This window comes from Ambystoma mexicanum, chromosome 5q (assembly GCF_040938575.1).
Source record: "Ambystoma mexicanum isolate Mex_15411 chromosome 5q, UKY_AmexF1_1, whole genome shotgun sequence".
NCBI lineage: Eukaryota > Metazoa > Chordata > Amphibia > Caudata > Ambystomatidae > Ambystoma > Ambystoma mexicanum.
The window spans coordinates 142242156-142386334 of NC_090933.1; positions in this window are offsets into that span (position 1 = coordinate 142242156).

The window sequence follows — 144179 nt, forward strand, 5'->3', positions numbered from 1 at the left end:
AGGTGAGCGAGATCCAAGAGCACCGAAACCGATTCTGGTATGAAAAACTAAAAGAACGTAACAGGCACACGGTCCCACTTATCCAGCGAGAAAGGGATACCAGCAATGTTATGCAAGGCTGGAATAGTCACCAAAAGATTGTAAAATCAAGAGAATGTAACGGGCATACAGCCACACTTATCCCGAGAGAATCGGATACAAACAATGTTATGCAAGGCTTGAAGAGCGGCCAAAGTCTGTAAAGTCAAAAGCATATAACGGCCACATGGCCCCACCATCCTAGAGAGAAAGGAATACAAGCACAGTGACGGAGACCTGGAATAGCCAACAAAAGTATGAAAAGTTAAGAGAACGGGACGGGCACACAGTCCCACTATATGAGAGTGGGAAAGATATTGGGCCTCACTACGAGGTAGGAGGTAGCCATGGTGCTATTAGCACCATGGCTACCCCCTTACTGCATTCCGGTTCCAGGTTCCCAAAATTGGGACTTATCGGGTCATTCCAACCTTGGAGGACCCGGTAAATCCCCATTCCGGGAACCATTCCCCATTCCCATTCGAGCCACCATAGGGCTCAATGGGAATGGGGATGGAGCTAATAACGGTACCGCAATTTGCGGTATCTTTATTAGCTCTGAAGTCCCTTGATGGGTCCCTTCCATAAGGGACCCGCTAAGGGACCTCGGAATAGGGTGGTAAGGGATTACCGGCACCAGTGTCCTTACCGGTGCCGGTAATCCCTTACCACCTAACTTGTAATGAGGCCCATAGACTCTGCATATCAAAGCTGAAATAACCACTAAGTATCAAGGAAGCACAAAGATAGGTCCTATGTTGAAACAGAGTGAAGTGAAGTCGAATACTCTGTAAACACGGAGAGAAACCTGTATGAAATCACAGGAAAATATAAAGATACATTTGGTCACAAGAAATAAGACATCTTCCACAGAGTGACTGGACTTTGGGAAGTATCAACGCGACAAACGTGGCAAATAAAAAAGTATATTTTTCATGTCATCCAGGAGGGATTTTTACATTGAAAAAAGAAACTGTTTCCTTATCAGAGACGGAACCCCATATCGATGAGAATTGTTACTTTCCAGAAGGATGTGAGGTGATTTAGTTAGATATAACTGTAAATATAGAATGTGGGATCGTATATAAACTGTACGCTAGTGACCACTCTCAAGTTTTCAAAAAAAAATTAATAAAAAAGAGAGAAAGATTCCACTCCCACAGAAATTCCCAGAAAGTTCTGTAAATGGTGAATCTCCAACAGAAAAAGGGAGGGTTTTCATACCTGGTTATAGCCGGTCAAGTGGCACAGCGAGTAGAGCACTCGCTTTGACATCTGTGCAGAACTTGCTAACGCAGGTTCAAATCCCAGCAGGGCCAAACTCAGCCTTTCATCCTCTGAGGTCAATAAATGAGCACCACACACCGTGGGTAGTAATAAGCAGCCCTCAGATACCTGAGGGTTCATAGCGCGATATAAATGCTAAATTATTATTATTATACCCTGCGCTCAAACCCTAATGACATAAAGAGTCCAATAATGGTCTTATAGCGCCTGAAAGATAACTCCAAAAAGCCTTAAGGCTGCACACAAATAAAATGGACAAAAGCAGTCAGAACTATTGCAAGAGTGTGCTCAAACGAAACTAGATGAAGGACTGATATCAATCATAACACAATATTCGCAAGATTCTTCTACCTTGTATCGTATGATATCCAAACATTGGCATATCCTAAGACTTGACAAGGATCTGTTACCCTATTTGTCTGAAAAACCCAAGTTTACTTATACGAGAGCAGATCTATTAAACAAAAACTGAGTCCATCTTTTCTGAATCTCAAGGAAGACAAAGAGGCTAATTGTCTCAACAAGAGCATTGGGTTCTTCAAATGTGGAAATTGTAACCACTATCAATTTGCTCATAACAATTGTACATTTTTCACAGACACAAACAGGGTTACTGTTAAGATCAGAGATTTTATAAATTGTAAAACATGCTATGTAGTTTATGCTATTATTTGTGTCTGTGTAAAGCTTTATATAGGGAGCACCATTAGACAGTTGTGAAAAAGAATAAGAGAGCATTTGGCCAGTTTAAGGTGTGTGGAACCGAAATCAACATTGGCCATTCACTGGCAAGAACAACATCAGATGAGCAATAAAGATGACATTAGATTCATAGGCTTAATGAAAGCTAAGAAGGGTAAACAAGGTGGTAACCTTAAACTTACTTTGAGATATATGGAATGCAAACTTATATGTTTTTTGAGAAGTACTCAGGTAGGTCTCAATTGTGATCATGAGATGCATGTTTTTCTGTAAAAACTCGTAAGGTAATGTTTATGAAACAGGTGGGTCAATCACTTTAACGCTAAAGCCGATGTTTTATCTAAATTAGCACAATTAGAAGAAGAGATGTGAAGCCATCCCGTCTTTATCCAGAACCATTAGAAGTATGATAATTAAAACATAGGAGAAGAATAGTTAAATACTTGCATCATAAATACCATTTACATGGATTTATACCAATTAGAATTGACTTCTGCAGCTTATCTGCATCACAAGGAATGAGACAATAACATCATATTCCCAGGATGGGCATTATATTAAACTCCATTATCACAAGTAGGTGTTTAATGTGTTAGGGAAAATAACAAGCTTTTTTGAATAGTGCATTTTCACCTATTGGGTATAATGTCTTGTTATAATGGATGATAAACATATAACTGTTTACATTGGTCATCGCGCATATTTGCGTGTGATGTCTTTGCGTAAATCATATGAGGACAATTAAGGTTGCAACGAGATTATAATTGGTGAAGGCAAAAGTATCTTGTGGATGCCCTGTGCCTCTTCAGCATCCTCATAAAGAGAGGGCAATATATTCATTAAAAATAGTTCATTGTTAAATCAGATACCTCTCACGGTAATAGCCACATACGAATAACGGTACAAACAATGAGTTTGTTCATAGGATTCGTTTTATAATTGATGAAGACAAAAGTATCTGGTGGATGCACTGCGCCTCTTCAGCATCCTCATAAGGTGAGGGCAATATATTCACTAAAAATAGTTTGTTAAATCAGATACCTCTTTCGGTAAAAGCCACATATGAATAACGTTACAAACAAGGAGTTTGTTTATATCTGATGTCATGCGTATTTACGCGTGACGTCATCACATAAGGGATTCATTTTCCCGCTGCCTCTCCGTGGGAGGCAGTCTGCTAAACGGAGACGCGGATTACACGGGATTGATCCTATTAACACTAACGACCGAACGAGGTAAGGAACATCAAGAAAAGCCATTGGTAATGGGGCATCACAGTAGGAACCCACCATTTGGCAGATAGATTTACTGTGGCGATATGAGTAAATGGTAACTGAGATACTACAATGGCAATTGGGCTCTATTATATGAAGAGGGTGGTTGCAATAGAGACATTAATTTGTTGTTTCAGAATTTTTGGTGAACATGAATACATATATTTTTAGCAATATGGATTATGGTATAAAGGTATACAACAGAGCGAACACTTTTTTATTATACTATTTTATGTATAGGTGTTAGAAGCTATTGGGAGCAGTAAACTCTGGTTTGAGGTTATTTGAAGGCACAATTCAATTGGATTCTGAGAAGTCTGTTACATTTCAGGATTGTCTTTTGACATCTACAATATGCTGGTAGGTTATAGTTTTGAGCACTTTAACATACTATATTAGCTATTTAAGAAGCCTGTGAATTGATTTTAGGGTTTCTCTCACAGATGATTAAATTGAAAGTCTGAAGACCAAGTCGATACACAAGATTTATGTGATAATGATCAACTTTCCTCTTTTCCACAACGGCGAACATAATGAAATGAAACAAATTGCTGATGAGCTTAAATACTGAATTATTTGCATTTATAGACATGAAATTAGGAGAAGCATAGCACAGAGAATGTATAATAGCGATCTGAACAGAAAGTAATTACGCCATCTGGTATTTGATGGAATGGCTCCACATTTTGCTGTAATAAAGGGTGAATGACACAATCTTCCATAGTAAAATTCTAATCCCCAATTAGAGACGTTAGTCCTTGATAAACAATAATAGAGATGGATAAAACCCACATGGGCTATCTTTACCAATTGACATTTTCTTATTTTCCACTTTTTTCCACCACTCCAAACCCACCTGTTCATCTTGACCCGATGTTGTGACACAATATGTTGTGATCTTCATTTTTATTTGTATTTATTTTTTGATAAATCGATTTCTGTTGATATGCATATATTATACACTGGTCACTTTTTCTTTAATTTGTACATGACCAAATGTAATTTTTGTGTTTCTTTGTGTATATTGTACACTTATATGCATGGCCAAACACATAATACAGCCTTGAAGACGACCAGTGGTCGAAACACGCGTCGGCTGTCCACAATATAAGAAAATTAAAAAGTCTCTGTGATATTGGAACCTTTTTGGAGTTATCTTTCAGGTGCTATATCGCCATTATTTGGACTTTATATCTCATTAGGGTTTGAGTGCGGGGTATGAAAACCCTCCTTTTTTCTGTTGGAGATTTAGTTAGATATGTTTGCAGAATAGGGAGCCCTCTTGAAGTGAATGCGTATTAAGGGCAATGTACCATTATGATGCCAAGTCAGCTAAGATTACCCTTCAACATATAACCTATAGTTAAGTTGAAACCTTGCATCCAAAGCAAATGCAAAAATTCTGTGGCTAATAACCTTTGGGCCGTAGGATGGATGTGAGGAATTCGACCATCCGCATGGTGAATGCTGGCTCGGATGGGCTTTTTTGAAAGTTTAAATGAAATTGAATGATGGCAGATCAACCTCCGGAAAATGTGTGCGGCTTTTCCAATGCTCACCACATGACATGCATGTAGACCCCTGTACTTGGGGTGGACACAGTTTACAGTCGCAGGCCCCTGGTCATATTTAGTTGGAAAATGCAGCCACGAGTAAATCAAGGCATCTCAGAAGGGAAACCTGAAGGTGTCTCACCCACTAGTCCCCGGGGATCTGTCACCCAGGTGGCCAGGACATAGTCATCACTATTGGATCCAGTTCCTGGGGTGGACCAGTGCAGGAGGATCTCCTGGATGAGGGGTCTTCAGGTAGTGGAAGTAGGACCCTTGAGGGTGAGACGCAGTGTCCCCTTCCTTATAACACATTTTTCCCATCCTGCTTGTGGGATGTTTTTACCCATGCATCCGAGCCCTACCTCAAAAACTGTGCAGTACTGGCATTGAAAACATCATGATGGCCAGAGCTTCCCAGAAAATGCCCAGGGAAAGGCATGAAGAATAGGCTGCCACCCATTTTTGCCGATGTTATGGGTACAGAAGGGCACTGTCTAAAACCACCATTGGACTACCCACACAGTAGCCTGAAACCATTGGGAATGGCAATGCTGATTGCCAAAAGCAACCTAGAATTGTGGGGAATTCATTTTCTTAAATCCCAAAAATGGGTGCATTACCAGTACTCACCACTATCAGAAAGCCGGCGTTTTAAAACAACACCAGACTTTTTTGTGTAAAACTAAATAAATGAACCCAAAGCAGGCCAAAGAAAGACTTACTGAGGGGTGGATACAATGTAAAGTTATATTCTGAAGTGACTTGAAGGTTTATAACAAGACTGGCTGAGCTGTGGATTTCAGCAGTTTAAGTAAATTTGGACTGAAAGACACTAAAAATCTAAATGTTTAAAAGAAATGAGTGACCTACTTTTGAGTGTCACATAGGTTTCAATTGTTTAAATGTCATAGTTTTAAACTTAGAATCAGCATTCTAGCTGCATATGTAAAAATGGTTAGTTTTATTTGAATGCAGAAAACTGGGTAACTAAAAGTGACATTAGCTGGGGCCTGGCTTAAGGAACTGAATTCTGCCCACCAGCTGCCCCCGACAGAAGTTGAGACTTGACAACAGCTGTGTTCCCAGGCCTAGCTGCCTTTAGCTGTTCCCACCAAAAGTGATATGACACTTCTCTGATTGAATTACCTGGGCTCTGCAGGAAATTGAACAAAGCCCTGTCCTGACTCAGGCAAATGTTTTATTGGTGGGAGTCGTAAATGTGGCTTCCTCCTGGAAGGAAAGGGGAGGAGCACTGCCTGTGAGAGCAAGCTGGCTTGGCAGAACTGGAAAAAACAGAAATTGAACCTTGTGCTGGGGGGAAACCACACCCCTTTGGGGCCAGAACATAACTCTAAAAAGATGGATCATTCATAGAGCGGACTTGTGAAAATTTTATAAATGATACCATAATTCTTGTGATATTTCTGCCCACATTTTAAGAGGTTTTTAGAACCGGTGGTATGATCTGGGGGCAAGCTAGCAGTTAAGAGGGTATTACTTAAAATGTATGCATGTTAAAAATCTGACACTTCATCAATTAATGTCCATACTCCTTGCGCACATGTGTGTAAATTTGGGTTAATGTCCGATATTGCAAAACCAGTTAAAAAGTGCAAATGTTGCCATTTCTCAATGCAAGCTCTCAGGAAGAGCAGATTTGGACAGGCTATACCTCCTGTGATATGTGATGGGTGCATGCAATTTTAAACAAATGTGTACCTGTGCAAATATGTCTTTTGGGTCAAAATATAGATTGTGTGTAATTTGACAGGGGTGGGTTCTCTGTATCATAAACAGACATCATCATGATGACACTTCATTTCATTCCCCCAATCAAGGGGAAGAGGATGAAGTGGCCAATGACAAGTGGAGAGGGGTAGGGTCTAGAAAGCTAGCCTCTCCACCCACTTTCAAAACACATAAAAGCAGACAGTCAGGACAGATAGGGACATTCAATTCCATTTGCTGCAACGCGCTCTGCCGGGCCACACATCATCCAGAAGATACTAGATTCCACACTTAGACTTTAAAACTCCAAAGAACTTGATTCAGAACTCAAAGCAAGGGCCTAAACCCACAAACTGAGAACTCTTCTCAGTGGGCCTCAGCATCCAGCAAACCTAACAGCGATAGCAGCATCCAGGAGCCGTGCAGATCAGCGCTGGGTCCAGAGAAAGCTGTGCAGAAAGTTCCAGAAGCAGTGCTCTACCCAGAGAAAGCAGAGCAGTATCCAGAACCAGAGGCAGAGCAGAGCTGACCCAGACCGCTGTTCGCAGAACCAGAGAGCTGACCCAGACCGCTGTGCGTAGAAACCGTCCATGGCGAGTGAAGAAAACCTGTTGACCAGATCCGTGGCGAGGCCCATTTTATTTCAAAAATATATTGTGAGTACCTAGCAGAACTGTGCAGAACCAATCTCTTAGTTAAAATAATATAATTCAATCTATTTTAATCTAACCAGAACTGTCTCCTAACTGTCACCTGTCATTTGCAAAGCTGTCACCTGTCATTTCTAGTTGCTAGCTGTAACTTGTCACTTTGAACTTTTAAAATTTCAAATCTGAAAAACGACCTTTACCATATCGCTCATATCTCCGTGACCGTTTGTCTTAGAGACTTGCAGTAACTTTCCTCTGAAAGTTGGGAATCTTGGCTTTTCAACGAACCTAGAACCGTATTCCTATTCCCTATACTTTGCCGCAATCGCGAATTTTACCGCGATTTGCAAATTTCTCCACGTGTGAAAACAGCAGCTTCCTTGCTTTCATTTGCCAAAAATTCGTTTAACCTGCCAATCATTCCTAGAACATTGCTAAAGTAAGCCTGAACTTATTTAAACCAACTAATCCTCAACCTGAACCTCCAGAGGGAATTAAAATCATTTTAGCACATTTTCCAATATATTGCTTTCACATTTTAAAGCATTTTGAGCCTGTGTAAAACTCATATCTATTCTCCTCTAAGCTTGCTGGGAAACTGGAACTCAGTATTACATTGTGATTGTATACCTGAACCGTGTGCTCTTCCTTCCATCTCCTTACATTGTATAGGGGCCGGTGAATTGACACAAAGGGAAAGTGATTACCTTGTCTTTTGTGAAACCATATCAGTTTATTTTCTATACTGCATTTCATTCATTCAACCTTGCATTTCCTTGAACCCTATAAAGCATTCTCTACCACATTATTCTTCTGTCCCTATTTACCAGTGTGCTACCTTATCCATTTCATGTCAACTCCTTAGTGATTATAAAGAAGTGTGCTAGTGCCAGATTCTCCGTTGTTAATCTGTATCATATCAGATTAAGTGTGATATTCAATTATTAATTTATTATAAAGTGTGATATATATATATATATATATTGTTTAAATTCTCAAATAAACCTTTTAACTTGCAAAACAGAACTACTTCTTGGCTCAGTGGGGTCAGGGGGATTCCAAGAGAAGGGTGTTATATAGGGGTAGTCATCCAGAACGCATGAACTGGACATAAAGATATATCAATAAGGGTTTCCATTCAGTATCCCAGACTAGGCATTGACTTAGCTGTAGTGTTGAATTGAATCCTCTTACACTACCAGGTAGGATACCTAGGAACTCAACGCCCCCGCTTCCCCGACATGAACCCTTTCTCACAGACAGTGTGAACTACAATGGACTAACACCAGAGCCGTATACCTCACATGTCCCACTACAATGGTCAGGCAGTTCAGGCAATTACTAATCATTGCACAAACCTGACTTCTATCACACTTCCTGACAGGGATAAAAGGCAGAGCACAAAAGCACACTCTGAGCGAGGCAAAACACATGAGGAAACAGCAGTTCTAAGATGGCAGTGTAATACAAGGAGAAAGACAGCGGGACCAGAGAGGGTTGCAAGTAGGGAGATGCCCTTGACCTTTAAAGACTGTTACTTTCATGAGTGTTGAAAAGTAACAGACCTAGGACCAGGAACTAAGACTGAACAAACCCACACAGTTTTTCGGAGGTACCCGGGGTGCTCCTGCATCGATAACCAAGGCAGGGAGGAGTGATTGCTACCGTGGTACTGTCCTTAGCCCCTACAACAAAGCAGCATCAGTAAAGACAGCACAGCCACTGAGTTGGAGAGACTGATACAAAACCAGCTTGTGTTGTGATCCTAGGTTGCAAGCAGCAACATTGTATAAAGAGAACAGTGTGTGAGAGATTTGTAACAAGTGAGGCAAATAATTGGAAACCAATGGAGTTGTTGAACTTTATAATTGACCTTTGGGAGGCCAAGAAGAGATACTGTAGACAGAGTGGTCTGGTGCCACATGGATGCTCATTCAAAAGTCTCTGTTAGGTATCCAACTGATGCTGAGTGTGAGAAAAAGGAATATTGAGATTGAAGTGGTCATGCAACAGGTCAAGTTAAACCCTGTGCACATTTTAAAGTCTTTAATAGTTTTATGTCCATCACCACAGGTCTGAGCCCTGCTGAGGGAGAGTAATTGAGTGAAAGAAAGGCATCTGAGCCCGGTTGAGGGGGATCAGGGTCAAACCGTGAGTCACCCAAGAAAGAATTCTCTGAACATTGTTTTAAAGGGGATCTGAGCCCGGAAGAGGGGGATCCAATGTTGAACTTTTGTATTGAAAGGGATCTGAGCCCAGCTGAGGGGATCCAGGAAAAACACCTGAATTGAATACTGGTAAAAGGAAAACAAATGTCTGTGTGTCGTTTTGTATACCAGGCCCTCTGAGTCAAGAGACTTGCAAGAAGTAAAGAGGCTTGGACACAGAAGGTCCTGAACTGTGAAAATGGAACTGCATCGTTGTGCCACAGTAGCCAGAGTGTATGCTTTGCTTGAGTGTTCTGCTTTTCCCCATGCTAAACATGTGGGGAATAGAAGCCAACAGCCCGAGAATCCTGACATATCATTTTGTGAACACTTCTTTCTTTTTCATGAACATCACCCCACATTATTTGTAAATTGGTGGTAAGGATTGGCAAAGGTTTTATTTAGTATAGGCCCTTTTATTTTGACAAGTCTTCACTTTGACTGCATTATTATTATTTGATGGTGGTAGCTTGCTGCCATCTGTAGATTTAGGTTTAGATAGGAGTTTATCACACCTTTGCACATTTTCAATAAACTCTCTTGAACTGTGGTCACTTGTGTCTGTCTTACTGTTGATACAATGCCTTCCTTGCACTTGGCCAGCCTAATTAACTAACAAAGGCTCCATGGACCTGCCCTTTTCTTTTGTGAGCTGCTGCTGGCAGCCTCGCATATTGATCAGAATTAATTCAAACAAGCCCACAAGGAGCCTGTTCACAGGACTAACTCAAGAGACAGGAAATCCCAACACTTTTGATATGCATCTGTGTCAACCTGAAGCCAGCTCCCACCTCTTAGTATCAAGAGCAGTGAACTGTCATGTCTGGGATAAGCTGTTAGTCATCTGTGCAGGGGGACCCCAGTCAGAAGGTATGAGTATGTGGTTTGGCACCGACCGAAAGTCTGGTCTCGCCGCAGCTTCAAGGGAGACCTGCCGCTTTAATCAGGAGCCACAGAGAGCTCAATAAACGAGAGTGACCCTTTGATCCACAACAGACAGGAAGATGGGGTGGGATTTAGCATAACATGTTTTCACTCCTTTTCCTTTTTTGTTGCAAAGCACTGTGGTTATGACCTTATGCATACAGGAGATTGTTGGTGGAGACCCAAGATTGGTTCATTAAGGTAAGCTTAGCCTGCACCAATCACTGTGGTCTATTTGGTTTTAAAAGAGGGTCGATACACTCTTTTGGCAGAACATCCAAAGACTTTGCAAGAAGTAACAAGAAGAACTCAGCATTGGACCCTGGCTGAAGGAACAGTCTGCCTTACAGCTTCTTCGAGTGAAGGAAGGCCAGGATTTCCCAATAGAGAAGCAAGATACCTCCCCTAAACATCTCTCAGTAAACAGAGGAAGATACTGAATCCAGAGGACCGTGTAGCAGCTCCAGAACCAGTACTCAGCCAGCGCACAGCGTGCCCTGCTAAGCTCTGCAAGCAAGCTTCCTATGTGGGAAGTACCAGAGAATCTCTGAACCAACCCATGGACAAGGCCGTTGCCTGGAACACTTTCCTCAGCTTTGGGCCGTCCACCTTAAAGGACTACACAAGTCCAGTGAGGAAGTTAAAAGAAGTGCATCGACAAGCTTCTTCCGACACCTGTCTTAAAGGACATTTTCGAGCCAGTCGAGCCCTTTCAGCTGCAACTGATTGCACTGCTAACTGTTGTCATGCCACAGTTGCAAACATCTTCCGAGATGCCTCGACCAGTGCTTCAGACCCACCAACCAGCACTGAGACAATGATTCCTGAGCCCAAGCCGCCATGTAGACCCGCCTGTAGCTGTCCGTCCAGCCTCACTCATCGAACTGCCTGCCGCCTGATACCGCAGCGCTCTCCCATCTTGTCCTCTGTTGCAGGAGCTACAATTCATCCTTAAACTTACTCGACCCTATCAAGCACCAAGAACTTCTACAAGCACAAGGTACATTGTGGCTCTGTCCCCCTGGTCCTTCGCCAAAGGCCCCTAGTGATATTTCATGACCCATTGTTCCCTTTGTGTTGAAACCAAATATGCTTGAGCTATTGTGAATAATTATTTTACCAACTACCCTCCTCTCAGTATCCAGAGTGCATCCCTTTTCCTTCCTGAAACTGTACTCTGCATTCCTTTACAGGGTGGGCTGTATTTTGCAGTGTGCTAGAACTGTCTAATGTGATAATAATAAAGTAGATATTTGTATACAACTTTCACTGGATAGTCCCTTTTATCATTTGGTAATAATTGCATTTGTGCTTTGTTTCAACTAACCAACGATCCACAACCTTGCGGAGATAAGCCTGCTGTTCCGCCCACGTTACCAAAATTGGACTAAGAGGTTTTATAATTTGCTTGTGTTTCCAATATGTTTGGATACCTTCTGGTGTACTAGTGGTGTGGGACTGAATGATGGTTTAGAAACCAATATTCATTTCTGCACCACTGGTGCCGGGAAGATGGTTTGTCACAATGGACCAGGAACACATTTTACAAACCAGCTCTCAGGCCCATGACACTTAGAACTATAAACTTCACGCAAATTCGTGCTATGGTTCTCAAGCCATAAAGGGGCATAAAGGATGTGTTTTTTTTTACTTTTGCATGAATTTCGCCATAGGAAAAATTTCACATTTTTGCTCAGGCGTACCACCCAAACCGTTGGACAGATGTGCGCCAAATAAGAAACAAGTCGGGAACAAAAGCTTGAAGGAAATCTCCCATGATGCGTTGCTGCTTCCAAGCTTTTGAATTTCTGAAATTTGCCATTATCCGATTTGAGAATCAAGTTCTGGAGGTGTTTTTTTAAACTGCCCTAAAATAATATAAGGAGTGTAATGAGGGCAGTTTTGAGGCAAGGGGGCATGTGGGCAGGGTAAGAATGGATGATTTGTGAAAGTTTGAGGTTGGGGTGGTGGACTTTTATTGTTTTTCAAGCCTTGCTCCGAGTTTTAGAATTGGCAAAACAGCACAAAAATGTGTAAATACTTCAAAACCATAACATTTTGAGATGTGTCAATCACTGTGCTAGGGTAAGAGGAGTAGGAGGTAATCTTTGTTTTAATATATACAAATATTACAGGGATTGCTTCCTAAATTTACCTTAAAATGTGTAGGAGGGCGGTATTAGTGGGCTACTAATGTTTGGTGGTGTTAAATTTGCTTACATTTATATTTAAACTTTTAACAAAAATTGTGCAACATAAGGATGAGGGAAGCAATGTCTGTTTACTATATAGTGCAAATCTCGATTCACTCCTGATGTCAGCAAAGAAGATATCTACACCTCCCTCTTCTTTGTCACAGTATTTAATAAGTAATCCTACCTCACCCCCTCCATCCCTCTTCCTCGTCCCAGTACTGAATAGTAATTTTACCTATATACCCCTTCATCCTTCTTCCTCATCCCAGCATTCAATATTAATCTTACCTTTAAACACATATCCCGCTGCCTCATCAAACCAAACAATACTAATCTTACCTTTGCCCCACCTCATTCTTCCTCAGTGCAGACCCCCACCAACCCCACGTCAGCCTCTGTCACAGTACACCACTACAACTGACTAATTCTGCCTTGTCACAGTACCCCACTGCCACCAACTCACTCGTCCTTGTCACAGTCCCCCACGACCACCATCTCACTCTCCTTTGTCACAGTCCCCAATTACCAGTACATCACTCTTACTCAACACTTTACACCACTACCACCAATCCACTCTTTCTCATCACAGTACTCCACTACCAAATGGCACTCTTCTTCATCACAGTACCCTGCTACCACTACCACACTCTTCCTCTTAACAATCCCTAACTACCACCACATCATTCCTCCTCATCACAGTACCCCACTACCAGCAACTCACTTTCCCTCATCACAGTCCCCCACTATCACATCACTCTCTCTTGTCAAAATGCCTTACTATGACCACCTGACTATTCCTCGTCATAGCCCACCACTACCACCACCTCACTCTCCCTCATCACAATCCCCCAGAACTACCAACTCATTCTCCCTTGTCACAGTACCCCACTACTACCAACTCACTCTTCCTCGTCACATTATCCCACTACCATCAAATCACTCTTCCTCATCACAGTTCCCACTACCACCATCTGAGTCTTTCTTGTTACAGTCCCCCACTACCACAGTGTCACTCTTTCTCGTCACAGGATCCCACTACCAACTCACTCTTCCTTGTCACAGTCCTCCATTACCACTCTCACACTCTTCCTCGTTGCAATTCCTCACTACCACCACGCCCAGTAGACAGATGTGTTTAACCTTCAAGAGCTGCCAGCACAGAGGTTGTAATTTCTACACCTAGCATGAGCCATCCATACATGCTGCATATATCCTACAGATGTTAATGGCAGAGGGCTCAGGGACTCGTTATGAGCATGGTGGTGCAATAAAAATGTTATGTAATGGAATGACCACCACATATACCGTACTGCCATACTGCGAGTAAAGTGGCAAAAATACTTCCAGTACCTGACTTGTAATTGTAATTATTTATAATGCTCTTAATACCCAGAGGTTTCTAAGCGTGGACACGGGGAATCAAACCTGTGTTGCTCCGCGTCATCTTGCTTCCAAGGTGAGCACGTTTCCCCTGAGCTATCCCCCCAAGCCGACAGAGAGTTTATCCTCCTCTTAGCCTCCAAAACATGCAAGGTTTATCACTGGTAGAATTACCACTGGCAGTCACTCCCCCTAATCCCAACGGAGTTTTAGGATCGGGGGAAAAACAGCTTGGAATCTGGAACATTCCCCTCCAGTTCTGAGGCAGTAATCTAGCAATTATGGTAAACTAAACAGTCATGGTGGCCTTTTCCAAGGAAATGCGGCCATATTTGTAAGGAGGACCTCTGTGCGGATTGGCACGCATGATATAGTGCAGCCACCCACACTAAACAAGTTGCAATAAGGCACACCACACAAACGCCCTCATAAGAGGGCAATTTCCCGAACGCCATCCCTGCAAAGCTCGCGCTGGATTGCTCTCATCTTTGATCCCGTCTCTGCGGTCGCCCTATAACCATATCTCAGCCTGCTCTGCTTGGCCGCTGCCGGCGGCAATCACTCATTTTCAGTGGGCAAGGGGGAGCAATTGCTAGGCATCAAATCATCATCAAGTAAACCAGCCCTGACACTAGTTAAAAAGAGAGATGGATGGTCAGTTGGCTTCTGCTGAGAATATTCTCTTAAGTATCTTGTCAAGGTCCCTTGATACCAGACCAGGGCCTTTTTATGGGATCTGCGCAGTCACCCATATTTCTTGTGGGTCATCGTTTCATGGCAGGTCTCCCCACGCTGGGGGCACGGGGGGTGAGGCGTGGGCTCCCTCCTCGTCTAGCGATCAGGAGGCGCAGGGAAACACTGCTGCAATGTGATATCTCGGTTTTGTTCCATAAAACTGATTTCTATTACCAACAACGAGGGGTCACTTTATAGCAGAGCTACGAGCGCAGAAACGCATTAGATTTTATTTCCGGCGCTGTAATCGGGATGGATGCCTCGGTAAAGTCGGCGGTACACTAGTTTACGGTGCCTCCTTGCTTATATCTACAGCACCCCAGTGCCTTCTTTTGACGTGCAGGCTGGTAGAATATTTGCCTCATGACGGGGGTGTGTGCGCGGCATCGAGTGCTCACAGAAAGTTCACGTCAGCACCCGCCCTGGGAGCGTGGCGTGCTACTGGTAATAATGATACGGGCTCTTTAAAGTCGCTGCTTCATACAGGGCTGGCTTTTAGAAATATTTCACACATTCATGAACATACAAAAAATAATGAAACGTCAAACGCCTCGGTCTGTGCGGCTCGTGTGTTGTTTATGATAGGCCCGCAGAGTCTCCAGGCAGCTGCTCTTATAAAATTAGAAATTATAATAAGTTAGTTGGCCTAAAAAGAACATCTCTGCTTTGCCGCGCCTCTTGCCCAGTCAGCACCTGGAAACATTACATTTGAATAGGCTTCCCTTGCTGCAATTAACTTGAAAGCATGCTTAGCATCGATGCTGTTGTATTATTGCAGTTAAAACCTAGATTGCCTTCATTGCTGAAAGGCTTGCTAACACCGGACTGGCAAATCTGTAGGTAGCGCACCAGCATTTGCAAAATTACGAAATGGCGTCTGTTTTCCTGCAAACGGGCACTTTTGCAAAATGGCGTCAGCAGGCCATTACTTTATAAAAGAGAGTTGGGTTGTGTGCAAACCTAGCAGCGTATGTGTTTGTGTTCTTTGACCTTTGGTCATGATGTGCGTTGGTATGGTTAATGGATATGCATCTATGGATTGATTAAGGTTTTATGAGATATTACAGAAAATATTCACTAGTGCAATTGCAATTTTGCAAGGTGTTAGCACTCGGACAAAGGCTTCTCTAAGGGAAAACCCTATTCTTTCAAAGCATTTTTGCACCAGGGTAACGTTTGCCCAGCTGCTAGTATGGAAGGTTATTAACATTAAGGCAAACTTTGGTCTGGACCAAAAATGCATTGAAAACACTTTTTTGTTCGGACTAGGCCAATTTGTGCCCTAGTGCTAATAATCTGCAAAATTATGCTTGCCCCAGGGCAAACTGTCTGTAATCTGCTCCATGGTTGTGTCTCATTGAGCATCTAATGCCTCTTGTTCACTGGTTCGAGAGTGGGAATGGCTGCTAACAATGGCGTGTAATTTAAATGGCACTTGTATAGAGATATTGCATCCATTTGGGTAGCTTCTAAATCCTACCCATCCCCTACAGGCATGGTGGTCCTTAAGCAGTGCTAACAGGGGTGGATCATGGAATTACGACATCGATAGTTTAGCGTATGGCAGGAATTGGCATTCAAGAGGTGCCAGCTCTCTTGCCAGCACGCAGAGCTGGTCTTAGACCAGATTGCACCCCAGGCGGGAAGCATCCTTGACACCCACTCACTCCAAAAATGGCAATAACAAAAATTGCATATTACAAATGTTGTAAATAGGGCACCATTTAGAACATAACTTGGCAATTTTAGGGCAGGTACTGGTTCCTGCGGTGGTCCCCTGACAGCAAGGTCTTGGGTACCCACTCAGACTTCCCATGCCTCGGGCCGGCTCTCAGTGTTGGCTGAGAGCAAACAGTTTAATTTTCACCTCTGCCAGGGCAGGTGAAGCCTGCACTTCACAGGTTCGAACCTGGTGGTAATTCCAACTCAGCCCATAATCATTCTGAGTTAGATACATTTGAATGTCAATAAACTGGGTAATAACAACACGTTATAATAACACTTAGAGGCAGGAAGAATATGGCATGAAGCACTATACAAGAGGACACATTATTATTAATTTCAAAAGAAAACACCAAAAAAAGGGCCAGGTCAAAATTTAAGTACATATTTAATTTACCGTGAAGAATCACAGGATTCTCTCACTTCTCCGCAAGGGGAACCTTTCCATGTGAGGATAGGGAGATTTACATGCTACGCAACACACTCCCTAGGGGTAGAGGCAAGCGGGACTTCACCTGGAGAGACTCCCTCTTTCAGGACAAGGACTTCCATTCCAGTGAACTCCCTAAACCCAAGATCATCATACCCTCTTTTTCAAGATCGTGTGAAGGAAGACATGAAGAACACACCCAAGTTTGATATCGTCTACCAAGAACTGTTTTAAGATCTACAAGAGAAACTGGGACAAAGAGAATAATTCTATCCATAATGAGTGAATAAGTGAAAGAGAAAAGGTACTTATGCAAATGATTAGGAAAGAAGCAAGAGCAAGACATACAATTGAGAAGTGGGAACCTGTCAGTGAGAGAGGAGGGCCACAAAGTAAAAATGGTCTGGTGCTGCCCAGCTGATGAGGTTCTGGATGCATAGCGTTCATCACAATCACGGGAACCCGGACAGAAAACCAAAGTGCCAATTTGTGGAAGGGAAGCCAAAGTGGGAACCAAGTGTGCAGAGAAACCGAGAGAACCAAAGCGCAGCTCTGGTATCAGAGAGAGAACGAGAATGCTAAAGGAGGGCATACCGAAAGACGCTCTGGTCCCGAGAGAGGGTGGTGGCATGACCGCAGAAAAGACGATGATGGACCCTTTGTTCTATGAACTGTGTTTAGGCAACAGAGGCGAAGCAGACCAAGAACGAAGTGAAGGAGGGTATCAGCAGAGCAGCAAGCTGGTTGTTTACAGGCAAAAGAGGTTATCCCGACAGGTGGAAAAAGAATCCCCAGTCCTCACAAGATGCTGGTGACATTACACTGACAAACCAGAGGTGAGGGGGAGACCGGGAGACCCAGGAGGTGAACAAGGAAGAATAAAAAGTATTACTCGGACACGTATACTCATCTCAGTACACCTGCAGCTTTAAAGATACTGAGGGAAAATAATAAGCATTACTGAAACACTTATACCCATTCTAGTACACAAGAATATTTAAAGATACCGAGTGAGAATAATAAAGGTTACTGGAACACGCCTACTTGGCCCAGTCAGCTAAAAGTTGCAAAACTACCAGGAAGAAGAGACAATCATTATTGAAACCTTCCTGTTCCTCACATTCAAGACAACATAGGGGGAAGTATTGAGGAAACATGATGTGTGTTACTGGAACATTCCAACTCATCCCAGTATACGAGAAGTATTAAAAGGAAATGATAACAAGCATTGAAACTTTTCATTTACAGTTCATATTATTGTAAGAGGATTCAATTCAACACTACAGCTAAGTCAATGCCTAGTCTGGGATACTGAATGGAAACCCTTATTGATATATCTTTATGTCCAGTTCATGCGTTCTGGATGACTACCCCTATATAACACCCCTCTCTTGGAATCCCCCTGACCCCACTGAGCCAAGAAGTAGTTCTGTTTTGCAAGTTAAAAGGTTTATTTGATAATTTAAACAATAGATATATATATGTCACACCTTATAATAAATTAATAATTGAATATCACACTTAATCTGATATGATAAAGATTAACAACGGAGAATCTGGCACTAACACGCTTCTCTATAATCAATAAGGAGTTGACATGAAATGGATAAGGTAGCACAGTGGTAAATAGGTACAGAAGTATCATGTGGTAGAGAATGCTTTATAGAGTTCAAATGGATGCAAGGTTGAATGAATGAAATGCAGTATAGAAATACTCAATATGATTTCAACAAAACAATGTAATCACTTTTCTCTGGCAATCCCCTCCCCCCCTTGATGCAAGGCAAGGAAATGGAAGGAAAACACACAGTTCTCAGAAATGCAATCAAATGTGATTCAGTTCACCCCAGCAAGCTTAAAGAAAACAGATAGGAGTTTTGAAAACACAAGCCCAAATTGCTTTGATATGTGCTGGCAATGAATTAAAAAAATATGCTAAAATGCTTTTAATTCCCTTTCAGAGGTTCAGGGTGAATGGTATCTAGTTAATATTAGCTCAGGCTCACTCTTGCAATGATTCAGGGATAGTTTTTATGAGGCAGACGATTTTCTGGCAAATGGAAGGCAAGCAGCAGCAATTTTTACACGTGAAGAAATTTGCAAATCGCGGCAAAATTCGCGCGTGCGTTTTCCGCGATTGCGGTAAAACTATAAGAGGTAGAAATGTGGTTCTTGGTGCGATTCAAAGCTAAGATTCTAAGCTTTCAAATGAAAGTTACTGCAAGTCTCTAGCACAAACGGTTGCGGAGATATGAGTGATTAAATAACGGTCGTTTTTCAGATTTGAAATTTTAAAGTTCAAAAAGACACGTGCAGCTTGCAACTAGAAAATGACAAGTGACAGCTTTGCAAATGGCAGGTGACAGTTAGGAGACAGTTCTACTTAGATTAAAATAGGATTGAATTATATTATTTTAACTAAGAGATTGATTCTGCACAGTTTTGCTATGTACTCACACTATATTCTTGAGTGAAATGGGCCTCATCACGGATCTGGTCAGGGTTTTAGACTCGCCTCTGGTCTCTGCACTTCACAGTGATCTGGGTCAGCTCTCTCTGGTTCTGCTAACAGGTCAGCTCTACCCTGCTTCTGGTCTGGCCTGATGGATTTGAAGTCTCTATGTTGCTCTCTGAAGGTTGATGAATTTGAAGTCTGGATCTCTGGATGTTGTATGGTCCGGCAGAGCGCGTTGCAGCAAATGGAATTGAAGCTCTCTACCTAAGTTTCAGTGGTCCATTTATATGTTCTGCAAGTGGGTGTGTGTGTTTGGTCATAACTAAACTCGCCCCTCTCACTTGTCATTGGTCAAATTTCCATTCCCCACTTGATTGGGGAATGAACTGTGAGTCAGAGGGATGTCATTTTATGGCTTGCAGATAGGACACTCCTCTGTCAGATTGCACACATTCTATATTTGATAATAAAAGACATATTTCACAGTTACACAGTTGCTTGAAATTACATATACATGGTGTGGCTGAATTTAGCCATGTCTCTGTCCAAATCTGCTGTTTCTAAGAGCTTGCATTCAGAAATGGCACATAATTGACTTTTTAACTGATTTTTCAATTTCTGACATTGACCCAACTTTACATACATGTGCGCAGGGAGTATGGACATTAACTGATGAAGTTTCAGATTTTTAACATGCATACATTTAGAGTAATATACACTTTTCCGCTAACACCCCCCTGAACATGCCACCGGTTCTAAAAACCTCTTAAACTGTCGGCAGAATAATCACAAGAATTATGGTATCATTTATAACATTTTCACATGTCCGCTCTATGAATGATCCATCTTTTTAAAGTTATGTTCTGGCTCCAAAGGGGTGTGGTTTCCTCTCAGCACAAGGTAGAAATACTGGTTTATCCAGTTCTGCCAAGCCAGCTTGCTCTCACAGGCAGTGCCCCTCCCAGCTTCTGCCACGAGGAAGCTACATTTTACGACTGCTGTAATACACTAGGAAGTTCCCCCCATGCAGGTAAAAATCCTGTCTGGTGTTGTATTGTCCTCACTGTCACTGTCAAAAACAGTCCTTGGGGATTGGTCCTAACAGTTCATTTCTAAGATCAATAGAGAAATGTCGGTCATCAACCGCCATTCCAATAATGGTGCCTGCGGCTAGAGTAATACTCTTTAAGTCGCTGTTATCCACCTCTATTAGAATGGTGTCATGTTCTATGTTGACTAAGGGAGTTGGGTTTACCCCCAACCCTTGCTGTTGGAAAGAAGCATTTAGATGTATGTAAGCATCAGGGTTTTTCAACTCTTGTCCCCTTTTAACTTTCACTTCCAGGGAGAATTGTCGGGTCCTTTCTGGGATGGTGACTTCCTCTTTAACCTGAATTTCAACTGCATAAGGTAGCAATTGAGCTGACCTAAATGCTTTTTCTGGATCATCAAAGCCCATGGGATTATCCGCTAATCGGGACCAAGCTTTGAAGTTTATTAGGTCCAAACTAATGGCAAAGCGATTGAGAATGTCACTGCCTAAGTAAAAGGCGGCAGTGACGTCTCGCACGACCCAACAATTATGGACTATGCTCTTGTTGCCAATGGAGATTTTGAGCATACACCTGCTTGGCAGGAGATGTTTTGAATTGGGTGCTTCCAGGTCCATTTCCCATTTGTCTATCAGTTTGAAGGTGGGAATGGCTGGATCTTTTGGAAGTTGGCGAAACATGGCTTCGCTGATGAAGCTCTTACCGTTGTTCACACACACTCGAGCGAGAACAGAGTCCTTCCCATCATTTAACTGAACAGGGATGAACAACTGCTCTCCAATTTGCTGAATATCAGCCAGGCTTTGAGCTGATTTCACATCTTTCTGGACTGTAGGAGTGGGAGTTTCTGATTGTGGATTAGTAAAGAATTTCAGGGTGTTTCCTTCCAGCGTGGAGTACCACTTTAAACTGGAAGGAAGGTTGATTTTCAGAAACAGAGAGGACCCCCCATCACCAGTCTGTTGTCCTACTGCTATTACTGTCACGTCTGGAATTTGGTTGTTCTGGAAGTGAAATTCTACTTGGTCAGATTTTTGTTCAACCATGTGGCAGGTGCCGTTTAAACTAACATGGTTAACACTCTGTTTTAATTTTATTGGTCGGCTAGTCTGGGTCCAGAGGACCTGGTTTACGCAATCTATTAGGGGTGACAACCTTCTCAGGAGGTCATTCCCTAGTAAACAAGGGGTGCCCTCTGGGGTCACTACTATGACCGGGTGTTTCAACTTATGTCGCCCAATTTTAATGTCCAAGTCTGCAGTCCCCTCAACGGGGATTTCCTTCCCGTCAAAGTTCTGTAGTTGTCCCGGAAGAGAGGTGAGAGGAATTTGGTAATTCTCTCCCCTTCCTGCATTCAGTTCGTCAAAGGCCCTTCTGGACAGAAGGGTAGCTTGAGATCCAGTGTCCACCAGTGCCGAGATTGTACCCTGCCCCTGTACTTGTACCGGGGCATAATATCTTCCCTCCTTCTCCTCAAGGGGGCACAGATAGTGTACATTTTTGGACAACTGGTGGGCTAATTTTCTGGTTTTGGACATCGCTAGCGAAGAGATTTGGGCAGAATCTTGTGGAGAGCCTTGGGAATCTGAAAGAAAAATTTGGCAACTGGAGATCAGAGCCATTGTGGGTTCCCCTGGCTCCGGTTCTGGGCCGCCCCCCCCTTTTTGGAGGCAGTCCCCAGTATGGGTTTGAACCCGGGGATTTTCTTGCTGTTGGTTCTGGGATGAGATGGTGGGCGGCGGTAGCTCAGTCTCCACATCTCCCCAGTCTGGATTTGCATTCCTAGGGACCCATTTTTCTTTGGGAGGAGTTCCCCCCTCTCTGAAGGAGAAGATCCTTTTCCCAGGATCCTCTGAGGATCCCTCTCCCTCAAATTGGAAGATCTGTACCTCCTCCTCAAACTGAGTCTGTTTGGGTCTTTTGTTTCTCCTACCCCCCCTCTGCTCCTTAGGAGGCAGACTTTCAGGGGCAAGAGATTTTGTTTCCGGTTCCTGGGTTTCCAGGGGCTGTTTACAAGTGAGGAAGGAAGCTTCCTCCAAGGCTTTACACCCCCCTTCCCTTTGTGCCTCCTCCCTGGGAACCGGTGTGTTATCGGGGTGCTGCCCCCGTCATTGTTCTGGAGCACCAGGTCCAGAGTTGGGCACGTTCTGCGCCGGCATGCCGATCTGAGGGTTCTGCTGAGCCCTCAGTATGTGACCCATATCCCGCGCCATGTTTTGAACCTGGCGCTCTAACTGGGAAACCCGCTCAGGCTGATACGGGACCCTGTTTTCTCCCCTGGGCTGATCCCGGGAAGGGTAGCTGTCCCTTCTTTGGTAGTACCCCTGGTTGGGAAGATTTGGGTACCCCTCCACCCTTGGCCTCCCCTCTCCCGGATTCAGTGGTCTGGGCTCAGGGAATTGGGGAAAGAAGGATGGATGGTTTTGGGGCTGAAAGTCGGGTGGATATCTGGGGAAAAAGTTCTGCCCAGGGTTTGGTAAATTTCTGCCCTCCTGTGGGAAGTTTGGAGGGAAGTTCCCTGGGTTAGGTGCTTGGCTGGATCCCCCCCCTTGGGCTGGAGGAGTCCACACATAACCCAGGATGGGTCGATTTCCCTTGTAACGGGGACTTACATAATCAGGAGAGCGAGGGACCCCATTTGTGGGGCTGCCTCCTTGGCTCCCTGTCTGTGACTGGCCCGAAGACCTTCTGGGCCTAGCATTATTAGGTGCAGGTAGGTTTTTAGGCCCCCCCATCTCCAAATCCAAAACGGGGGTGACCTTTACCTCTGCCACCTTGGCAGCAGCAGGGGTGCTGTTGGCTTTGGGGTTTTTCTGGGCATTACTTTTGCTATCTACCGGTTTCTGCACCTCATAGATCCGGGTAGCCTGTTCAATGACCCAGTCTAAGGATCTTTTCTCGTGAAAATCCCTCACGAGCTGGGTCATGATGTATTTGGGCAAGGCATGAAAAAATGTATTAACGAATTCTCGACTGTCTGTGCGCACCCTTCTGGTGGTCTGCGCAAAAGCACGCTTTAACTCCTGCACAAATTCTTGTGGGGCCTGATCCTCCCCACATTGCAAATTGTAGGCTGCCTTGCGAGCCTCTTGAGGATTTCTGTGAACAGAAAAATGTTTCAAGATGGCCGCCTTTTAGGTGGACCATCTTAAATGATTTTGGTCCTCCAGCCCTGCAAAGAAACTGGAGTATTCCGGGGAGAAGGTCCACTTTACATACTGAATACAGCTTTGGCTGTCCTTCAAATGGAAAGTCTCCATCATTTGTTCAAACAACTCTAAGTGCTCCCAAACAGAATACTTAGCGTTCTTATGGTAAGGCGTGATGACGCTCCTGATCGCCTTAATCTGCTTTAAGGGGTCCTTTAGCAAGGCCCTTTTTGCCTTATTGGCCTTTTTGGTTCGGGTAACCCTTGTCCATTCGTCCTCTGACTCAGAGGCACTGCTCCCAGAGGTTCCCGTCTGTTCTTCCAGGTTTTCCCGGATTCTGCGAGCCTGGGAATGGCTGGCAGAATGTGGGGACCTGGTCTCCTGTGTCCTGCGCAGTTCAGAGGAGTCTTCAGATTCCTCCTTGCTGCCAGGATTTGATGGGTACCCCCTCCACTGACCTAACTGGGCAGAGGTTTTCAGGATGCCCTTAATGGGCCTACTCTCCTGGGGTTCCCCATTGAACTGTACTGTACTTGGGTGCCCATACCCGGATGCCCACCCCTCCATTCCTGAGTGGTACTGGCCTATGAGCCCCATACTCTTAGCTGGATAGTAATCTGCCATCCCTGTGGCCCTGTGCTCATGTGCGCCAGGGGACATGGGGGTGGTAGAGTCCAGGGACTGGGGGAGATGAAGGCCCCTGGTGTTAGGGCTCCTGCGGTTATGGTCAGGAATCTCTCTTTCCCAGCGGACCTCATCTCTATCCGCCCCTGCTCCCTGTTGCAATGCAAGAGCCTGCATTTGTGCTTTCAGTTCCTCTGTTAAGGCCTTACTCGACTCTATCAGTTTCTCCTGCATCGCTACCTGTTGTCGGAGCCTATCATTGTGTTGACAGAGGGCCTCATTTTCCCTCTGTGCTTCCTGGTTGGTCCTGGAGAACTGGGCCAGTCTTTGCTGCAGGAGGTTTACCTCCTGAGCTGTGTCCCTATTGGCCTGCTCCTTTCTTGCTAGAGCATCCTCCACCCTCCTGGTGTGCTCTAACAAGTTCTGGTTTTCTTTTTGGAGGTCACCCAGCCCCTGGAGGGCCAGGTGATTTTCTTCCATTTTCCTTTTTAAATGGCAGACTTCCTGGCCTATGGCGTCTCTTTCCTGACTAAGAGCCTGCATTTGTACCGCCAGGTCGTCCTTCTGCCTTTGGAAGGCACCAGCTTTCTGGCGCTCCTGGTCAAACTCTGTCTGGGTATCCAGGTCTTTCAAAATCAGTTTATTGCTCTCTGCCTTCTCTCTATCTAGGTGGCTTTGCAGGGTGACTACCTGCTCAGCACATGCCCTATTGAAGTCTAGCTGTTGCTCCAGCTTTTTCTGGCTTTGCAGTAGGGAATCCAAACCTTCTTGGTGTTCCTTCTGCAAGGCCAGAAATCTGGTATCCTGTTCTGACTTTTCCTTTTGCAGCACATCCATATCCTCCTTCATTTTAGTGATGTACAGTCTGCTGTCATTTTCTGACTCCTGGCTCCTCTGCAGCCTCTGCTCAGAAGAGACCAGGTCAGATTGGACCTTCTCTAACACCATCTGTTGCCTATTTGCCAGATTTTGGCTTTCAGCACATCTATCCTGCATGTCTCCCATATATAGGTACAGGTATGCTGCTATCCTGGCAATCTTATTGTGTTCCTCTTTGGCTTTAGGAGCCATATATAGTTCACTCAGGGCCGCATGTAATGGACCCTGATCTCTCTATAAGTCTGACCCTGTTTCAGTGACCTGTCGCGTGATGGCCTGCAACCAGGCATCCTGGCCCTGCTCAGCCCATTCACCTCTCACAAATAGTTTATGTAAGAAGTGCTCTCTGGCTATTTTCATATCTACCAAGGTCGTCATTCTAGAGATTGGTCTCTGTCCTGACTTACAGAAGTTAGCATTTTATTTTTGCAGAACAGAACTTTTCTTGGAGTGTCCCTTTTGAGGAATGCTTCACAGCGTAAGGCAGCGTGGTGATCCGACTGGATGTATGTATCCCGTCAGTTAGCACACTGTATTAAGCTGCACAAGTGGTATTCTAACCCAAACGTCCGGCCCGAGCCCCCAATTTGTAAGAGGATTCAATTCAACACTACAGCTAAGTCAATGCCTAGTCTGGGATACTGAATGGAAACCCTTATTGATATATCTTTATGTCCAGTTCATGCGTTCTGGATGACTACCCCTATATAACACCCCTCTCTTGGAATCCCCCTGACCCCACTGAGCCAAGAAGTAGTTCTGTTTTGCAAGTTAAAAGGTTTATTTGATAATTTAAACAATAGATATATATATGTCACACCTTATAATAAATTAATAATTGAATATCACACTTAATCTGATATGATAAAGATTAACATCGGAGAATCTGGCACTAACACGCTTCTCTATAATCAATAAGGAGTTGACATGAAATGGATAAGGTAGCACAGTGGTAAATAGGTACAGAAGTATCATGTGGTAGAGAATGCTTTATAGAGTTCAAATGGATGCAAGGTTGAATGAATGAAATGCAGTATAGAAATACTCAATATGATTTCAACAAAACAATGTAATCACTTTTCTCTGGCAATCCCCTCCCCCCCTTGATGCAAGGCAAGGAAATGGAAGGAAAACACACAGTTCTCAGAAATGCAATCAAATGTGATTCAGTTCACCCCAGCAAGCTTAAAGAAAACAGATAGGAGTTTTGAAAACACAAGCCCAAATTGCTTTGATATGTGCTGGAAATGAATTAAAAAAATATGCTAAAATGCTTTTAATTCCCTTTCAGAGGTTCAGGGTGAATGGTATCTAGTTAATATTAGCTCAGGCTCACTCTTGCAATGATTCAGGGATAGTTTTTATGAGGCAGACGATTTTCTGGCAAATGGAAGGCAAGCAGCAGCAATTTTTACACGTGAAGAAATTTGCAAATCGCGGCAAAATTCGCGCGTGCGTTTTCCGCGATTGCGGTAAAACTATAAGAGGTAGGAATGTGGTTCTTGGTGCGATTCAAAGCTAAGATTCTAAGCTTTCAAATGAAAGTTACTGCAAGTCTCTAGCACAAACGGTTGCGAAGATATGAGTGATTAAATAACGGTCGTTTTTCAGATTTGAAATTTTAAAGTTCAAAAAGACACGTGCAGCTTGCAACTAGAAAATGACAAGTGACAGCTTTGCAAATGGCAGGTGACAGTTAGGAGACAGTTCTACTTAGATTAAAATAGGATTGAATTATATTATTTTAACTAAGAGATTGGTTCTGCACAGTTTTGCTATGTACTCACACTATATTCTTGAGTGAAATGGGCCTCATCACGGATCTGGTCAGGGTTTTAGACTCGCCTCTGGTCTCTGCACTTCACAGTGATCTGGGTCAGCTCTCTCTGGTTCTGCTAACAGGTCAGCTCTACCCTGCTTCTGGTCTGGCCTGATGGATTTGAAGTCTCTATGTTGCTCTCTGAAGGTTGATGAATTTGAAGTCTGGATCTCTGGATGTTGTATGGTCCGGCAGAGCGCGTTGCAGCAAATGGAATTGAAGCTCTCTACCTAAGTTTCAGTGGTCCATTTATATGTTCTGCAAGTGGGTGTGTGTGTTTGGTCATAACTAAACTCGCCCCTCTCACTTGTCATTGGTCAAATTTCCATTCCCCACTTGATTGGGGAATGGACTGTGAGTCAGAGGGATGTCATTTTATGGCTTGCAGATAGGACACTCCTCTGTCAGATTGCACACATTCTATATTTGATAATAAAAGACATATTTCACAGTTACACAGTTGCTTGAAATTACATATACATGGTGTGGCTGAATTTAGCCATGTCTCTGTCCAAATCTGCTGTTTCTAAGAGCTTGCATTCAGAAATGGCACATAATTGACCTTTTAACTGATTTTTCAATTTCTGACATTGACCCAACTTTACATACATGTGCGCAGGGAGTATGGACATTAACTGATGAAGTTTCAGATTTTTAACATGCATACATTTAGAGTAATATACACTTTTCCGCTAACACCCCCCTGAACATGCCACCGGTTCTAAAAACCTCTTAAACTGTGGGCAGAAAAATCACAAGAATTATGGTATCATTTATAACATTTTCACATGTCCGCTCTATGAATGATCCATCTTTTTAAAGTTATGTTCTGGCTCCAAAGGGGTGTGGTTTCCTCTCAGCACAAGGTAGAAATACTGGTTTATCCAGTTCTGCCAAGCCAGCTTGCTCTCACAGGCAGGGCCCCTCCCAGCTTCTGCCACGAGGAAGCTACATTTTACGACTGCTGTAATAAAACCTTTGCCTGAGTCAAGACAGGCTTTGTTCAGAGCTCCTGTAGAGCACAGGTAATTCAATTATCAGATAGATGGCATATCCTTAGTGTTGCCAGCAAAAGGCAGATAGCCTGGGAACACAGCTGTGACTCAAGTTTCACTCCTGATGGGGGTAGTTGCCAGTCAAAATCAAGTTCCTTAAGCCAGACTTTCAGCTAACTGTCATGTTTTTTGTTGCTTTTTAAATTAACTTGCAATTTTACACACGCAGCTAGAATGCTGATTCTAAGTGCAAAACTATGACATTTCAACAGTTACAAAGGCATGTGACACCAAACATAGGTCACTCATTTAATCTAAACATTTTCGATTTTAGTGTCTTTAAATCCAGTGCAACTTAAACTGCTGCAATCCACAGCTCAGCCAGTCTTGTTATAAACCTTCAAGTCACTTCAGAATATCACTTTACATTGTATCCACCTCTCAGTAAGTCTTTCTTTGGCCTGCTTTGGGTTCATTCATTTTTACACAAAAAAGTAAAATCTGGTGTTGTTTTAAATTGCCGGCTTTTGGATAGTGGTGAGTACTGGTACTGCACCCATTTTTGGGATTTAAGAATGAATTCCCCACAATTCTAGGTTGCATTTGGCAATCAGCATTGCCATTCCCAATGGTTTCAGACTACTGTGCGGGTAGTCCAATGGTGGTTTTAAAGGGCTTTGAAGCTAACCGGCGCTACTGTTTTTCCTTTGGCAACCCATTTCCCTCATGGCAATACACTAGGAATAGTGTAGTGTAATACACTAGGAAGTTCCCCCCATGCAGGTAAAAATCCTGTCTGGTGTTGTATTGTCCTCACTGTCACTGTCAAAAACAGTCCTTGGGGATTGGTCCTAACAGTTCATTTCTAAGATCAATAGAGAAATGTCGGTCATCAACCGCCATTCCAATAATGGTGCCTGCGGCTAGAGTAATACTCTTTAAGTCGCTGTTATCCACCTCTATTAGAATGGTGTCATGTTCTATGTTGACTAAGGGAGTTGGGTTTACCCCCAACCCTTGCTGTTGGAAAGAAGCATTTAGATGTATGTAAGCATCAGGGTTTTTCAACTCTTGTCCCCTTTTAACTTTCACTTCCAGGGAGAATTGTCGGGTCCTTTCTGGGATGGTGACTTCCTCTTTAACCTGAATTTCAACTGCATAAGGTAGCAATTGAGCTGACCTAAATGCTTTTTCTGGATCATCAAAGCCCATGGGATTATCCGCTAATCGGGACCAAGCTTTGAAGTTTATTAGGTCCAAACTAATGGCAAAGCGATTGAGAATGTCACTGCCTAAGTAAAAGGCGGCAGTGACGTCTCGCACGACCCAACAATTATGGACTATGCTCTTGTTGCCAATGGAGATTTTGAGCATACACCTGCTTGGCAGGAGATGTTTTGAATTGGGTGCTTCCAGGTCCATTTCCCATTTGTCTATCAGTTTGAAGGTGGGAATGGCTGGATCTTTTGGAAGTTGGCGAAACATGGCTTCGCTGATGAAGCTCTTACCGTTGTTCACACACACTCGAGCGAGAACAGAGTCCTTCCCATCATTTAACTGAACAGGGATGAACAACTGCTCTCCAATTTGCTGAATATCAGCCAGGCTTTGAGCTGATTTCACATCTTTCTGGACTGTAGGAGTGGGAGTTTCTGATTGTGGATTAGTAAAGAATTTCAGGGTGTTTCCTTCCAGCGTGGAGTACCACTTTAAACTGGAAGGAAGGTTGATTTTCAGAAACAGAGAGGACCCCCCATCACCAGTCTGTTGTCCTACTGCTATTACTGTCACGTCTGGAATTTGGTTGTTCTGGAAGTGAAATTCTACTTGGTCAGATTTTTGTTCAACCATGTGGCAGGTGCCGTTTAAACTAACATGGTTAACACTCTGTTTTAATTTTATTGGTCGGCTAGTCTGGGTCCAGAGGACCTGGTTTACGCAATCTATTAGGGGTGACAACCTTCTCAGGAGGTCATTCCCTAGTAAACAAGGGGTGCCCTCTGGGGTCACTACTATGACCGGGTGTTTCAACTTATGTCGCCCAATTTTAATGTCCAAGTCTGCAGTCCCCTCAACGGGGATTTCCTTCCCGTCAAAGTTCTGTAGTTGTCCCGGAAGAGAGGTGAGAGGAATTTGGTAATTCTCTCCCCTTCCTGCATTCAGTTCGTCAAAGGCCCTTCTGGACAGAAGGGTAGCTTGAGATCCAGTGTCCACCAGTGCCGAGATTGTACCCTGCCCCTGTACTTGTACCGGGGCATAATATCTTCCCTCCTTCTCCTCAAGGGGGCACAGATAGTGTACATTTTTGGACAACTGGTGGGCTAATTTTCTGGTTTTGGACATCGCTAGCGAAGAGATTTGGGCAGAATCTTGTGGAGAGCCTTGGGAATCTGAAAGAAAAATTTGGCAACTGGAGATCAGAGCCATTGTGGGTTCCCCTGGCTCCGGTTCTGGGCCGCCCCCCCCTTTTTGGAGGCAGTCCCCAGTATGGGTTTGAACCCGGGGATTTTCTTGCTGTTGGTTCTGGGATGAGATGGTGGGCGGCGGTAGCTCAGTCTCCACATCTCCCCAGTCTGGATTTGCATTCCTAGGGACCCATTTTTCTTTGGGAGGAGTTCCCCCCTCTCTGAAGGAGAAGATCCTTTTCCCAGGATCCTCTGAGGATCCCTCTCCCTCAAATTGGAAGATCTGTACCTCCTCCTCAAACTGAGTCTGTTTGGGTCTTTTGTTTCTCCTACCCCCCCTCTGCTCCTTAGGAGGCAGACTTTCAGGGGCAAGAGATTTTGTTTCCGGTTCCTGGGTTTCCAGGGGCTGTTTACAAGTGAGGAAGGAAGCTTCCTCCAAGGCTTTACACCCCCCTTCCCTTTGTGCCTCCTCCCTGGGAACCGGTGTGTTATCGGGGTGCTGCCCCCGTCATTGTTCTGGAGCACCAGGTCCAGAGTTGGGCACGTTCTGCGCCGGCATGCCGATCTGAGGGTTCTGCTGAGCCCTCAGTATGTGACCCATATCCCGCGCCATGTTTTGAACCTGGCGCTCTAACTGGGAAACCCGCTCAGGCTGATACGGGACCCTGTTTTCTCCCCTGGGCTGATCCCGGGAAGGGTAGCTGTCCCTTCTTTGGTAGTACCCCTGGTTGGGAAGATTTGGGTACCCCTCCACCCTTGGCCTCCCCTCTCCCGGATTCAGTGGTCTGGGCTCAGGGAATTGGGGAAAGAAGGATGGATGGTTTTGGGGCTGAAAGTCGGGTGGATATCTGGGGAAAAAGTTCTGCCCAGGGTTTGGTAAATTTCTGCCCTCCTGTGGGAAGTTTGGAGGGAAGTTCCCTGGGTTAGGTGCTTGGCTGGATCCCCCCCCTTGGGCTGGAGGAGTCCACACATAACCCAGGATGGGTCGATTTCCCTTGTAACGGGGACTTACATAATCAGGAGAGCGAGGGACCCCATTTGTGGGGCTGCCTCCTTGGCTCCCTGTCTGTGACTGGCCCGAAGACCTTCTGGGCCTAGCATTATTAGGTGCAGGTAGGTTTTTAGGCCCCCCCATCTCCAAATCCAAAACGGGGGTGACCTTTACCTCTGCCACCTTGGCAGCAGCAGGGGTGCTGTTGGCTTTGGGGTTTTTCTGGGCATTACTTTTGCTATCTACCGGTTTCTGCACCTCATAGATCCGGGTAGCCTGTTCAATGACCCAGTCTAAGGATCTTTTCTCGTGAAAATCCCTCACGAGCTGGGTCATGATGTATTTGGGCAAGGCATGAAAAAATGTATTAACGAATTCTCGACTGTCTGTGCGCACCCTTCTGGTGGTCTGCGCAAAAGCACGCTTTAACTCCTGCACAAATTCTTGTGGGGCCTGATCCTCCCCACATTGCAAATTGTAGGCTGCCTTGCGAGCCTCTTGAGGATTTCTGTGAACAGAAAAATGTTTCAAGATGGCCGCCTTATAGGTGGACCATCTTAAATGATTTTGGTCCTCCAGCCCTGCAAAGAAACTGGAGTATTCCGGGGAGAAGGTCCACTTTACATACTGAATACAGCTTTGGCTGTCCTTCAAATGGAAAGTCTCCATCATTTGTTCAAACAACTCTAAGTGCTCCCAAACAGAATACTTAGCGTTCTTATGGTAAGGCGTGATGACGCTCCTGATCGCCTTAATCTGCTTTAAGGGGTCCTTTAGCAAGGCCCTTTTTGCCTTATTGGCCTTTTTGGTTCGGGTAACCCTTGTCCATTCGTCCTCGGACTCAGAGGCACTGCTCCCAGAGGTTCCCGTCTGTTCTTCCAGGTTTTCCCGGATTCTGCGAGCCTGGGAATGGCTGGCAGAATGTGGGGACCTGGTCTCCTGTGTCCTGCGCAGTTCAGAGGAGTCTTCAGATTCCTCCTTGCTGCCAGGATTTGATGGGTACCCCCTCCACTGACCTAACTGGGCAGAGGTTTTCAGGATGCCCTTAATGGGCCTACTCTCCTGGGGTTCCCCATTGAACTGTACTGTACTTGGGTGCCCATACCCGGATGCCCACCCCTCCATTCCTGAGTGGTACTGGCCTATGAGCCCCATACTCTTAGCTGGATAGTAATCTGCCATCCCTGTGGCCCTGTGCTCATGTGCGCCAGGGGACATGGGGGTGGTAGAGTCCAGGGACTGGGGGAGATGAAGGCCCCTGGTGTTAGGGCTCCTGCGGTTATGGTCAGGAATCTCTCTTTCCCAGCGGACCTCATCTCTATCCGCCCCTGCTCCCTGTTGCAATGCAAGAGCCTGCATTTGTGCTTTCAGTTCCTCTGTTAAGGCCTTACTCGACTCTATCAGTTTCTCCTGCATCGCTACCTGTTGTCAGAGCCTATCATTGTGTTGACAGAGGGCCTCATTTTCCCTCTGTGCTTCCTGGTTGGTCCTGGAGAACTGGGCCAGTCTTTGCTGCAGGAGGTTTACCTCCTGAGCTGTGTCCCTATTGGCCTGCTCCTTTCTTGCTAGAGCATCCTCCACCCTCCTGGTGTGCTCTAACAAGTTCTGGTTTTCTTTTTGGAGGTCACCCAGCCCCTGGAGGGCCAGGTGATTTTCTTCCATTTTCCTTTTTAAATGGCAGACTTCCTGGCCTATGGCGTCTCTTTCCTGACTAAGAGCCTGCATTTGTACCGCCAGGTCGTCCTTCTGCCTTTGGAAGGCACCAGCTTTCTGGCGCTCCTGGTCAAACTCTGTCTGGGTATCCAGGTCTTTCAAAATCAGTTTATTGCTCTCTGCCTTCTCTCTATCTAGGTGGCTTTGCAGGGTGACTACCTGCTCAGCACATGCCCTATTGAAGTCTAGCTGTTGCTCCAGCTTTTTCTGGCTTTGCAGTAGGGAATCCAAACCTTCTTGGTGTTCCTTCTGCAAGGCCAGAAATCTGGTATCCTGTTCTGACTTTTCCTTTTGCAGCACATCCATATCCTCCTTCATTTTAGTGATGTACAGTCTGCTGTCATTTTCTGACTCCTGGCTCCTCTGCAGCCTCTGCTCAGAAGAGACCAGGTCAGATTGGACCTTCTCTAACACCATCTGTTGCCTATTTGCCAGATTTTGGCTTTCAGCACATCTATCCTGCATGTCTCCCATATATAGGTACAGGTATGCTGCTATCCTGGCAATCTTATTGTGTTCCTCTTTGGCTTTAGGAGCCATATATAGTTCACTCAGGGCCGCATGTAATGGACCCTGATCTCTCCATAAGTCTGACCCTGTTTCAGTGACCTGTCGCGTGATGGCCTGCAACCAGGCATCCTGGCCCTGCTCAGCCCATTCACCTCTCACAAATAGTTTATGTAAGAAGTGCTCTCTGGCTATTTTCATATCTACCAAGGTCCTCATTCTAGAGATTGGTCTCTGTCCTGACTTACAGAAGTTAGCATTTTATTTTTGCAGAACAGAACTTTTCTTGGAGTGTCCCTTTTGAGGGATGCTTCACAGCGTAAGGCAGCGTGGTGATCCGACTGGATGTATGTATCCCGTCAGTTAGCACACTGTATTAAGCTGCACAAGTGGTATTCTAACCCAAACGTCCGGCCCGAGCCCCCAATTTGTAAGAGGATTCAATTCAACACTACAGCTAAGTCAATGCCTAGTCTGGGATACTGAATGGAAACCCTTATTGATATATCTTTATGTCCAGTTCATGCGTTCTGGATGACTACCCCTATATAACACCCCTCTCTTGGAATCCCCCTGACCCCACTGAGCCAAGAAGTAGTTCTGTTTTGCAAGTTAAAAGGTTTATTTGATAATTTAAACAATAGATATATATATGTCACACCTTATAATAAATTAATAATTGAATATCACACTTAATCTGATATGATAAAGATTAACATCGGAGAATCTGGCACTAACACGCTTCTCTATAATCAATAAGGAGTTGACATGAAATGGATAAGGTAGCACAGTGGTAAATAGGTACAGAAGTATCATGTGGTAGAGAATGCTTTATAGAGTTCAAATGGATGCAAGGTTGAATGAATGAAATGCAGTATAGAAATACTCAATATGATTTCAACAAAACAATGTAATCACTTTTCTCTGGCAATCCCCTCCCCCCCTTGATGCAAGGCAAGGAAATGGAAGGAAAACACACAGTTCTCAGAAATGCAATCAAATGTGATTCAGTTCACCCCAGCAAGCTTAAAGAAAACAGATAGGAGTTTTGAAAACACAAGCCCAAATTGCTTTGATATGTGCTGGAAATGAATTAAAAAAATATGCTAAAATGCTTTTAATTCCCTTTCAGAGGTTCAGGGTGAATGGTATCTAGTTAATATTAGCTCAGGCTCACTCTTGCAATGATTCAGGGATAGTTTTTATGAGGCAGACGATTTTCTGGCAAATGGAAGGCAAGCAGCAGCAATTTTTACACGTGAAGAAATTTGCAAATCGCGGCAAAATTCGCGCGTGCGTTTTCCGCGATTGCGGTAAAACTATAAGAGGTAGGAATGTGGTTCTTGGTGCGATTCAAAGCTAAGATTCTAAGCTTTCAAATGAAAGTTACTGCAAGTCTCTAGCACAAACGGTTGCGGAGATATGAGTGATTAAATAACGGTCGTTTTTCAGATTTGAAATTTTAAAGTTCAAAAAGACACGTGCAGCTTGCAACTAGAAAATGACAAGTGACAGCTTTGCAAATGGCAGGTGACAGTTAGGAGACAGTTCTACTTAGATTAAAATAGGATTGAATTATATTATTTTAACTAAGAGATTGGTTCTGCACAGTTTTGCTATGTACTCACACTATATTCTTGAGTGAAATGGGCCTCATCACGGATCTGGTCAGGGTTTTAGACTCGCCTCTGGTCTCTGCACTTCACAGTGATCTGGGTCAGCTCTCTCTGGTTCTGCTAACAGGTCAGCTCTACCCTGCTTCTGGTCTGGCCTGATGGATTTGAAGTCTCTATGTTGCTCTCTGAAGGTTGATGAATTTGAAGTCTGGATCTCTGGATGTTGTATGGTCCGGCAGAGCGCGTTGCAGCAAATGGAATTGAAGCTCTCTACCTAAGTTTCAGTGGTCCATTTATATGTTCTGCAAGTGGGTGTGTGTGTTTGGTCATAACTAAACTCGCCCCTCTCACTTGTCATTGGTCAAATTTCCATTCCCCACTTGATTGGGGAATGGACTGTGAGTCAGAGGGATGTCATTTTATGGCTTGCAGATAGGACACTCCTCTGTCAGATTGCACACATTCTATATTTGATAATAAAAGACATATTTCACAGTTACACAGTTGCTTGAAATTACATATACATGGTGTGGCTGAATTTAGCCATGTCTCTGTCCAAATCTGCTGTTTCTAAGAGCTTGCATTCAGAAATGGCACATAATTGACCTTTTAACTGATTTTTCAATTTCTGACATTGACCCAACTTTACATACATGTGCGCAGGGAGTATGGACATTAACTGATGAAGTTTCAGATTTTTAACATGCATACATTTAGAGTAATATACACTTTTCCGCTAACACCCCCCTGAACATGCCACCGGTTCTAAAAACCTCTTAAACTGGGGGCAGAAAAATCACAAGAATTATGGTATCATTTATAACATTTTCACATGTCCGCTCTATGAATGATCCATCTTTTTAAAGTTATGTTCTGGCTCCAAAGGGGTGTGGTTTCCTCTCAGCACAAGGTAGAAATACTGGTTTATCCAGTTCTGCCAAGCCAGCTTGCTCTCACAGGCAGGGCCCCTCCCAGCTTCTGCCACGAGGAAGCTACATTTTACGACTGCTGTAATAAAACCTTTGCCTGAGTCAAGACAGGCTTTGTTCAGAGCTCCTGTAGAGCACAGGTAATTCAATTATCAGATAGATGGCATATCCTTAGTGTTGCCAGCAAAAGGCAGATAGCCTGGGAACACAGCTGTGACTCAAGTTTCACTCCTGATGGGGGTAGTTGCCAGTCAAAATCAAGTTCCTTAAGCCAGACTTTCAGCTAACTGTCATGTTTTTTGTTGCTTTTTAAATTAACTTGCAATTTTACACACGCAGCTAGAATGCTGATTCTAAGTGCAAAACTATGACATTTCAACAGTTACAAAGGCATGTGACACCAAACATAGGTCACTAATTTAATCTAAACATTTTCGATTTTAGTGTCTTTAAATCCAGTGCAACTTAAACTGCTGCAATCCACAGCTCAGCCAGTCTTGTTATAAACCTTCAAGTCACTTCAGAATATCACTTTACATTGTATCCACCTCTCAGTAAGTCTTTCTTTGGCCTGCTTTGGGTTCATTCATTTTTACACAAAAAAGTAAAATCTGGTGTTGTTTTAAATTGCCGGCTTTTGGATAGTGGTGAGTACTGGTACTGCACCCATTTTTGGGATTTAAGAATGAATTCCCCACAATTCTAGGTTGCATTTGGCAATCAGCATTGCCATTCCCAATGGTTTCAGACTACTGTGCGGGTAGTCCAATGGTGGTTTTAAAGCGCTTTGAAGCTAACCGGCGCTACTGTTTTTCCTTTGGCAACCCATTTCCCTCATGGCAACCCGGCCTTTCATTCTCGCACTGGTGGGTGGAGAGTGAGGCAACCATTTTGGTGTGCGCACAAACTGCGCAGCTTTCCTGGATTTCAGCGCACATGTGGGTTTTCCGCCATCTTGAATTTTCTAAGCCCACAGCACCAAATGTTGTAGCATGATAGCTTAAACGTGGGTCAGGACACCCAACAAGCCCCCCCACGCGACTGCACTTTGAATTTGAGTCGATGGGGAGTCGCGTGCCCAAGGGTTTTGACCCACGCACCGGTCTGTCCGCATAATCTTCTTCCTACTCTGTAGATGGCACAGTTCAGCATCTTCTTCTCCATCTGGTACTGATCGATGGGTTCTCCTCGCCAGTCCTGATGTGAATATTGGGCGGTCCACTGGGCCCATTGGATCTTCGTTCCCGGTCTCCGGATCGTCCTCCTTGGCCCGTCTTCAGATTTTCTTTCTCCTAGGACGACAAAGGAAGAGCGGCAATACCTACTCATAGACTTTTTCCACCACTTTTGAGATAGTGGGGCAGCATATGCATTTCATCATCACGAAACATTACATTCTTATTTTGAAAAAAATAAAACAGTATAACTAAGAGACAGTTTCATGCAAATCACAGTATTTTAGAGACTAGATGTGGTATGTTTTATGATTGGAACTGAATTAGTCTGAGACAGTACCCGCTAGGATTCCAGAGGATTCCTCCAGTTGTTGCAGAGTGTGCCTGGGATGGCAACATTTCAACTGGTTTATGTGGACCCACTTGTCTTCCCCCGCTGCCAAAGGACCTTTGGGGATGTGGATTTTGTAGGCCACAGGGGAGATCTTGTCGATGATCTCAAAGGGTCCCTTCCATGTAGGCAAAAATTTGCGCTGCTTGGCCTGGTTCCTTTGGAAGTTGTATAGATAGACCCGGTCCCCCACCTGATATTCCTTCCTGGAAGTTTTCAGGTCATAGTGGGTCTTCATGCTATCAGCTGATCTTTCTAGATTCCGCTGAGCATAAGCAAAAGCATGTTGGAGGTGTTTCCTTAAATTCTCCACATACTCATGAGTAGTGGAGGCATTTATCAGTGTCTGCTCTTGGGTCCTGTAGAGCAAATGCTGAGGAAGCACCATCTTGCGCCCAGTCATCAACTCAAATGGTGACATTTTGGTTGCAGATGAAGGGGTAGATCTGATAGCCATTAGGACCAGAGGTAATCGGATATCCCAACTTGGCCCAGAATCTGCCACAAACTTCTTTAATATGCTCACAATGGTTCGGTTATATCTCTCTACTGCCCCAGAAGAAGCTGGTCTATAAGCAATATGCAGCTTTCTCTTGACCCCCAGTATCTCCCACATCTTTGTCATTACTTCACTGGTGAAGTGGCTACCTCTGTCTGACTCAATCCTTTGAGGTAGACCAAAACGGGAAAAGATGTGGTTAATCATCAAGGCAGCTGCAGTTTCTGCCTTGCAGTTTGGGGCTGGGAGACATTCCACCCACTTGGTAAACAAGCATGTCACAGTCAACATGTACTTATTCCCCCTAGCCGAGCGAATCACAGGGCCTACAAAGTCGATTTGTAAATCTGACCATGGCAGTGTCATTCCCCTCTTTTGTAAAGGCGCCCGGTGCGTAAGGGATGATGGCTGAAATTGTGCACACACAAGACACCCCTTCAAGTATTGGTCGAGGTCCTGCCCCATGTGTGGCCAGTATGCAACCTCTCTTAAGATTTCCAATGTTGTGTGAAACCCCCTATGACCGGCGGTGGCCGCATCATGGGTGTGACTTAACATCAGGCTTCGGAATGAGGTAGGAACCACCCACTGATCGTGGCCAGCTTTGGATTTCCTTACCAACAAACCGTCTTGGATTCGGAACATTTTTGGACATTTCATCAACACTCTTAGGTCCTCTTTCCCAATGTAATCGGTATCCGTCAGGGGAAAGTTCTCAGGGTCCTCAAGGTGCTGGTAAAATTTACCAAAAATTGGATCCCCCTTCTGAGCAGTAATCAAATCAGCATCAGGGGTCTCCTTACTCCATTGTGCAATTGAAAGGTCGTTGTGAGCATTTGTCTGGGACCTAGTGATGGCAGTGACCTGGATTTCCCCCAACAGGGACTCAATCTCAATTAGATCCCCTTGGATGGCCCCGGTTTTGGCCAGCTGATCAGCTAAGTCATTTCCTGTTTTGTCTGGTCCCTCTACTTTGGAATGACCCCTGATCTTCTTCCAATAGATGGTCATCCCCTTCGAGGTGACCAGATCATCAATGTTTTGGATCAACTTCCCATGTTTCAAGGGTTTGTTGTTAGCACATAACATGCCTCTGGTTTTCCAATTAACCAGGTGCTCCACGAACCCGTTCCGTACATAATCCGAATCTGTGATTATGACCAGTTCGTGGAGGTGATGCTGGACAGCAGTGAGGATGGCCTGATGCACAGCCATCAATTCTGCCACCTGACTACTTCGGGGACCAATTTTGTATCCAGCGGAGGGTTCTGGGGACTCATTCACCCATGCATTCCCTACGCCGGCCACCAGTTCTTTCTCCCCGTTGTTGTCAACATGGTAAGAGCATCCATCCACATAGACAGTGGGCATTCCCTCACACTTGTCTTCTTCAAAGACTTTGTGGGGGGAATTAAGGTATGCCTCCATGTTGTCCTTTATTTTTAGACTTTCGTCCTCGAGACAGTTTTCTCTGGCACAATCATGCAAGTCAGCCAGACCTTGCGCGAGGGGACTCTTCTTGTTTTGGCCATATCTGACCTCCACAGGAAAGCCTTGCATTGACAGAATCCAGGAAGTAATTCGGGAATTACTCACATTTCCGGCCCGGATTCTGTCACTTTGGAGATATTGCAGAGGCTGGTGTGGAGTCTCCACTATGATGTGTTCCCCCTGGATAAACGGGCGGTAATTCTTCAATGCCCACACCGTTGCCAGGAGTGCCTTCTCACAATCGTTGAATTTTTCCTCCACAGAGGATAAAGTTTTGCTCGCATAGGAGATTACTTTATTGACCTTGTCATGCTTTTGGTATAATACTGCCGTCAAGCACGTATTAGAGAACCCCGTCTCCAGGAAGAACTCCTTGTTTCTGACAGGGTAAGCTAGGCAAGGCGCTTGTGAAAGGCTTCTTTTGAGTTGTTTACTGCCTCGGCTTGTTCTGGACCCCATTCCCACTTGACCCCCCCCTTCAGGAGATGAATCAGGGGTCTGGTGATCTCTGCGTAGCCCTCAATGAACTTTCTGCTGTAATTAGTCAGTCCAAGGAGGCTCCTTAGTTCCCGCAGAGTTGTGGGGTCTTTCAGTTTCTGAAGTGCTTCCACTTTCTTTTCCTGGGGACAGAGACCCTGAGGAGTAATCTCATGCCCCAAGAAATTAACACGGGTTCTACACCACTGTGCTTTCTGAAAGGAAAGTTTTGCTCCGGCGGCCCTCAACTGCGTCAGAACATAACGGATCTCCGCTATGTGTTCCTCCACAGATGAACTTTTGATGAGGACATCATCTACATAAGCCAGGTTACCCCTCGCACCCAGGTCGGGCATGGCCTTATGTAGGAAAATGTTGAATTCATTGCCGGAGTTGAGGTATCCGAAGGGAGTCCGGGTCCATGTGTACTGCTGGCCCCCAAAGGTAAAAGCCAGTTTGTATTGGTCCTCCCTGCTGACAGGCACGGTCCAGTATCCATTGGTCAGGTCTATTGCAGTGAATACCTGTGACCCCTGGATCTGGGCCAGCCCTTGGTCAATGTAGGGCAGAGGCCATCGGGAAGTATGGACCCGTTTGTTGAGCTCCCTGAGGTCGGCGCAGAGTCTCCACTGGCCGTTTGGCTTCAATATTCCCAGCACCGGATTATTGAAGGTGCTGTGGACTGGACGGATTATTCCCCGGGACTCAAGGTTCTTAATTATTTCAGTAAGGGACTCCATTGATGCGAGAGGCAAGCGATATTGCTTCACAAACACAGGAGTCATGCCAGGGTCCGTGGGGATTGTTGTTGTGTGGATGTCAGTGCGACCACAGTCATATGAGTCTACCGCAAAGAGATCTTGGAAATCCAAGAAAACTTGTTTCAACTTTTGCTTTTGTTCCAGAGTCACACAGGCATCAGCTAGGTTGACTCTCTCTTCCACCATCTGCCTGAAGCCTGGAAAGACTTCTGGTTTGGCTATTTCAGCGGCCTCCTCCAGCTGGGTGGAGAAGTCCCTGGTCAGAGTGCTGATTTGGACTGGAGGCTTCAGGTGGGAAAGGCAGCCCTCATGGACCTGGAAAATCACCTCATCCCTCCTGAAGTCACAAGTCACATCTTCCTTACCATAGGGGCAGGAAGTGTACACCAGGAAGTTCCCCCCATGCCGGGTAAAAATCCTGTCTGGTGTTGTATTGTCCTCACTGTCACTGTCAAAACAGTCCTTGGGGATTGGTCCTAACAGTTCATTTCTAAGATCAATATAGAAATGTCGGTCATCAACCGCTATTCCAATAATGGTGCCTGCGGCTAGAGTAATACTCTTTAAGTCGCTGTTATCCACCTCTATTAGAATGGTGTCATGTTCTATGTTGACTAAGGGAGTTGGGTTTACCCCCAACCCTTGCTGTTGGAAAGAAGCATTTAGATGTATGTAAGCATCAGGGTTTTTCAACTCTTGTCCCCTTTTAACTTTCACTTCCAGGGAGAATTGTCGGGTACTTTCTGGGATGGTGACTTCCTCTTTAACCTGAATTTCAACTGCATAAGGTAGCAATTGAGCTGACCTAAATGCTTTTTCTGGATCATCAAAGCCCATGGGATTATCCGCTAATCGGGACCAAGCTTTGAAGTTTATTAGGTCCAAACTAATGGCAAAGCGATTGAGAATGTCACTGCCTAAGTAAAAGGCGGCAGTGACGTCTCGCACGACCCAACAATTATGGACTATGCTCTTGTTGCCAATGGAGATTTTGAGCATACACCTGCTTGGCAGGAGATGTTTTGAATTGGGTGCTTCCAGGTCCATTTCCCATTTGTCTATCAGTTTGAAGGTGGGAATGGCTGGATCTTTTGGAAGTTGGCGAAACATGGCTTCGCTGATGAAGCTCTTACCGTTGTTCACACACACTCGAGCGAGAACAGAGTCCTTCCCATCATTTAACTGAACAGGGATGAACAACTGCTCTCCAATTTGCTGAATATCAGCCAGGCTTTGAGCTGATTTCACATCTTTCTGGACTGTAGGAGTGGGAGTTTCTGATTGTGGATTAGTAAAGAATTTCAGGGTGTTTCCTTCCAGCGTGGAGTACCACTTTAAACTGGAAGGAAGGTTGATTTTCAGAAACAGAGAGGACCCCCCATCACCAGTCTGTTGTCCTACTGCTATTACTGTCACGTCTGGAATTTGGTTGTTCTGGAAGTGAAATTCTACTTGGTCAGATTTTTGTTCAACCATGTGGCAGGTGCCGTTTAAACTAACATGGTTAACACTCTGTTTTAATTTTATTGGTCGGCTAGTCTGGGTCCAGAGGACCTTGTTTACGCAATCTATTAGGGGTGACAACCTTCTCAGGAGGTCATTCCCTAGTAAACAAGGGGTGCCCTCTGGGGTCACTACTATGACCGGGTGTTTCAACTTATGTCGCCCAATTTTAATGTCCAAGTCTGCAGTCCCCTCAACGGGGATTTCCTTCCCGTCAAAGTTCTGTAGTTGTCCCGGAAGAGAGGTGAGAGGAATTTGGTAATTCTCTCCCCTTCCTGCATTCAGTTCGTCAAAGGCCCTTCTGGACAGAAGGGTAGCTTGAGATCCAGTGTCCACCAGTGCCGAGATTGTACCCTGCCCCTGTACTTGTACCGGGGCATAATATCTTCCCTCCTTCTCCTCAAGGGGGCACAGATAGTGTACATTTTTGGACAACTGGTGGGCTAATTTTCTGGTTTTGGACATCGCTAGCGAAGAGATTTGGGCAGAATCTTGTGGAGAGCCTTGGGAATCTGAAAGAAAAATTTGGCAACTGGAGATCAGAGCCATTGTGGGTTCCCCTGGCTCCGGTTCTGGGCCGCCCCCCCCTTTTTGGAGGCAGTCCCCAGTATGGGTTTGAACCCGGGGATTTTCTTGCTGTTGGTTCTGGGATGAGATGGTGGGCGGCGGTAGCTCAGTCTCCACATCTCCCCAGTCTGGATTTGCATTCCTAGGGACCCATTTTTCTTTGGGAGGAGTTCCCCCCTCTCTGAAGGAGAAGATCCTTTTCCCAGGATCCTCTGAGGATCCCTCTCCCACAAATTGGAAGATCTGTACCTCCTCCTCAAACTGAGTCTGTTTGGGTCTTTTGTTTCTCCTACCCCCCCTCTGCTCCTTAGGAGGCAGACTTTCAGGGGCAAGAGATTTTGTTTCCGGTTCCTGGGTTTCCAGGGGCTGTTTACAAGTGAGGAAGGAAGCTTCCTCCAAGGCTTTACACCCCCCTTCCCTTTGTGCCTCCTCCCTGGGAACCGGTGTGTTATCGGGGTGCTGCCCCCGTCATTGTTCTGGAGCACCAGGTCCAGAGTTGGGTACGTTCTGCGCCGGCATGCCGATCTGAGGGTTCTGCTGAGCCCTCAGTATGTGACCCATATCCCGCGCCATGTTTTGAACCTGGCGCTCTAACTGGGAAACCCGCTCAGGCTGATACGGGACCCTGTTTTCTCCCCTGGGCTGATCCCGGGAAGGGTAGCTGTCCCTTCTTTGGTAGTACCCCTGGTTGGGAAGATTTGGGTACCCCTCCACCCTTGGCCTCCCCTCTCCCGGATTCAGTGGTCTGGGCTCAGGGAATTGGGGAAAGAAGGATGGATGGTTTTGGGGCTGAAAGTCGGGTGGATATCTGGGGAAAAAGTTCTGCCCAGGGTTTGGTAAATTTCTGCCCTCCTGTGGGAAGTTTGGAGGGAAGTTCCCTGGGTTAGGTGCTTGGCTGGATCCCCCCCCTTGGGCTGGAGGAGTCCACACATAACCCAGGATGGGTCGATTTCCCTTGTAACGGGGACTTACATAATCAGGAGAGCGAGGGACCCCATTTGTGGGGCTGCCTCCTTGGCTCCCTGTCTGTGACTGGCCCGAAGACCTTCTGGGCCTAGCATTATTAGGTGCAGGTAGGTTTTTAGGCCCCCCCATCTCCAAATCCAAAACGGGGGTGACCTTTACCTCTGCCACCTTGGCAGCAGCAGGGGTGCTGTTGGCTTTGGGGTTTTTCTGGGCATTACTTTTGCTATCTACCGGTTTCTGCACCTCATAGATCCGGGTAGCCTGTTCAATGACCCAGTCTAAGGATCTTTTCTCGTGAAAATCCCTCACGAGCTGGGTCATGATGTATTTGGGCAAGGCATGAAAAAATGTATTAACGAATTCTCGACTGTCTGTGCGCACCCTTCTGGTGGTCTGCGCAAAAGCACGCTTTAACTCCTGCACAAATTCTTGTGGGGCCTGATCCTCCCCACATTGCAAATTGTAGGCTGCCTTGCGAGCCTCTTGAGGATTTCTGTGAACAGAAAAATGTTTCAAGATGGCCGCCTTATAGGTGGACCATCTTAAATGATTTTGGTCCTCCAGCCCTGCAAAGAAACTGGAGTATTCCGGGGAGAAGGTCCACTTTACATACTGAATACAGCTTTGGCTGTCCTTCAAATGGAAAGTCTCCATCATTTGTTCAAACAACTCTAAGTGCTCCCAAACAGAATACTTAGCGTTCTTATGGTAAGGCGTGATGACGCTCCTGATCGCCTTAATCTGCTTTAAGGGGTCCTTTAGCAAGGCCCTTTTTGCCTTATTGGCCTTTTTGGTTCGGGTAACCCTTGTCCATTCGTCCTCGGACTCAGAGGCACTGCTCCCAGAGGTTCCCGTCTGTTCTTCCAGGTTTTCCCGGATTCTGCGAGCCTGGGAATGGCTGGCAGAATGTGGGGACCTGGTCTCCTGTGTCCTGCGCAGTTCAGAGGAGTCTTCAGATTCCTCCTTGCTGCCAGGATTTGATGGGTACCCCCTCCACTGACCTAACTGGGCAGAGGTTTTCAGGATGCCCTTAATGGGCCTACTCTCCTGGGGTTCCCCATTGAACTGTACTGTACTTGGGTGCCCATACCCGGATGCCCACCCCTCCATTCCTGAGTGGTACTGGCCTATGAGCCCCATACTCTTAGCTGGATAGTAATCTGCCATCCCTGTGGCCCTGTGCTCATGTGCGCCAGGGGACATGGGGGTGGTAGAGTCCAGGGACTGGGGGAGATGAAGGCCCCTGGTGTTAGGGCTCCTGCGGTTATGGTCAGGAATCTCTCTTTCCCAGCGGACCTCATCTCTATCCGCCCCTGCTCCCTGTTGCAATGCAAGAGCCTGCATTTGTGCTTTCAGTTCCTCTGTTAAGGCCTTACTCGACTCTATCAGTTTCTCCTGCATCGCTACCTGTTGTCGGAGCCTATCATTGTGTTGACAGAGGGCCTCATTTTCCCTCTGTGCTTCCTGGTTGGTCCTGGAGAACTGGGCCAGTCTTTGCTGCAGGAGGTTTACCTCCTGAGCTGTGTCCCTATTGGCCTGCTCCTTTCTTGCTAGAGCATCCTCCACCCTCCTGGTGTGCTCTAACAAGTTCTGGTTTTCTTTTTGGAGGTCACCCAGCCCCTGGAGGGCCAGGTGATTTTCTTCCATTTTCCTTTTTAAATGGCAGACTTCCTGGCCTATGGCGTCTCTTTCCTGACTAAGAGCCTGCATTTGTACCGCCAGGTCGTCCTTCTGCCTTTGGAAGGCACCAGCTTTCTGGCGCTCCTGGTCAAACTCTGTCTGGGTATCCAGGTCTTTCAAAATCAGTTTATTGCTCTCTGCCTTCTCTCTATCTAGGTGGCTTTGCAGGGTGACTACCTGCTCAGCACATGCCCTATTGAAGTCTAGCTGTTGCTCCAGCTTTTTCTGGCTTTGCAGTAGGGAATCCAAACCTTCTTGGTGTTCCTTCTGCAAGGCCAGAAATCTGGTATCCTGTTCTGACTTTTCCTTTTGCAGCACATCCATATCCTCCTTCATTTTAGTGATGTACAGTCTGCTGTCATTTTCTGACTCCTGGCTCCTCTGCAGCCTCTGCTCAGAAGAGACCAGGTCAGATTGGACCTTCTCTAACACCATCTGTTGCCTATTTGCCAGATTTTGGCTTTCAGCACATCTATCCTGCATGTCTCCCATATATAGGTACAGGTATGCTGCTATCCTGGCAATCTTATTGTGTTCCTCTTTGGCTTTAGGAGCCATATATAGTTCACTCAGGGCCGCATGTAATGGACCCTGATCTCTCCATAAGTCTGACCCTGTTTCAGTGACCTGTCGCGTGATGGCCTGCAACCAGGCATCCTGGCCCTGCTCAGCCCATTCACCTCTCACAAATAGTTTATGTAAGAAGTGCTCTCTGGGTATTTTCATATCTACCAAGGTCGTCATTCTAGAGATTGGTCTCTGTCCTGACTTACAGAAGTTAGTATTTTATTTTTGCAGAACAGAACTTTTCTTGGAGTGTCCCTTTTGAGGAATGCTTCACAGCGTAAGGCAGCGTGGTGATCCGACTGGATGTATGTATCCCGTCAGTTAGCACACTGTATTAAGCTGCACAAGTGGTATTCTAACCCAAACGTCCGGCCCGAGCCCCCAATTTGTAAGAGGATTCAATTCAACACTACAGCTAAGTCAATGCCTAGTCTGGGATACTGAATGGAAACCCTTATTGATATATCTTTATGTCCAGTTCATGCGTTCTGGATGACTACCCCTATATAACACCCCTCTCTTGGAATCCCCCTGACCCCACTGAGCCAAGAAGTAGTTCTGTTTTGCAAGTTAAAAGGTTTATTTGATAATTTAAACAATAGATATATATATGTCACACCTTATAATAAATTAATAATTGAATATCACACTTAATCTGATATGATAAAGATTAACAACGGAGAATCTGGCACTAACACGCTTCTCTATAATCAATAAGGAGTTGACATGAAATGGATAAGGTAGCACAGTGGTAAATAGGTACAGAAGTATCATGTGGTAGAGAATGCTTTATAGAGTTCAAATGGATGCAAGGTTGAATGAATGAAATGCAGTATAGAAATACTCAATATGATTTCAACAAAACAATGTAATCACTTTTCTCTGGCAATCCCCTCCCCCCCTTGATGCAAGGCAAGGAAATGGAAGGAAAACACACAGTTTCTCAGAAATGCAATCAAATGTGATTCAGTTCACCCCAGCAAGCTTAAAGAAAACAGATAGGAGTTTTGAAAACACAAGCCCAAATTGCTTTGATATGTGCTGGCAATGAATTAAAAAAATATGCTAAAATGCTTTTAATTCCCTTTCAGAGGTTCAGGGTGAATGGTATCTAGTTAATATTAGCTCAGGCTCACTCTTGCAATGATTCAGGGATAGTTTTTATGAGGCAGACGATTTTCTGGCAAATGGAAGGCAAGCAGCAGCAATTTTTACACGTGAAGAAATTTGCAAATCGCGGCAAAAGGAATGTGGTTCTTGGTGCGATTCAAAGCTAAGATTCTAAACTTTCAAATGAAAGTTACTGCAAGTCTCTAGCACAAACGGTTGCGGAGATATGAGTGATTAAATAACGGTCGTTTTTCAGATTTGAAAAGTTAAAGTTCAAAAAGACACGTGCAGCTTGCAACTAGAAAATGACAAGTGACAGCTTTGCAAATGGCAGGTGACAGTTAGGAGACAGTTCTACTTAGATTAAAATAGGATTGAATTATATTATTTTAACTAAGAGATTGGTTCTGCACAGTTTTGCTATGTACTCACACTATATTCTTGAGTGAAATGGGCCTCATCACGGATCTGGTCAGGGTTTTAGACTCGCCTCTGGTCTCTGCACTTCACAGTGATCTGGGTCAGCTCTCTCTGGTTCTGCTAACAGGTCAGCTCTACCCTGCTTCTGGTCTGGCCTGATGGATTTGAAGTCTCTATGTTGCTCTCTGACGGTTGATGAATTTGAAGTCTGGATCTCTGGATGTTGTATGGTCCGGCAGAGCGCGTTGCAGCAAATGGAATTGAAGCTCTCTACCTAAGTTTCAGTGGTCCATTTATATGTTCTGCAAGTGGGTGTGTGTGTTTGGTCATAACTAAACTCGCCCCTCTCACTTGTCATTGGTCAAATTTCCATTTCCCACTTGATTGGGGAATGAACTGTGAGTCAGAGGGATGTCATTTTATGGCTTGCAGATAGGACACTCCTCTGTCAGATTGCACACATTCTATATTTGATAATAAAAGACATATTTCACAGTTACACAGTTGCTTGAAATTACATATACATGGTGTGGCTGAATTTAGCCATGTCTCTGTCCAAATCTGCTGTTTCTAAGAGCTTGCATTCAGAAATGGCACATAATTGACCTTTTAACTGATTTTTCAATTTCTGACATTGACCCAACTTTACATACATGTGCGCAGGGAGTATGGACATTAACTGATGAAGTTTCAGATTTTTAACATGCATACATTTAGAGTAATATACACTTTTCCGCTAACACCCCCCTGAACATGCCACCGGTTCTAAAAACCTCTTAAACTGTGGGCAGAAAAATCACAAGAATTATGGTATCATTTATAACATTTTCACATGTCCGCTCTATGAATGATCCATCTTTTTAAAGTTATGTTCTGGCTCCAAAGGGGTGTGGTTTCCTCTCAGCACAAGGTAGAAATACTGGTTTATCCAGTTCTGCCAAGCCAGCTTGCTCTCACAGGCAGTGCCCCTCCCAGCTTCTGCCACGAGGAAGCTACATTTTACGACTGCTGTAATAAAACCTTTGCCTGAGTCAAGACAGGCTTTGTTCAGAGCTCCTGTAGAGCACAGGTAATTCAATTATCAGATAGATGGCATATCCTAAGTGTTGCCAGCAAAAGGCAGATAGCCTGGGAACACAGCTGTGACTCAAGTTTCACTCCTGATGGGGGTAGTTGCCAGGCAAAATCAAGTTCCTTAAGCCAGACTTTCAGCTAACTGTCATGTTTTTTGTTGCTTTTTAAATTAACTTGCAATTTTACACATGCAGCTAGAATGCTGATTCTAAGTGCAAAACTATGACATTTCAACAGTTACAAAGGCATGTGACACCAAACATAGGTCACTCATTTAATCTAAACATTTTCGATTTTAGTGTCTTTAAATCCAGTGCAACTTAAACTGCTGCAATCCACAGCTCAGCCAGTCTTGTTATAAACCTTCAAGTCACTTCAGAATATCACTTTACATTGTATCCACCTCTCAGTAAGTCTTTCTTTGGCCTGCTTTGGGTTCATTCATTTTTACACAAAAAAGTAAAATCTGGTGTTGTTTTAAATTGCCGGCTTTTGGATAGTGGTGAGTACTGGCACTGCACCCATTTTTGGGATTTAAGAATGAATTCCCCACAATTCTAGTTTGCATTTGGCAATCAGCATTGCCATTCCCAATGGTTTCAGACTACTGTGCGGGTAGTCCAATGGTGGTTTTAAAGCGCTTTGAAGCTAACCGGCGCTACTGTTTTTCCTTTGGCAACCCATTTCCCTCATGGCAACCCGGCCTTTCATTCTCGCACTGGTGGGTGGCAAGTGAGGCAACCATTTTGGTGTGCGCACAAACTGCGCAGCTTTCCTGGATTTCAGCGCACATGTGGGTTTTCCGCCATCTTGAATTTTCTAAGCCCACAGCACCAAATGTTGTAGCATGATAGCTTAAACGTGGGTCAGGACACCCAACATTATATAACATGTGTTGGTAAACAAGAAAGTCTCTGCTTCTTATCATCACTAATCTCTGATAATGTATTTTAAGCTGTTAGCTTTTGGTTTCATGGGCACGTAGATATCTTTCCGATGGTATTTCTGTGTATCTCATTAGATGTCGAACAAATTTGAAAGAAAGAGTTCTTTAAGGTATTATTTGCAGTACGCGGCGTGCTAACCTAATACTCTTTGACCGGTGCCTGTTATCCATCATCAACGGTCTTCCTGTGCCTACTACTCCTTCCTCCATTCCGCCTGTCCCTCTCCCTCCTCCTCTGACTACCACACCCCTGTACCCCTCCTCGGAAATCCTTCAAAGGCAGAGACCTGTCTCACCTAGCTATGCTTAATGATCGCTCTGCTATCAAACACTCTGCTGACATCTGCTTCCTCCTTGAAGACATTGACCTTGATATCCTCGCTCTTACCGAGACGTGGTTCAATGCAGCTCAGTCACTGCTTTTGAATCTCATCTCCCTGATGGTTACAAGATCATCACTAAGCCTCGCCTTAACCATTCTGGCGGTGGGCTTGGCCTGATTTTCCCTGAGTCCCTTCTTCCCTTGTACCCACTCAGCCAGACTCCTCCTTCGAGAGCCTGGTCTGCAAGCTGGTCATCTCTCCTACCTCCTCCCTGACCATTACCACTATCTATAGGGCACCTGGCTCTATCACGCTGTTCCTCTATGAATGGGCTGGTTACTCCTCCTCTCTCCTGACATCTTCCTCTAAACTCCTTCTACTGGGTGACTTCAACATCCACCTTGACTCTTCAAGCACATCTTCTACTCTCTTCCGACCTCTGCACCTCACAATCCCTCTCCATTCTCCCCTCTGGTCCTACCCACTTGGCTGAACACACACTTGATGGCTTTATCCACATAGATATTTCACTCTCTGCCCCACTCGCCACCCCACTATCCTGGTCTGACCACTCCTTCCTATCCTCCCACCTGGGGCCTCTCCACCCTCTGACTGCACCTCCCCCAGCTCTGCCAACCTCATTGGCGGACATCGGCCCGATGGAACGAGCATCAGTTGCTGCCTTGCATCCATTTTCACCCCACCCTCTCCTCCCACTGCTGACTTGACCTCCAACTCTGCTCTCAGTAACCTCCATCTTGCCATCTCTTACATTGTCGACATTCTTGCCTCAGTCATGAGGGTCCGTCTGAAACATGACACCAAGCGTAAAACTTGGTACGACTCTGATCTAGCAGACCTGATGAGCAAAGGCAGAGCTGCAGAACATGTGTGGAAGACCACAGGCTCATCCTCTGACAAACTGGCCTGTCGCGTTCTACAAAGGCAATATCAGCTCACCATTCGCTCTAAGAAGAGGGCCCACATGCAGGCCAAGGTCTCTGGAGCATCCAACAAGACAGCTGAACTCTTTAAAATCTGCAAGGAACTAGCCAATCCTTCTGCATTCTCCGCCTCACCTCTTCCCTCTCAGGCCCTCTGGACTGCACTGGTCATCCAATTCACTGTAAAAAAATGTCCAGAGCACTCTTTCTTCCTCTCCTTCTCCCCCCTCCTCACCTCTGTCTGCAATCCCTGGCCTCTCAACCTCCCTCAGCCTTTCTCTGCTCCTTCTCTCCTGTCACATCGGACAAGGTCACTAGAATTGTCCGCTCTATGAAGGTCTCCAAACAGGTCTCCCCCTGTTCTTCAAAAACTATTAAAGACAACATCGGCTCCCTTTGGATGTGCACTTGCTGATTTCTGCAACCCTCTCTTGCTACTGGGTCTTTCCGCTCTTCCCTCAAACACTCACTTGTGTGCCCCCTCCTGAAAAAGCCTTTCACCGACCCCCTGTGTCTGGCTAACTACTGCCCCATCTGCATCACTCCCTTCCTTGGGAAACTCCAGGAGAACCTGGTCTACCCACAACTGGGCCAGCACACTGAACTCATTGGTTGCCTACACAACATCAATCTGGATTTCGAGCATTCAGAGGCACAGAAACTGCTCTACTAAACACCTGTGAAGACCTTCTTGCATCTCTCAACACTAACTCTCCTGCTGTTCTCATTCTACTTGATCTTTCCTCTGCATTTGATACATTTGGCTACTCCATCCCCATAAAACGGTTCCATGATACTCTTGGTATCGCGGAATGGGCACTGGACAGGCTGACCTTCTTCCTCACTGAGGGCCAGTTTCAGGACATTCTAGGTTCTTTCTCCTCTCCAACCTCCATCTCCATCTGCTTCTTTCCCCAGGCCTCTAACCTTTCACCCTGGCTCTTTAACATCTATCTCGCTCCACTTGCCCACCTTATCTCCACTTTCTCCCCCACTTCCAATGCTATGCAGATGGCAACCAACTATTATTCAAAGTTCCCTCTGATGCTCTCCCTACTTCCTCTACCATTTCCAACTGCCTATCTGCTATCCAATCCTGGCGCGCCTCCAATGATCTCTGCCTCAATACCAGCAGGATTGAGATATTTCCTAATGGAGTATCCACTCCCTCTTTACTCCCTTCACTTTGGCCACCCTCTATGAGCTCTCTTCTTCTGCATCTGAAGCCAGAAATCTTGGAGTCATCTTCAACCCCTCTCTCTCTTTCCTCCCTCACATCTTGGACCTTGCCAAGAATGCCCATTTTCAACTCCAACTCCTCAGAGGTATCCTTCCTTTCCTCACTTTCCCCCAGAAGCTCAATGTCTCTAGAGCTGTTGTACTCTCTAGGCTGGACTGTTGCAACAGCCTCTCCCTTAACCTACCCTCTTCCTCTCCCAGCACCTCTAGCTTGTCCAGAATAGGGCTCTGAGACTTATGCTTGGCCCCAAGCCCATGGACCGTATCTCTCCAGCCCTAAAATCCCTCCACTGACTCCCGGTTGTTGCAAGGATCAAATTCAAATCCCTCAGCATCATCCATGAGGCTGCCTGGGGCATAGGACCAATCTATCTACAACTTGCTCTCACCAAATACTTTCCTTCCAGCTCTTTACGCTCCTCCGGCTCCAACTCCATACATGTTAAGCGGTTTTCTAAGCATCAAGCTGGTGGCAGATTTCTCTCCTTAGCCGGCTCCCTCCTCTATGACAGCCTCCCCCTTCCTCTGTGTCTTGAGCCAGATCTCCTCTAATTCCAGAAGCTCCTCAAGGCTTTCCTTTTCACCTCCTCCTTCCATCTTTCAATCCCGTTATAATAGCCCACAGTCACCGAGATTGGCACTACCTACTGCTAGCTCTGCAACCGAATGGTGCTAGATCGTAGGGTTGGTTGAGATTTCTTCCAAGCTATATAAGGGAGGTGGTTTTCCAAGTTGAAGTATATTTTCTTTTTCATCTGTTACATATTTTACATGACATGTCTGATGGTTCATTATTTTATCGCCTATGGTGTTTGCTTATGTTACGCTTTTAAAATCTCCTGCCCGATTCCGCCCACCACATACAGAATTCTCTTTATATGTGGGACATGACTTTCAGTCTCTCCGTAGTGAGGTGTGGGCCTGCAAATGGTGTTGGGGCTTTCAGGCAAAGAGGCTGAGGTACAAGTTGGGTGTGTAAGGGGGGTTGCCCCAGATATGGAGGCCTTGAATGGGCATAGTTAGTAGCTGGGGGCTAGCAAACTTGGTAGTCTTTGCAGAATTTCGGGGTGGGAGGCAGCGAGTTGAGGAGGAGAGCATTTTCCTATGTAGGTAGGCTATGTAACATTTCTAACGCGCAATCTGCCATTTCCACAGCCACTCAGTGCTTGGTTCATAAGAAGAGTTTTGTCTGAAGTTTCCTTATGGTGAGCACACCGTTGTTGGGGGTGTGGGGAAGCAGTAGTGGGTCTCTCCCTTTTGCTCTTTCTTTCTCAATATCTAGAGAAAATGTGTGTTTTTTATTAGTGTGTGTGTTTTTTTAATTAGTGTGGGTGTGTTGCCCGGCAGTGGCCCCGCCATAAGTGTGGGGGCTTTGCACAGTCTCCTATAGGCTCAGAGGGGGCATTGCACTGGCTCAGAAAAAGGCCCCTGGCAGTCTCAGAAAGGGGCTGCTTGCCTTGAAGTTTCTTATAGGGGCAGCATGGAGGCTCACAACGTTGAACAATGGCAATGGCATAACTAAACCTATTCAATTATAAATGAGAACAGAGCCTCTGGCCAGATATCTTCTTTTTTTGCAATTAACCTTCCAGACTCCGGTCTCTTCTGCTCTAACCAGGGTAGCGCAGGAGGATAGTTCAGTTGCACTTGGTGGGTGGGCTTAGCAGTGGCTGGGCTGCTGCCTGGGCCTCAATGTTCCCGAGCTCAATGGCAAGGAGGCTACCTGCTGCTCTCTCTTAGTCCTTGCTGTCTAACCAAGCACGAAGCTGTGCCCAGCCCAGTCATCACCACCAACTCTGTACAGCACATGTGCCGAGGACTCAGGAGGCACATGCAGTCGAGTTAGGCCTGGGAACTGTCTGATAAGCAACACATGTTGTTTCTGATCAAAGGTTTGTAGGGACCCCAGGTGCTAGGCTTCACCCGCACAGCTGCTGACAGCAGCATCTTGGCCTATCGTGCCCACTGTAGATCACAGTGAAAGATTTAATAGCACTTTTTCTTTTTGTTTTGTTTGTACTAAATTACACATGATGCTTGATGGTGGGAGTCGGACTGGTGCCCCCTAGACGCTAACAGCTCAGGCATCCTCCTGCACTGCTTGATGCAAAGACTGACCCTGCCAGCACCCACTCCCTATGCAGAATGCTCCCTTTCCAGCCAGCATCCAGGGCAACAGCATGATTGGGAGAATTGGCAGGTGACCGGTATCTAAATAAGCATGCATGGTTATAAATAGGTTGCAGCATAATTATGGGGAAATATTGGGAGTGCAGCAAATGTCGGGGATGGGGGATGCAGCACCTCTAAAAGGTGCTATTGGTCAAGGGGAATATAAAGATAAAATGGATGGGCTGCAAATGGCACTCTTATAAGGACACTGCCAATTGATGCAGTATGGGACCATAATATGATTGTGGCAAGGGACCCATCACATCAACTTTGAAAGAGGCCCAATGCCAGGGCGCAGCTCTCCAATTTTGAGGTGCAGACATACATTTCACTCCGTAATACAGGTTGCTCTTTGGGGCGCTGCAAAGACTTCTTTCTGGGAACCTTACCTGGGGACAGAAAGCACTTGTGGCATTCCGTAATCTGAATGGACTGGCATTTTTGTAAATGCAACTGCACATCAGATTATGTTGTTTTTCTTTTTTTTTTTAATTCAATTTTTATTGATTCTTGGAAAACAACAGCATAGGTACGCAAATTACAAGATTTGGCCAATCACCCACAACAAATCAAACTATAAGCCATTATTCCATGAGTTTGTTCCCCCCCCCCCTCCCACAGTATCTCGAGTGCTGCTGTCTGCTTATAGAAATGATGCGGCATAGGGCAGCATCAATCCGGGTTTTCTCCGCCAGTGGTCGACCGGCTTTCCAAGTTCCAAGGCCATTCGTTCAAGTTGGGGCTTGTTTTTGGGTCGGGCCAAGGACATTTGAGGGTCTCAGGACGTGGCCTATATATTGCCAAACACCTCTTGGAATTGCAGCGAGTCTGTCTCTATTTGGGTGCTTGAACCATGTAAAGCCGCAGTAAGTCTTTCCATAAGGAATATGTCTTTGGCAATCATCACCCATTCTTTCTTCGAGGGGAGGGCGGGCCTCTTCCACGTTCTAGCGCGGGCCGCTCTGGCTGCCAACAGTAGGGAGTGCGAGAGGTCCGGTAATTTTTCCCAGCGGTCATCCTTATGCTGCAGGCCAAACAGTATCAACATCGGGTCCAGTGGGAGCACACCTTCTCCCGCCTCTTTCAGCCAGCTAAGGACTTCGGCCCAATAAGTTTGGACCTTCCCGCATGTCCACCACATGTGCCAATAGTTTGCCCTTTCCCCACACCCATGCCAGCAAAGGGGGATTACGTGGGAACAGCCTAGAAAGTGTGATCGGGTCATACTGCCATCTGTGCAGGAGTTTGACAGCATGGGTTTTATATTGGCAGGAGATCGAGGTCTTAAATGATCTGCTACAGAGTCTCCCTCAGAGACCGTCTCCGATCCTACAACCCAAGTCTCTTTCCCATTTCCCCCTGAGGCTTTTGGTGGTTCCCTCCCGGGGGGTTAAAAGGGCAGAGTAAAGGAGTGAGATGAGGCCTCTCATTTCTACATGGGTATCTAAGATTTTTTCAACTGGGGTGAGTTTTCTTTGTAATTTGGGCTTTAGTTTTGGGTTCATTAGGATTCCCTTAAGTCTCAGGTAGAGGAGTGGGGAGAGCCTACCTATTCCCAAGGATTCTTCAAGCTCCTGGATACTTATAAAGGACTCCTCCCTGACCAACTGACCAACTCTGCATAGGCCCGCGTCAAACCAGGGCTGATAGTGTTCATGGCCTGGGATTTCCTCTAAAACTGGTGTGGACCAGATGTGACTCATGGGGAGGGCCAAGTGGTCACCTTTTCACCGTGTCCCTTACCCTGCAACGCCTTCCACATTGTTACTAGTATTGGGTGATCCCTGATTCTCCTTGGCAGCTTTTTCATCGGGACCCATAACCACTCACCCACTGTGACAGGGCTCAGGAGGGAGTTTTCAAGAAAGACCCATTGTTTGTTGGGGTCCTCTCTGAGGTGGGGGGCAAGGGTTCTGAGCTGGGCTGCTCTGGGAGGCCGACCCCCCCTCTATCCTTGGGGAGGGTGAGTGTTTTGTAACCTATACTGGGTCTCTGGCCTTGCATTATGAAACTCGTTATGCGTGTTTTGGCTTCCCTAAGAAGTGCTTCTGGGGCTTCCAAAGGGAGCATCTGGAAAACGTACAGGACCCTGGGGAGGAGGTTCATCTTTACAGCGGTTATCCTTCCCATCCACGAGATTTGCCCCTTATCCCATGTCTCCATATCTTTAAATAAGTTGTCAAACAGCGGGGGGTAATTTGCCTGGCTTAGATCTTCGTGGGGCCGGACTATGTTGATCCCCAGGTATTTAATCCCTTCGGTACGAATTTGAAACCCAAGGGGGGACAGTTCCGTGAGGTCCCTGTCTGCATCTGGGGCAAAGGGGAAGATCATTGACTTCCTTATGTTCATCCTGAAGCCTGAGAATTGGCCAAACCGTTCAATAACCCGCATGGCCGCCGGGACCGAGCTAGTAGGATCCCTCAGGTGAAGCAGTATGTCATCTGCATAGAGGCCGAGCTTGAAGGTCCGACCTCCAACATCAATACTTCGGACCATCGGAGCACATCTGATGTACTCCGCGAGTATTTCCATGGTCATGGCGAACAGGATTGGGGAGAGGGGGCAGCCCTGCCTCGTCCCCCTTTGAAGGCTGAATGTTCGTGAAAGGCGACCATTCACCGTGACTCTAGCCGAGGGGTCTGTGTATAACGCCTTAATGGCTCGCCTGATTCCCTCACTAAAGCCCAGTTTGACAAGGACTCCGTGTAGAAACTCCCAGTCCACCCTGTCGAATGCCTTTTTGGCGTCGATGGCCACCAGGACAGGGTTGTCTCCCTTTGGGGCCGCTTCCCTCATCAGGTGCAGGGTTTTTTGGAGGGTGTCCGCCCCCTGTCTCCCCTGTATGAAGCCCACCTGGTCAGAGTGGATGAGTACCGGCATATGGCTGTCTAGTCTCGTGGCTATGATACTGGTAAACAGTTTAGCGTCTACATTCAGGAGGGAGATTGGTCTCTATGACCGGCAGTCTGTTGGATCTTTGCCCTCCTTCGGGATCACTGTTATCAGTGCTTTGCCAAAGGACGGAGGTGCACTCCCAGTCCACATGATATTTGTGAATAGGCCCGCCAGAAACCCTGCTAGTAGGCCTCCAAAGGCCTTATAGAAGCCTGTGGTAAATCCGTCCTCCCCGGGGGCCCTGCCCAGCTTAAGATCCAATATTGCCTTGAGTACCTCCTCGTTCGTTATTGGGGCGTCTAAAGCTGATGCCTCTGGGGGGTCCATCACAGGTAATGTTACTCCTCCGAGGTATGCTCCCAGTGCCTCCGCCTCCACTTCTCCTTCCCTCCCATAGAGAGTCTCATAGAACCCCACAAAATTCCTCCACTATTCCCTCGGGATCCGTTTTTGTCCCCTCATCCCTGCATGAGATCCTTGACACCCATCTATCTCTCCGTTGGCCCCGGAGTTTGGTCGCCAGCATGGCGTCGGCCTTATCCCCTTTCTCATAATACCTTTGGCGCAGGTGTTGGAGGCCCGCTACAATTTTCCCCATCTCCAATGCTCTCAGCTCTTGCCTTTTCTCTCTTGCATCCGCCAAGTCCCTTTCCCTCTCCTCATCCCTCTTCCCTTCAGATCCGTCCAATGAATTATCTCCGCCCATAGCCTATGAGCCAGGAGAGTCCTGGTCCTTTTTTTGGAAGCCCCCTCTCTGATCAGAACACCCCTCCAGGTCGCCTTTGCTGCCTCCCAGACTGTCTCTATGTGGACTTCACACGTGTTATTCAGTTCGAAATATTAATTGATCGCCTTCTCCATCTCCTCCTTAAAAACCACATCCCTTAGCAGGAAGTCATTGCATTTCCACAGGGATTCTCTGGGTTTCAGACCCAATACACCAATATCTGCCCAGACCATATCGTGGTCCGACCAGCTAACCGGGCGGATGATGCAGGACTCCACTCGGCTCATGTTCTGGTGCCCCATGAAAAGGTAATCTATTCTCGTTCTGGTGCCATGGACCGCTGAGTAGGTGTATCCCTTTCCCACCGGATGCAATTCCCTCCATGTATCCACGAGCCCATAGCCCCACATCAGCTCCCGGAATTTCCCCTGGGGTCTACCCCCTCGGCTGCCTAGCGGGAGGGCCCTTCCACTATGATCTAATTCCCGATTTTCCCACATGTTAAAGTCTCCACCCAGTATAAGTAGCCCCTCTGTCCTGGCCATTATCTCTCCCATCGCCTCTTTGAGAAATTCAACCTGGCCCACATTAGACAATAGATCGCTGCTAGGGAGACCTGGAGTTGTGCAAGTCACCAAATATAATCATGGCTCTACCGTCTTCCCTCCCCCACCTGGTTACCTCTGTGAGTCTCTGGTTTCTCTGCAGGATGATCCCGACTCCACTCCGTTTCGTGGGAGCGGATGCCTAGAAGGTCTGGCCCACGTATGCTCCCGGGATAGCCCTCTCCTCTCCCGTGACCGTTCTAGTTTCCTGTACGAAGAGGATATCTATTTTAGCGTTCTTCATTTCCCTCCCCAAGAGGGAGCGCTTTGCTGGGGAGTTCAGACCCTTTACATTGAGTGAGCCAATTCTCAGTGACTCAGCCCGGCCCCTATTCTCATTGTCCGCCATTGGGTCCTTGTCTTGTATGTACCGTCTTCCCGGATCTGTGCTTGCTGCCACCTTCCAAGGTGGTTTTGAGACTGTGTGGGTCCCCAAAATCCCCAACCCCAACTCCCTCCCTTCCCTCTTCCCCCCTCCCCCTCTTTATCATGACGCCTGCCAACGGGCAAGCCACCAGGGTGAATGCAAGTCCATCCACCGCAGTCCCCTTGTTAAGCTCAGCGTCCCCGACCGGGGCTGTTTGATTCAAACTCTCAGTTTCACTAATAGCGAGCCTCTGACCACTTAGTCCCCTTCACCTTCCGTTGTGGGGGTGTTAAGTTTCTTGAATTTCCTTTGGCCCTTTATCTTCTTCTTTGTGGACCAGGTGCCCTCCGGCTCCCTCACAGCGCTCCGAGGCTCCTGCACCTCCATCTCGTTTCCTTCCTCTGGGGTATCCCCTTTGAGTACCTGCAGCACTTGGGATGCCTCCTTGCTGCTGGTTACTCTATAGTCCACTCCTGAGCGTTTGAAAGACAGGGCGAATGGGAAGGACCACCTGTATCTTATGTCTTGGCTGGTGAGCCACTGGGTGAGTGGCCGGCACTCTCTTCTGCGGGTAAGAGTGAAAGTCGAGAGGTCCCGGTAAATCCTCACTGTGTCTCCTTCGAACAAGAAACTCTCCAGCCTTCTCGCCTCCACCTCCATTTTATCTCTGTAACGGAGGAAGCGCACAACTATGGACCTTGGGCCGCCCCTCGCTCCACCTACCCCTCGGTGGGCTCTTTCCAGCTGAACTTCCTTGCCCCCCTTGAGCGTGAATAGTTGGTTGATGAGGCCCTGAACCTTTCTCCCCACGTCTGCGGCAGTCTCGCCTCTCTGTTGAGTCACACCCATAATGCACAGGTTGTTTCGGCGTTCTCTGTTCTCTAGGTCGTCCATTTTCAGGGCTATTTCCTCCTCTCTGATTTCTAGGTCTGTTAGCCTCGCTTCGTATTTCATGTCTAACAGGTCCATTTGGAGGTGGTTGTTTTCCATTCCCCCCATTTTTTCCTCGAGCGTCTCCACTCTCCCCCTGAGATCAACTATAGAGGCTTGTATGTCTGTTCGAATCGCTTTTATCTCCTGGAGGATGTCCTTGAGGTCGTCCTTCGTTAGCACTGCGGGGGGGGGTCGGCACTTGAAGGCATGGTGACTCTGTGTGGATCACCGAGGGGTGCGTTGGACCGGCGGAAGCGTTGGAGGGAGCGGATTGCACACATGGGCTTGGTTGGTTCCAGGGCTCCGGTCTCTGGGTGCCCTTTAGAGTTTGGGTGGGGGCGGGGGCATCGTCTCTCCCTGCCTTAATGCCTTGGGGTTTCCTCTGGTCGTCTTGGGCCCTCCCCACTTCTGCGGATGCAAGCTTGCCTGTGGGGGGGGACCCCGGTGATGGCTCCGGTCCTCACGAGGGGGGCTAGGATTGTGATTGGGGCCTGTTTCCCCAGATGCGTCACGCTGAAATGTTCTGGGGGGGCCCCTGTACTCCAGGGGGGAAGGCCGTGCCAGCTTTTATGGGGTGAGTTGCGCTGGTCCTTGCCCGGAGGGCATCAGGGGGGGCCAAACCCAGTCTGCCGAGTATCAGTTCTCCCCCCTGCGCTCCTCACCTTCTTCACTCCATCGAGGGCCGCCACACTTCCATTGTGGGCTCGGACCCCTTCACTGGGGGCTTCTTTTCATGTAGGCCTCCGTGTGCGGGGGATGGGTCGGGAGGCTCCCAGAATCCTGATTTGCTGCTAATGGTCTGCACCAGAGTGGTTCTTGGTGGTGTGGGGCTCCCACCAGGATGCCCCACTCATCCCTGGCCCTGTGCGATGTCCACACGCCATTGGGGCAGAGCTCAGGGCTTGCTCGGCGTCTGCGCACGGCGGGGAGCGCGCTCCGGCGTCTTCCTCTCGGTGTTATGGGCGCGGGCCCTGGCTGCGGAGACGACGACCGGCTGCTCCGGGTTCCGCGGCAGGTCCGGCCGAGGCCGGAGCACCGCGAGAGGTGACGCCCTCAGTGGGTCTGCTGCACAGCCTCCGAAAAGGTGTCCTCTCTGTTGCTCAGTGAGCGGGCCTCAGATTGGGGCCAGGCTATATCCACTTTCGGAGGAGCGCTCGATTCATTGGGCCGCTGCCACGGGGGGGCAGGTTCCTGTCGGGGTTACTCCAAACTCCTGGCCGGGGATTGGCTCAGAGTGCTAGGCCCTGCGGTGGTGGAGGAGCGCTTCTCTCACACGTCCAGCATGCTCCGCGCCCCCTGGCGGTCTTATGTTGTTTTTCATAATAGAATTTACACACCTTCTAAGTGGGCTCTGTTTTGAAAGATTACAAAACTGTTTCAGAAATATAAAGTGATTTACCCATGCCATATAACGTATTCATTTGAGAACCCGTCACTACCATTTTTGTCACTGGATTTCATGTTGGGCAGCATAGCCACTAGATTAGACCTCTGGATATTTGACAGAGAGAGAGAGAGAGAGAAAGAGAGAGAGGAAGAGAGAGAGAGAGAGAGAGAGAGAGAGAGAGACCCTTGCAGGCTGAGTAAGCACAAACCGACTCTGAAAGACAGAATACATGTGCAAGGATACTGTAGAAGAAGGAGGAGAATGGGGGCATTGCTGACAAGTGTACTGGCAATTTGTCCATCTTTAAGGGATGGGTCTTGACCATCACGCCTCAGACCGAGAAGCGGATAGGGCTTTGATAGATAATACTCTATGGTGTGCTGACAAGAAAGACTGAATGGGAAAGACGGCTTCGAGTTGAGCACACCATATTGGTGACTGGGGTGACAGCGATGTTGGCTTGATGTTGCGATTAAGCATGTATCCAGTGTAGCTAATGAGGACGTGATAAGTGTTACTGTTAGTGTTACTTTGTGTATAGTTGACACATTTTAGATTTGAATGTGCATAGCAACACAATGACAAGTCTGCCTCTACAAATATGAGCACAATATAGCTGCCTACAGATGAGAGTTGAGGAGTTTCATAAGCGCACGTGAGAAAGGGGATTCATGGATGGAGAATCCACTGTGGGGACGTGGTAGTCTTGACATGCTTGCACAGACATACATAAACAGGGCTTTTCAGGGAAATGTGTTTGGAATAGTTAGGATAGTTGGGGAACAAGGGCGAATACATGAATTTGTATACCACTGGGTACCGCATAGTTGGTTTTTTGTTTAGGCAGCAGAAACCTGGGGTGACGGAATAAACTCTGTGCGACACGGGAAGATAGTTGATCAAGGTTGAAGGCTGGGGAAGGCAGCCAACTGCATTTGGGTAGCTCTGATAACATCAAATGGTCAGTTGCAGCCAGGCAAGGGTTATACGACCTGGTGCTAGTGTGGAGAGGAGATGTAATCTTTTTAAGTACATGGGAGTCTGTTATTCAGTGTCCAGGGAAGTCCAGCCACCTGGTAGGGTAATTTTGGGGCTAGGTAATAAACCTGGTGTAAGGAGTGCTTAAAGGCAGAGTGGACAAATGGTTCATGGGTTTTAATCAGGTTCTCAAGAATGATCAGGATGTGGCCAGAAGCCATGCATGCTGAAATAGTAGTCATTAGAGATTAGCATAAATTGAGGACGCTGGCAAGTCTGGGCAGATAAAATGCTTATCAATTCAAAGGGAACTTGTTTGTTTCTCTCCCTCTTCATATTGTTGAAGTATCCTTGGTAAAGCCATGTGCATCATGACAGGAGTTAGCGGTCCCCAACCAGATGGAACCTCGAATAAAATGTAGTGCATGAATATGTAACCATGTGATGATTTCATGACCTACCACGGAAAGATCCAGAAAAGGGGTGTGCTACAAATATGAGATAATGCAAATATATTTCAGAATGGGATGGTGGTTAAATACATGTATCCAATGAGAGCGTGGGAACTGAGGGGATTAGATGTCTTTGTATATGATTGACCAATTATGTTGGGGGATGACTTTGTAACAAGATATGTGGGATTGTGTGTCATGACCCTTGCCCCTGGCCCTCACTGGCAAGTCATCCTTCAAGTTAGGGCCAGGTCAAAGGCCTTAAAACCTCATCCAAGACTCTCTTGGAGTCAGTCCTGGCGCCTCTGGCGCCAGACTCATAACCATCATGAAGACCAACATTAGAATGGGACTATTTACTTGGGATTATATAATTTGGGGGGGTTCAGCTAACATGGAGGCACACACATAGCTCAGTTACAAGGAACTGAGCTATGTGGTCTAGTATTTTGGGTGTGGCAGGCCTGGGACTACTTTACCTGGACTACTTTGGGTGTGGCGGGCATGGGACTCTTTTACCTGGACTACTTTACCTGAGACTATTTAAACCGCACCCAAACAGCAGAACATGCTTTGCGTTAATCTGCTGTGGGCAGCGTAACACTCACTATGTCCAGTTCTTTGATGCCAGTTTACCTGCAACCAAGGACATGCAGAGAGAGAAAGAACACTACAAAACTTACCTGTGAACAGTATCCTGTCTTCAATCCATCGCTGACTTCAGTTCCACTCACCTGAAGGTACGAACTCCATAATCCGGCACTGCATGCATCCTGGAATACCATAACCTGGAAAGAGGAGAAAGAAAGACAGCATTAGTAAGCGTTTACTCACGTTTCCTCCCGAATGAAGACAGCCACACAATTCTTACCTGGTTAGTCATCTCCTGGTCAGCTTCATTGCTAGAACATTACAGCGCTCGGCGAGGAACATCGCAACCTGCAAGGAGAGAAAAGACACAAGTTAGCAATATAAAAGGCGAAAAAGCGCCGCACATCGCGCATTACTCACCGGACAGCATCGCGCACACCGCGCTTTCGCCTACCGGCCCATGCTCATCTTCAAACTCTATGACAACACCAAAATACCTTTGCACACTTAAAAGGAAAGGAGCAAGACATTATTATTCGAACTAAGAGGAACATAAGAACTGCATATAAAGACTGTGAAGCAGCAAACCTATGGAGTCGCAGCAGGCCTGGGTTCCCACAGGCGGCTTGCACCAATGAAGTAACTTGGTCGCCGCTCGCCCCCCACACCTACGCACTCCCTGTATGAGTATGTTGGTGATGAGCCAGTAAATTTGTACACAATGGTTAATGAACTCAAGGCACCTGCCTGTCTCATTAAAACTTGCAGGTGTAGGCACAATGTTATTTATAGTCATAGATTCAGAATGTACTCCTCTATTTTGCCCCTTAGTGCGTCCAAAACCTTTGTAGCAATTCAGTCCTTTAGAATAAAGGTGTTTTTGTGCCATTCTTCTGCACCACAAGTTAGGGCTTTTGTTAATGCCTTCACCACAAACTATGAGGTAGCAGTGTGGTACATTATCCATGCCACTTTAAACAACAAAAAAGTGGTACATTAGATATCGTATTTCTTCTTTTTTCCATATTTATCACAGATTGATATTGATATGTGTTAATATATTAAAATTCTACTGTGGGGATTAGCTCATGATTTCACCCCTGTTAGTGGTACTGTAATGGTATCCCACCTTTTGTGGTGTCCTGGGTGCCCTTTTTTGTACTTTAAAAAGCTGTATCTTCTTTCTCATTTTTGTCAAAAATGCACTATCCTTCTATAACCAAAGGCCATACCTCCACCGTTTTGCACTTTTTTTTATTACCAAGGCGCACAGCAATATCCACAACTGCATGAACAGAATGAATATGTATTCCAATTGTAGCACAAGATACTTCGCCCACCAATTTACTGAGGCAAATTGATAATCAAGGCAGGAATACATATCATGTACCGCAGACTATAATTTAAAATCATTTTCTGTAGTATGACAGATCATCCATACATCATTGATCCAATTACATTTCAACAAATAAAGAAGCTCATTACAAGCAATACCATACGGAGGGCTGGAATTACTCGTCCTGGACAGGTTCAGATTCAACACAGAAACAAGATCACCACAAAAAACATTTGTCTCCACTCAACTGTTACACCTACTCAGATATAGAATTAAAGAATACATGTTTAGTGTATGTTGACTGTACTGTGGGCCTTAGAAATCAACACACTGGTGTGATCTAAGAAAGGGGATTGTGGCATGGTGAGTGCAGTAGAATGTTAAGGGGACCAGGCACAAGAGGAGTGGGGATGGAAAGGAAGATTAGGTTGATTGTGTGGCATTTGACATGCATAGGGGAGCGTGTGATCTGTTGAAGGTTGATGGTTGATGGGCCAATCGGTGAGGTCATGTAAGTGTTTTCCTAGTTGCCATTCAGGATCGTTGAAGTCTCTGAAAAGGATGTTATTAAAGTATGAGATGGTTGCCAAGGAGTGAAGGTTGGAGAGATCATTAATGAAGATACTGCTTTATTTAAGTGGCCTGTAAATAAGGTGGAATATAATTGTGTTATTTTTTTGAGATGGGGATCCAGCCTTAGACGGATTAAAAAAAGTCTTGTTCAGGGTTTGAGGTTACTGTGCAGCACTAATCAATCATGTTGTCCGTGTGACACACCGGGATACGATAATTAGTGAATACGACATCATTTTACCTCATGTGTACCTAAACATGGAGGTTAGTAAAATGAATTAGAGGGAACTCAAGAAAAATTATGAAGAATAATCCTCTATTTTATGATGCCAGTATGATGCTTATTTTACTGTTGAACTTAAGTATTAGTTTCCCTTTTGCAGTGGACATTTTAGATCAAGGGTGCTTTTTCTTTGTCATTGGCATTTGGCAATACTTGTTTAGAGACATGCGCAGAAATCAGATTGGACAGAATGCAAAGATCAGTATTTTTGAGGGTGCTGAGTGCACTACGTGAAGGCCTTGTATCCTCCACCTGGGGCTTGGTCTGGTTATAACCGGTCCCAACAATGGAGTCTTGATCAGCGGCAGAAGTGCGTCAATTGGCAGTGGACCGATGTCCCTTGCCGGAGGTGGACAAGACTGGATGTCATCAGCAGAGCTTGATTGAACCAGAAATGAACAGTCAGGTGATAATTTATACTAAAATAAAAAGACTACGGTTGTATATGAAAGGGTTCATTGTTCTCAAGGAGGCAGAGAAGGTTTAGGAGTAAGTTATATTAAGTGGTGAGAGGCCAATCTAACACAGCTTGGCATTTCATGGTCGCTTAGCTGGAGGGTGAGTTGGGTTGGCTTGGGTAGCATGTCGGGTTGCTATGTTGTCTCAAAACCCTAACAGGGTAATTCATAGAATCCAGCGCCAGCCGCGTGCGCCAAAAACCATTTCCGTGCACAGCGTATTCATTCGTTAACATCCAAAACCAGCCGTGGCGCAGAGTGGTGCAGCGACCATGCAGCAGCGCCAGTTACGCCCCCAACCCCTCCCGTGCGCCATGCACAGCGCACAAATCCCATACATGGTGCACAGGCCAGTGGACCAGCATACAGCCCCCCAACCATGAAAACACCTGTAAAACTCCCTGTGCACCCCTCCCAATGCATGTACACCCATGTGCGGCGAGATGCCGATCTCAAGAAAGCAGAAGATCTAGCAAAAGGTGAGCCCCAAGTAAGACCAATGTGAAAAAAGTAAATGGGCCTAATATCAGTGGTCGAAGTGAGTGGGAGCGGTCGGGAGCGGTGCTCCTTTACTTTTTTAAATTATCTTATACAGCTCCTATACTTTTTATTTAAAATGAAACCGTTCCGGAATGGTTTTGTTTTAAAATAAAAGTGTAGGAAGAAGTTGAAACCTTCACTTTCCGTGCACTGTACTGAACATTCCCTTAAACAGCAGGTGCAAGTGTTTGGAGGGTGTATTGTGTGTGGGAGGGGTTGTGGCAATGGGGTTTGTGGGGAGCAGGGGCTGGTCAGCAGGGAACATAGTTCCACTACTTCTTTTCGTACACTTCGACCACTGCCTAATATGCAAACAAATTGCAAATGCCTTGAAGGGAGCAACCCTAATCAATCAGTAGAAGAATGATAACGTCTGAAAGTAACTGTCTGGATGTTATTTGAGGGAAAAGGTGGAAGACTTATGCTATAAATAAACATGCCCTTTAAGGCCAACTAGCATTGAGGAGAACTCAGATTGTTATATGGTACTAAATTGGGGGACACTGTAGAAAATAAAAGTAAGAACTCCAACACTGTAAGCTCATGCAAACATCCAAATATGGAGGCTGTAAATACCCATTACATTTGCCATTAGAAAACAATAAAAACCAATGCCAGTGGTAGGCCAAATAGCTCCTCCCACACACTCAATGCCTGTGCCCCAAAGCTAATGGCCAGAGGGACAATTGGTAATTGTAATATGGCAAGCCAGGTGAGGGGGGCCAACAGCCCAGACAATCAGAGGGGGAATAGTGGCAGGGGGAGTAATGAGCACTATTTAGTAAAGTGTAATGTGCCCAGAAACTGAAAGGGAGCTATTAGACGCAGGAAGCATTAATTAATAAGACGATTAACTGGATCCAGCACAAGAAGGGCTTTGTCTCTGTGATACATGATGACATTATTAATTGCAAATGCCAAAGTATCCCTAATGGCACCAATGATTACATTCAAGTATTTCTGAAGAGTGAATGGCTTGTCCAAGGGCTGTTCTCAATTGAGTATAGGACGCATCCACCTCCAAAGTCTAGAATTAGTTTAAGGCCTAATATCCCCTAGCCTGGGTCATATCAGTTGCATGCTATACCAAGCGGGGGTGAGAATGCCTGTAAATCAACAGCAATGTATGTCAGATCAAAGCCACCCCATAAGGAGCACAGAGCACCAAAATGGTCCTGAAATGTAGGGATTGGAGGGGGTGGACTGACTAACTTTGGAAACTAGTCCTGCGATGCCCCCACCAAGGCAAGCCTACAAATTCCTGTCATGGAATATTGCTGGAGTTAAAAAGAAAACACCTAGTGGACAGTGACTGGTGTAAGTTTGTGGAGGGATTTAATGCCATCTGCCTCCAAGAAACATGGCCCATTGACCAGGTTGAAATTCAGGGGTATCAATAACATAAAGGCTCAGAAGGGCTCATGGGGTGACCGAGTGGGGGCCTCCTGACCTGGGCTGACACCAGTTTAAACTGGACTGTTGACCAAGTTAATACTGGCTCACCGGGCCCACATCACCTAGAGGTAAAGAACTTTGATGGCCATTGCTTACTCTTTTTTAATGTGAACAACAGACCTAATGATAATAAATTGCCCAGTGTTGTCTCGATTTTACAAGAGATTGAATCCAAATGGGATTGTGCTTTTGAGCTAATTGTAATGGGGGATTTGATTGTTCAGTTGCAGCCTCCCAGGGAGCTTCAAGGGCTATGGGAAGACAAAGACGAGGCATGGGGTATTCTCCCCTTCCAAGTAAGCTGCCCAATTAGAACTTGTGCCGGTGCCATTGATACGACTAGAATCTTATACAACCTTGAATTACGAGCCTGTAACAGGCACTTTCCAACTGACCAACCGGCTAAGGATACATACCAGGGGCCTAACGGTAGGTCAAGAATTGACGATGTCTTAGTCTTGTTCCGTGATTGGCGACAAGTTGATGGTTTTCAGGTCAATGATCAGTATGACAATGATCACAAGCCCTTGATGCCCACTTTGAAGGCTTAGACCTTGTCTGTGTCCCAGAGTTGCTCTAATACTACCGATATATGAGTTGTCATGCTTGCTGCTGTTCCATTAAATGGGCTTCCATTAAATGGGCCACACTGGAACACAGTAATCAGATCTGCAGTATTTATGGAGCCATCATTGGGCACATCAAATTCTCGTGCTGCAGCAAATGCTCCGAAGAGAAGTCACCTTAGAATTTGATAAATTGAATCAAAGTATACAGCCCTTGGTCACAAAGTTCAAAACCTCCATTAAAGAGAATGCTAGGAAGAAGGAGTCTTGGTTTGATTGTGAATGCAGAGAAGCTAAGAAAGTGCTGTTTCGGTACTTCAATGCTAAATCAGTTGTGGATAGGACCACCTCCGAAGCCTGAGGGGCAACTACAAAAATGTCATTCAAAAAATAAAAGGGAGTTTTTATAATAATACATGGGGAAACATGTTGGAGACTATCAGTAAGGGCGATTCTGCTAGTTTCTGGAAATCTGTAACAGATAAGGACCTAGGGGGTGATACAGTAGTACAGGCCTGCATAACACCTGTTATGTGGCACAAGCACTTCAAAGGTCTGTATAAAAACACACATCGTAGCAAGTGTATTGATTCAACAACTCTGCTTACAACTGATGATGCCCAAAGTTTAAGAAGGCTGAGTCTCTGCTTTTCTCTGATGGAGATTGTGGATGCCATTTGATATCAGGCAGGAGGGAAAGTGGCTGTTCTCTTTAAAGTGCTGGTAGACATATTCAAGGGAGACATTTTTATCAATTTTGAATGGGTCCTTTTAATGCAATTTTAGCCGCAAATAGGATCCTCAGTTACTGGCAAATGGCTGAGATAGTCCCAATTAGCAGAAGTGAAAATCCAGCAAACTACTGGCCAATAACTTTACTGGACCCCTCAGGAAAAACATTTGCAAAGGCAATTTTAAAGCACCTTCAGGGCTGGATGAATACAAAAAGGCTGCTGAGTAATTCATCTGCAGGTGGGGTACCAGGCTGGCATGAGTTTACTGGACATGGGGTTTTGGCTGTTTTTGATTGTACAAAAACATGTTGTTCTTACAAAGACGAAATTGTACGCAGTGTTCATAGATCTGAAAACCGCCTTCGACAGAATGCCCAGAAGGTTACTGTGGCAGGTACTCTGGTCAAAGAATATACCAGACCACCTGCTGAACCCACTCCAGCTTCTATATTCTAATAACATAGCGGTGGTGTGTTGGAGGTTGGCAGGGTATGTAACTAAGCCCCTGGATGGGGCAAGAGGTGTAAGGCAAGGATGCACCCTTGACCCCCTCTTGTTTTACATACATATTAACTGCACCATTGAAGAGATGAGCAGGTTTAGAACTCATCCCCACAAATGGGGAATGGTAAAACTCTGGCCCTGTTTTTACAGACAATGCCGTCCTTTTGTCAACAACCCCATCAGGCATACGTCCATCACTTAGCTGTTTTGCAAATAAATGTGAAGAGTTGGGGCTGGAAATAAATACAAGCAAAACCAAATACATGGTCTTCGGTGCTAGAAACACTAAAAACAAACCTTTGCACATAAGTGTTGGGGGTGTAGAATTGAAACAGGTGGTATGATTACTTGGTCATACGTTTGCAGATAATCCTAACTGGGGCCCTCAGTTACTCAAGACTAATGCCACCCTAGCCATGTTAGGGGTGCTGTTACACAAGCTTTAGAAGTTCACAAGTTAGAGGCAAAGGTGTCAGACCTAGATGGAGCTGATATTTGGTGCTACGCCAACACTCGGTCATTACTTAAAACAGAAAATACATTTCTGAAAAACATAAATGCACCAAACACTATGGTGTGAACAGAGTGTGACTTGAGTCGTATTGACGACGAGGCCAGATTAAGACCACTGTACAATTGAAAACCTATCTGGGACGATCCAACTTTGACAAACTATTGCAAGGCCTTGGTTTATGTAATGTCCCCGGAAGGGGGGAGCAACATATCCTGCTTGTTCATGTTAAGAGGTGCTTACCGATATTGGATCTGCCCAGCTACTGTGAGTCAACCACTATCACCAAGGAAATGAAATTCAGAGTGAAAATATCTTTCTCTGGTTATAGTAGAAGCAAAAAGCAAAGTTCTTTCCTCTCCTTGATGCAAGGACCAGAATATTTGACTCACAAAAATTTCATTGCTTATGAAAGCTATTTTGATATTATAAACCCAAGTTTTGCACGTGCACTTTACCCAGAATTCCATATTGTTTGCTTGAAAGTATGCACGTTTACCAGCCAGTGGAAAGAAGCCCCAAGAACGAGTTGTTTAGTATGTGGAGCTGTGGAAAAGACTGTAAAGCATTGTGTGCTGATTTGTGAAGGTCCGAAAGACCTGAGAATCAAGTATCTTAAACCTTTGTTTTTACTTGATGGTCCACAAACAACTGTTGAGGCCACAGGTTTTTGTAAATTTGGTCATATCCTTGAAGAAACCTAGTTGACCTTTTTATGACTCACATACTCTGTAATTGGTCCAAGGTTTTGTGTGCCATTTGGATCTTATGTTCAAGCAGTTTTAACAATGCCTTTTGATTGTAATCCGAATGATGTATTTGATATTTTAGGATCTATATTTTATTCTTTTATTGATATAAAGAACCTTTTTGCGTCCATGCTAATCTTAACTAATTTGTAATGTTTTTGCTCCTGATGATTTTAAATCGAATAAAGGACTGATAACTTACTAATGATTCCAGGGTGGCAGCTGGGGATGTTGATTGTGATTGATGTTGAAAGGAGGTGGACATGTGCAGGCAGGGTGAATAGAGTCAGTGTCTTGGGTGTTGTAAGATAGATTGAAGAGTGATTTCACTGGTTTGCGTGTATTGGAGAAGGTCATAAGGGAGTAAGTGAGAGGTGCAATCATGGATCTGGAAGAGAGATAGGGTGAAGTGTGGAGAGACGAAAGGGTCTGGGTGGTGAAGTGTCTTTCTTTTAAAGGATTCTGGGGTGCCAGTGAAGGGTCTGTGAGGGTCGGCAGGGCAGCCGAGATAGCGGTATTGGCATGAGTTGCCTAAACAGTGTTTAGAAATATGACGACATTTAAGGGTTGGAGAGGTTGGGGGTTGGAGAGCGGGGTTGGGCTGTACGGGAAGGGAGGGCACTAGTATGCAAACGGACTGGGTTGGTTTGGTTGGAGATCTGAGTGGGAGGTGTGGCAGGAAAAGCCTGGAGAGGTGAATGGTTTGGGGGTTTCCCCAAGGGGTGATCAAGTAGAGGGGACAGAGCAGGGTAAAGGAGGGGGCTGGGTGAAGAGTTGGCCAGATTTCTGGTGCACCATAATGCCCTTCTAACCTTGAAGCTGCTTGGCATGATGGATGGGCTGCTGACTCTGTTCTGAAGGAAAGAGTCGCGATTATGGGCGTACAGCACTATCCCAGTGGGGAAGTTGCAGGGCAATGGCAATATGTACTGCTGGATTCAAAGCACAGTAACCTTGTTAGATCCCAGTCCTTCAGCACTATCCCAGGGCAGGATGCAGGGTACTGACAAAAGACAGCGGTTAGATTAAAAATGCGGAAAACCTTTAGATCCCTGGCCAGGGCACTATCACAATGGGAAGGAAGCAGGGTAGAGCCCCTAAATGTCGGTAGGTTCAGAACCGTGACTATAAACAAAATGCAGCTATTGGCTTTCTGGAGTGCACAGGGCAAACAGGTGATGATAGGTGCCCTGGAAGGCATCCTTTTCATGAGCCCTTCTCTGGCTGCCCGAGGAAGGCTCTCCTGGGGGATCTACTTAAGACTGTGGCAAGCAGGGTCAGCTGCCTCACTCTGTTATCCAATCACAGGGATTTGGCGTGGGCAGCGGGAGGCTTGGAGGGAGGACTAGGGGAGGCAAGGGAACGCAGGAACGTTTGAGCAAAATTGTATGTGGAAGCAGGATATGCTCCATGCAACTAACCAAGGATGAGTTTTTAAGTGATATTTGAGGTAGTTTTTGGGGGTTTGTACCATTTGGACAGGAACACAATTGGTCCTTGAGGCACAGTACCTCATGGCAGACTTCCAAGTCTAATATTTCCAGATAACTGAAGTATTTTTACCTTCTTGATCGGACTTTCAAACTTTCAATGACTTTTGGCCTATTGTACAGTAGTCTAACCTGTTCACGTCAATTAATAATATTTTTTTTCATAAGAGTTTCTTTGCCATATATATTTTATAGTCCTGCTCCATGATTTCAAGTATGATGTAATTCAAGCAATCAGTACATTATATTTAATAACCCACAATCATTAATGTGAAGAATTTCTATTGCGACCCGCGTTGGGCATTTCACAATGACTGACATTATTTTCATGTTTTGGATCCTAAAACATGGCCGCCGGCAACAAACGGCAGGAGACATAGAGAAGGGAGTGGCTGGATCACCATGACGACTATTATAAACATATGCGCGTGATCCAGCACAGCGTTTCCTAACATTAAGGCCGACGCGAGGGACACGGACGAAATACTTTTCAGGTAAGCCCTTGCAGGGGCGGCCAGTTAATTTGTTTAAACTGATCAGGGTCCGTAAGGGACAGTGCCAATGTACTAATTTAATTAATTGTCTGGTCTAGACTAAAACTATAAACAACACCTATGGAGAGGTAAGAGGATTATGAGCCCTCCACTTAGCACATCCTCAATATTTTTAGGCGAAGCCTAGGGCAGCAAACAAAACAGTGCCAAGGGGCTTGTTATGTTCCCTTTTCAATTGGTGTCCCAAAGCTTGCAGCATCAATCACCAGTTACTAATCAGATTCCAAACAATTTTACAAAAATATATATCATTTATTAATTTTCTCATCATTAAAACCTGGGGTTTGTTCACAGTCAACAACAAAAGCTTCAATAACCAGGCAGCTGGTATAAAGTGCAAGTGCTAATAACAAAATTGGAGGTAAAGCAGCAGAATAAACAGAAAAAAAAAGAAATTCAGAATATTCACAACAGATACCAAATAATAATAGGTAGTGTGAAAAACCAGGAGTGGAACGAGATTGGGGTCACTCCGGGGTAGTGTTGTGCAGGTGTCATCAAAATCAACTTAATCATGCACTACATTCATTCTAATTCAAATTCAGACATACTCATTCATTCATAGACTAACACTAAGCACAACTCTTTTCACAAGCGTAATACGGGTTTAATTTTAAACAACTCTGATGTAATGTCGTGTCTGTGTCCATGCCGCTCAGTGATTCACGAGTGACAGCATTTCAGATGCGTGAGCACGAGCACACGTTAAAACACTTTTAAACCATACCAGCTCATTATTTATGATGTAGCTGGAACATTACTGCAGAGGTATGACACAAATATAACAGTGTCAGTAACAATATCAGCTCAGCAAAAACTACTGTTTAAGAATGAATCTCTAAGCCTATACAAAAACCTATTTCCCATGTATCAAAGCTATATACATAACTATGATTCTCATGTGGGATTTAACCCATAGACTTACGAAAAATAAATAAAAAAGAGGGAATACCATTTTGCACATCTGCAAACCATGAACAGGACTATGGATGGTAAGACCATGCACACTTTACTTCTTTATTGGCAACTATTTTAGTACACCGTATTCATAATTATATGGACTAATAATAGACATTTAATGATTAATACGCAATGTGTCTATATGTATGCTACATTGCGCACATGTAGATTAAAAATTAAATGTCAAAGCCATGTAAGATGCCTTAGTTTACATATTTACATGTGATCTACAACATGTGGGTATTTTGAGAAATGATTGTTAATTTCGGTTGCAATGTAATTGCTTTAGTGAACACGTCAACTTTGTGCTTTTTCTTCTTTTTTTCTTTTTCTTTGCATTTTTTGTTTTTTATTCTTTTGTCATTCTTTTTACCCTCCCCTAAACCTTTCTTTTCTTGTGCGCGTTATCTGTTCTCTATATGTTTTTTATTGTGAATATCTCACCCTCTGCAACCCTACCCTATACCCCTCCGCAATCTCTGTCCATACACATTGTCCAATGTAACGTTCATATTTTTGTTAATTGCTTTATGCTTATGTCTGATACTAATTTAGTGTATACAAATAAATCCGTATTTTGTACAAAAGTGTTTTGAGGAAGGCTCAGTCAGAGCCGAAACACGTGTCAAATAAAAAGGGCACTCCCACGGAGACATGTTTTTCCACAAGCACTACTTGAGTCAGCATATTATTAAAACAATGAATCTATGTGGCGCAGTCAATGTGTGAAAATTTGTCATTAATCAAGGATGAGAGCAGCTGGGCAAGGCTCTGTCACAGAGCAGGATCAAGTCTGGATAAGGAGCAAACCCTCACCGATACTGTGGGAAGTAGGGACAGCTGACTCGCTCTGTTATCTAATCACAAGGGTTTGGGGGTGGGGTGGGTAGAGAGAAGGTTGGACAGAGGGCTAGGGTAGGCAAGTGAGGCCCTGGAAGTACACACAGGAGCATTAGAGCAAAATTGCCTGTGAAAGCAGAATACGCTCCATGAAATTTTCCAATAATGAGAGCAGCTGCGCAAGGCTCCTTCAGAGAGCAGAATACAGCCTGGAGAGAGAGAAAGCCCTCTATGCGAAGCAATACTGTGGAAAGCAGGGTCATCTGACCTGATCCATTATCCAATCACAGGAATTTTGTGAGTGGACAGAGGGAGGGTTGGAGGGAGGGCAGGGGAGGCAAGGGAAGCCCCAGAAATGAACGCAGTAGTGTTCAGGCGAAATTGTCTGTGAAAGCAGTATACACTCCACAGAACTTACCTAGGATGAGAGCAGCTGGGAAAGGCTCGTTCAGGGAGCAGGATCAAGTCTGGAGAGGGAGAAAACCCTCTTCGCAAAGTAATACTGTGGGTAGCAAGGTCAGCTGGCCCGTTGCATTTTCCAATCACAGGGTTTTGGGGGAGGACAGAGGGGGGTTGGAGTGGGGGCTATGGGAGGCAAAGGAGGCTCCGGAAATGAACACAGGAGCGTTAGAATGAAATTGCCTGTGAAAGCCGAATACGCTCCATTGAATTTACCAATGATGAGAGAAGCTACACAAGGTTCCTTTAGAGAGCAGAATACAGTCTGGAGAGGGAGAAAACCCTCTGTGAAGCGATACTGTGGGAAGCAGGAGCAGCTGCCCCACTCCGTTATCCAATCACAGGGATTAGGGGTGGGCAGAGGGAGGTTTGGAGGGAGAGCAGGGGAGGCAAGTGAAGCCTCAGAAATGAATGCTGTAGCGTTCAGGCGAAATTGCCTGTGAAAGCAGGATACACTCCACGGAACTTACCAAGGATGAGAGCAGCTGGGTAAGGCTCCTTCATGGAGTAGGATCATGCCTGAAGAGGGAGAAAACCCTTTTCGCTAAGTGATATTTTGGGAAGCAGGGTCAGTTGACCCGCTCCATAATCCAATGACAGGGTTTGAGGCGGGAAGAGGGAGGGTTGGAGAAGCAGGATAGACTCCATGGAACTTACCAAAGATGAGAGTAGCAGGGCAAGTCTGGAGAGGGAGAAAAACCTCTCCACAAATCGATACTGTGGGAATCATGCTGACCCGCTCCATTATCCAGTTAACAATCATATTCAAAATCCACATCTCCTTACATCCAACATCAGAGTTAGTTCTAAATATTGAGTGAAGTTTTTAGAGGTATGTTAGTGTACATATATGAAGTGTTCCTTTCCCACAGGTAAATGTAGAATTTGTATATCAAATGTACATTTCTGCTGATAATGCATTTTAGGCTTTCTATAACTATGAACGCTCACATTAAAGTCGACATCAACATGAATGTGCATTTTTATTATGTATGAGAGGTGTATATGATTTCTCCAATTAGTACTTGTATGTAATGTATAGCTCCTGTTAATGTTCGTCAAAGTAACCCCTGACTTTCTTGTTATTTTTCAAAAGATGTGCATTGTATAGTCTCTGAACTGTGAAAATCACATACCCCTTGGCATAGTTTGTATGAAAAATGTACATTTATTACATCCCCTGACAACTAAGTTCAAAATCAGCCTTGAATGTGATCAGTCTGTACTCGTGTGCAATTTACAGCTCCTGAACACCTGCATCCACCAAGTCCTTATTTTCATGTGATCTAAAAAGATGTAAATTGCATAATCTACAAACTGTGAAACTCATACAACCTTTGATATGGTTCGTAAATGTACATTCATTACATCCCCTAAAACCGAATATTAAAATCAGCTCTGACTTTGATGTGTTTTCAGATTTAATCTACTTAATGTACAAACTGAGAAACACATTTCCTCTCGATACAGGTTGTGGGAAAAGTGACATTTATTTCATCAACTTAAAACTGTCATCAAAATCAGCTGGTGCTTGCCTTTGATGTGAGCTTTGAGGAGATGTTAATTGTGTAATGTATGAACTGTAAAACACATACGCTATGCCTACAGTTTGCATCCATCAAAGAGACTCATTCATTGTTTGCATGTGTGATATATATATATATATATATATATATATATATATATATATATATATATATATATATATATATATATATATATATATATAATCATTAATATCTAAAAATTGGCAAAATCAATTTTCATATTTTGTTCAGTGCACCAATTTCAGATGAAATCTAAACACATGCAAACAATTATGAAAATTGAAGTGGACAATTTTTTAATATTTGGGCCAATTTTCATATTTCTTTTCATATTGAAAAACTGCATGTTAAAAGCTGTTTGAAATACAACCAAAGTAAACATGTTATAAACTATGAAGCCGTTAATGTAAAATTCAGGGTTTTTTCATCACATTTTTTCATGCAAGGGTTCAGATGTTATTGTGAAAAGTTATTTTCTGAAACTCCATAGAAACTTCATCTTACCCCTAACTATTACTAGCGGTAGCGGTAAGGCATTAAATGTATAAAGGTATATATATTTGTAGGCAAAAAGAGCAGTGGCAGTGCACAACTCTGCGTCCCAGCTGCAATCAGCTCACAGTCCAGTGATGTTCTCAACCTAGCGCATGCTTTCATGCTTCAGCAATCTTCAGAGAGGCTGATGTGATTCAGGTTTGCAAGGTTGAATCCGACTCATAAGTACCAGGATGGAGCAAGATACATAACTAGCCTCAGATTTCAGAGAGACATTGAGAGCATTCCAAACTTTGGAGCGATGAACTGAGAAGCTTTTGTCTAAAGCTGATTTCATTTTAAATCTTGGTCAAATTATGATAAAAGATGAGCTAGCGTGGAGAGAGCATATAGGGGTATATATACACAAGTTGCTGGCTAGGTAGGAGGGGGCATCGCCCATTAACACACTTGTGTGCCAAAGTGGCATCTTTAAATGGCATACGACCAGACACTGGTAGACAGTGAATGGGTATTAAAACATTGCAACATGAGAGCGATAGGGGAATTCACAATTTGTCTGGCAGTATTATTCTGAATACAAAAATAATACTTTTGCATTTATATAGTGCTACGAACCCTCAGGTATCTGAGCGAGCGCTGCTTATTATTACCCATGGTGTGTGGTGCTCATTTATTGACCTCAGAAGGATGAAAGGCTGAGTTTGGCCCTGCTGGGATTCAAACCTTCATCAGCAGGCTCTGCACAGATGTCAAAGCAAGCGCTCTACTCGCTGTGCTATCTTATCGGCGATTCTGTAGCATCTGGAGCTTTTTACATAAACATGTGGGTGAATCCACATAAAGGGAGTTACTGTAGTCAAGAGAAACTCCAACAATTGCTTTGCCAAAAGTGTTCCAGCTAATATTCAGAAAGGTTAAATAAACAAAGATATATTCAGAAAGGTTAAATAAACAAAGATAATATAAAGTACTACTAACAGTCATACTTATTGGTGTATAAATCCATATTAGAGACAAAATAAAAACCCAGAGTTTTAACCTTAGGCAGGGTAGTGAGTGGGACTGAGTCCCAATACAATGCATAGGTCTTTCCCCATGCTGCCAATTGCCCACCCTCCCGTGTTAGCTCCCCACACCTTTTTCTCTGCTTCTGTCACTGTGTTCTTCCCCGTATGATTGTAAAGTGCTCTATTGCTTTTAGAAGCTAGGTCCACGGTCAATAAATACCCTAATAATAATGCTAATAATAATAAGGAAGTATGAATTGTGAGAATTTGCAAGAATGGATTATTACTGGCACAGTTTCAGCCATGTTTAAACGGAAATATTGGTAACATGTTCATCTTAGTTAAAATGTGCTATTCATTCAAGAGAGGCCTTTTCCCACCTTCTCAGATCTTTCAAGATCTGCTCCTAGAGGACCAAATAGTTTCTCTGAAACAACTCCTTCAATTCCCTATGAATAGACTCCCCCATTCACTTTATCCCATTCTCGCAAATTTTGAAAGAGAAGCCAACCAACTATTCCTGTTCCTTATCAGGTGATATTATAACAGGGAAAGCAGTGGATTAACCATGGAACTTGAGCATCTCCCATATTTCAACAGCTCCTCCATAATATAGTAATGCCTCATCAGCAATAGGCTGTTTTATATTCCTTGCCATTAACCCTAAATCCCTCCATCCTCTGATTGCTCCTAATGCTCTCAGCCAGGGGATTCATCACTGGAGCATACAGAAATTATGACAAAAGGCAGCCTTCTCTCGTACCTTTCTGAAGTATAAAGGGAATTGATTTAGTGCCATCTACCACCACCCTAGCACATGGCAGGGCATACATTTGTCCTACCCACTTCATCCAATTCTGCCCAAACCCTGCCCTAGACATCACTTACCACAGAACATCCAGCTGACCTAGCAAATGTTTTTAAACATCCAAAGCTATGATCGAGGGCTATTTGGAGCTTGGGAGATAATATTAGATTCAACATTTTGCTGATGCTTTACATTCCCCAGCAACTCTTAACAAAACCTATCTTATCTGAATTAATCAATCTAGGTAGGAACAAAACCTGCCTGGATGCCATAATTCTTGTAAGGATATTGGTATCAATATTTCCATGGAGCATACAGCAATGGTGACCAAAGGCAGCCTTTTCTCGTACCTGTCTAAAGTATAAAAGGAATGGATGTATTGCCATTTACCACCACCATAGCCAATGGCAGGGAGTGCTTTATACCACCCACTTCATCAAATTCTGTCCAAACCATGCCCTAGATATTACTGACCACAGAACCTCCAGCTACCCAGGGCAAATGTTTAACCATCCAAAGATATGACTGAGTTGCTATTTGAAGCTTGGGAGAAAGTATCAGTTTCAACATTTTGCAGATGCTTTACATTCCCTGGCAACGTGAAACCTACCTGATCTGAATAAATCAATTGAGGTAGTACCAGAACCTGCCCGGTTACCATAATTTGTGTAAGGATATTGGCATCAATATTTAAAAAAAGAGATAGAATGGTAAGATGAGCAAAGGAACACATCCTTGCCCTCTTTCCCTCCCTAGCCAGAAAGTGTAATAAATCCCAAAATATCACCTAAAAAGATTTGATGTACACCAATCTACACTTGGGGATTTCACCGCGTTCATACGATGGGGAGCATCCTGTACTTCAATGACTATAATTGGATCCTCCAAATTCACAACCTTTATATCCATAAGGTTGGGAAGTTATAGCTTCTGCAAATATTCTTCTTTTTCTACCCCTGCCAAATCTTCCTTTTGATATAGCTCCTGATAATATTGTTTAGAACACTGGGCTATCTCACTCCAATTGGAACACATTCGCTGTTCTTTATCCTTATCTTCAAACCAGATTCTGTGCCTTTAACCTATTCACTAGCATTGCACGCTCCTTTTCCCTGTTTTGTTAATCCTCTGACTCCCAAAACCCATCTTCTTTTAGACTTTTCCCATCAGTAATTCTTTCAGTTGCTGTCTTTTCTCCCTTAGGGATGACAACACTATTTGATCAGCCTCGTTATTGGTATTCTAATACCCTATCTCTTTTTTCACCAAAAGTCTTTTCTCCCTTTTCTCCCTTTTCCTCATTGATCCATTTGCAATTAGCGACCCCTAATTATTGGTTTATCTGCACCCCACACATATTTTAAAGAGGTATCTCCTAAGTCATTTATTGTTAAAAATGTATACAATTCCTCCTCCAAGAGGTCCCTGAAAACTCCATCCCTTAACAATGTATCATTGCAACACCATCCAGGCCATCCCTGACTGGACACTCAATTTTCAACTCCATTAATACCATGTCATGTTCAGACCCTGCCATGACATATGCTCCGAATCTATATATCTGATGTTCCCTACTCTTTTCCAACTAGAGATAATCCTTTTGAATGTTTGATGTTACAGAGAGAAACAGATGTGTCCCATCACATCTGGATGTACTTCCCTCCACATGCCAAAGCAAAAAATACCCCTTTAAACATCCATCAAATTCCACATTTCATTTTTCCTTCCTTTTGCTTGCATTGGATCTGTGTGATGCCCAGTGTAATTTTTGATCTCTGATTAAATTAAATGTGCCTCCAAGTATTTTAAAAACCTCAGCACATTGCCCGACCTTATGGAAGGCTTGTTCAACAGCATAACTTGACCCTTGATGGGGGCATATGGTAGCAAAAGCATGATACTCTCCTAACCCCTGAGGGCCTTTCACTATTAAGAGACTACCCTCAACGGCCCTCTTGACCTGTGATTCATCCAAACAGTATCATTTCATCATGGGACCCACTACCTAACTTTTGAAAAAAGATGCCAAAATGGGCTCTACTCATTCCTTTCCTTATGAGCAGTGATCTTCTCATGAAATGCGTTTCTTGGACAAATAGAATTGACAACCTCATCTTCACACATACACATTCTCTAGCTAATAATGACCTTTACTGAGAGGACATTATTCCTTTTTGGCAGGTTATTTAATGTAACTGAAACACAAGGTATTAAGGTAAAAGTGTTGTGGTTAGTATTTCACCTCTCTAATGTACACTTCACAGAAACTGTCCTTAAGTGAAATGTCTAAATCAAACTTTTTTTTTCTGTGTGCACTCTTGTTATACAACAATGACTTAAAACTATATTTTAAATGTGCAAGAAAAACAAAACTGTATTTTAAAATGCAATAGAGAGTGCATATTTTGAATTGAACTACATTATGAACTGCTGCATTAATAAAGAACATTACAACAATAATCTAGCTTGCTATTTTGCAAGCCATGTGGCACATTTTCAAATGCAGCTGGATCCATACCTTTGAAGTTCAATTCCCAAAACCTATACGTATTCAGCTCTATGGCAGAATGAAAGACACATCATTAATCAGTAAATAAGCCATTAGCATAGCCGAATATACAAAGATGGTTATTCACAACATTTGTTGCACTTTAACAAATACAGGGAAATTACCACTGCTTGCATTTAAACATTAAACATCTTGACTTTTATGGTGCCTCACAGTTTGTGATGGGAAGCTATTTGCTTTTGAGTAATACAATGCATCAAATGACTGTTCCAACTGTTGGGTATTTTGTGGATATTTGGGGCTTTGCGGTATTTTCTTACCGCCAAAATACCTTTAGCAATAATCACTCTCTGTATTCATATTGGATCACACATAACAATAATACATTGCATAATTTCAGAATTCAGACCTATTTAGATAATGTGCCCGATAATTTGTGTGGTTGATTGGTATAGTGGTTGGTTTATTTGTGGCCCCAATATCCAACATCCCTTGTTTTTTATCTAGATTGTTCTTGATCACTAGAGAGACCTCAGGCCTACATTTTAGGGATACCACATTTTCAGTGTTAGTGTTGTGTGCCACCATGGGCTATTGTGGTATTTTTGTGGTAATTTCCACTACCTTATATACGGTATGGAGCTATGTCCAGAGAGTCTCTCTTCCCGTTGGCTCATGTACCTCCAACAAGCTATGCTACAAACAGTCACTCACAACTGTCCATACTGAATATAATCATGCACACATCTGTTTTAAAATGACAATTGCACTGTTTAAAAATCTACCCACGTTTAAACCTTTTCCCATGCAAAATGAAAGAGAGAAATAATACACACTAGCTATCTGTTTTCAGATATTTTTGTATTATAGAAATTTCCTTTAAACACAGTTTAACCTTTTTTTACAGAAATAAATGAAATGGTACAACATTATTTGTGATAAAATGAACAGAGAGCTGCGAGAATATATTCAATTGGTAACATTAAATATGCTGATAAAGGACTGGGACTCCCTCGAATACACTGACTGAACAGTTTCGCACACTTTCACACAGCTCCCACACACTTCCGTAATTACCTTATCTCTTCAGCATGAGTTTTCTCCGGCTATTCTCTTTCTGAATTTGGCTCCCTTGAAGATTAACCCAGTGAAAACAAGCGTCTGCCGTTCACAAACCGGGGTTATTGCCTGGAATTCTCAGCTTTTGCATCAGGAATCCTCAGCCAGGAAACAGGTCCTTCTCCCAGCTCTGCAAGATCTCGATTGTTCTCTCCCTCTCCTCAAGCTTCCCCAGCAAAACTCTAATCACAGCCTCTTTTTCGAGCTCTTTGCTTCCTGTAGTTATGTGGACAGGGCAGCAGAGAAAAAAAAATGAATGTGCGTTTAAAAGTTCACTTTCAGAGTAGGCCTAATTCTGCAGTGGAGACACATTTTTATTAGTGGGTTATGTTAAATGAAGTTTTATTAGTCAGGTTAGCTATTAATAAGGTTAGTTATTAATTTTCAAATGTGTCTCTTGCAACATAGGCATTTCAGGTAAAAAATAGTGTGCATTTTTGAATGTGCACATGTGTGCTTTTAACTGTAAAAATAGATTTGCATCTTATATGTAAAAATCGTTTTTGACTGAATAGCCTGTCTTTACTTATATGTCCATGTTACTCTGGCAACACATATAGCAATGCACCACACCCATGTGGTGGTGCTGCATCAAAAAAAAATTGCTACCTGTGCAGTAGTGCTGTACTCTGTGCTGTAACACGCCAAATATCCTTACATACCCTCCTTTTGTTTTTAGAACTTGGCTACGATCCAAACCAATTCCTAAAAACAACTTGTTCTTTTTTCTTTTCACAATATAGCAATCCAACAAAATGAATATTCATGTGCATCAATTAAACAGTTGCAATCAACACAGTATTCATCTGAGTTCATTATTTTACACAATGTTCTACATTTGCCTTCTCAGTGGAAGTGGCATTACTCTAAGTTTCGATTTTACAAGTCAATTAAAAACAATAAAATAAAACAACTAACTAAAACAAATAATTAATATAACAAATTAAAATAAATAATTAAAATAATAAATACGTGGAACTCCATATGTCAGGACTTTTGTCTGGCTCTGATATGTCCCGACCAGCGATGTAATTTGGTTTATTCGAGTACACTTTCATCTTGGCAATCTTGGATCCATAGGAGTCATCTTTTCTGGCATTCTGGTTATCTTGTCTTCACCTCCACCTGGAGGCAGGCATCTTTTGGTCTTCATCCAGGGGACTCCAGGACTCCATCGTCTCCCGTGGCCTCTGATCCCGGAACCTCCGACCAAATAATGTTAATTTTCTAAATAAAATAGAAAAGAAACAAATTAAGTACATAGCACAAAACTAACTTCACCCTTTTGCCAAAAATAAAACATGCTTGGTAAAAACATTTCGTTTTTTTTTCTTTTTTTTTTTTCCCTGAAATTAAACACAAGTTAAAAAGAAAACAAGCACACAAGCACATATAAAACAGCATTCAATATTTAATACATTTTCTCTCTGGACACCAACCATGAGCTTCCATTATATATATTTATTTACTTATTATATATTTTTACATATATTACAGTGTTTACGTGCCATTATAACAATCAACTTTTTAACTTCTTTGTCACTGCCTCCTGATTGTACCCATTTATTTTCTCTTTTTGTGTTCAAGGGACTTTATCTGTTTCTACATGCTCAAGCTGCCTGATCTCATGTCTGGGATGGCATGGTTTGATTTGATTTACATGGACAAACTGCTCTATTGCCGTTTCAACTTCATTTTTCAAAATTTTATAAACTACAGGAGAGACCTTATCTATAATTCGAAATGGCCCCTGCCAGGCTGCTAGAAATTTAGAATTTTTCTGTTTACTTTTTCCAAAATGAAACTTGTACACCTGATCCCCAACACTGTATTCTCTCACTGATGTTCTTTTATCATAGTATGTTTTAGCACTGTCAGCAGCCCTTTCCAGATTTCTCTGCACAAAAGCAAATGCATGTTGCAAATGCCTCCTCAGTTCATCAATATATTCATGAACTGTGGATGCACTCACAAGTGTCTGCTCATGTGTTCTGTATAGTAGGTGTTGTGGTAACACCATTTTCCTACCTGTCAAGACCTCATGAGGGCTAACACCTTTTGCTTTGGCAGGAGTTGATCTGATTGCCATCAAAACCAACGGTAAACGTAAATCCCAGCTGGAACCTGCTTCTGCCACGAATTTCTTTAAAATATCCACAACAGACCTATTGCTCCTTTCAACTGTACCTGAAGACGCTGCCCGATATGCGATACGTAGTTTTCTTTTCACATCTAGTATTTGCCATACCTTACTCATTAGAGTACTTGAAATGACTTCCTCTGTCTGACTCAATTATTTGTGGCAACCCAAACCTTGAGAACACATGGTTCACCAGCAATGTGGCTGCTGTTTGCACACTACAATCTGGTGCAGGAATGCATTAAATCCACTTCGACATCAAACATACCACACTTAAAATATAACGGTTTCCCCTGCTCGACCTTTTTAAAGGACCTACATAGTCTATTTGCAAATCTGACCATGGGAGAGTTAGGCCTCTTTTCATCAATGGTGCTCTATGCATTGGTGAAGCAGGTTTAAATTGGGCACATACTAGACATCCTCTAGTATATAATTCCACATCTTGGGACATATGTGGCCAGTAAGCATAATCTTTTAGTATTTCTAATGTTTTTTGTGAACCTCTATGGCCTGCAGTTATGGCATCATGTGCATGGTGTAGCATTAGCCCTCTGAATGAAAGGGGTACTACCCACTGTATTTGTCCTGTTATGGACTCTCTAATCATGAGTCCATCCTGTAATCTAATTCGTGGTTTGTTCTTTAATAGCACCCTCAACTCTTCTATTCCCATACAATCATTTTCTGTTAAAGAATTTTGTTCAGGATCTATCAAATGATTATAATAGATTCCCAAAATTCGATCATTCTTTTGTGCCTCAATCAAATCTTGGTCTGGCGTGTCATGACTCCACTGCACCACCGGTTGATCTACCTCCTTTGGTGCTTCAGAACGTGTCACTGCATCAATTTGTATTTCACCCATTAAATAGTCAATAGGTAGCAATTCTCCCATCACAGCCCCAGTCTTAGCCAGGTGGTCTGCCTTATCATTTCCCTCCTTATCCTCTCCTGGTGTTTTTAAATGCCCACGAATTTTTCTCCAGTATATTGTTAAATTATTCTCTGACACCAATTTGTCTATGGCTTGTATCATTTTTCCATGTTTAAGTGGCTTTTTGTTGTATGTAACCATACCTCTTGCTTTCCAACCAGGCAAATACTCCACAAAGCTATTCCGTGCATAGTCAGAATCAGTCACCATGACAATTTCACTGAACTTTTTATCAACTGCAGTAGCAAATGCTTTATAAATGGCTGCCAATTCCGCCACCTGACTGCTCCTATCTCCAGTCCTCATCCCTATACTGGGGACGCCTTCACATTTCAACCAGACATTTCCTATTCCTGCCACTAATTGTTAATTACTGTCATTTTCAATGTGAAGAGCACAACCATCCACATATACAGTTGGCAAATCCTTGCATGTTTTTTCATCAAAAGCTTTGTGTGGTGATTGTTCAGATTCCTGCAAACTAGTTTCCACTTCCATTTCATTTGGTATTTGTTCAGCTGCGCAGTCATGTAAGTCAGCTAACCCTTGAGCAATTGGGTTCTTTTTATTTTGTCCATATCTCACTTCTACAGGAAAACCTTGTAATGCCAGCGTCCATGACGTGATTCTGGACTGCGCTAGATTACCTGATCTAATTCTTTTACTCTCTACAAATTGCAAAGGTTGATGATTTATTTCAATAATCACCTTTTCTCCCTGAACAATGGGGCGGAAATGTTGTAGCGCCCACACAGTGGTTAATAGGGCTTTTTCACATTCATTCAATTTCATTTCAACTTGGGAAAATGCCTTACTTGCATAGGCAATGGTTTTGTGATTCAAATCGTGTTTTTGTGATAACACTGCTGACATACAATGTTCAGAAAAACCTATTTCTATAAAGAAATCCCTGTCCTTCATGGGGTATGCTAAACATGGTGCCTTTACAAGACATTCCTTTAATTTAGCCACTGCATCAGACTGCTATTTTTCCCATTTCCAGGGAGTATTCAGTTTAAGCAGTTTAGTCAATGGTTGAGTGATTTCTGCATAATTTCCAATGAACTTTCTGTTATAGCCCGTCATCCCTAATAAACTTTTTACTCCTTTCACATTTGTAGGATCTTTTAGTTTCTGTATGGCTTCTATTTTCTTCTTTTGTGGATTTAGCCCATGTTCAGTCACTTCATGCCCTAGAAAGTTCACTTTTTTCTTGCCCCATTGTGCTTTTTGCAAAGATACTTTGGCGTCTGCTTTCTGCAATTGGCCAAGTACATGTCTTATTTCATCAAAATGGCTTTTCAGGCTTTCATTTTTTATCAGGACATCGCCCACGTAAACTATTGTTCCTCTTTCCGCTGCATCCGGCATGGCCTTTCTCAAAAATATGCCAAATTTACTCCCACTATTGATGTGCCCGAACGGAGCTCTAAGCCAGGCGTATTGAGTCCTGTCAAATGTAAAGGAAAATAAATGTTGTATCTCCTCTGCCAATGGCACTCACCAATATCCAGAGGTGAGATCTAATGTGGTAAATACATTTGAACCATGTACCTGAGCTAGGCCCTGATCAATGAATGGCAGTGGCCATCTAGATACTGGTACTCTTTTATTTAACTCTCTCAAGTCTGCACATAGCCGCCATTGATCATTTGGCTTTAACACACCTAAAATAGGTGTATTGGATGTGCTATGAATGGGCCTGATGATTCCCCGCGATTCCAAATTTTTAATAATCTCTGCCAATGATTCTAAACATGCCAGCGGTAGTCTATACTGGCGTACAAACACTGGATTTCTGCTACACCCTTCTGGTAGTGTGGCCACATGTAAATCAGTTAAACCACAATCATAAGCATCTTTTGCAAATACATCCTTAAACTCCATAAATATCTCCCTCAGATTGTCCCTATCCTCATTGCTTTCACACGCATCCGCTAAGGAGATCTGCTCTTCTACCATTTTGGAAAATTCTGGAAAATCTTCTGGTAAGAGAATCTCGGCGCTTTCCTCTAATGCTCTTCTGCCATTTTGGAAAATTCTGGAAAATCTTCTGGTAAGAGAATCTCGGCGCTTTCCTCTAACTGTGTGGCTGTGTCTTTTTGTAAAGCTGCCACTTTTAAATATTTTGGCATATCAGCTGCCACTTCAATGGGCTGATTTTCTGTTTCATTTTCATTTGAATTAAATATTATGCAATCCTCTTGATGGCAGCACACTGTCTCATTTGAATCATAAGGATACACAGAATTAATTTTAAATATTCCTTTGGGCTGAGAGTCCAGGTGTTCTGGCAACTCACCCTTGGCATCTACATACTTTTCAGGGATATTTCCAATCACCATGTTATTTAAATCTGCCGTATAATGTGATTTTTGTATGGCCATTCCTAATGGGGAGTTTTCCTCTAAATGAATATCCTGACAACCTTTATTATTTACCATAATTTTTACAGATCCTTCACCAATGTCTACCAATGGAATGTATTCATAATACAGGCCTTGCTGCTTTATGGATTCATTCAGGCATACACATGCATCAGAGCCTTTCATCTGGTGTCCATTTTTGCATTTCAGTGTTATTGCAAACTTTTTTGTAAATGCAGGAATAATAGTATCTTTCCTCATTTGTAATTCGATTGCATAAGGAACCAGTTGTGCACAATGATAAGCCCTTCTTTTGTCTTCAAATTCAGGTGCCGGACCACCTAGGCGTGACCATATTTTTTGGTTAAGGAAATCTAACACCATACACATTCTGTGCATGATGTCATTGCCCATGTAAAATTCATTTTGTGCTCCACTCACTATCCATACATTATGGTAAATTGTTTTCTGCCCAATGCTAATTTTAAGCATGCATCAGCCTGCAATACGGTTTTCAAAGTCTGGACTGTCCAACCCAGAAACATATTGGTTTTTAATCCTAAATTTCGGGATTTCTTCCCTCTCCATTATTTTTTGCAACAATTTCTCATTAATGAAACTCCTTTCATGTCCAAGCGCTAAAGTGGCTTTTATTGTTTTAAAATAGTCATTTATACCAACATGAACCCATGGTTGCTCATCTTCCATGTGTATTTCTGCCAGAGTGGTAATGTGTTTTTCTGAATCTGTTTTAGGAGCAATATTCTGTTTGCATGTTTTCTCTTTTAAATAAATACGTAATGTGTGCTCATCTATGGCAGTCTGCCAATTTTTTGCCTTGGGTCCAAGTATATTTGTACAGGTAGTTTTTCATTGTCGCTCTGCATTTTGTCTTGACTCATTAATATAACAGTGACACTAGGTATGCAGCTATTCTGGAGATATACCTCCACAGCATCATTTGTTTTGGTAACGGTGTGACATTCATTTATATTGCTGTTTTGTGATTTTAGTTTCTTAGGCCTCAATAGTTTTTTGGTTAAGGACCACAGCACTCCATTCACCCCATCTATGAGAGGAGAAAATCTTTTCAGGCAATCTGTCCCCATCAGAAATGGAATTTCACAAATAGATGTGATCAATACCTCTTGTTTCATTCTGTGCGTTCCTATTTTTATGTCAACCTCAGTTACACCTATGATGGGCACCTCCTCCCCATTAAAGTTATGCACTGGACCTTGATTTTCCTTCACTGTGATCTGACTCTGTGGGGGTCTCCCTTCATTGATACTCTTTGCCAGCTCCTTGGACATAATTGTGGCCTGTGCGCCAGTGTCAATCATAGCAAAGGTGTGGCATTTTTCTTCTACAGTGATGGGTGCATAATATCTGTCCTCAACTTCCTCTAATACACATAAGAAGTGTGAATTCTTACTGATTTCAGGGCTCACCTTTCTCAGGTCTTTTTCACTTTTGGCTAAGCACATTGGTAAATGGAAAGACATTTTTCCCTCCTTTTTACCCATTTCTGCGCGAGAGACTTTATTCATTTTTGGAGGTTTTTTGGAGTGTGGCCACTGTTCGCCCATCCATCTGGGTAACATCAAAGACCACATTACAACCTTCCAACTGAACATGTGTAACAGCATCATTCAGCAATTTGTCATTTTTTAATTCTGTGCATTTGTGATAATTTAGTGTGATACCAGCCCTTTCATCCTCTTCAAAAATATGTGGCTCAAATAATTCTTCAGGTGATTGACTTGTACCCTCCTTTTGAGTATTTCCTTTTTCTGTCTGTGTTTGGTCATTGTTTTGATTGCCCAGGGAAGGAGCTATAGCATCCCCACTTACTCCCTGTTCACTGGTATTCCCCATGCATGAGTCATTTTTCTTAAATCTGTCCCTTTGTTCTTTTGGAATTCCTAATGTTTCTTTTTCATTTGTGCAAATCTTTACTGTTTTATTTAGCTCTAGGTTAAACCGTACCTCTTCTTTAGAAGTATTTGCACTTTCTGTCACAAGTTCATTTACTGGCACTTTCATTTTTAATCCATTAGGCATCTCAGAGTCGTTATGCAAAATTATATCAGAGCAATCTGTCATTTTGGCACTGCAGTTATCATGTGTACTTAGTCACTTCTCGGAAGCCCCCCGGTCATTGCTATGGCCATCAGCCCCCTCTTTGGAAGGTTGTTTTTGCGCTGTATAGATCTTTCCTATTTGCTCAGCTAACATGTTCACTTGGGCCTCAAGGCACTGGAAACTTTCCATCTCTCTAGAATCCTCTTTCTGTGGCCTAGGTCGATATTGGTTGTTTTCCCCCTGATTGGATCTATTCTGATACCTCTCAGGTGTTTGATGTTGGTTGGGATGGTTTCTGAACTCTTGATTCATTTGTGGAGGGGAGCGGGTTGCACCCATCCTTTGATTATAGTCCCCTGGTGGGGAATCATTGTACTGACGTGGATTGTAGTTCACGTTTTGCCTCATGTCCTGTCTCTCAGATTGTGGGTACCGGCCCCTATCTTGATTTCCATTATCAGTAAATCGATCCACATATCGGGGTCTATCCTGATTACCATATATCATGGTGTTGGGATCAAATCTGCTCTGTGTCCCCAATGACTGGTAGGGACCATCATTTCTTTGATCTTGATTTTGTCTCTGGTTATTGTTCATACCTGCCATATCAGGCCGATATCCTACCCGGGGTCTGTCCCCTAAATACCTAGGGCTGATGTAGCTCTCTCTATTACTAGGATCATGTGATTGGAACATTGGTACAGGAAATGGCGATCTTTGTTGATTACCCCTTTGTTCAGGTGTCACATTATTTTTACCTTGGCTTTGAGCAGACTCAAGGGACATTTTGGCTGACCTGATTTCCATTACTGTGGCTGAGGGTTCTTTAGATTTAGGTCTAGTATCTTTCATTTTATCACTTTCTCTACCCTGACAATAGAGTACCTCATATAGTTTTGTGCTTTGATGTACAATCCATTCAAGGGACTTGTCACGGTCAAATTCACGGACCAATTGGGATATGATGTCTTTCTGTAGCCCATAAAAGTATACAGTTTTGAACTCATTGGAATTTGGGTCAAAAGATACATCAAAGCGAGAAAATGCTCTTTTTAAGTCTTGTAAAAATTGGCGAGGGGATGTATTAGGTCCAGCAGTAATTGTGTAAGCGACTTTCTTTGCCTCCTGCAATGACTGAAAAGGAGAAAAATGACGCCTAATTTCTTTTTCAAACTCCAACCAGGTCATATTCTGCTGTTCATTTAATCCCCTTATGTTGCTGGCCGTCGGGGCATCTAAAGTTAAATGAAAATATTGTCTGTACTGTTCCTTAGGTATCTGGAGTGCTTTAAAAATGTCATGCACCGCTTCTAAGTGATCCTCAATGCAGCATTCACCTCCCTTTTTAAATGGTTTGATCAGGGCTTTAATGGATTTCATTATTTTTATGGGGCTACTTGTTGCAATGCATGGAATTGCACTATTTTGTGATTCAATCCTGTTTTCAGGTGTCTGAGATTGGTGGCTGCCCCCAATGGGAGTATCAAATCCCCCAAGGGCGCTGCAACCAAGTTCAGTCACCGGCCCAGTCACTGGAGCACTAGTTCTTTGGGCAGAGCTAGAATTCACCTCCACTCCAATGAATGTGGTACCCTGCCGCCTCTCCTGGGACCTGGGAATGCACATTTGCTGTTCTAAGTCCTTACACTTTTTAAGGAGTCTGTTTGCTTCATTTTACAAATAGTTGTTTTCATCACTCATCTTATTAATCACCTCCTGCGTGTCGCACATTTGCATTTGGCATTCATTGAACTCTTTATTTCTCTTGTCTCTTTCTTGAATCATTTTAATCATTTCTTGTTCTGCACTCTGGAGATCACATTCTTTTTCACAATGTTCTTTTTGTAAAATCTGCATTTCTGAAACAACCTCATCTTTATCCTGTCTAATGTGGTCCACTAAGGCTTTTAAGTGTACCAATTCTTGCTCACTATCCTCAAATTGTTTCTTGCTTTTGGATAACTGAGCGTCAAAGCCTCTGCATTTTAATTGCATGTCTTTTTGGTATACATACATCCAATTCTGCTCTTAACATTTCCTGATGTTCACTTGCCCCATCTAATTCAGTCTTTAACCTGTTAATTAGCTAGGTATCATTCTCCTGCATTCGCAGGGACTTATTCAAAATAAACCATATTTTGCCACATAGCCGTATTAAACAGTCTTTCTCTGCACTTTTATCGGCTGCATTCAATAATCTTGTAAGGCAGAACTGAATTATGCTGCCTTCTGCAAAAATATTGTCTAGTTTTTCTTTCTGCACCTCACCATGAATGCGGTCACGCCATTCTAAGGTGCTGTTCGACGACCACGTCCGATGTGCAAACAACTTTGCCTCTAAATATTGCACTAGGTCTGAAAATGTGGTTTCCCTTTGTGACATTCTGAAATTCGTTTTTAGTGGCACACTGCTATTATAAAATGGGCTCCTTTTAATGTGCAAATGGCAGTGTGAGACACGCTTGCCACGCCCAGTAGGTACTCTATGATCACATTCCCGGCCTGCAACGCACCATAAATATGTTGGGTATGTTGTGGATATTTGGGGCTTTGCAGTATTTTCTTACCGCCAAAATACCTTTAGCAATAATCACTCTCTGTATTCATATTGGATCACACATAACAATAAAACATTGCATTATTTCAGAATTCAGACCTATTTAGATAATGTGCGCTATAATTTGCGTGGTTGGTTGGTATAGTGGTTGGTTTATTTGTGGCCCCAATATCCAACATCCCTTGTTTTTTATCTAGATTGTTCTTGATCACTAGAGAGACCTCAGGCCTACATTTTAGGGATACCACATTTTCAGTGTTAGTGTTGTGTGCCACCATGGCTATTGTGGTATTTTTGTGGTAATTTCCACTACCTTATATACGGTATGGAACTATGTCCAGAGAGTCTCTCTTCCCGTTGGCTCATGTACCTCCAACAAGCTATGCTACAAACAGTCACTCACAACTGTCCATACTGAATATAATCATGCACACATCTGTTTTAAAATGACAATTGCACTGTTTAAAAATCTACCCACGTTTAAACCTTTTCCCATGCAAATTGAAAGAGAGAAATAATACACACTAGCAATCTGTTTTCAGATATTTTTGTATTATAGACATTTCCTTTAAACACAGTTTAACCTTTTTTTACAGAAATAAATGAAATGGTACAACATTATTTGTGATACAATGAACAGAGAGCTGTGAGAATATATTCAATTGGTAACATTAAATATGAATAGCCTGTCTTTACTTATATGTCCATGTTAATCTGGCAACACATATAGCAATGCACCACACGCATGTGGTGGTGCTGCATCAAAAAAGAATTGCTACCTGTGCAGTAGTGCTGTACTCTGTGCTGTAACACGCCAAATATCCTTACACAACAAGGCTTTGGCCTTTTTGAGCTCTGACACGTCAATAAAGCCGCATCTTATGTGTGCTTGCTTCATGACTTGGGGATCCAAGGAGGCATACAACAGTAATTGAAGTTAGTAATTGATTCCCATGCATACAGGCAATGCACTGATTTGAAAAACAAGTTGTAATAAATGAAGATTGAGTAGCTGGCCTGAAATGCAATCACATTATCAGTCATAATTTTGGAACACTTTGATTGATTTAAAAACTGAAAACAAAGATGAATTCCCCATAATACAAATACAAACACAATACAGCAACATATGCAAATTATGACTACATTTTCATATTTCAATACATGTCATATTACATGTTATTGGAGCTTGAAGCATAGATCTGGATTTAGATTTATCTTGTGATTTTGAATATGTAGACTTCATCCACGGGAGACGTTCATAACATAAGTTATGAGGGGAAATAGATTTAAGTCCAAATCTGACCAGAACTGCAGTGGAAGGAGAATCAAGCTCCACTGTCACCTGGCAAAACTGTATTGGACCAATCAAAATAAAGGGGAGAATAACCTGGGGTTTTAGTATTCCGTTACCAATAATGGGCCCCATCCAATAGGAAAATGTTGCATTAAATGATGCTGTACATGTGTAGCTTATGGGTTATTTAAGCTCTAAACGCACAGAAAATACATAGAGTACTTGGAAAATCTGCAGACGAATGGGTTTTTCTGATCAGTGAGGTGCCGAGTGGGATTCTATCTTGGATATAGCTGATGGGAGTCCCTTTAAAAAGGCCTTTTTCTAGAGGGAGCCCGATGATTCCATTTTGCCCAAGACAGAACCAGATTGTCTTAGAGATGGATTTTTAAAGCAGAGGAAAGATGGGAGTGCCCTAAAGCTATAGATGTCCTACTCGCACTGTGCCTTTATAAAACAAACCAAATGTGAGTACAAATATCAACATGCATTTAGATATATGTACCAGGAATTAGTTAAAACTCCTTATAGCAATTACAAGTTATTTATGGGAACCTTTTACCAATCATGTAACTGAATGGGGACTGAGATTTAAGGGATATTTTGTGAAAGTGTATTTTAAATAGTGTGTCAAGAGTTTATATTTATACAGGCCACATAAAGTTCTCTGACAGCAGTCACATAAATTAATTCAGTTTTCAAAGGGATAACGTATGACTGGATTTGTGAAATGGGGTGCAGCATATTCACAGATTTGCAAGATTATTGAACTTCTTGACCTGTGGAAACCATAGTTTACATAAAAAGAGAAATTGTGAGTAGAGTGATGCACTTAAACTGGGACAGGAAGGAGGTTATTTAGTCCATTGAGGAAAATTATGTCAATGTAAATGGCCTTTGCTATATTTCCAAATAATATTGCATAAGAAATAAGGGACTCTCCATTAAGTGGACTTTTAATGTCAAGTAGAAATGAAATGTTTATTCCTGTATTATCCCAAAGTTCTAATCCCATGCTTGTCTGACACTTTAAATTAACCTAGAATGTGCCCTCTCCCACAATGAAAATGTATATTCTAAGCAGATTGAGTAGTCCACACCCTTTATTTTATAAACATGCAAAAACCAGAAACCAACACTAGAATGATTTTAGAGTAGAATTGTCCTGAGAATAAGAAAGTTAAATGTAAATCCAATGTATGATTTCTTTTATACCTACACTTATCAATGGTGTTAGAGAAAACTGAGTGATATACATTGTATATTTATGGTAAGGACATATCTGAAAAAGATGACCCCGACAAGCGGCAATCCTTTGAATGTTGATTCTGTAGATGATTATATAATGTTTGCATATAATAGTTATTAAGTATTATTTTATATGAAAGGATGTTTCTGTGTATTTGTAATAAAATGTTAGTGAGAAAATAGCAGGCAAGTTGTGTTTTTCTTCTGAAGCAAGCTGATTGTACTTATACAGTTAAGGGACCACCTTTAATTTTGATTCATATATATATTTTTTTTAAACGGAATATTCAGCTGAAAAACAGACTGTTTCTTGTCCCAGAATTTTGGGGTGTTTATCTTGGATGTGCCTTTTAGATTAGGCGAAGTTTCTCCATACTTTGAATAATCAAAATAGATAAAAATTGCTGGCATTTAAAATTTGAAATTGCCACTGTTTTCCTAGCATTATCTCCATTCCCCATGCCCCCTTATAATGTTTGCTCTCTTCATTGCTCGCGTCCCCCTTAGCTCACCATATATTCCTGACCCTGCCTAGTTGCTTCATTTCATTCCATAGCCACACCTATAGAAAAGGCAAACCTCCAGCAAATCTAACCAGAGAGAACTCCATGATCCACAATTCCCTCAGATACACCCAGCAACCTCTGGCCACCAGGGCGGAAAAACGTCATCCTCCATCACCTTCAATACCTGTGAACTTCACCTGAATCCCATATCAATATTGTGTTCACATATAAGGTCTTTTACATGCTGCCTATAATCTCCGCCATTATTTTTCTATCATTGCTCCCCTTCATTATTTTTCTAGAAAACAATCTATTGTAACACCTCTCCGATTCCCTATTCCTCTCTTCTGTTCTGTATCACTGTCCGTCCAGTGCTATTGTTTCTTGGGATATGGTGTGTTAATTTTTCAGAACTCCCTTACTCCAATGTACTTTCTCCTTGCCCTTGCTTGGAAGAAAGCTTTACGAAATGTCTCCTGCGCTATTTCTGTTCATTTAGTACAGTCAGGACACATTTTTCAAGAAGCTCTTTACCCTCGTGGTAGATATATGAACTGTATCCTTTATAGGATACTGCTGCCCTCCGTATTCAAAAGACAATGAAAATGGGTATCACCAGCAGCATTAAATCCCCTCGAAGGTTAACCAACCTGTTGGGATTTGCCCGTGTTAGGCTCCTCCAAAGTAATAGCCCAAAGATCTTGAAATATCGGCAGTTGGTATCTTCAAAATCCAGATTCCCTTGTTTCCCCAAAATGGAAAAGATGTCCGTCTTGCTCCTAAAGTAATGATACTGTTCTCAGACCATCTGGGGCTGGTTCCTCCTATATGTATGCACTTGAAGAGTATTGCCCTGTCATCTTATGACCCAAGGAAAAATTGCACAACTCCCTTCACCATCTTCCCCTCTTGACCAATTCCTCCAGAGGTCCTCCATCTCACTAATTGACCCACCGCAAAATTGCATGTTATCCTGTGCTCTCAATTTTCGGTATCATATCCACTGAGGTTTGCCTCCTTTAATTTCATATATCCAGATCCTTGATCCATGTTTGCAGCTTTATTTTGAGCATTTTGCTGAAAGCTGATTGCTTTCCAAAGCTTCCAGCCTGTCCTCGGCCTTATCCATTGCGATCAGAATTTCACCCAAAGAAGCCTCAAAGTGCAACCTCAAGGCTTTCATTTCAATGAGCAGGTATTGTATATCAGACTTGGTCACGATCCCTTCATGACCAGTTGCCGAAGCTTGGGATGCCATATCACTGATTTCCTCTTCCCTACCCTCTGACCCATTTCCCTACAGCAACACAGTACAAAGTGTATTTGGACTCCCAGGGATATTCCTGCAGTGGGCCGGCCCCTAAGAAACATCTGTCACTGGCACGCAGCCCTTCCTCCTGCAATTGACACTGAATCACTAACTCTTCCTGGCTCATAACCCTATCTGGCATACTCTTCTCTGGCAAACCCCTCAAGCTTCTGAGTGTTCCTCTTTATTCTTTTTCCACTTCACTTGCCCCACAAATCACTAGTCCATCGATCTTCAGGGTGGAAGAATTGGACCAGCTCTTGCCCCGGGGCCTTGGCCATTCCGGTGGACATTTCTCCCCTCCATTGTTTCCTTGTTGTGTATACAGAAATGCCTACTCTTGGGTTCCCAATCCCTCTTTCCCCATTCCTCCTCCTCTCCCTTGTGTGTGGATGGGCATCAGTTTCCCCCACCATGCTGCTCTGCAATCCAATGCCACACACTCTGAGGAACCCGCTCTCCACTGTGAGCTACTGACTCCCATGTGCTGCCATATCCATCTTCCCCAAGCAGCTCACCAGTGCAGCGTAGCACCGCCATTCCAAGAGCTCCTTGCTTCCTCAACATTAGGCAAATCCAAACAATGGGCGGTGTTACAGAATCAATCCACTACCTCACTTCACTGTGCCCTGGGTGCAATTAATTATTTTCAGGAGGTTTACGAGGTATCGCAGTTTGGTGGCCATCTTGATCTGTGACTCCAGGTGGTTTCCACCCAGGATCATTGTAAGGGTGTAGGAATAACACCATTGGAAAGAGCGGTTGATCAGATTGACTAAAAAAGGTGACATCAGATTAATGCAATCTTGTATTATTTGAGTTAAATAACGATTATCTGAGCAAGAAGTAGGTTTTAAGGAGGTAATAGTATGTTGCATATTGACTAATGCTTCTATTTCAAGCTCAAAAAAGAAAATAATTAACAAGGATTCTACCTTCTGCTATGATTTCATATCCTGCAACAACTTTCTCATGAATAGACGGAAACTGAAAAAGTCAAATGTAATTCATTTTAAAGTATAGGCTTTTTTTTTTTTACTCTATACACAGTATTACACTGTTTACTGTGCTTTTAGACATTAATTCCGCAAACAAAACAACGCCCTGGTAAATAGAACGGTTAAAACGTTCCATTTTGATTTTCCACAGCACTGTTTATCGCTGCTCCTTTGGCGGGATGTTATGAATGCATGTGGCGGATCCGAGGAAGCATTCTCACAAAACATTATTAAATTATTGACAGGTCGAATTATCAAGAGGACCAGCCTTCACCAGCTGAGCATTGAGATGCTCTGTGGTTTTATTGGAAAAATGTCTGAAATGGAAAACAAGGACAGCCTGGAACTAAATGATGACAAATGGGCATCTTTCTAAAATGCTTTGAGGTGTTCCCCAGGGAACGACGCTCCTCAGCGTGGCCTTTATCCTTCTTTCCGAGAGGTAGAATTGACAACGTTTCTCCCCACGTGTCATCAATCAACCTGTCTTGCAAGTCCCCTGATGTCATTTAATGTTTCAGCATGAGTACTTACGGGTTCTCATAACGATTACAAGACTTTATTCCCTTTTGTCTTAACTGACAGTTTTTGAACCGCACTTTTTTTTTACAGTGTACTGCGGTTCGCATTGTCTCGTGATTCAGCACAGAGCCTTCCGTTAATACGTGTTCGTTTCTGCTGCTTTGTATCAGCCATTGTTTGACATGGCGCACTTTCTTCTTAGCCTTTACTTTTGTGCTTGATTTGCGTCACAAAAGGACCTGTCTGGTGGGCAGACGTGTGCCAATGCACGCATTCAGTTTTTTCTGATCACAGTAAATATGCGTTGTTCTCAGTGCATCGAAGGACAGCACCCAAGAAGTATACGGCAGACATCATTACACCAGCCCATTACCAAGTCTGGACGAAGTCGCTCAAAAGTGACAGGCTCATTTCCATGTTAAACAGTTAAAAGTTGGGTGCTGCGAACCAGTCCACCACTAGTCAAGCGAACAACCCATAGGCCCAGTCAAGGGCACTGAAAATGGAGATAAACAATTTAACATGGCCCCCAGTAGGCTACTTGTAGGGCCCTGTGCAAAAGATAGACAATTTGCATGAGTGCCTAATTGTAATCGGGTATGACTTGCAAAAGATGTGAATTTAGGAATAGAAATATCCCTTTACTCGCCTTAAAAACACAACACACACAAAAAAATATGGAGTCGAACACTCACACATCAACATTGTATCTGATTCCATGCCAGCAAGTTTTCTTTATTTTTTTTTTTGAGTCCAGATTACAGAATCTTCGCACCAGTGCACGGTTGTACAGTATTAGCACTAAGGAAAAGTTTGCCTTTGTGCCAAAAACATTGGGACCATATGGAAAACCTTTGCTGCGTGACACGTTTTAAACAAGATTTGCTCAAGGGTAGTAGTTTTAAAAACTCAGATCTGAGTTGTAGGCATACTTGAGAAAAGTTAGCAAAGACACAGGGTACCAGGTTTTCAAATGCACCAAGATTTGGCATTTAAATACACCCGGGTTTGGCGTTCCAAGACCGCATTGAACATGTAGGAGTTTAGTATGGGCAACAATGTTTCAATGCACCCACAATTTATAAGTAAAGCATGTAGAACGGATCAGCAGCTAGATTCGAATTAGAAATATGCAAAAGCGTGCAGAATTCATTGCATTAGGGTGAATTAGGTGAATGAGGAAGGCATTTGGTGCAACCAGGGGGATTTAGATCAGGGATGGGTCCAGTTAAAATGCTAAACATTAGAAGGCAGCAAACAGATTTAAAAACATCCAGATTTGGAATTAAGTAATCTAGTTAAACATTGCAACATTAGAATGCAGCAACAAATTTAAAACCATCCTGATTTGGAATTAGGCAATCCAGTGAAAAATGGCAAACATTAGAATGCAGCAAGCAGATTTAGAACATGCAGAGGCCGATGTTGCAACCATGGGCAGGGTGTTAGCATATTTATACAACAAGCAGATGCAGTGCAGGTCGGCTGAATGTCTTGAACAGAGGTGATGCAGGTTGGCAGTCCCACAGTAAGGATAGGTAGGAAACAGTGGCTGAGGCTAGTGGACAATCTCAATAGCCGGAAGTGTGGTAAGAAGTTAGTGATTGTGGCCCATGTGTGATTGCCATTATAGGTTGCAGGAAGAGGTAGGAACAGGCTACCCGTGAATGAGGAGCAGCGAGTGCAGTGCGGATCAGGCAGCGGGGATGCTCAGAGGAACTACTGCTTACTTTCAGGGGTGCAGAAAACTTCCAAAGCAGTGAGAGCAGAAGATGCAGGGTGGCACGGCCTGCAGCCCTGGCCGAACAGGCCAGACAGAGGCCTTTGTGCTGGTGCTGGCTCAAGCCTGCCGGCTCTCAGGATTGGTTAAGTTTCTCGGCGGGCCAATCAGAGCCAGAAAGGGCAGGCTCCTGAGCTCACACCGGAGGAACTGATGGGCTCGTGATGGCAGTGGGTATCTTTTGATGTAGTGAGGCACGGCACAGTAAATAAAAAAACAACTGAGCTTACCTAGTGTGCAATGGTAGCAGCATCCCATGAGTTAACCCAGCGACTCTGGCTGCAGATGCATAAGTGTGCACCCAGTGTTTACATGGGTGGTGGATTCACAGAGCCAACTAACCAGATTTTCACATCTGGAAAAGGAAAGATGTTGTGTGTCAGGGGTTAGTGATCTCAGAAGGTAATATTGTATGTCATTGCTGAATATTGCTGAAAATGTGCTCAATAGTGTAATGGTAATTTACCCACTCACCCTCCACCATTCGTATTTTTTCAGTTTGTTTAAGGTTAGGGTGCTAATTTGACAGTCCTCTCTGTCCATGGAGGGACACCTTTTGAATCACCAGTTCCTTTCTGTCATGTTGCTACTTCCTGATTAAAACAGGCATCCCTGACCAGGTACATGAAACATAGATTGGGAAACCAATTTGTGTCTCCCAAATCCCTGTATGTGTGCCATATTCATATAACCATCTGCAATATAAGACCTACATGGCGTACTGTTAAAGTCCCTGGACTGGTCCTTGGTCAGATACCCAGAGATGATAATAGTCTGCAGACTCCTCGGAGATTAAAAGTAATTTGTCTGCCCATAAATTGTGACAACCTTGAGATTAGAGAGGGCCCCCAGGATTCCATACACCATAGGACATAGGACACAGGAAATCCACGGTGTCAGTGTCCACGTTAGACACAGAGCATGGAGAAACTGTGGGATATGGCTAATCTACCATGTGGAAGCACTGGATTCTTCTACGATGCTTTCCTGAATGTTTAGTAGTGACTTTTGGTTTGGGGGAAAAAACTAGGCTCCTCGTGCCAATTCTGCTTTAGTTTACCATGGTTACCGTGGAATAGCATGGTGGGAATCTCCATGGCTTCCCTCAAGATCACCAAAATGAGACCAAGCATTTGTCGTCAATCTTAGAGTGATAACTTTCCACTTGTATCATTCGTGATCTGCCAACCATAACCACCAGTTTAGAATGGAAACATGTACACATGCCTGATTTGATCTGGTGGTCCCATGGCCGGTATCCGGCAATATTATCCTCATACATGCGGTCGCCATACATATGGTCACCGGGAAAACGCTGTGGCGACTTTATATATAGTGACCATTTAGATATACGCGGTCAAGGGGAGCAGGGGTTGTGGGAGTGTCCCCTACTCCCCTTGAAAAAAAACTTTTGGAGGGTTGGGGGGTGTCCCCCCGCATGTTCAATGTGATCCTGTCGCTGCAAACCACGGCCATTATTTAGCGACATTTTTGTCAGACAACATTCTTGCAGGCACATTATCACATGGACCACAATGGCCACGGTGCTGTGGAGATTCTGTTAGTGAAAAATGATTGGTCTCTTCCTTGGTCACCTCCTCTGTAGGGCATCCAAAATGGCAGTATGCCAGCCTGTCAGGCTACCACCTTCTCTCGCTCAACCTAAACTTATGGCCTAAATGTTTTCAGAGCATTCTTGGCATACTGCAACATGAGTGTAATGTAATGTAAATGGTCCTGGATAGCACCTGTCTGCCACTATTGATGGCATTGCTGCATGTAGCAATATAAAATAAAGGGAGCCGGGGTTCATTAGTGAGACTTTCAGAGAAGCAGATGCTAAACCTGTGGTTTTGATTGCTGCAGGTCACAAGTACTTGGTTCCTGAGTGTGGATCTGCTTTCTTTGGGTTTGGTGGAAACACTTGGGAGCATGTTATCAATTGGGAAGAGCCTGAGGTCTGATAGACTAACAGGCTTTGGGTCTGCTTAGCTGCTGGTGTGTGAGAGTGTGGTGCCTGAAAAAGAGCGCTTACTTGTCACTCATTTAGTGTTGATGTGCTAATGGTTAGGCCAATGGTGGGCTTCTGTGGGGGGCAGGCCTGTGTATAGTATGTGCACTATAACGTGGTAGGAGATCGGAGAAGGGAGCTGATTAGTCGGGGGAAAGAGTGTGTAGGCCATTCAAGGCAAAACAACTTGCAACCCTGCCCTACTACCCCTGGCCATTTGCAGACTGGTCCCATTTCTCCAGTTCACAATACCAACTATCAATCCCAGTATCTCTTGCTCTCTCTCTCTCTCTCTCTCTCTTTCTCTCTCTCTCTCTCTCTCTCTCTCTCTCTCTCTCTCTCACTACCACTCTCTTTCTCTGCCTCAAATAGACACATTGTATGACATGGGGAACAAAGCAATCATCTGCAAGTTCACAGATAAGGAAAGGGGTTGTGTGGAAACTCAGATATCACCACGAGCTACCTGCTAAAGGTTATGGAGGCAAGAACTTTAGGTTCTGAGGAAAGGCTGTCTGAAATGTGAGGGCTGCAGTCACCCATGTCACCTTCCTTAGTAGGTTGGTAAACTGGCCGAGAGACCCCTCAAAACCTCTTTATAACATGCCGAGCTGCTATGTACAGTGGTCTGCTGGGACTTTTGCCCACTAAGGGCAGGGCCCATCGAGACTTGGCAGGGCATTGGTCAGGCTCTTGACAGGCATTGGAAGGGCAGAGGCCATAATCTCTGCGCGGTTAGCACAAAGGTATACCATGCTCTCATTTGGCAGAGCACGGCCAGAATCTCTGCTTTTTTTACCGAGAAGTCTACTCTGCTGTCTCCCACAAGCCCAAAACTACTCTTCACACACAGACCAAAATCCCCACAACATACCAACAACAGCCACAAATGGTCAGTTTTCACATGGCACCAAGATTTTGGCGTCAGAGTAAAGCTGTAATATTGCAGGGGGCTCTTCATGATAAAATGAGGCTCAGAAAAGATAGAAGGTGGTAGGTAGGGGCTGTCAGGGAGTAGCGTATGCACAAGGTGTGAGCTGTTCCTCACAGGGGGTCTTCCGAAGCTGGGGAAGGTACTGCCTCTCCTATTTACAGCTATTTACACCATAGAAGAGAGGAATTGCAAGAGAGGTTGTCTCTCTGAAGTAAGTGTGGTGTTGGCTGACTTGTACTCTTGCGTTTATAACCTTTACACAATTTGTTGAAATGTCTTAGGAAAAATGTCAGATAAGCCAGCACACGCACCCCACACTCACCCCTAAAGTGTGCAGCTGATGTGTGTAATGTAATTTAATTTGTTATTTGTGTAGCACCTTTTCCCATTAATATGACATCAAAGCGCTGTAGGGGAATGTGCTCAGTGGACCAAAGTCCAAGGTATAGTAAATTCATCAGAGGAGTTTATAATGTGTGTGTGCGTTTTAGCCAATACAGCGGCAGGTAGGGGTGGCAAAGTCACTGCTAGATACCCATGTCAAGCTGGCATGTGAATGGGTGCTGTGAGGTAGTCTGGAGAATACGCTAGTGCAGGAGACTCCTTACATGTCCAGCTAGACCTAATTCTTGTTGTGGGCTATAGCTGGATTCTTATGGCAGAGGTGTTGTGTTGTGTCTTAAAGCAGTGTATGATAGTGGATGCTGCAGGTGGGTGGCAGTGCCTTCGGCCATTTTCCATAAGCATGGAGTGTCCTGGCTGGTTTTTTGGTTTCGTAGAGAAGGGGCATGGTAGAGATCGAGCACAGCTAGAATCAAAAAGTGAGTACACTTGGAATACAGCTATATTCAATACAGCAGCTACACTCAGAATACAGCTAGATTTAACTCTGCTGCAAAATTCAAGCTGAATTAAGTTGGAGGCAAATGCCAGGGCTGAAGGCTTCTAAACAGTAGCTATGCTCAAAATGCAACTAGCCTCCTCACATTGTCAGTTTGTAAGTGCTGCCAGAGTTAAAACAGTGGCTACACTCAATAAAGCTAGACTCAGTCCAGGGACTACACTCGGTGCAATTAGAATTAATATGGCAGCACAAATCAAAGCACAGCTGGATTCAACACATTGGGCCTCATTCCGCGTGGGGCGGTAAGGGATAACGGGCACCGTAAGGAGACTGGTGCCGGTAATACAGGACCCATTAAGGGAAATCCGAGCCAATAACGGTACCGCAAATTGTGGTACCATTATTAGCTACTTCCCCCTTCCCATTGAGCCCTATGGGGCTCAAATGGGAATGGGGAATGGTTTTTTCAATGGGGACTTACCGGTCCCGCAAAGGTCGGACTACACCGGTAAGTCCCCATTGAACGAGACCGGTGCCGGTACCGTTATTGGAGGCAGTCATGGCGCAAATAGCGCCATGACTACCACCAATCTCGGAATGAGGCCCATTGGCTGTACTTACAATGCACCTAGAGATAAATGGGGGTGAGTTCAAAGTATAGTTAAGTTCTGCACAGTATCTATATTTAACATGCAGCTAGATTCTACACTGAAAAAAGCTGCTAAATTTAAAACAGTGGCTATACTCAAAGCATAGCTAAATTTAACACAGTGGCTATACTCAAAGTGCAGCTACATTCAACACAGTGGGCCTCATTACGACTCAGGCGGTAAGGGGTTTACGGCAGCGTAAACAGCGCCGACCCTTACGGCCTGATTCCGAGGTCCCTTAGCGCCATGGCGGATTTAACACCTGCTTTTAGCAGGTGTTAAAATCCATGGCGCTAAGGGACCATGTTGTTAATTACGCCACCGTAATTTACGGTGGCGTAATTAACGCCTTCCCCACTCCCATTATGCCCTATGGGGCAAAAATGGGAATGGGGAAGGGTAAATGGGGATTGGGGACTTACCGCCCCGCCGACCTCGGAATGGGGCGGTAAATCCGCCAACCACCATGGCGTAAACATAGTTTACGCCATGGTGGTAAAGGTACGACCCAGGCGGTAACTTACTTCCTGGGTCGTAATGAGGCCCAGTGGCTATATTTCAGGTAGGTACACAACAGTGTCAAGAAATCACAAATACACTACTGGATAAGCAACCAGATAGTCATCCCTTACTTGGAAGGTGCTGCAGACAGCTTCATGATCCTTAATAGGGTGCCCAGGTCAAACAGGCAAACATGGGCAATGCAGGTGCCCCTAGGAAGTACCCTTTGCCTGGGCCCTTGGGCGGCTGACTGGGCAAGGCTGCCCTAGGTGTGTTCGACAAGTATTCAAGTTTGTATTTGTATTTGTATTTATTGTGTTTATATAGCGCTTTCATCCAAAGCGCTTTACATTATAACAACAGACTACAACATTATAACAACAAGTTCCTTGGCACGTGACCTTAAAGCCAACCAATTGGGCTCCATGTGGTGGGAGAGGTGAGAGGAGGACCAGGGAAAAGCTCTGAGCCGAGCAGTAAATGCAAGGATTGCACAGGTGGCAGAAATAAAACATAAACGCAATAAAAAGGCAAGAAATTCACTCATGCTGCTTTGGATATCCTCTGTGTGCAGCCTACAACAATCTGTGGATGCATCACCACAAAGCAATGAAATATTGCCCTCTCTCTACTTCATGATAAACCAGATGAGTCATTTAAACAGGGGAAGTGCTTTCCAAAGAAGAAGCTTGTAAGTCTCTGAAAATTGAACACAACTGCAACTGTGTATAGGATCATCCATTTTGTAAATTCCTGAGCTACTGTGTAAACTGGGTCTAGGGTTGTAGAACGATGCCTGTTAGATTCTTTAGTCCACATATCCCAGTGTATATAGACATTTATACATATATTCACATGCTACACAAATGAGAAGTGTGTGAGAAGTGTGCAAGTCCCTGAACATTGAGGACAATGGCATCTGTGCAGATAAGATCAGCCATTTTATAAGTGCCTTGGCTAAAGTGTAAACTGGATCTGGAGTTGTAGAACGCTTCACATAAGTTCTCCTTTTAGACTGCCCTGCCCAGTGTATAGACATATATACAGACACACAAATGCAACTCAAAGAAGAAGTGTGGAAGTCTCTGACAAATTGAGCAAAACGGTATCTGTTCGATGGAATCAGCCATTTTGTAAATGCCTGGGCTACTGTGTATGCTGGATTTAGGATATGTTATGATATGATATGGCATTTGTAACGCGCCTATACACAAGTGTTTCAAGTGGTAGAATGTTGTTGAATGCAGCCAACGAGGATTCAGTACGATTGGTGTTTTAATTGGTTACCTAGAGAAAAGTCTAACTCTGATGCAGTGCTTTTGGACCCTTTAAGGAAAGGGAAGCCAACCTTTCAATAAGAACTTTTCAAATTGACTTATTCCCATAAGACCTCATAGGCAATGCCTAACTGGCACAGCTGTAAAATGTAGCGGCCCCATGGACAAATGATTTTGCATGCACAAATTGTTATAGCCACATTTTGCAACAAAACAGTGTACAACAATGTGATATAATTATTATGCATTCAAACCTTGATTTGCCAAATCTACGCCTAATTGTAGTGAATGTGATACGTGAGAATGCACTTTGCAGTTGATTTCCACGAAATGGCAATAGTCAAATGAATGCTACATAGAACACACCCTAAATCCTCATGTAAGAAAAAATAGGCAACATATCTCAGCATGTCACAACTACACAAATCAAATGAACACCAACATTTTCATGCTTGAAAATAGTTACTTAAATATGGGGGCCTAGTCCTGATTAAGTGCAATTCACAGAGAACAGAGGACGAATTGCCATGCTCATTCTCTGGCTAGTGACTTTATCATGAATAAATCACAATTCACAAAGGGGAATTGTTAGATAAAATAGGGCAGGCTGGAGTACTTTCTGTGGAGCCAGAAGACTTGCATTCAGTCCTTACAAACATACATAATTTGATAAGCTTTGGGACTGTGTCCACAATTACTGTAATGATCTTACAGTGCCAAGGGGAAAGAGGGAAACACCAGGAGTAAGGGAGAATAAGGAGGAGGACAGTAGATTCAACTTTAGAATTTTGAGGGTGTTCTGGTACCTTTACTGTGTTTGTAGGGATGAATGAATAGCCAATCACAGTGAATCAGAATGAAAACTGATCAGATGCAGAAAACAAATATAAAGTCACAGGGTTAACAATCGTTTTCCGGCGTAGCTTTTTCTAGTACAATGGGAGGTGGAACTAGGTTTGGTACTAGAATTGGTCAAAGCATGGATGTGTAATCGCCCCAAGATTGTCAGGTAACGCTTTGGGAGCCCCGTGCTAATCGCTGGGATAGAGCCTGGCAGTAGCGGAGGCAGATTTTGGTGCTGGGGCGTTTAATAGGGCACCAGTGGGAGGCTGGGTGGCACTCTGGGTACAAACTGGGCACCGGGGGGTGTGGTCACCCCCTCCACACCAACCCTTGCTCTGCGCACTGGAGCCTGGGGCTGATAATCCAACTGCCAGATGTGACACAGCAAGGAAATAGCTGTGTAAAGGAAAATGCAGGGAAACCAAAATAGATATGTGTCGGGTGGGGGTTAACCCAGAACTTCAAGAGTCATATTTGCACTTCCTTTCCATAAGAGTGAGTTCACTAATTCATTTACCAATACATTAAGGTTCACAACAGATTTTGATACATTAGCTAACATCATGTATAGGGTGTGGGATCTCTGATTGTACTACATGTGGAAGAATCACATGTAACACATTCCATATGCCCAAAGCATGCACCATATGCCAGGTCGGGTAGACACATTTTCCATGCATGATTTCCCCAAACAAATATGATTCAGTTGAACCTTCCAACATCATCTAACATCAGTAAACACACTCCCCACCTATGGATATAGACATGTGTAATGCATTTATTGTATTTATTGTTCACTTGTTAGGCAATTATACAGGAAGCAAATACGGTTTCAAAGCGCCCAGTGGATAACCGGAAAGTGACAGGGGATGATAGTCAAAGTAATTACAACAATGTTAAATAATTAGATACAACAAAGAAGAAGAGACAACGGGGAGGGGAAGATGAACCTACTCTGCCTTGTGAGAGTTCAGAAAGTGCAAGTGTTTGTGGGAGAGGGGTATGGCATAGGAGCTGTGGTGCTCATGGAGAGCAGAATGAGAAGTGTTATGAAGAGAGGGAAGTGCAACCTCCAGCGGTGGAGGGCGAGTCATTGCAAATGCAGGGGTTAGACAGCAGCTGGGATGAAAGATGTGGGAGGTAAGGTCCCAGAGGATGCATAAGGGCCCTGCACACCAGAAAAGCTACTCTGTGATTAGCAGGGGAGAGACGGGATGAAGGAAGAGGTAAAGAAGAAGGTCTTGACGCTTTAATGGCAGTTAAAGAGGTCCTGCTCAAGACAAAGAGGGAGGGGGAGGCTGTTCCAAAGGAGGGAGCCCACTGAGGAAAGCGACCGACCACCTGCTTCCTGTTTCGCAAACCGCTTCCCATGTAATGAGTTGGTGACAGAGGAACGCAGGTGTCTAGAGATGGAGTATTTGCTCAGAAAGTGTTGCAGATAGAGTGGTCCCCGGCCCCAGACAGCCTTGTGGATGATGCAGAGGGATTTGAATTTAATCTGTGCTGCTATCGGGAGCCAGTGAAGACTTTGTAGGGCAGGGGAGATGCAGTCCCTTGGCTCGAGGCCAAGGATAAATCTTGCTGCCCTATTCTGGATTAGCTGGAGGGGTCACAGTGTGGACAATGGTAGATTAAGGAGGAGGCTATTGCAATAGTCAAGCCTAGAGAGAACCAGAGCCCGGGTAACATTAAATCTCTGGGGAAAGTGAGGAAAGGTAGAATTCCTTTCAGAAGGAAAAGCTGAAAGTGCGACTTCTTGGCAATGTGCTGAGTATGATGGCAGAAGGAGAGAGAGGAGTCAAAGATGACTCTGAGGTATCTGGCTTCGGAAGAGGGAGCAGGGGGAGGGCCCATGGAAGAAGACAAGAGTGAAGGGAAGAAGTTGGGTGCTGGGGTCCTAATAGAAAGAATCTTTGTTTTGCTGCCATTGAGGCAAATATCATTAGAAGTACGCCAGGCCTGAATGGCTGAGATGCAACCATGGATGAAGGAGGGTGCAAGGGTGTCTGTAGGAAGTTTGAAGAAGAGCTGTGTGTCATCAGCATAGCACTGGAAGTTGGGGAAGAAGAAGAAAGTGAGGTGTGCCAGCAGAGTAAAGCAGATGTTAAAGAGCTAAGGTGAAAGAATGCAGCCCTTGGGGACGCCACAGGAGGCGGATGATGTAGGGGAGAAGGTGGTGCCCAGTATGACTTTGGAAGAGCGCTCAGTCAAGAAGGAGGTAAGCCAGTCCAGTGCCCACTCCGACATACCAAGAGTGTCATGGAGAATTTTTGTGAGGATGGAATGGTTCACTGTGTCAAAAGCAGAAGAGATATCAAGGAGGATGAGGACAGTCAGGGATTTGGAATCAAGGGATGCAAGCAATTCTTCATAGGTGTTCAGAAGAGCAAATTCTGTGCTTCTGGCTGATCAGAATCCAGACTGATGGATGGTTGTGAAGACTGCCAACAAGTTCAGTGTGGGAGTTAAGTTTGGGGAAGGCTAACTTCTCAACCAATTTTCCCAGGGAAGGGGTGATGGAGATAGGGCGCACAAGGGTGTGCTTGAAGGAGGTTGGAAAAGAACCAGTAGCAAAGAAGTGGTTACAAAGATCGGCGATAGCAGGGGCGAGTGATGAGATGTTGTTCTTAGTGGTTCTGGATGAGCAAGGGGCAATCTGTTAGGTAGAGACCTTCATGGAGTTGACAGCTCTGGTGACTTCTTCCGGAGAGACAGAGGCAAAGGAGCAAAAGGATGAAGGAGGAGGGTGAGTGGTCAGCAGAGGTAAGGGGGGATGGGTTGGAAGAGTGTGTGACAAGGCTTCTCAGGATGACCTGGGTTTTGGAGGTAAAGTGAGTGGCGAGTGCATTGCAAAGGGCCTGGGAAGGAGTAGGGGTGGAGGATATTGTGGATGGGTTGGCAAGTTCCCTGCAGATTTTGAAGAGTTCAGCCATATTGTTGGACGAGCCAGATACTCGTGCCTGAATGTGGGCCTTTTTTTAGCACAGATCGAGAGTGTGTCAAGCCTACGGAGCAAGTGGCAGGCCAGTTTGTAAGAGGGTGAACCTGAAGTTTGCCACTTCTGTTCTTGTCGGAATGGATGATGGCATCCAGCGTGTGTCCGGCAGAGTGGGCTGGACCAGAAGGAAGAATGGAAAGGGATAGGGAGGTGCAGAGGTCAATCAAGAGGGTGGATGCTGCGAATGGGAAGTCCAAATGGATGTTAAAGTCACCTAGGTGTAGCAGGTTGGAGGTGGTAGAGAGTAAGGAGGAACAGAAATCAGACTGCTCAGAGAGAAACAGAGAGGAAATGCCTGAAGTCCGGTAAATGGTAGCAATGGTCAGGGTGGAGGAGGGCGAGATGAATAATTTGCATAATAGGCTTTCAAAGGTGGATTGGAGCTGAGTGGGTAGGATGGAAGAAGGAATCCATTCAGGGCGGATTAAGGCAACCCCACCACCAGCGCTGTGAGGTCGAGGCTTGTAGGTGATTTTAAAGTAGTTGGGTAAGAGCGAGTCAAAGAAATGACAGAGCTGGCATTGAACCAAGTCTCAGTGAGTGGAAGTATGTCAATGTCAGTGTCTTCCAGGAGAAGGCAGATGTCGGCAGAGTGTTTATTGGCTGAGCATGCATTGAGGGTCCCCAGGTGGAGATGATTGCTGCCTTTGAAAGTTTTTTGAGGTGGAGTACAGGGGCATGGTACTTCAGTCAGAGTTGGCAGAGCAGGAGGGGGCTAAGGGGAGAGGTAGGAGAAGGAAGGAATTTGATGAGAGATGGCATGATCCGGTCAAAGAGAAGGAGGTTAGCCTGATGGCCGTGAACCAGGATTGTGCCCGTGAAATAGACATTGATGCAGCAGCGAGATGAGAAGAAGCCTGCCAAGAGGAAAGACTAGAGATGAGATGAGAAGTCCATAGGTCTGGAGATGGGACATAGGAAAGGATGTCAGTGAAGATTTCTCTGGAGGATGCACTGACATAGGTGTCTGCAATCGGGAGGCTAGTGTTTGCAGCAAGAATGTCTTTTTTATGCTTTTTCCGTCCAGATTTTGTGAGAGAGGGTGGACAGGTGATGGTGTAGCAGTTGGAGTAGATTGGAGAGATGGAGAGTGCCATCGCAGAGCAAGAGGAAAGAAGTGAGAGGCAGAAAGATAAGGAGGGGGGACGGGTCTGCAATGCACAGTTCTGACCTTAACTCACAGGTGGATCTAAAGTGGATGTTAAGAGTAACAGTCACAAACAGTGCGGGCTGTGGGCAAACCTAAATACAAACAGGCACTAACAATGCAGGATGTGAGGACACCTACATACGACAATGCAGGATGAGAGGACACCTAAATACGATTCTTAAACAAACAGGCACTAACAATGCAGGATGTGAGGACACTTAAATACAATTTCTAACCAAACAGGCAGTAACAATGCAGGTTGTAAGGACACCTAAATAGGATTTTTAAACAAACATGTACTAACAATGCAGGATGTAAGGACACCTATATACGATTTTTAAACAAACAGGCACTTACAATGCAGGATGTGAGGGCACCTAATTACGATTTTTTAAAACAAACAGCACTAACAATGAAGGATGTGAGGACACCTAAGTACGATTTTTAAACAAAGAGCCACTAACAATGCAGGATGTGAGGACACCTAATTACGATTTTTTAAAACAAACAGCACTAACAATGAAGGATGTGAGGACACCTAAGTACGATTTTTAAACAAAGAGCCACTAACAATGCAGGATGTGAGGACACCTAAATAGGTTATTTAAGGCACACGTATTGAAGCACAGCAGTACAGAAGTGGGAGCAGTGGATGTAAGACCTGACAATGACAAAGACAATGTAAAGGTTTTAGACCATGAAACAGGGGAGAAGTGCCAGCTGAGATAGATTAGTGATAATGACAGGAGTGGCACAGGCACAGAGTCAGGAGAGATGAGGCAGGCAAAGCGGAGCAAACATTCAGACCTCACGTAATTGCAGAGGGGGGATGGCAGAGTCGAGAAGCATGTGGATGAAGTACCCAGCATCATGTGCAGACAAGCATAAGGATTCAGTCATCAACACATTTCACCTGAACCTCAAAAACATTGGCAGAACATAGCACTGTAACTGATTAATCCAAACAGTATGTATGCCTTTCCTTGCCATTTTTGTAGTGCTAGCTCTGACCTTCTGTTGCCACCCCTAATGACCAAGTCATCTCGACCGCATAGTCACTGACAATATCGATTAGTGAAGAGCATCCGTACAGGATACAAGCAGCAGCTAGTGAAAACCCATTCACATAGCCACACATGAGTGAAGATGGCAGAACAAGGTGGCCTAAAAGATTCTATCATATCTCATATGCATTAGCAAACCATTTACAGGTGCCTATACTACAACACTGTAGTCACCGAACATGTGTGGCGGAGACAACACAACACAACAGGCAGTAACTAGAACCAAGCAAACAACATCCAACTGTTGCGTGTGGAACTCCTGTATTGTTAAAACAAAGCATGAAGGATAGCGGGTGAGCAGGGACAAGGGAGGACTCTTAACAGCTCTTCTAAAAATAGCAGGTGTGGTGTACCTGCAGGAACTGGAGGAGCTGACCTACATGGGGACATGGCTTGGGATAGTGTTCACTTGGCACACCAGGTTGGGGGTGTTGCAATGGAGGACAATGCATGCATTGTTTCACTGTGACGGTCACCAAGTAGGTACTCTATGTGCCAGAAGCCCTTTGTGTTCACAACGAATTAGATGATGTGTGTTCTCCAGCTGATACTGTAGCATAGCACCTGGGATGCCTGGCACCCGAGGGTTTCTGAAGTCTGGTGTGCACCTGAAATAGGTGGACTTAAGGAGTCCAGTGTACCCCCTGGTCTATGGCATATCAGGTTTGAGTCTCAAACTGTCAGTGCTTTGGCACGCCCTCTGCCCCACCAGACACAGGTGCCTCGTTCTCTTGTCCATCCCTCATCTCCCACAACCATTTCCTCCTCCCCCTCACCATCCCTTAATGCCTCTCCCTCTTCCACGTCCTCCTCCTCCTCTCTACCCCTTAATGCCCTCTCCCTCTTCCACAGAGGAGCATGACAAGATTGCCCTATTTTAGATGTCCTCCCTGCCACATGGCCTTCAGAAGCTAGCACCACAATACGTTCCTCTTTCTCTATGGGAGCTTCCACCAAAGCTATTCATTTATTGTCTTTTTGGTCATATAAATAGATACCTGATGTTAGCTATATTGATTTAAATGTGAGATTGTCTGGATTATGTCTCTGTGGATTTACAGTAACAAGCATCCAGCTAAAATGACAACTTCTACTAGTGATTACCTGGTGACAGCAAGGCATGTTGTCATGCAATATATGGATAGGAGTCTCTGCCTGGGGTATGTGGCTGATGTGTGACAATAGGTCCATGCCAGTGATCACATCTGTGGATGATTGAGTGGAAAACCACAGCGCCATCACTAGCAAGACATCATATACAATCACACCTGCATTGCACCATGAATGACAGAGATGTGATGTATCTTGTGGGATTAAGTAGCTTGGATGGTCCCCATCAGACATATGTGAGCACGACAAACACAAGGAAATCCTATAGGGAAACCCCCAGGGAGAATTTCAGGACAATCACAGGAGTTGCATTAGCCTGACTATTAGTTAGTGGTCTCCCAAATATCGTCCTAGCCGCTTAAGCTTCTATATATCGGCATCACTCCACATAATCTGCCTCACTTTCTTCAATAAAAGGTTGAAGCAAACTGTGACGGTTGTACAAATGTATGCCGGATGTTGTTGCTCATTGCAGAATGAGAAACAAAAACGTCCATGCAAGCTTTCTATTTCTCATGTGCATTGTTTCCTGTAGCGCTACAGGAAATCAGCCTCAGACACCTCTGGTTCAACATCTTTAAGGCACTGCTCACGAGTCTCATCAAATTGCACAGCCTCAAATGACACAGCTATGGCGTTGACACACAAATCAATGTAAAACCCAGTGCAAAGAGCTATGATTTAAGATACACCTTGGCAGGTGTCTTACATGTGCACTCATGCATCACAAACAGCATGCTGGCACTCAACCATAGCAAAACAGAAGTCATCATCGCTGACACAAATTCAAGAAGCACTGGAATGAGTCCCTGACCAGAAGAAACATGTGCACTGACACCCAAACTGCTGGAGAAACTCTGAAACTTCCTAGCCAGTCCACTCACACTGGCAGCACAAATCAGATCACTAGCCTGGAAGGCCCTCTTTCACAAGAGACTCGTCAGTTACATCATGTCTCCCCTCAACTTTCACACAGAATGCGCACCGTCGTCATACCGGCACATTCTCAAATGTACTACAGCTGCAGTGTATGGATCTTCAATCCTACCTTCATAGAAGGCTACAGTGTTTACACAATGCAGCATCCAGGGGATTAGTATCTATAGGCAAGAGTAAACACATGATGGCGGCATTGCAATCTGGCTACTAATCAGCCACTGCACTCGGGCCAAGCCACACTGCACTGGCCACTGCATACAATCATCTTAATGCTTAAGGATTCCACCATGAGGCAGTCTGTGCTTCCAAACGGGTTCTTTGAAATAGTTAGAATTATTTAGGACACATTCAGCTAAGAAGGTGGGTAAGGAGCTACCCTTAGGACCATTGTCGGCATTTAAAGCAAATATGCTCTCTCTGCTCCTCCACTCAGATGCCACATCTTATCATTGCATTGCCGTAAGGCACAGTTTACTGCTGACAAAGAGATCTGATGCCATATTGACGGCAATAAAAGAATCCACCAAACCTATTATCCAACACAAACCCGGTATAAGGACAAATCAACAGGAAAGAATACCTGATGGAAGCACAACTTGGACCAGAGGAATGTACATCTGGCAGAGGCATCTACCATGATATTAGAGCTCTGAAAAGAGCATGTGACCCTCCCTTCACACCCCACTCCCTGTTTCACAGGAGAGAAATTACCAAAAGGCCTCTGCTAGACAAAGAACATTAAACAACATAAAATGGCCATTGGACTGATCCATGTATAGCCTTCACAATAGTGACAACTTCCAGAGCAGTCCAATTGACAAAAACGAATGTCTTTGCATGTTGGCTCAAGCCTCTCCCCACCCAAAGAAACAACATTCTTGAAAACAATGGTCTTGACTGCCAGTGTGCATTTGTCATGACATTGGTGAGCCTGACCTGGCACTGCCAGACTATTGCTCAGCTCAAAGTTACTTACACCCATCTTAAGAATACATTGATGCTATTTAGCATTTGGCCATGTGTCCCCTAAACCTAAACCCAATATCTAAACCATGTCTTTTCCTGCTTGTTTTCTTTCTTTATCACCAACTCAAATCTCTTCTCTCCAGACAAAAGTCCTCTAGTGCTACCTTTCAACCTTGTCCAGTGAAAATCTTCAGATCATTGGGGCCTGAAATATCTAACCACATACTGGACTTGTTGAACCACTCTCTCGTCACCAGCGTTTTCCCTGCACTCCCGAAGTGGTGTGCCGCTTCAGAAGAAATTAAATATAGATTTTGCTGACCATGCCAATTACAGACCCTTTCTAACCTCACAGTCCTCACCAAGCTTCTTGAAGCTGCTTACAAGCAGCTCCAGTTCCACAATGAGAATATTTCTTTCTCTTGGTCAACACGGCACTGGGTAGGGTCTTGGCTCCTTTCTCGATGAACTTGAAATTACATTTGATGTCAATGGTACCAATGCTTTGCTCCTCCTGGATGTGTTAGTGGCATTGAACTCAGCCCATTATCATATGCTTTGAGGCGGTGCCAATTCCATTGTAGGCATACAAGAGGTTTCTATGTCAGATCTCGAAGAGGCATTCTCTTTTCCTTAATCTCTCACCCTTTATCCATAGCATGTGGCATTCCAGTCTGCCCCTCCTCTTCTATCACTATCTCTGCTACCTTGATAGCGTGATCCCTTCCTTTGACACATTGCTCCTCCATTGTCTGGATAAGAAATACTGCTACGTGGAAACATGGAACCCCCCACTGCCACCCCCTTTCCTTTAGCCTCCAGGCAATGAACAGCTCTATAGAATCCAATTGGCTGACGCTGAATACCTCAAAGTCTGAAACCCAGCTCCTATCCCTCACCATCCAAATAGAGCGCTGTGTTGCAACTAGTGCCATGTAATTGCAGGTAACAAGAGTTGACATGAATACATGTATGAGTGATTCAAATATGTCACACTTGTCCTATACGCATAAGAGCTGCTTTGACATGTAGATACCTGAGCATGTAATCTGAGCTAAAAACACCCATCACCAATCATTTCACAAGTTAATTCACTAAACACTTGCTTGCACTATTACTAAGATCCTGTCAGTCTGTAGCATCTTATGTGTTGGGCCACAGCATAGACTCCCTCTCGATCCGCTTAAATGCGTTGACACAACCTCATGTCATATTTTTTATTTTTTTATGTTTATTTTTATTTAAAATGTTTGCACATTTATTTTACAAAAAATCTTACATCCTTCATTTGAGAAAGTTCCTAAAAGGGAGAGAAGAAGAGAGAAATGAATATTGAGCAATTTATTTTTTCCATCTTTTTTTTAGCAGTGATTGCCTGCCACCCCAGATGGGTTATTTCTTTGGAAATAAGGTCTTAGGTCGCTGCTATGGCCCTAACCTACTCTTCCCTGGTGAGGTCCATTGCTAATTCTATAGTACCCTTTCCCATAGGATCTGTGATTCCACATCTAGAGAGAAATAAGCAGCTCTCAAGACAGCATCCCCGAGACAGCATCAGCTGCCATCTCTGAAAAATGCCAGATCAGGATTGGACGTCTCTGTGAAGAATGTCACATGCATTTTGGAAACATACATTTCACATTGCATGTGCAGATTGCTGCAGGGAAATGCAAATGGCTGACTACCTTGTGTAAGTCAAAGTTAAGTTCCATGATTGTACCCAATGTTCCCATGCCATGTCATGCTCAGCTATGTCACATTTAGAGGAACACTTGTGATCCGTGTTAAGTGAATGTTATAAGAGAGTAGATTCAAAGACACCCAGCCCTTGAAATTGTCATTCTGAGAGCACTGAAAGCTGGAAGGGTGGCCGGGGATGTAGCCAGGATGAGAAGGGAGTGAGCAAGAGATTTTCAAGGAGGTGCAGAGGTTGATCCCACTCATCGAGGCCCACCAGGAGGATTTCCAGGGTGTCCATGGTTTAAGTCTTTTGGGGATTGTGAAGCAGATCTTGTGGCACAAGTCACTGATCATGCCATTGCTGAGGTTGTAGCCTTTTTGGCGGTGTAAGATGCTGAAAGATGGTGACCGCATGGACTGGAGGCCAAGAAAGCATGGCCCAGTCATTATCAATCAGCGGCAGCCACAGGAGGAAGTCCGCTTGATTAAGAAGCACTGACGGTGCAGAGGAGTTGGTCGGCACTATAATTTAGCCACGGATGATGATTGTAATTGGTCCATGATTAATCAGGATGAGGAGTAGGCCAAAAGAGGGGAATGAGGTGATTTAATGGGACAGCACTTCTATATTGCTCTAGCCAATAAGGTTAATGCCATCACTTGGATATAGGGATGCAACCCAATACCTGCATACTGTGGTGCCTTCCAGCTAGCAGTCACTGGCACCACTCCTCCACCTGGAGCAAACCCACAGAAGCTGCCCTGCCAGGGTACACCCTACCAGAACCTACCCCAGCAAGCTGGCCCAAGTCAAGACCCTTGCAGGTAACTGCACAGGCACCACAAATGTTGAGGAGTTCATATGCATCCAGCCCTGAGCACATCAAAGCTGAAATTGTGCGTGAAGTAGGGGAACTTGCAGGACAACCTGACATTTGTGGGGTTTTAAAGCAGGAGATTAGGAGTTAAACTACAGCATGTTATGCAAGACTTCAAACATCACCTGGATCAGTGCTTAATTTGTAAAAAAATAAGTACAGGGACTCAAATTCCTAGCAATGCTCAGGCAGAAGTTGGAGAGGGTGCAAAGTAAGCCAACCCCCTTTTCCTGAACTACTTACCTTGTTATTCCCACAGATATACAACATGGAAATAACTGCAGAAAAGGAATGTGCAGGGAATAGAGGCACCACATCCATACCCCAGGTCCATCTACACTACAGACTAACACAATTACATTATTTCAATGTAAAATTTGGGGCCAGCTGACCGACGGCATGGCGATACTGGGGATTGGACTGACCACACTTGGAGGTTGAGGGTGGCTACATAAAGTCACAAGCGAACCCTCAATGAAAGGGAAATTAACCCTTTAAAAATCAAACACAAACGGGCGTGTGATTTTGAGCTGTTTTAAGCTTGTGTGGAAGACAATTCCTGCATCTGTCATATTTCAAACAGTATTAATCAGGACATCAATCCATAAAGTAGAAAAAAATACATATTTTAATAATTATTACATGTACGCAGCCCCGGCGTTGCTTTCCATGGTGGCCATCATGGAAAAGGATTTGCCTTCCTACAATGGGATGCTGCGCATGCCCCATTGCAGGAAGGAAAATCCTTTTTTTAAGCACACCGGGTTACCGTTTTGGCAACCCGGTGTGATAATGGCCTTCATCCCCTGTTCTAGCCCCTGAAAGAGGTGATAACGGCCTGGATCCCTCGTTATCAGCCCCTGCGGCTGCTGGGCCGTTATCCCCAGTTCCAGCCCCTGGAACGGGGGATGAACGCCAGAATGAATGGAATGAATGTAAAGTCTTCCTCTACTAAGAGGGAAGGGGATTTCGCCAATGTGAATGCACATACCTTACACATGATTGACCTTTCAAATCCGTCAGAAAGCCTCGTTGCTGGTCCTGAAGGGAGCTGAGAAATGACTCATAGATTGAAGTGGCCATAGAACAAACAACTGTTGATAAATCCTCCAAGAAACATGTTTTTAACTATGGTAATTTCTTATTTGTTTGTGAAGTAATGGACGTATTATTTTTCAATATGCACTGTGTGCATTCTATTTGGAAAACACACTTAAATGCTTCTCACCTCATGCTGCATTGTAACAATATAAAATACTTTGGATAATTATTCAGAAACGATAATGGTGTATTGTAGTGCATGGCGAGAATGCATAGGTCCTTTTAACTGTAATATGGATGATGTGTCCGTCCTTTATGGAATGGTAGCATTTATTGGTTATGTATAATTACAAAATCGCTTTACGTGAGTTCCTTCTAGGATCTGCTTTTACCACTGAACCCAGCCCCCTGCCAGGTTCATCAACAGACCCACATGAAACGACTACAAAATAAGATTTAGGGAGGGCTGATGAATACCTAACCTCCTACATAACAGCTCAGAGCCTGTGTTCCTCAAATGTTTCTACCTCACCCAGTTTACCAAGATAGGTAGCGATGGGGAGGGATTATATCTACGAACTCCAGGAGGTTTCATATCACCCATGCCAAAGACAACTACCAGGACATGTCGTCAAAGCCGAATTCGAAAAAAATTAAATTGGGTAATGCAAAAGACTTTGGGCTTCATTACACGGTAGGTGGTAAGGGTTTACCGGTACCGGTAAGGGCACCGGTACCGGTAAACCCTTACCGCCTTTCTACGAGGTCCCTTTGCGGGACCCGACCTTAACGGCTGATGTAGACCAGCCGTTAAAGTTGGGACCCGCAAAGGGACCTTGGTACTAATTACGGTACCGTAATTAGCTCCTTCCCCATTCCCATTGAGCCCTATGGGGCAAAAATGGGAATGGGGAAGGGCCATGGAGAAAGGGGGAATTACCACCCCGCCAACCTTGCAATGGGGTGGTAATTCCCCTTTTCTCCATGGTGGTACCAGTTTGGTACCGGCGGCAACCATGGTGCTAATAGCACATAGTATGTGCCTTGGAGTATTGATTTATAGATGTCTGGTGGGCAGGCATCATTTAGTGATCCTGCTTTATTGCTAAGTTTCATCAATTTGATGAATCTCTCTTCTGATATCTGTGTGAAGGTTTGCAGTTTATACTGAGGTTCCAGGTTCTGTGGGGCGTGTTGTCTGGTATGGCGATTGTTCGTATTTGTAGGATCTGAAGTATGTTGGTGACTTTATTTTTATAGTTCTATGCAAGGTTGTTGCATAGTTTTTGTGAGGGTATTTGTCTGTTGTTGCATCCTGGTGGGTATCTCATCTCATTTATGATTTTGAATAGTTCCTTTTGGGTGCTGGTCACTATTGTGATTCGGTTGTCGTAGCATTTCGTTTTGGCTTTGAGAATTTCCTTTGTGTAAGCTCTGATTTGTTTGTGATAGTTTATTCTTTGTGCTTGGTCATAGTTTTTCCTGCATTCTAGTCCAAGTTTCTGGTTAGATTTTTTCATTGTACTGAGGTGGGACGTGCTTTCTTTTGTGAAGGGATGGAGGGTTTTTCCAGGGAGATTCTGTCTATTGTATCAGCGATCCATGTCTGGATTAGGTTGGCTCTTTCGTCTATGTCGGCTCCGTCCAGGCTTGCAATTCATGGTTTTGAGGCTTACTACTTTTGATGGCATTCCAGTTTCTTTTCCAGACTGTGGGGAGTTTTTGGGGCTGTTTGGTTGCTTTGGCTGGTAGGTGGATAAAGAATGGTATGATGAGATGATCGCTGCACAGTATTTGTATTGGTGGCACAGTGGAGATCAGGTGTTTTTTTATGAAGATTGTGTCGAAAGTGTGCCCTGCTGTGTGTGTGTCACTCCTTTTATCAACTGGCATAGTTTCATTGTCTCTAAGTTGCTTGATTAGTCATTTATAAGAGTTTGCATTCTCTTCTTCAAACAATATGTTGAAATCCCTGAGGATCATGATGTGGTTCTGTTTGATGGCTATGTCCATGATGGCTTCTATGAAGGTGTCTACAAAAGTTGCTTCATAGGTCGGTGGTCTATAAAGGAGTATAAATGTGAGGTTTGTTATTGCATTGGCAGTCAGGTGAAGAATGAGGGACTCACAGTTTCGGATGTATAGTGGGTGGTCTGTTTTTATTTTTAGGTGTTCTTTGTAGGTTATCGCAAGTCCTCCTCCTCTTTTTTCAATTCTGTTTACCTGTGTGCATTTGAAGTTGTTGGGTAGGCAGCTGTATAGCGTGACTTTGTAATTGCCATCTAACCGCGTTTCTGTGATGAATAAGATGTTAACTCCACTGTTGTCGTGTAGATCGTAGAGCTCTGTAGCATGTTTGGACATTGATCTAGCATTGGTTAGATTGCAGTGTATTTGAAAACCATTGTTTTGTTTTATTCCAGGTTTCACCATATGGTGGTCTTGTTGTCAGTTTTCCCTTTTGCTCTCAGGATGTGTGGTGCGCTCAGTAGGGTATGTTTCTTCATTGAGGACATCTGCTAGGTTTTGTATTGGATTGTTCCTTTGTTCTTCCAATTCCTCTTCAGTATTTCGATGCATTTGCTGTAGGTTTCCTAGTGTTTTGGTTATGTATGGCGTGAGGGCGTTGTTTTCCCATAAGTTCCTTCTGGATGTTTGTGGTCTTTTCCATGGCAGTCCAGTTATCTTGCAGGAGCGTCTAGCATCATTGGTGGTGGTGAATTGTTCTGGTTGGAGGGGCCGGTAGGACCTTTCCCTGTGCTCTCAATGTATCTATCTATATTAAAAAGCATATTTTTTATGTGGAATTTTATATACATCCAACGGGAAACAAGAATCCCAGGGAGGAACCCTTGACTCCCGACCGACTCCCGATCACCCATGTCCAAATACAGGTAGTCCACAGAGGAATCCGGGGCAGGTAAGGACCACCCATGGGACGGCAGGGAGTGACAAGAAGCCTCTAATTTAAACATCGCCAGGGCAGGGGATCACACCTGCATCTGCCAGATACACTTTCCACTAGAGTAATACAGAAGAAACTGCCACCCCTCAACATGCCTGCTAAGTGGACGAACAAATACAATACCAAACACACAGGATAATCATAGATCTTGAGCACAGAAACAAAAAGCCAAAGAAGTAAGAAAACTCTGCTAACCCAACTCTAAAATACCAACTTTCCACATAACCTTTTCATACAGAAAATCACACAACCCTTCTCTGCAGAGCATTCTGCATGTACTTCACCACACAAAAACAACAGACAAACAACACATGATTTAGCACAACAGACCACTGGGAAGTCGCACCGCCCCGAAAACCGCACTTAAGCTCAGAGAACGGTGCAAACCGAACTGAAGCGGCCAACAGGACATCAAAATGCTCACTTTCCTATTCCCACTACTCCCTACTAAATACCCCACTACCGCACTTTTTAGATCTGCCACAGTGCCTGGGGACCACTCCAGTGGTGACAGACTGCAGTACAAATACCTTTAACATTAACATAAAAAATAATATTAAAAATCATATTTCGTGATATAGAAATGTATATAAAAATAATCTTAAACATATTTTTCGATACAGACATGTATATACAAAGTATTTGTTAATATATAATATACATTTAAATTTTCTATATAAACTCCCCCGAAAATGTTGATATAAGAACAATTTAAATCAATGTTGATACAAAAATGTACACCAATCTTATGTAAACTGGCTTTGATGCAGAGTTTAAATAATGAAAAGCAGTTTACTTTTTAAATAAAGTGTGCTACCCAGAGCCTGTGTAAAAGTCAAACTATTGTTTCTAAGGGGTGTACAGCTTCTCAGGGGTGGCATGCAAGTGTCCCACTGCGACCCACCAAAGAGCAGTGAATCAACACTGCATGGGTTTTTTATTATGACAAGGCGTGGGGAATCCCAGAAATGTGGTGACTCATAGAGACGTATTCTAGCAGTATCGGCAGAAAGCACAGATTGGGTTTATATTTAAATTGCCAGAAAACAGGGTGTTTATGCCAGCTGTGTAAACGAACCAACTAAAACTAATGGTTGTTAGCAAGGCTATTTCTAATTTATGACTGAAGGCTGGAACAGGAAGCAGCTGCAGGCTGAACTTAATTTTAGATGTTGCTATAACACATACAAAGCATTATGCCGGAAATAGCATGCTCTGCTTCTGTTGATAAGAAACACATTTCTGCAAACTAAACAGAAATACATAAATCAGAGCATTGTTGATAATTAAACAACATTGACCTTTCAATCTTTAAAAGGGGTTCTCTGATTGCAACAGGGGTACTGCCAACCCCAGTTACAGAATGCCTGCCTGATGATTCCCTGCAGTGTCAACTAATTGACTTGGAAAATGGGATTGAAGCTCTGACTGGGGTGCCTTGCTTCCTGGCTGGATTTGATTGTGGGGCTGTAAACATTGGGTGAACTCCTGCAAAGCCTGCTGATTGGAATCTGGCCCAGTTGTTTGCTCAGAGTTTTATTTTTATTTCAACAATAGCAAAAAGGTGAGGTTGGGGGGTATTTTAATACTTTAATGTATTGTTTTATGGCTTTTACAATTTATGTGCTTTTACTCAAGCTTGATAAGGCTTTTCTTACCGTATTTATTGATAGCCAGCCTTTTTAGATACAGGCCATGAGGCAGTCCCTTTTTGAGACAGACTGTGCATTTTTACACTAAACAGTTCTGTGTGTTTAATGGCATGTTTTCAAATCTATAGTTTGCTTAGAATGCTCTGTGATTTTGCATGAAGACTAGGATAGCGCATAGATGTTGGTTGCACCATATTCTATTTCTCTGCGTGAAACTTATCTTCTAAAACTGTTATTCAATACACTAATGTATTGTTTTTATGTTTTTTTTTCAATTTCAGAGGTTTTATTCATGCTTGATAAGGCTTTTTTTTCAATGTATTTATCGATAGGCAGGTACTTTTTGAGTCATGCCATGAGGCATGGCCTGCCCTTTCTGAGACAAGCTGTGCATTTTTTAACTAAACAGCTGTGTGCTTTCAAACACGTGTTTGAAAATGTATAGTTTTCTTAAAATGCTCTGTGGTTATGCATGTCAGCTAGGATAGCACATAGATATTTGTAGCGCCGGATTCTGTTTCTATGCATGGAGCTTACGTTCTAGAACTGTTTTTGAGATTGTGACTACAACACTTTGGAAGAAGTTGAAAATGTGTAAAGGGTTTTGTAAGTGTTTAGTGTTGAGAGCGCTGCTACACAATCATTCAGACACTTCAGTATTAAAACTTGGAACCCGCAGCCCTTATGGCTGTTCCAAATATTAAATTAAACATTAAATAAACCCTGACTTCACTTTTGGGGCCCTCGTCGTTTCGTGATGCAACATATTTGCACAAGCATAATACATTGTCTCAGCTTCACAGTGCTGATAAAGTTGATGACATTTTTCAAATGCATGCAATATGAAGTTAATATTTGGGTATTTGAGTATTTGAGTTTTTGCCAAAGATCGCAGATGATGTTCAAAGGCTGTAGCCAGAGATTTATTTTGTACAATCTGTCCTGTTTCTATATTTTTCTATTTTTTTATAGAAATGTCTTACAACAACTGGATGGCACAGCGGGCATGTTCTGAAAAAATGACCGACCTGTGGCAACCAACATGCAGATTTGTGGAGATTTGTACACCAAAGTCAACACTTTCTGGATGTTTTGAGGGCCCAAGAATGGTGTTTGGGTGGCCGACAAACCATCATGGTCTCTGTGCTGTTCCCTCAGGGTCTGTGGTATGTGGCCTCTCGCAACCAACCTATGCTGATGCCATGGATCTAGGAATGCCTATGTATATGGCTGACTGATTAATGCAATCTTCTAGGATGGATCTGCATAGCAAGGATTTGTGGATTATGCCATTTGCTGGTTCTCAAGGGGCTTCAAGCCACAAAGGCCTAGGTTTGCCACTGACAATGGAGAATGGCTTTTGGGGTAGTTCAAGGAGCAACAGCAAAAAGTATCTTGGGAATGGGCATGGTTTTTAGATGCCCCCGTTATCCACAAGCACAATGTATAGAGGGCATGATTGTGCCCATTGCTTCATCATTACCAGGGATTATACACCAGAGGAACTGCTGCTACCAGGATATCAATCATGGGTGCTACAAATAGTAGTTCTGATCTCCAGATCCCGCACCACAGATTGTGGAGCATTGTTTTGAAGGCCTGAGGAAGGGTCATCTTTGTTGTTCATCATAAGGGCCTCTGCATTGCCTGGGGGCCCTGCTGTGTGGAGTGGTTCTTTTTTGTTTGTTCTTTGATTCATCCAAGGGCCTGAGGAATGCCTCTGGGGCCCAACGTGTGGACTTGAACTTTTTTGTGTGTTCTATTCATCAAGGGCCATTACATTTCTGGGGGTGCCGACGAGCAGAGTTGTCCTTTTATTGATTCATCAAGGGCCCCAGGAATGTCTGAGGGACCCCGACAAGTGAAGTTGTTATTTTTTTTCATTCATCAAGGGCCATGGATTGTCAGGGAGCTGCGACGAGCGGAGTTGTTCATTTGATTGATCAACAGGGCTCGGAAACAGGTGTTAAGGGTTGTCTGACACATGCCAACACATTGTTGTTTACAGTGATGGGATGTAGCGCTATACGTTGGATGACTCATTATGTAACTTCTAAAGTTATGGTGTTCATGATATGCAATGCATGGGTTTTATATAGTTTTAAGGGGTGTGTTCTATCATGTTTTTATTCGCCGCTTCTAGGTGCGCTAGAGAAGACAATGCATTTAATTGTATGTTTTTACGTAGCTCTTAAATGCTGAAAAGAGATGCGCAAATATAATGGTGTTTGTTGTATCAACTTCCAGAAGATTGAAAGGCTAACCACCTGCTGTGATTTAACATCACGAGAAGCTTGCACTTGGTTTGTTAGCGACCTCAAATGTATAGCCGGTATTACATTTATGATGTTATTTAGTTATACAACATATAGCATATATAGTAAATTGACCCATAGATACATATGTTCCACTTTTTATATGTTATTTGTATGTTGCTAAATACATGTCTGAGTAAAGATATGATAAAGTGCATTGAAAACAAACTTTGAGCACACCCGCATTATATGCAACATCTACTACCCTAAAGATTAATATTTTAAATGATAGTAAGAAAATATGTGGAAATTACATATTAGATATTGGGCCTCATTACGATCCTGGTGGCCGCGGTATGAACAGTGGCGGTAAGGTACCGGCACCGTTCATACCGGCCCGCCACATTATGAGTTTGCGCGCAGGTGGCGGTATGCACGTTTGGTCTGGCCAGACGTGCATACCGGCACCTGCGAGCAGACCAGGATCCTAACAACGGACCCGTCATTAATGGGTCCGTTGTTAGCATCCTCAAAGAAAAAAAAGCCATGTCGGTAATGACGGCATGGCTACCGCCAAACTCGTAATGAGGCCTATTGTCTTTTAATGTTCACAGCTTCCCTGCCAAATGTAGCATCATTCAAGCCTCATCCTTCAAAGCTTTCTTCTCACAAATCAGGTGTGCCAAACACAAGACTACTGACTACACAAGACTCAGGCCCTTCAACCGCCTTCTTCAGACTCTCCACACAGAGTACACCATGCATTGGCGTATTAAAACAAGGTAGACAAGGCAGTGATAATTGAAAATGTACCCATTGAAGCACAACCATAGAAATAAACAGTGAACTTAACATCAACATTTGAATATTTCTTTCCACTACTTAAGAAGTTCACTGGCCACCACTACGTATTATTATGCTTTTAATGTTCATAGATCAGTAGTGTGGCCCACAGGATGTGGTTTTGAATCCACTCCATTCAACTTTACAAATTTGTCTCCATGGCCTGAATATGTTTTTCTTCTTTCTTTAAACATGAATTGTAATCAATCTATACATGTCACACTATGTGACAATAGATCACTTAATTCCCACTGCTCTTCCCCTAGCCTCCTCTTTCACAGCCCATGATTTGTGAAAATGGTCTGATTCAGGCTGGGGCTGCGGGAAGCACTCTCTAGATTCAAAATATGGTTCCATAGAGATGAAAATGATACCCAAAGATGGCAACACAGATGTGTGCATTTACTGACTACTTGGAGCATCCTTTATACATTAGAATTGCCCATCTACTGATAAATGGCTAACGCCGCTTAACTCACCTGTCTGAGGCTCATGTGTAAAGATTTGCACCCTCTCGGCCTCTGAACAATGGTTCAAGGAGCATCAGAATGATTCTGAATGACATGTTTTATTGTAGGCTCACCATGCAAGATATCCAGCATACATAATTTAACACTTTATATGATCACTTTTCTTAGGAGATTGTTCAGGCATTTTGTGAACAGAGTGTGTCCTTCAGCAGTGGTAAAGCATGTGGAGCTGGGACATTTTTTACAACATGAAAATATTTGACCTCAGATTTTTACATTTCCTTTGATGCTTATACTGCAACACATGAAAAGTAAAGAGACAGAGCGATGAACTCACTTTAGACATGAAGTCTAAACATTTTGGAATCTACAGTGATTGCTTTGAAATTCCCTATTTTCCACTGATTATAGACTAGTGCCTTAATGTGATAGTGGGCGAAGTAGACAATCGAGCTCAGAGGTGTCCCCTATTTAAAATCCTGAAAAGGGCCATATTGGTTCTATCCAGATGCGATTGAGCTAGCACACCACAAACTTCAACACTCCAGACACTGGAATCTCCTATTTTTTTGGATAGGGTGTGGACCTATGAAAGAACTTATAGAACATTTTCGGCCATGAAGCATTGTGAGGAGTTCAGATTCATGACCTTGAACCACTTTTGCTCCCTGGGGCATGGAATAACAGTTTTACCTAAGGCTGTGGAAACACTGGTCCAACAAATACTGGAAACTGATGGTGCCAATGATTTTGATCAAATAAGAATGGAGGCTGAGAGTTTAAACAGGCCCTTGTTTACAAGGCGATCCCCTTTGGGTACTTTCTGCTTTTTACAGCTTGTGGAGAATTTGCAGATGCTTCTACAGAATAAGACTGAGATTTGGGGCCTGTTTCATAGAATTATCTGCGTGGAAAATGTGAACTTTGTCTGCCAAACTGTGTGCAGAATCCCGTTCGTCGATTCCTGGCGCAGGCTCGGCATGTCACTGTGAGAGGCTGAGTACATAAGACACCACGCAGAGCGTGGGAGTCACTGTGAGAGGCTGAGAGCATGAGACACCACACAGAGCGTGGGAGTGGCCTGCCCTTGCGCTGAGGGCAGGGTAGGGGGCAGGACACAAATGAGGAAGACCATGGCAAAAAGTGGGCTTTATGAGGGACGGCCAACGGGCAGTCCATCGCATGCCCACTATTGCGTGGAACGATAGTTATTCATGGATCTGAGTGCGCAACCTCTCTGTGGGGAAATGGCCACGCAAAGCCCTCATACTATCCACCACCCAAAGGCAGGCGTACAGAAACATGCACATAGGATTCAACACGCAGAGGTAAGATCGGGTGTTAGATTTATAGGTGTGTGTGTGCAGCCATGGTTCCATTCAGACTTAGTGGTGCACATATGCAGTGTAGCGGGGTGCAGGAACGGTGTACGTGGTTCATAAGCAGATTTCCCAGGTTTGACACGCATGTTGTTGTGGTGCTGGTAACAGTTACGGGGGACCCCGCAGCAGGGTCGCCAAGATATATGGTTACTTTGAGCAGACAATTCCATTAATACATGGTGCGTGCATTTTTTATTCTGAGAGCAGGCTCGCACAGTGTCATTTTCAGCATGGAGCCTTTGCAGGATAAATGTGCACTTTCCCATGATTCGGGCCCTTGGTGTTTTGCGCCACTAAAAATGGTGGCACTAGTTGTCAGGCCTCACTGTAGCGATGCTTATAACCTTTGAGCAAAATTCTGCACAGCCACATCATAAAATCCAGAGGCAGATGGTAATCACATTTCGATAAAGGACACCTAAATCTCTGCCTGGCATCTAGTCTCATAGGTTTAATAGAACCACAGAGCATAAGAAATGCTGATATTCGTGTAAAAGCTTTGCCATTACACAAGAAGCTAGGACCTTCGCTGGACACCCCAGTAGGGTTTGGACAACTGAATCTCTTTGAAAAGTATTTTAAAAGACCCAACAAAATACTTTGCTTTAACGATGGGTTGTGGAGGTATTTCCTGCTAATGGCTAAAACAGACAGCAACACTTTGTTCGCTTTACACCACGACAGCCATTTCTATGGTATAATTAATTTAAAAGGTTTCATGGGGGTTTAACATCTCTGTCAGCACTGCCATCGCATTTCCAAAAACAAACATAGACACAGTTGTCTATATCACTGTCATTTGTGTTTAAGAGAAGAGGGTGAAACACTAAAGGAAAAACCTCAAAAATGTCCTCACTGTCACACGTTTGAGAGGTCTCTGAGCTGTCTAGACATGCACATTCAAAAAGCAGTATTAGGGTCAGCCATGTGCGAGCCATGCATTGATTGCCCCCGCTTGCAAAAAATGTCTTCCCGAGAGTCATAACTGTGCCAGAATAATCTGTAAAGCACATAAAAAGTTTCTGTTGTGAACAAGGCTGAACACATGTGCTACATAACCCCCGGCTGACCTCAAAATAAAGCAGAGAACTAAATAGTTTATGGCATGGAGGATCACCAAGAGAATGTAGCCCACCAACGGAACTATATCTATGCCAGACATCTAACAGGGAAGAGCTATTGAAAATGTACACAAGACACATGTGTGGCTGGCTGCTAACCATTATACCATTCCAACCACAAACCAGTATAGCGTGCCCTATATGATGCCTAGCGAAAAAGACCAGTTTATGTCATCTTAAAAGATTGTTACATTCCCTTCTGTATATATCCATTGGTGCTTCCAGATAACTCAGCAGCTTTGGACATATAGGACTTTATTGCTCCTCAAATAAATCCAGCAATAATCGTTGTACACATCCAAAGGCAGGTTTCTCATTAAATTGATCACTTTCCCACAGGTGTTCATTTTTTTATTTTTCTGCAAATAAATGCAAATACATATGAAAACGTCTACATTCTCATTCCTCATAGTTCAGGTTACGGTGCTCTATGCATGTTGCTCTACCATACTGTCTTTGATATACATTATCCCCCACTTGCAAACTGCTTTCTTAATGATGCTTCTAACACACGTCGGCCACCCCCGTTAAAATTGCTTCATTTTCAGAAGGCGGTTATGCGCCAATTGTATAGCCCATAATGTTTTAGATAGGCATCATTCCAACCGTACACCAACTTTTTGCTGTCTTATTTCTGTGTCACTCGCATCATTTCTGCAAGGTATTTAAAGCTCAACATGTGGAATGTTTTACGTAGTGATTTATCCGTATAAGATATTTCGAAAGACTCATGAGCATCCTCTCGGTGGTCATCAATTTTATGTCCTGAGCACCATTTGTGAAAGTGTTGTTTTAAACATGTTTTGACCACTATGGCGGTAAAACATTGTATTGACAGAATATCATTCCAGGTAACAGCTGATGTGACTGTGTCCTCTTTAATGCTACCGGTCTCCATTATCAAAACATAAGCCTTACACAAGCTATTATCACAATCGCCTGGGTTTTCAATTTGGTTTGAGTAGCAAACAAAATAAATATTGATAGTTTCTGCTACAGCTTTGCTGTCCTCAACGCTGTCCACTTTATTGCTTAGAGGCTGTAAACAAAACAGAGACTCATGGTTTTAACTATAGTTAGTTCTTACGCCGTACAAAATACAAACGCTTGTTTTAAAATATACCCAAAGGATAACAGGCCGTGCCATAGCCAGTGTGCTTGGACCCCTGTTTTTTTCAATGCTCCAGTGGGGCAAAGTCAGTCCCCATTGTCATTGCCACCTGCAGAACCATAGATTCATAGCCACTGTCTTCAGAACCCACATCGGCCGCAGATGGTCACCCCATACCACGCACATGACTGCTCCAGAACCACATCATCACCATTCCTGGTCGCCATTTCCAGATTACCAACTGTTATGGGCACATGCTCCTTAATGTTTTGAGCACAGTCTCCAACAGAGCACCCCATAGCCATAACAGTGAACTGTGGCTCGCTGCCGATAGAGAGTGTAGACAAGTTCTTACAGAGCTCACCAGCCTTGCATTCCACCATCAAGTCCTGTGAATCTTCCAGCTCATCACACCCACTAGACAATATGGGATATAACTATCCTCTGACCCCCCGGGGATTCCAGGGGGTGTTTTGCCCTCATCGTAACTGTACCTGTTCATAATTGTCATCTGCTTAATAGCCCCTGTAAAGCTGAAAGAGCACCCGTGTTTCCTAGTCCTACTACAAAGGCTATATACCTAGGTAGTAAACCCCTTCCCCATGCCATCATAGTTTTAGGGATGCCCCTTTAGATCAAAATTTATATCAAACATTCTTGGGATTCTACAAATATATAAAATGTATATAACAATTATTTGGGTTTATAAAATGTATATTCACTCCTTATCGCAGCAGATGGAACCTCTCTGTGACGTTATCACTGCGTAACTCTGTGACACCCTAGATTCACAGTCGCTGTCTTCTGAGCTCACTTTGCTCTCGGCGCTTGACCGAGCAACATCTGCAAGCATTGCCCCCAGCCGCACCCATCTATATATAGATTTTATATAAAATCTATATTCACTTTTTATCAAAACTGATTTAAAATAGAAAACACTCATATCCAATATATATTTAATATAAATTCGATATCAAACATTTTTTATATCATTTTCATATCAAATTTATATTAAGTTTATATCAAAGCAAATCAAAAGGGGGAGGGACTAAGACCGGAAGCAGGGGGTGTGTCCACCTGTCAAAATTGTGACTTGTACAAAAGGGGACCCCTTCAACTATTCTCACGGTATCACAATCCAATTGTCACTCAGCATTTTGAAGCTTAGCAGAGGTCACCCCGCCACCCCCAACAACTATCTTTCCCAGCAGTACTATTTCTAGAGTATAAAACATTTTCATCATTATAAACCCAAGTCATAGCCCACAGAGAAAAAAGGTTGTCCTAGTTGGCTTGTATAAGGAGTGGTATGCTTCTCTTTGTTCCTCTTCTGTTTGATCAGAAGCTATCAAACTTGCAGTTTTAGTTACTTAGTAATTCTTATACAGTATCCAGATGTGTTTGTGTCTACAAGTTGGCAATATATTCGACTTATAAAGCTCTTCATTGTCAGAGCAAAATATAATATCCTTAAACCGTTTCTTAGAATCCATTCCCCATGCAACTGCCACACATTTCTTTCCTATTACCAGCCACAAACAAGCTAGCATTTACACGGATGTGGGTAGCTGCTTTGTGTATCCCAATAGGCCCACCAACGGGGATGGCATGAGCTGTTCGGCCAGAATTTCACTGATTTCTTAAAAAATGTATTTCCAAAAGGCTTGTGTTACGATACATCCCCATACCATATGAAAAGAATCCGTCCTTCGACTTCTAGATCTTCCACATGTGTGACTCCTTTTTGGGTAATAATACTTGTACAGCTGTATTGTACATGTGGTGACTAAATATAAAGTGTATAAGCTTACTTGATAGTTGCTTTCCTATTGTATCAGACATGGGGCTTGATTTACAAAAACACTTTTCATTGGAAATATCGCATTGGAACACACTTGGTAAATCAGCTTCTTTGTGCCCTTCTACTGGAGCACATTCCTTATTATCTCAGTAGGACATTATATAGATGCTTTAGCAGGGCCTGTTCCAAACTCAACCCAGACCAAGCTGTTGCGTTAAATGCCTCCTGCAAAAAGATTCAGATGCTTTGGATCCAAGCATCATATATTCATGAAATCACCACTTTTGTGGTCTTCTTTCTGGCCAAAGGGCGCTCACTCTGTATGTCCCATGCTCACCTTGGACTGACCTGTTCTCCCTTGATCAGCCTTCCAGACCTCTTGCTCCACTCCTCAGATTTCGGATTACCTGGTTAGATCTTACAGCAGTCGTCTTCTTTCAAGCACAAACACCTGCTGATATAAGGCCCCTGTCTCCTGCAACCAACTCCAAGTCAGATACTCCCTTGCTCCGTTGGGTCAAGAATCGATGACAGGCATTCCATAACCCCCTCCTCCAGCATTTTTCATCTATGCAGTTGGCGGAGCAGCATAACGGCATCCTAATACTGGTTCAAGCGATCTGGTGCCTCACACCTCAGGGCCTCTCAGTCACCACACATTCATCCCTCTGCTGGCCACATGCTGCTCCCAGATCTTCAGGCCTCAACTGCTGTTGGCTGTACATCCTGGGCCCAGTTGAGTGGCCATCTCTGCCCTGAAGTTAGTGTTCCAAATATGTGTGGTGGACTGCTGGTTACGCTGATGTTTATCAGTATAGCAGAGGCTTTATAGTTCGACTCCTTAATGATAAAAGCAGGATTTTAGGTTATTTTCAGTAGTTGTGGAGCTCAGCTCAAAGGAGAACTGCCATCCTGGACCACTCAAGTGCCCCCTCCCTCTTTGCAATTTTGACGTTGAACTAAAATGACCCTTAATCTTGGTTGTGGCAGGATTGCGAAAGGATTTGGAGAGGTTGCCTATATGTTGGGAGGCAGAGTGTGAGACACGTGCAGTGCCAGTGAAAATACCTATACCGAAAAGAATCCTGGAAGTAAGGTACTCATTGAGGAAACCATGTATGCACTCACGACAATATGTTGGTCATTTGAATGAAATCCCGGTGTTAGTGTGAAAATGAGCAAGAGAGAAGATTGGTGATGTCATGCGGAGTAGAAAATGACGCACCTGGAGAAGAAGCACAAGGCAGAAGAATATAGACATTCCATAGGATCTAAGGAGCGGGTGTTAAAGATGAGCAACATTTCGGGCTCAAGATGAAAATGCTCATGGTACAGAGACGATAATGAAAATGCCAAGTAATTTCATAATTGTACAGACACAATAACCCTCTCAGACAAAGTATTCTTACAGGCTGGCTACGTAGATTGCGGCAATGCGCCAAGGTATATGCATAGGAATGTATGAAATATGGATGCTGCACAATGCACTTTAGCAGAGCTTGGACCCAGTAAAAAAAAATACTTTTTTAGTGTGACGCAGTTGGAAAACAACTTAATGACGGAAGTGAATTCAAGAAAGGCTTGGCTGGCCAAGCACCAGGAGGTCAAGGCCACCGTGACCCTGAATGTTCATGCAGTAGCTACAAAACATGTGAAAAGAACAAAATCCTGTCCGAGGTGAGGTACAAGAACATTGAAGACGTCAGAGGTTCATCATTTAATAGTATTTCAAAAACAGAAAAGTTCTGAAACATGGGCTCTAGTCACATGGTCAGATGAAAATAGATACTGAGTTGCGCTACTTCAAAACCAAAAGACAAAGTATGCCTGTAATCCCTTTTATTCTCAGGCATGAGGAACATTTTCAAGGCCATGTTCAAAGGCTAATTGACTGGCAGACTGGCAGACGGCAAGAGTGATGATAGATGACAGGCTAATTAGGTGGGAAGCAATGGTCATGACCAGCCCACCAGCACCTGGGTGCCAGCCTGTATGCTGCTAGCGTGTGTTGAATATTACAGAGGGGTACACGGGTGCCAACCAATTATAGAGAGCCATGTAATAGACATCCCTATAGTTTGTATAACCAATAGGACGTCGTATATTTGATGACGTTCATAGTGACTTGCACTAGAAGAGGACTTAGTTGCTCACCTGATGTTAGAGACCCAATCACTTACCCAGACAAGTATGGAACGTATACCTAGATGTTCCCTCTAAGCCAATCACTTTCCCAAGTAGGTTTTTGTAGTTTGCCATGTAGATTGACTTCAATGATAACGAGTTTTTACCATAATAGCTATGTTTTTTATGTAACTCACTGATTATTGATGTTTGAGTATATTCTGCATCCCCATCCATCTCAAGGTATTGCTACCTCGTCTTAAAGGGCTTAGTGTTAGGTACACAGGTTCACGTGGTAGCAGAGAGATGATGGTTAAAGATCCATCGATCAAGTAGGCTTTTAAGGGTCTTGAAATTTCGAGTGTCCTCTGCTATTTAGTTGGAGGACCATGAAGCTCCCTGTAGATAGGGGCCATTAGTAAAAACTTGCAAGTCACTGAAGACAGGTGGGACTGGTCTCTCATTTCACATAATCTCCTTCCGATTTCTACAGGCAGCTGAGTGGACTGAAAACTGAAGCGGCTGGTTGAGGAGGAGGCGATCTAGAGGGTCAGAAGCTGAAAAAACAAATGGTCAGTAGACTGAGAGAGAGGGCAAATGATGAATAAGCACTGAGTGGGGAAATTGATAACGAGATAACGGGGAAAGAGCAACATAGGATTGGTTGGTGTATTTTTGGTTTAGGATGAAGAACGTCATAGTTTAAGGTATATGGACGAGGAATGATCCATATGATAAGCCCAGAATCCTTTGTCAAGTGAAGTTTTAAGAAGAAGTTGATCTAAAATCCAAGTGGACATACCTAGGCTATGAATAATCAAGGATCATTACAAAGAACAATTTATACTCCCATATGAGTCATTATTAGGGGTGAGAGTTGTCACGAGGAGCGTTGATGGAAGTGTGTGTGGGCCGGCCAGTCTGTCAGTTTGTCTGTCCGTCTGTATATTGTATGTGTTGTATATGGTAAAGAAATGATGTTCATGCCATGGCCACAAGGGGATAACTGTCTAAAGCAGTTTTGCAACACATGATGAAATACTTGCACACAACATACACAGGAAAGAAGCTAAAAAAGAGGTTAGCTAGCTTAGATCTTTGGAAGATGTACCAGGAGGAAAGGGAAGACCCGCCTCCTGAAGACTGGATGCTTAACCGGTGTAAAGAGGGGGGTGTTGAGCCTGAAGTAAATGTCGATAGTGCGAAAGATGAAGGATTATATCCGACATATGAGCTGCCTGCATGTGGCAACGACAAGAGTCCAGAAAAGACTCCAGAAAGGGATATGATCTCTAAAGAGAGAAGTGAACAACCAGGTATGTCTCTAGATATAGAGAGAGAAATAAAAAGATGGAAAGGAGAGAAAGACAAAGCTGAAAAGGTAGCGCTCATACAGAACAAATGGATGGGAGGGCAGATATTGCTCAAACTTGATGGAAAGAGCATTGAGGAAGTAAGGCAAAAAGAAGATCAGGGCGAGTAAGATAGAAAAGACAGAGAACGAGAGAAACGATTAAAAGAAGAAGAGGCTAAAAGAAAGAGTAGACAAAGATGGGAACAACTGTATCAAGAACAACAGCTGAGAAAGCAGGAGAGAACAGAGGAGCAAAGAAAGTATGGCAGCAGGCAAAAAGCAATTGAAAAATGAGACAGGCTAAAAAAGAGAAGAGAAGAAGAGGAAGAATAGAAATTAAGAGATAAAAGAATGCAAAGACGCACAGATGAATAAGTGCGTAGAGCAAATGAGAGAAGAGAGGTAAAAAGAGAGGAAGAGAAAAGGGTTAGGGAGGAATCAAATACACAAAGAGAGTTTGTTGAGGAAATGGAATGAAAGAGAAGGCAAAGGGCACACAACATTGATTGCATGGTGAAAGAGTTAATGGAACCTAATGCAGTAGTGGCATTGGAGGACATAGAGGAGTTCTTACTGATAAAAGAATCAATGTCACAACCCTCTAGAGTAGAACTAGAAGATCTTTTTGATATAGGAGCTATTGGAGACATAATTGAGCAGGCTTTTCAAGAGATGAGGATGAAAAGTGAATTGAAAAATAAAGGAAAAAATGATTTATTTGGAGGTACAGAGTCGCGAGGCAAAGAAGGGGTCTGTTCAGACTTGAGCATAGAGCTTTGTCTTTGGACAAACTAACTTTAAACAGAGGCAAGAAAGAGAGATGCCACACTAGTTGGGGACATGATATGTCCGACAAAGATAGAGAAACCTTCTGTGGGGAGGAGGGAGCTAGAGCATGCGGTCTGGAGGGGTGTTCCCCAAAAGATAAGGAAGTGAGATTGTTCGGAGATGGACCCACCTAAATCAAGGATGTCAGAGCTTCTTAGTGAGGGGGGACTTGCCACCCTTTGAGAGTAGGCTAAGGTCATTACCAGGAAGAAGAATATGCAGAACCATTGTCCCTGCTATGGACAGGCAGATAATGGGAGACAAGTGCGATTTTGGGATTTCGCAGTTCCCATTGTTAAAAAAAGGAGGTGCCAGACCACAGTATATACCATGGTCCCAGATGGATAAGGATAATTTAAGGCGTAAACTCCTGAGTTTAACTTCTGGTGCTGGAAAATGGATTCATGAATTCAAAAATGACAGGAGGAAATACGCTAGCGATAGGGGATATTAAGGGTCTTCTATCAGCTATCCTTGGGGAGAGGGCTGATGACATTTGGTCAAGAGCAGGATACGCAAGTTTCACTGCACAGAACACAGAGCACGATTGAGCACTGTTTAACATTTGTAGAGCGGCAGTCTGGAAAGCACTGCGAGTACAATATCCTTATACGTCAGATATGGGTTCTATAATGGCATGAAAGATGCAGGAAGGGGACAGTCCGCTTATTTACATTCTGAATTCTCAAGAGCAGTGGTCTTTGGAAATGCGGGAGCCGTGGGGAAAATCTATACCTGTATTCTATTTTTTGGATTGTGAAATTATGTCAGAGCATGGGTATTTGATTATAGTTCATACACAAGACCCTAGTTGCAGGCCCTGAAAAAAGCCCATGTGAATCAGGAGAAATTGTATTGACTGAGAAAATAGAGGAAGGGTTTGATGAGTTAAAAAAGGCATTTTGCACAGCTCCAGTTTTAGGGATTCACAATTATTTGGAGGAATTATTTTTATTTTCGCACACAAATGGACCAGTCATGAAAGCAGTGCTCATGCAGAGAACTACGTTGTGGTATAAGCTTCTAGCATAGTAGGGATTTTGGACCCAGTAATGTGGGGTCACTTCCCTTGTGAACAATCGTTGGTAGCCGCCGCTTTCGCTATTGAGCAATCTGCCAGCATAGTAATGGGATTTTCCATTATGTTATTTGTTGAACATGCTTTGTTTGTGACATCTCAAAGAGTTTCTGCTTATGAGGTGGTTATATTGAATCCAGCAATTAAAATAGTCAGATGTAAAATGGTGAACCCTGCCACATTTGTAGCTGAACCACTGTCAGAGGACGAGCAAGTACATGACTGCTCGAATTATGATGAATATTATGAGGAGATCCCAAGGGTGAAGGAAAATGCTCTAGCAGTAGGGAGGATTCTCTTCATTGATGGTTCTTCAAAGATCAATCAAACTGATGGACAAAGGTATTCAGGTGCTGGTGTGTTAAAACACAGGGCCCAACAGAGAATTTGAAGTAATGACAAGTGTACGACTACCGTCTTACTTTTCAGCACAGGCTGCAGAATTAGCAGCGCTAATTGTCACGCTTGAGAAACACTCAGACCAGGAAGTAACGGTGTACAGTGACTCTGACCTATGTGATGTCAAGAGTACACGCAGGGCTAGCACGTTGGAAAAGGAGGGGCTACTTTCGAGCGGACAGCACTCCAGTGCAGCACGCCGCCTTATAAGACAAACTTATTAAAGTACTCTATAACTGCCAGTAGCCATCGAAATAATTAAGTGTGCAGAGCATACTAAGGGAGCAGACTTTATTTCACATGGAAACCAAGCCGCAGACGAAGAGGCAAAAAGAGTTGCATATTCACCTGACATAATGAGCTTTGATACGTCTGATGGGAAAGAGAGAATGGTGGTGATGATGAGTGTGAATGAAAGCTTTAAACATTTGTCAAAAACACAATTGATGGAAGTTCAAGGTGGAGCCCCACAGGATGAGAAAGATCTGTGGACACAGAGGGGATGTTCTTTATCCCCTTCTGAGGCACTGTGGTGACAGGACAGCACTGGTAAACAGGTGATGCTTGTAGCCTTATTAAGGGTGGCGTTGGAACAGCTACACTACCCCACATATGTCACTAGGGAGAGCCTCCCAGCAACCATTGCAGAGGACTGGTTTGTACTGAACCTGTTAGAACATGTTGCTTTTTATGTAATAAATTGCATCGGATGTCAAAAGTTTACTGCTGGGCACACATTGCGAACAGTTAGATGAGTTATTCCTCAACCAAAGTGTCCTTTTCAGCATTTACATATTGACTAGGTTGAAATGCTGCAGGTATGTAATGGATATAGGTATATGATAGTGGTGGTGTGCTCCTTCTCTAGGTGGTCCAAGGCTGGTTCATTTACACACTCTGACGCCACTTGGGCTGCGAAGTTCGTAGTCCGAGTAGTATTTCCTAGATGGGGAACATGTGAGGTGACTCAACGGTCTGCTCAAAGAGAAGTTAGCCAAACTAAAGCTAACTTTGAAAAAGGGATGGCTGCATTGCTACGACCATCACTTCACACCCCATGAACTAGTTACGGGGAGGCAAATGAGAATGACTCTCCTCCATCGAGGGCTAGAAGTGATGCCCAGACAACAGCTGGATTGTTAGGAGATGAGCTATGTGCTTACTTAACATGTATGACCACAAGTATCTATGTCATTTTAAACCAAGTCCAAACGGACAGGGTGTCGGTCTCAGAACGCAGATGAAGATCATACAGCAACTGGACATGAAGAATTACGTCTTCCATGACTTCTTCCAGGTGATAAAATCCTAATCAAGAATTTCATGTGCAAGTGGCACAAGCCTAGACTTAGTGGCCCTTTCGTAGTGGAGGACATTATTCCATCTGCAGTGAAGGTACTAGGAAGACGCACATGGATACACCTGGGGGACGTACAAGTCTATGCTGGAGAGGCCACCACACTCCCACCCCATTTTGGAAGCAAGCCACAGAGAAGAAGTACAGTTCTGCAGACTAGATTGATGATGATGAAGAAGGATGCAGAGACTGTTAAGTAGACAGAGGGAAAGTGTACACATGGACTGTGGTTCTCCTGAGACATTCTTTGTAGCTGCTAATCAAGGAGTAAAAACGCTATTGTTCTTTAGCCACAGGAGTTTGCTAACATTGGACTGTGAAGCACTGAGATCCTGAAGAAGAAAAATGCCAAATCTCGAGTTCCTTTTTTTTTTTTTAATTCGTTTTTATTTGGTTTTATGTCAAACAAGTTACAACAGTACCACCAGAGTTAAACAATCATCAGAAAAGCATGAGAAAAAAAAAGAAAAAGAACGTTGTCATCACCAAGCTAAGATAATCACAATCTAAATCTACATTTTGACGATGCTTTCGTGAATTTGGTGTTTGCACGTAACTTTTCATATGAATTGTCATTAATTGTCAACAATATTCCCTGTTTTCCCCCTCCCACCCTCCCTCCCCCCACCCTACAAGACTCTATCAACTGCCGTAGAGGAATGTGCTTTCTAATATGTGGTGAGTTGCATAACAGATATGGTAAGTGTTGGGGACCACCTTGTTTGGGGAGTCAGCATAGATTCACGTTGTCTTGTCTCGTGCGTCCTGTTTACAGGTGTTGTCTCTCAATGTGAGGCCATGGGGTTGGTGGACTTGAGGGCGTCAATGTGTCCCTTCCGGCATGTATTTGTTAAGGAATTCCATCCATCGGATATCACATTGTGTGGATCTCCCATGTATGGATGACGTGATCTTTTCCATGTTGCACATATTGGAGGCTACATTGACCCATTCTTTTTTGGTTGTGACTGAAGGACATTTCCATTTCGTGGCCAGGAGCGCTCTCGCTGCTAGTAACAGCGGCACAGCTATATCTATGACCCTCCTCCATTCATCTTCAATTTTTTCAAAGCCAAAAAGTACTAGGAGGGGGTCTGCTATCCTCTGGATCCCATCCAGGTACCTGATCCAACCCAGGACTTTGTTCCAATACACTTGGATACAGGGGCAGCTCCACCACATGTGCCAATAGTCTGCCTTGAATCCACAACCCCTCCAACATAATGGGCTGGCTAACTGGTACATTTTGGAGAGCCTATACGGATCGTATTGCCATCTGTTGAGCAATTTAATTGCGTGTAGCTTAAATTGGCATGAGATTGAAGCTTTGGGTGCAGCTCAGCATATTTTGTCCCACATCTCTGCATCGATACTGTCCCCAATATCCTCTCCCATTTGAGTCTAAAGGTTCTGTTGATTCCTCTCCCGCCTCAATAAGTGTTCTGTATAAAAACAAAATAATTCCCTTTGTTTCGGTTCTAGAGTCCAATATCGACTGGAATGGGGTGAGGTCCCGTTCAAACTTATCCTTCCATTCAGGTTTTGTCAGGACCCCTTTAATTTGCAAGAAGTGGAATACAGACAGTTTGCCAATTCCAAGCACTTCTTGCAGGTCTGGGAGTGTGATAAATGAATCCTTTTTTAGAAGTTGCCCCCTCCTCATACCAGGATTGAAATCTCTCTACGTTAGGGATCTGGTCATTGATGCCAGTGGACCACAGGTGACTTAGTGGTGATGGCCACGTGGTAATATTTTTCATGTCTCTACCCTCCCGCCATATATCCCATATGGTTTCAAACATCGGGTGTGCTTTAGTTTTCTTTAGTACTCTCCTTCTGGGGGACCATAGCCACTCAGAAACTGCCGCCAGAGACAGGGAGTGATTGTCCATGGCAATCCATTGGGGTGTTTTTTGATCACGGAGATGGGGAATGAGGACTCGTAGCTGGGTCGCTTCATAATGTTTTTTAATATCTGGAAGGCCCACCCCACCTTTATCTTTGGGCAGCGTCAGGTTGGTATATGCGATTCTAGTGGCAAGGTTTTTTCCCTTGCCACAAGAACTTTACGATCGCTTTTGTGACTTCTGTAAAAAATTGGCGCGGCATTTGAATGGGGAGCATTTGAAAGGGGTACAAAAATCTCGGGAGACAGGACATTTTAATTGCACTTAGGCGTCCCAGCCAGGATATGGTTAATTTATCCCACCTGGCGATGTCCGCGTGAAATTTTTGAAGGAGGGCCGGGAAGTTGGCTCCATATAGATCTTGAAGTGATCTCGTGACATATATCCCTAAGTATTGTAATGTCTCATGCTTTATCGTGAGTCCCAGGGAAAAATATCTTTCATTGTTCAGTTCCACTGATCCTTGTAAGGGGGAGAGTATCTGTTAATTTTAAAGCCCGATATTTGGCCGTATGCGTCAATTAAGCTTAGCGCCCTGGGGATGGAAGTATTGGGGTTTGTAACATGGAGGAGTAAGTCATCGGCGTACAGAGCCACCTTATATTCCACCTGTCCCAATCTCATTCCCTCAATTTGGGTGTCCTTCCTAATTTTCTGGGCCAGAGGTTCTACCGAAAGGGCAAAGAGTATGGCCAAAAAGGGGCATCCCTGTCGCGTACTGCGTTTTAACTCGAACCATCTTGAATACTCCCCGTTGACTGCCACTGCTGCTTTAGGCACTGTGTACATGTCACGATGCCCGCTCCCGGGGAGCCGGCTCAGGCCCTGCGTCCCCGAAAGCGGACATCAAGTCCCCGGGGAAGGTCCCAGCAACCCCTTATAGGGAGCCTTTGGACAGCGTCCTGGCGCCTATGGCGCCAGGCTCATAGAAAACATCAGTCCTGGCGCCATAGGCGCCAGGCTCATTATGAAAGTGTTTGGGTGCACTTACCTGATGCAGACCATGCTGCAGAACCCCGGCCTCCTTGAGGCCTGAAAGGAACTACTTTACCTGTGGGACTCATTTACCACCCAGGCGTGGTCGGGGAAGGATACATACCTGATTGGAGGAAGGACACATTCTAGGAACTTCTTCCAAGGCTATTTAAACCACACCCGATCAGCCACACGTGCTTCGCATTGTTCTGCATCTAGCAGCTGGACGCTCACCGTGTCTACTCTTGCATCTTGACTTCTGCCACACCTGCCAGCATCCTGAATCACCTGCAAAGGAAGGGAACAAGCGAACAGAAGAAGGAAAAGGCCTCACCTGCTAAATCTGCATCCCAGAGACATTTCGCCGACAATCCTGAAAAGGAAGACATTTATTTTTAAAAGCACATCGCATCAATCGCTGCAGCACCGCATTCTACTGACCATTACAGGGCGCCTCCATGTTCTGCAGTGACCATCCGGATTCGCAGTCGCGCCCCCGCGCCTAGGGACAAAAAGACAAGAACAAAGGTGAGAGAAAGAAGGGAAAAGGGAAGCTAAAACTCCATGTCAAGACTTACCTGTTGGGTCATTCCCTTTTCATTTCGGGTCCGCGCCACATCCAGACATTTTCGGACCCCGGCCCCTAAGGGGAAAAAGACATCAGCGTTAATGAGTGAATGAAAAGACATTACCAAAACACTCATTAAAGACTTACCTGATTTCCACAAGGATTTCACCGCTCACCTCGGGTCGGTGCCTGTTCCCCGGCATTCCGTACCCCGGCCCCTATGGGGAAAAAGACACTAGCATTAGAACATTAATGCATGGACACAAGGGGAACCACTTATCGAAAACTTACCTGGAAGCCAAGCAAGTTTGGTTCTCACCCATCCGAAAATCCAGTGACGTAACTGGATACCAACGTGCCCCTGCATCAGAAGCAGGATGGAGAGCTCGTCCTTCCAGACCCTAAAGTGAGACGCTACGGGGAAGCACAGAAGGGTTTTGAGGAGGGTGAGAGGGGTAAGTGGGAGGCCGATTGTATTACCCCGCAGACAGTTAACCCCATATTCTCACCTACAGAAGGATACTTCTACGAGTCAGACAAGCCAGATCTGGGGCCCGGTCCAGTCCGTCTTCTGAACCCTGCGCATCACCTTAGACGAGGACACAGCAGCGCGAAC